This window comes from Brachionichthys hirsutus, chromosome 7, assembly GCF_040956055.1.
Source record: "Brachionichthys hirsutus isolate HB-005 chromosome 7, CSIRO-AGI_Bhir_v1, whole genome shotgun sequence".
Lineage (NCBI taxonomy): Eukaryota > Metazoa > Chordata > Actinopteri > Lophiiformes > Brachionichthyidae > Brachionichthys > Brachionichthys hirsutus.
The window spans coordinates 12,241,046-12,380,812 of record NC_090903.1 but is presented as its reverse complement, the minus strand read 5'-3'; the positions used below and the strand labels follow the sequence as shown (position 1 = coordinate 12,380,812).

At 42.6% G+C, this 139,767-nt stretch overlaps 11 protein-coding genes across 13 annotated transcripts; 8 read left to right on the top strand and 3 right to left on the bottom strand.

Annotated features, from left to right (window-relative positions):
- Nucleotides 1-43,479: 43,479 nt before the first annotated feature.
- On the top strand, nt 43,480-48,968 carry mcm8 (minichromosome maintenance 8 homologous recombination repair factor). The gene is made up of 20 exons (XM_068741201.1): nt 43,480-43,765; nt 44,002-44,067; nt 44,199-44,281; nt 44,385-44,534; nt 44,696-44,793; nt 44,859-45,057; nt 45,183-45,268; nt 45,351-45,496; nt 45,629-45,703; nt 45,791-45,926; nt 46,004-46,034; nt 46,104-46,241; nt 46,338-46,398; nt 46,499-46,579; nt 47,010-47,205; nt 47,289-47,502; nt 47,590-47,799; nt 47,948-48,024; nt 48,426-48,615; nt 48,838-48,968. The coding sequence occupies exons 1-20, from the start codon at nt 43,480-43,482 to the stop codon at nt 48,928-48,930; spliced, it is 2,616 nt and encodes an 871-aa protein (XP_068597302.1). The 3' UTR covers nt 48,931-48,968.
- A 1,067-nt stretch (nt 48,969-50,035) lies between these two features.
- crls1 (cardiolipin synthase 1) lies at nt 50,036-53,466 on the top strand. 2 transcript variants are annotated; one of them, XM_068741334.1, is made up of 7 exons: nt 50,036-50,533; nt 50,777-50,914; nt 51,014-51,143; nt 51,224-51,309; nt 51,412-51,480; nt 52,383-52,474; nt 52,939-53,466. In XM_068741334.1, the coding sequence occupies exons 1-7, from the start codon at nt 50,102-50,104 to the stop codon at nt 53,030-53,032; spliced, it is 1,041 nt and encodes a 346-aa protein (XP_068597435.1). In that variant the 5' UTR covers nt 50,036-50,101; the 3' UTR covers nt 53,033-53,466. The 2 variants fall into 2 exon arrangements, with proteins under 2 accessions (XP_068597435.1, XP_068597434.1); XM_068741333.1 differs by having other exon boundaries at nt 50,777-51,143.
- A 5,814-nt stretch (nt 53,467-59,280) lies between these two features.
- On the top strand, nt 59,281-73,231 carry LOC137896179 (1-phosphatidylinositol 4,5-bisphosphate phosphodiesterase beta-1-like). Its single transcript, XM_068741710.1, has 31 exons — nt 59,281-59,379; nt 60,175-60,252; nt 60,573-60,641; nt 61,134-61,274; nt 61,352-61,431; nt 62,227-62,280; nt 62,719-62,794; nt 63,143-63,243; nt 63,560-63,723; nt 63,839-63,985; nt 64,361-64,518; nt 64,710-64,877; nt 64,959-65,124; nt 65,856-65,911; nt 66,479-66,575; nt 66,746-66,830; nt 67,302-67,426; nt 67,659-67,813; nt 67,916-68,083; nt 68,157-68,256; nt 68,399-68,503; nt 69,264-69,379; nt 69,462-69,612; nt 69,709-69,762; nt 69,999-70,176; nt 70,435-70,567; nt 70,722-70,798; nt 72,147-72,236; nt 72,370-72,427; nt 72,598-72,684; nt 73,085-73,231. Exons 1-31 carry the CDS (start codon nt 59,281-59,283, stop codon nt 73,229-73,231), a joined length of 3,483 nt encoding a protein of 1,160 aa, XP_068597811.1.
- Nucleotides 73,232-74,809: 1,578 nt separating this feature from the next.
- Nucleotides 74,810-79,882, top strand: napba (N-ethylmaleimide-sensitive factor attachment protein, beta a). The gene is made up of 10 exons (XM_068741071.1): nt 74,810-74,907; nt 76,413-76,492; nt 76,817-76,933; nt 77,365-77,411; nt 77,516-77,593; nt 77,690-77,745; nt 78,190-78,274; nt 78,347-78,451; nt 78,591-78,659; nt 78,881-79,882. Exons 1-10 carry the CDS (start codon nt 74,810-74,812, stop codon nt 79,031-79,033), a joined length of 888 nt encoding a protein of 295 aa, XP_068597172.1. The 3' UTR covers nt 79,034-79,882.
- Nucleotides 79,883-80,545: 663 nt separating this feature from the next.
- On the top strand, nt 80,546-87,114 carry cdc5l (CDC5 cell division cycle 5-like (S. pombe)). The gene is made up of 19 exons (XM_068741217.1): nt 80,546-80,718; nt 81,080-81,183; nt 81,472-81,633; nt 81,819-81,946; nt 82,482-82,581; nt 82,683-82,809; nt 82,916-83,007; nt 83,161-83,305; nt 83,410-83,601; nt 83,776-83,924; nt 84,014-84,185; nt 84,383-84,547; nt 84,654-84,734; nt 85,235-85,486; nt 85,667-85,774; nt 85,848-85,937; nt 86,153-86,284; nt 86,528-86,608; nt 86,744-87,114. Exons 1-19 carry the CDS (start codon nt 80,674-80,676, stop codon nt 86,855-86,857), a joined length of 2,439 nt encoding a protein of 812 aa, XP_068597318.1. The 5' UTR covers nt 80,546-80,673; the 3' UTR covers nt 86,858-87,114.
- An 80-nt stretch (nt 87,115-87,194) lies between these two features.
- Nucleotides 87,195-90,910, bottom strand: supt3h (SPT3 homolog, SAGA and STAGA complex component). Its single transcript, XM_068741238.1, has 11 exons — nt 90,822-90,910; nt 89,627-89,711; nt 89,371-89,457; nt 89,144-89,240; nt 88,858-88,991; nt 88,665-88,740; nt 88,478-88,590; nt 88,282-88,386; nt 88,082-88,207; nt 87,462-87,551; nt 87,195-87,268 (listed from the first exon to the last, which is right to left on the bottom strand). The coding sequence occupies exons 1-11, from the start codon at nt 90,899-90,901 to the stop codon at nt 87,227-87,229; spliced, it is 1,035 nt and encodes a 344-aa protein (XP_068597339.1). The 5' UTR covers nt 90,902-90,910; the 3' UTR covers nt 87,195-87,226.
- Nucleotides 90,716-94,823, top strand: runx2a (RUNX family transcription factor 2a). The gene is made up of 6 exons (XM_068741237.1): nt 90,716-90,764; nt 93,075-93,265; nt 93,382-93,541; nt 93,992-94,096; nt 94,190-94,252; nt 94,492-94,823. The coding sequence occupies exons 1-6, from the start codon at nt 90,716-90,718 to the stop codon at nt 94,821-94,823; spliced, it is 900 nt and encodes a 299-aa protein (XP_068597338.1).
- A 9,624-nt stretch (nt 94,824-104,447) lies between these two features.
- On the top strand, nt 104,448-108,048 carry LOC137895454 (gap junction alpha-5 protein-like). The gene is made up of 6 exons (XM_068740921.1): nt 104,448-104,516; nt 104,764-104,928; nt 105,621-105,905; nt 106,198-106,263; nt 106,358-106,506; nt 107,589-108,048. Exons 1-6 carry the CDS (start codon nt 104,448-104,450, stop codon nt 108,046-108,048), a joined length of 1,194 nt encoding a protein of 397 aa, XP_068597022.1.
- A 3,509-nt stretch (nt 108,049-111,557) lies between these two features.
- LOC137895594 (cytochrome c) lies at nt 111,558-114,170 on the bottom strand. The gene is made up of 3 exons (XM_068741084.1): nt 114,056-114,170; nt 112,777-112,948; nt 111,558-112,634 (listed from the first exon to the last, which is right to left on the bottom strand). Exons 2-3 carry the CDS (start codon nt 112,943-112,945, stop codon nt 112,489-112,491), a joined length of 315 nt encoding a protein of 104 aa, XP_068597185.1. The 5' UTR covers nt 112,946-112,948; nt 114,056-114,170; the 3' UTR covers nt 111,558-112,488.
- Nucleotides 114,171-114,923: 753 nt separating this feature from the next.
- On the top strand, nt 114,924-119,448 carry rbm45 (RNA binding motif protein 45). Its single transcript, XM_068741291.1, has 11 exons — nt 114,924-115,199; nt 115,554-115,676; nt 115,820-115,946; nt 116,129-116,257; nt 116,623-116,793; nt 117,074-117,203; nt 117,416-117,509; nt 117,758-117,915; nt 118,148-118,223; nt 118,350-118,488; nt 118,979-119,448. Exons 1-10 carry the CDS (start codon nt 114,924-114,926, stop codon nt 118,464-118,466), a joined length of 1,401 nt encoding a protein of 466 aa, XP_068597392.1. The 3' UTR covers nt 118,467-118,488; nt 118,979-119,448.
- Nucleotides 119,449-119,850: 402 nt separating this feature from the next.
- Nucleotides 119,851-125,300, bottom strand: zc3h15 (zinc finger CCCH-type containing 15). 2 transcript variants are annotated; one of them, XM_068741147.1, is made up of 11 exons: nt 125,100-125,300; nt 123,897-124,022; nt 123,653-123,743; nt 123,410-123,562; nt 123,213-123,304; nt 122,056-122,238; nt 121,618-121,698; nt 121,406-121,471; nt 121,142-121,261; nt 120,777-120,912; nt 119,851-120,669 (listed from the first exon to the last, which is right to left on the bottom strand). In XM_068741147.1, exons 1-11 carry the CDS (start codon nt 125,172-125,174, stop codon nt 120,488-120,490), a joined length of 1,305 nt encoding a protein of 434 aa, XP_068597248.1. In that variant the 5' UTR covers nt 125,175-125,300; the 3' UTR covers nt 119,851-120,487. The 2 variants fall into 2 exon arrangements, with proteins under 2 accessions (XP_068597248.1, XP_068597249.1); XM_068741148.1 differs by having other exon boundaries at nt 123,921-124,022; nt 125,100-125,298.
- Nucleotides 125,301-139,767: the final 14,467 nt, after the last annotated feature.

Below are 139,767 nucleotides of genomic sequence, written 5' to 3'. Positions count from 1 at the left end.
AGAGATAAAGGAGGGATTGGAGGGGGGGAGGGGGGGGGCGCCTTCCCCTGTTCTCTCAACCATAGGATTGAGGCGCGTCTGTCTGTTTGCAGGTTCAGAGGCCAGCAGCTGATGGAGTTTGCAGAGAAACGGAGCTTGTGGGAGTTCAGGGGAAACAGTGAGTCGAGCACGCCGCGGCGATGGTTATCTGAACCGCAGCGCACGAAAGCAACACCAAAATGGGTCTATTCAAGTCATGCATCTGAATTATAGCACAACATTTGGAAAGCAGAAGTCAGATAAGCTGTCTTTGACTCGTAATAATGAAGCATCCAGATGATGAGTACACCCAGCTTAAACTAATGGAATCAAGGAAAGCGCTTTAATGAGATGTGGTTTTGTTGTGTGGCCGACCCTCATTGATGACGACGGGATAAACAAAAATAATGAGAGACAACTGTTGCCATAACACAATAAAATGTCGCCACCACCACAAACTGCAGTATTATCTAACAACCGCTCAGACAACTCAACATCCGTGAAGGCAGGATACGCCGCTGCCGCTCGGCTTTAGCTTAATGCACCTAATAAACCGGCCACCAAATATTTATTGTGAGATGCATCTTTCCTTCCCAAGCTAATTTTATTTGTTCCATTTGCAAATAAATAATACGCAATCGCTGGCATTAAATGCTATTTTTGTATCCAGACAGCACGAATTATTGCCTGCAGGGAGGAAAACTAAAAGTGCATTTAGAGAATATGATCTAATCGGATTTAGCCGAGAGATTCAGTGAGAATAGCTGCCAATGGAGGTGAAGATAGAACTACATGAGCTGAAGATGTTTAATGTTACATCAGTGTCTACTCATTAACCCAGACGATGAATCTGTGTATCGTGGTTAAAGTGTCCAACTCAAAGAGGACCGATCTATGCCTGCAAAGAGCACAGAAATCCACTCGCAGCATGTGCTGCTGATATTACAGTATGTTTTCCAGTTTGTGAGAGTGCACATATAAGTCAAACTGTAAAAGGCTGCAGCGTTTGAACTGCCAAAAAAAGCAAAAAAGAATTAGCTGACAAAATATTTCATTTTAAATTTACACTGCAGCCCATTTCCCGAAAGACACAAGAGAAAAGACGGGGGGTGGGGGGGGGGGGGGGGTCGCTGGTTGAGAAGGAAAATATGTTCACATCATTAAATAAAGTGTTTAAACAAAAAATGGCCGCCTCAGGTTGTTGACAGGCACAGACGGGAACTATAACTCTCAAAAACGACCCAAAGTTTCCACCAAAGCGCGCCAAAATAAATCAAAGTCTGCCATCGGTGGGGAGGGAAAAACAAAATGATTGGGAACGGGAAGGCGGCTGAAGGAGGAATCCTTCTCACACAGTTACATTCAGAGAAAACACACACTCTAAACTCAAATCCCCTCTCAAACAGAGACACGGCGATCCGGCCGATGGCGCCGACTCTCCAGAGACTGAGTTGGGAACGTCGAGCTTCTCACCAAACCTCCCGGCCCGGGTTGCAGCGGCTGAGGGAGAACATCACAAGTGCATCCAATAGTTCCTGATGAGCGAGGTTGATTGATGCATCCTGGGAAGCCTCTGACCAAAACCACACCAGCTATTTAACCGGATTAATTTACAACTCCAGGTGTGGGAATGTGACAATGTGCTTAGCGGTGCTAAGCGGTCAGCGCTTGTCTACTGGATTTTACAGGAATGCTCATGGGAAGTGAGGAGTTAAGACCATTTTAAAAAAATGAATACGCTTGAAATTCTTCAATTTATTGGGGAAATGTTCAATAGAACTAATAACACAATATTATTATTCATTTTAAACTGCAATCCTCACTTCCACGGCACATTTTACTGCCAAAAGTATTTGCTCAGCTCGCCAAATCATTGAATTCAGGTGTTCCAATCAATGCCAAGGACACAGGTGTATAAAATCACACACCTCGACACGCAGCCTGCTTCTGAAATCATTTGTGGGGACCTCAGTGATTGCCACTGTGGGGCAGTTGTAGGATGCAACCTGTGCAATAAGTCCAGCTGAGAAATGTTCCCACGAATAAATATTCCACTGTTAGTAGTACGATAACAAAGTGGAAGCAATTTGGAATAACAACTCAGTCAAAATAAAAAAAAAACATTGTGCGCAGAAGTCACCGACCTTCTGCAGAGTGAGCAGCTACAACTTCATGTCATCTTCACATCAGCTCAAGAACAATAGAGCGCTTCATGGAATGGGTTCTGTAGGGTTTTACCAAACCCTCTTCCTAGTGATGTCGGCGTGTAATCACGTTGTGGAATCCCATCTAATATGGGAATTCCCTACAGTTCCCACGGCTGAGCAGCTGCATCCAAGTCTTGCATCCCAAAGCGTCGGATGCTTTGGTCCCTTCTTCTTCCGCCAGTGCAGGAAGAAGTTGGATGAAGAACTTGACCGGCCTGCACAGAATCCTGACCTCATCCTGGCAGAACACCTTTGGGATATATTCGAGTTGAGACTGTGAGCCAGGCCTTCTCGTCCAACACCAATGTCCGACCTCAGAAATGTCCTTCTGGAAGAATGGCTCGAAATTCCCATGAAAGCACATTCCTAAACCTTGTGGAAATCCGTCCGAGAAGAGTTGAAGCCGCTGCAGCTGGAAAGGGTGGACCGGACCGGCATCATATTAAATCCTGTGGTTTAAGATAGATTGAAAAGTAAAAGCATATTGACATGTTGTATTATGATTCCATATTTTGGCAGGGCAAAATGAAGGTTGATGCAAAGCAGTGGGAAGGTTCAGATGGAGGGAATTTAAACGAGTTGGCTCAGGCGGTCTTGTTGTTCCAGACTGAACCTCTACTTAATAATGCATCGCCTCCTTGAATTATCTAATCTTCTCTCTTTTCTCCTGTTTGCATTCTAAAATGTCCATGCCCTCATTTATTGTCACCTTCTTTTCAACTTTCTGCTGCATCTCACTGACCCAACATAAATTATTTTCTCGTGTGCCTTTCCTATTTTCCCTGGCTTTTTCCCTGATTTTTTTCTTGTTTGTCATCCAATTTTCCATTTTTCACCCTTCATTATCTCTTATTGTCTGTTGCTCTCAGTCAACATGTTGTTGTTATTGTTGTTTTTTTAATGGAAATTAATTTACGTGATTAAAAAAGGAAATCAATTATTTTCATTTTGGTCTTCCCAGATAAGGGAAAAACTAAAGGAAATGACAAAAGACATACGCACTCCAATTTAAAAGAGAGAGAGAGAGAGCATTTTATCTTCGACGTCTAAATGAATTTAATTAGCAAAAACTACAGAAAATGACTTTTTATTGATCAAAGTAAAGTTTCCAGTGTGTTGAGACTTCCCTGCGTCTTTTAGAGTCATTGAAAGAAATATTTCTGTGGGAATCCAATCATTTTCAATTTCCGCTCTCTTATGCCTCATATGATTCTTAGAGAGGCATAGAATATAATTTCCCTCTATAATTACCACCTTTGGATCTTCGCATTAAGAAGCTATAAGCCCCATTTCCTGAGATGATTGAATTTTAGATCTTTCATTTGTACTTTTCTGTGTTTGTGTCTTGTTTTGATTTTCACTGTCCACTGCACAGATGTAAACCGTGTGGGGTTGATATGATAGAAGAGCTGGAATAACAACCTTTGCTTTACATCTCAGCGCTCATCTTATAACGACACAAATATAATTTGTGATTATGTTCGAAGAGAAGAACTTTTAGGGAAGTGAGAGGAATATTAGCGGCAACACTACGGGTGCAGATGGATTATTTTAAATTCCTGAACATAGAACCTGCAGCCACAAGGTCAGACATGATTCTCATAGGTTCCGTCATGCTGGTTATTTTTATGCCTAGTGGATAAAATTGTAATAATGTCACACGGAGTCCTTATCTGACAGCACGTAAGGATTAATTTTTGAGATATGTGACCTTCATCCTCAGTGATGAAGGTGCTGCTGAACATGTCAGCACTCCAGATTCTGACCTGAATATAAATCGGCTTCATTCCACGTTTAACCCAGATGCTGCAGAGTGGATGAGACTGACTGTTGCTGATAAACTGCCTGATGCCTGAAACATACATGTAGGAGCATCACACCTGTGTTAGACACCTGTTACACACCTGTGACAGCCATAAGAAAATACTATTTGGAAATAATTAAAGCGAGAAAAGGCACATTTTTTGTGTACCTCCTTCACTAAGCAACACGGTTTGAGAGGCATTTTATGTATCAAGAAAATAGAACAATTTGCCACACTGACAAGTGCAGAGTGTAAAAATAAGTTGCAGGGACCAATGAGGGAAGTAAAGACACTCCTCTTTCTCACACCATCATTTCTTTTAAAAAGCTTGACCTTTTTTTTTTTTCATGAAATGCTTTAAAGCCGCCAAGGTTTAGGAGTCATTTCCCCTGTGAGGCTGACTGATCTTAGATGGCTTTTACACTGTCAAGGCTACAGATTTTATTCCCATTTGATCAGCCTGTGCCCATAATATGTGTAACCTCCAAATATGGCCTCATAACTCAACCGGTTGTGGAAGGTTCCTGCATCCTGTGTAATCTCAACATGCAAAAAATAGAATCATATTTTATTACCTGGCCTTTCTCAAAATTTGAGCGAGAACCGGGGAGAATACAGACTCAAAGTACGCCGCAGAGAATAACTGCAGTACTGTATACTGTGAGTGTGAGTTAGCATATTTTTAGCATTTCCAGTAACTGGGTTTTTTTTTAAACGTTTTCAACAATTTGACGTTTGAGCGTTACACGGGTCTTCAAACTTCAGTTCATTGTCAGGCAAAATTATACCGGGATCAATGTGAGGTCACTAAATTCATTCCTTACACTGCAAGTTTGCAGCCACCTGTTTATTTATTTATTTATTTTTTCTGTTAGTTCTGAGCTGAGTAAATAAAGTTGTATACGCCGTAACAAAAAGTTGTTTGACAGTTGAGCAGTGGAAAGGTCATTGTTACCTTCTTGGCTTTTTCAAATTAATGCACCAATTGAAAATGACATGATAAAACTCTCTTAAAATTGCTTGATTTATAAAATTTTGAATAAGTTGTGCTCGATCAAAAAAATAAAAATACACCCGAGGGAAATTTTAATCCATCAATTCTTAAAGGAGTGCTGAGGAAGTCGTCTTCTTAGGTTGATTTCGGGCAGTCGACATGCTTAAACTCTAAAAGTCCTCTTTTATGAGACCTCTCCCAACTCTATTCTTTTATTTCTAATGACCTGAGTGTTCACAGGCTATTTCTGTGATGAAGTACCAGAGAGAGAGCCGACTGCTGAAATTTCTGAAGGCAGTGGACTGGAGGAGATGATTAAAAGAAAGAATTAAAGGGAGAGGTAGAGAATGTATAAAACTCTCCCCAGATCCAGAACACACTAAAGGCAGGAATTAAACAGGCCAAGTCAAATCAAGATAGGCAACCCAAATGGGAGGGAAATATAAAGTGAGTCAATTAATATCTAATGAATATGTGGAACGATAACTGACCAACTGGGTGAAATTACAGTATATTGAGGAATTTTAAGGTGAGGGGGACAAGAGAGCCGGGCGGGGATTAAAATAAGACTGCCATAGAAATACTGGGAAGAGGAGAGACAAAAAAGACCTAAATAATTCTGATCAATGGAAAAATTATGTTTACGTGATCAGATCACCAAAACCCAGCTTCCTTAATGAGGGATCCGTGAGCGGAGACCGAGATCAGAGGAGGAAATATTGTTTTCAGTCATGCTTTTTGTTCATTACCTTCATTACTTCTGCTCTTGTATCATCCATTTGCGATCAAAGCTTTGGGCTTTTGCTTCCTTTCTTAGTCTCCCTTTTTACCAAATTGATGGCAAAATGAAAAAAAAAGTCACTTTAAAGGAAAACAATCGCGTGGTTGAAATTTAGCTTCGCAAAATTACCTTTGTTAGAATTTGTTGCCAATGACCAATTTGATCTTCATCAATAAACTTGACACTCACAGTTACAGCATTTGAGGAAGGTTTGTATGTGGATAATTTTCAAACATCACTTTAAAGTTTTCTTTTTCTACTTTAGGTGCCCTGACTCGAAGGAAAAACCATTTCATGTGTTTTCATCAGTGTGACCCTGAACAGACAAAAACAAACCAACTTTTCCAAACCACTTCAGATCTGATTCAACTTTTTCGTCAATTCCTGAATGTAAGCAGAGCAAAATCAGAGGGCGATCTGTCGCTTAACTTTAACCTTGGTCAGGAATTAGGTAACTGTCCCTCCACTGCTTCCTGGGCCCTCAATTTATTACTTTCTTCTTCTGCACTTTCTTTACCAATGACCTCTGGGGTGATGACATCCCTGTGAACAAAATCCTCTGACCGAACAACAGCAATATTTTCAGTAGAGTGGGTGTGTGTGTGTGCCAGTGTAAACCAACCCTACATTTATTTTTGGATGCATGTGGTTGTGCTAAACAAAAGGGAACAGTAGGTAAAATCTAATTAATGTTTTTTGGGACATTCAATATTTGTTTTTATACAAGTCGACCCAACTATGATGACAGCATTGTTTACAGCACGAAAGTCAACGACCTTCAACATGACATTAACCTTAATGAAGTCAAAGTTATCTAAAATCGCACAACTGCACACAGTCTTTTTACACAGTTAGTCACACATATGAGTCCAGAATGTGTTCTGTCGGTTACAGCAGAATACACACTTCAATTCTATTCACTTTTATTTCTATAACGCCATTTTGTCCCATGTAAGGCCACCCAAGATGGAATGCTTTCACATTTTGCTCACTGAGATGTCACCCTGGAAGGCACTTTGTCATGTTCCATCGACCGTAGAGCCACCCAATAGAAAGGACATTGCTTTATATATATATATATAAGGGCGTATAAGTGAGGGCAATGGCTATCCCACACCACAGTCTCTTTTTTCTGCCGGTCATTGTCTTCCCAGTTTCACATCTGCTTCACGACTGCACTGGTAAAATACACCCCCCTGACTTTACCTTGGCTGTTTGTCTGACTCCACTTTAGATTTACTGCTGGGCTTAATGAATACACCATTGCTGCTTTAGTTCCCAGTTAAAATGGGCAGCCACCAGAACATGCTGTGGGTAAATAGCCTACACGCTACATTCTGCCTTGTGCAAGTGCAAATGGGAAAAGAATTCAAAAGTGCCGTGCAGTCAAAAAGTAGCTTCTCTCCCATTACTACCACCTCCCCCCAAATATAAAAATGACTACACAATCTATGAGTTGAAAACATAAAGAAAGCAGTATATATCATCTATATTGAATCACATGCTGAAGCCAAGCCCGGTGTCTCTCCACGAATAAGAAAAGTTATCAATCTTGTTTTGCCTTCACAACAACCAAGGCTCGGGGAATTTAGCTGGCTCACAAAGAGAAATGTAAACAGAGAATAAGATAGATTTCAGCAGGGGGGAAGAGATTTGCACACTGGCCAAAAAATCAATACGGAATACAAAGTGGACTCTTAAAAGTATTATGGTATCTGAGAAAAAAAAAGAAAGAGCCATTACACAAACTGATGATATTAGGACAGTTTCAGAATTCAAATCAGACGAGAAACAAAAAGAACATCTCTCTTCACTTCTCTTCACATCAGTAGGTGCTTATTTGTGCATGTTTTCCTGTTTATGCTCATTCTTCTGTCTATATGCAATTGGAATATGTGTGCATTTGTCAGTTAAAGCACCCTCCAATGGACATTATACGCTGCTTTCTAATCATAATGTAAAAAGCAACCCCCGTCACCTTGAATGAAGATGTATATCACCCTCACTCACAAACAAACTTAAATATACTCTCAATCTTTCCTGTATCCAGCAAGCCTCGGCTTGGGGAATTTAACACACACACACACGAATCAGTCCCTCACCAACCAAACATCTCTTTCTCGCCACTCGGGAAATGGAATATCAATCTGAGTTTGAATACAATAGTTGATGGTTTAATTCCTTTTGGCTGCTTCAGATGTTTTTTCTCGCCGCCATTCTCTTGCTGTGGGCTCAGCAAACATAATGCACATGTACAGCCTTGTTTCAAGCAGTAATCTTTCAGAGGCAATTGGCCCTATCCGGCGAGCCACCACATCTTATGCCACCCGGTAACAGCTTTCTTGGGCTTTTGATAGGCTGAGACGCCAGATGGCTAACGATGATGGATAGTTTATTTACTGAGCTGAAACAAGGTTGTGGAAAGACGTAGCTGAAAACAAGAAACGCTATTTCTCCAGGCGAGCCGGTGATGATGCCGTCTTTAGGTTTTTGTGGTTGTTTTTGCCTGTGCCTGTTGATTTCTTCAGGATGTCTATGTTTTTCTGCTTAATTCATCCATCCATTTATTACCCAGATGTGCTTGTCCTCGCAGGGCCTCAGGGGACATGCGAAAAGTCCAGTTGAAATCGGGAGAGGGATGGGAAACTACCAGACAGATTACAGACTGATCCAAAGACCAGACAACCTCTGTCAACTTTTGTACACTGGATTAAAGTCTAACCTTTGACACTCTATCAGGAATTATAAATTTCACACTGGACAAAGATTGACCTGAGGGTTTGTTTGGATGTGTCTCCTGATGCACGATAAGGACTACTCGGATTTTTAAGCGAATGCGTGAATGATGATGTTTGCCTTCTCATTTTGGCATGCACTGCTATGTGTGTATGTCTCTTTAAGCAAAGGCTGACCCCCATTAACACTGCTATATGATCTCCGACCCTCAAAAACTCCCCAATAACAATAGCTTTCCTGTTCTTGCCATCTATCTAATGATGCATGAGAGTCGGGGAACAGGTTAGAGGGTTACAATCGTCATTCTGAATCGCAAACAGTGAGGCCGAGTACCTCGACTGGGAGGGATTCTGCTGCTTTATCGTCTTTTTGTTTAAAACGTGTTCAAACTAAGATATCATGTTTAAGACTGAAAGAAAAAGGATAGATAAAAAGCAAAAGATAGAGGAAGGTCGCTGAGGCTATCTGCAGAGTTCTGACTCATCAGATGTTGTGTCTTCAGAAAGAAACCCTGGCATCAGTAATGGAGGCAAATAAACCTGATTTTCCCAGCATGGGTTTTACATAAAGGCCCAGTCACAATGAAGCTGACAAATAAGTGATCTTGGTTTCTACAACTGTTGATGTGGAACGAGGACTATTTATAAGATTCAGACGCATCCATGAGGAGAAACTGTGAAGCCTCTCATTTAATAATAAAGTAATTTCGATCCAGCATCCGTGCATCTCGAAGGATGATGGATCGGCACAAGGATGTGTTTTTATTGGCACACTTCCTGTACCGGTAAGATATACACTCTGAAACGGAGCTGACATATCCCTGTTAGTATTGGGATGGCAGTCAGTATTAATACAGAGAGTAAATCTGCTAAATAAGTCTACTACTACTACTACTACCACTACTGTACCTTTGGCTTGGCCCCTGAGGGGACGCCACAGCAAACCAACCTTCTCCACTTCACCCTGTCCTTTGCATTGTCCTCCCCAACACCAGCCACTCTCGTGCCCTCCCTCACTACGTCCATGTATCTTCTCCTGGCTCGACCTCTAGCCCTGTTCCCTGGCAGCTTCATCCTCAGCATCCTTCCACCGAGCCAAATTAGTCTAATACTTGAAAAAAAAAGCACATCTTAAGCTTAAAAGGTGTCATGATGCGGATGCTCATTGTTTATAGGCGTTAGGTCGTTTTTTCCAAAACCCCTTCTCGTGCTTTCGGCAGGTGTAGAAGCACCGCTGCACTGCATTTTCTCCCTTGATGGGAGCTCAGACACGCCATAGGTAGCACACAGAAACTTTTGCGAAGGGTCACAGACGTCCTTCAGGCTGTCGGAGCTCAGGGTAACGCCAGCAGACATGGAGGTTCTGACAGCAGCCACTCATGGCTGGTTAGCTCTGAATGCCAGCTGGCTGCCTCTGCTAGGCTGAGTGGTGGTCAGTCTGTCAGAGTCTAGATGTGTCGGTCTCTCGTCAACTCCCACGTTACACACACACCATTGCCAAGAGGAAACAGCTTGACAGAGTTTATCCTCTGCAGTCCTTCACTGCATTTTTTAAAAATCTGATGGGAGGAAAAGAACCAGCAGTTGGACTCCAGATAAATACATAATCGGTCATTTTCATCCACAAGTGATCGCCTGATCGAACGGCAATCAGCATGTGACACATAAACATAAAGAGTGTGGATAGGTCTGCTAATTATAGCTGACTTATGGTTTTAACCGTAATATCATGAATACATCAGTTAGAAAAGCAAAATTAAGGCACGCTTAATCATAGAAAAAATTGTTTAAAGAAAAAAAAGACACAAGACGCAGGTGTGGGTATGTGTGTGAATAGTTGTCTATCTATGTGTGGCCCTGTGAAGAACTGGCGGCTTGTCCAGGGTGTCCTCGCCGCTAGACTGCTGGGATAGGCTCCAGCTCGACCCGGTTATGGATGAAAGCAGTTGGACAATGAATTAAATAATTTATTTGCATTTGTTAGAATTAGGTCGTCAAAAATAGAATCGCTAAAGCTTTTCTTTCAGCTTTAACGCCCAGGCCTGAATAAAAAGTAAACTTTTGCACGGCTGGTGGTTGAAATGTAAGACACAGGAGTGGTGACCGACAAAAGATGCAAGGTGAGCGATAGGAAAACATTCGCCGACCAATGTAATGGTGAGCGAGCATGGTAAATGTTCATTACCTCACTCTCTCTCTCTCACACACACACACTCATGCTACCTCGCCCACTCACAGACAGTCTGTGGGATTTAATTGGGACCTTTCAGTTTACCACTGAGTTGACAGCTCAAAGCAATTACAGGCACAGACAGTGCCCGCCACACTGCTGAGAAGCGCTTGATTTTTTAGACATCCACGCCTGAGGGGCACTTGTCATCTATATCCTCAACAGAAGAGGGGTGCTTGTTTTGTTGACAAGCACCTCTGTCGACCGCTTGTTCAACAAAACACCCCATGAGGGGCGCTTGCTTTCTTGTTCTCCGTCGGTGTACAACCACTGCCGGACAGTGACGGTGTTTCACGCAGAAAAAGTTAGCTACGTGACGTAAACTATTAATCCAACACACAGTAAACTGCAGGTATTCTCAATAAAAGTTCAATTTAACTTATAATAAACCAAACACATGCAATATCCGACACAGTATAAGTAGAGTGAACACACTTCATGGCCGGTTGACTGACGATGCATGCGGCGAAAATATCTATTTTTTTAAGAGATGATTATCAAGAATAAAGAAAGACAGAAGCGGGCAGTGGTTCCTTCTGCAGAGGCAAATTCTTACGGGTCAGACGGTGATGTGGTTCCAAGACTCCGTGTTGGAAGCTGATGTTCCCGCTGATGCGTGAGTGCAATAACAAATAAAAAAGGACATTAGACTGTTAAAGTGAAATATCGCTCTGATCTTTGACCGGGTGGAGCTGAAGGAGCGGTTGATTTATAGAATCATTCGGGGGTGGGGAAACACTCTCTTGTTGTGCAGAGAGAGCCCACAGAAGTGTACTTGTTTTGTTGTTTGTTTGTTTCTTACAGCACGGTCTTTGAGAAGCTCCTAATTTCCGGGTGGGGACAGCTGAGGGGTGATTGTTGTGTATAACCTCCTGTGAAGGATGCTTGATTATGGTGCACGCATCGCTGATGGGTATTTTTTATTTTTTTACTTATTGTGTGTGTGCATTGTCGAGGCCTATCCCCTTTGATAAAGAGATCTCAGCAGGGCTTGATTTTTTTCAACAGTCACCGCAGAGAAGTAACCTGAGCAGTGGGGGTGCTTGTTTTGTTGACAGGCTCTAGGTCAGGAAAAGAACAGGTGTGAAGCGCTTCTTCTGATTATGGCTGCTGCAAACAGGCTATTGTGAAAGCAGCTGCTTATTTCTCAATGCTGAGAATTCATCAAAAGCAGTTTGACCTTAAATTTTAGCACCTAAAATAGAGCGATGCACATTTTTTATTATTTTTTAAAGCTCTTATTTTCTGAAGAGCATGCCTCAATTGGCGTCTCTGGATGTGCTTCAAAATATGAAAACACAATGCATTTGAAACCGCGGAGCAGTACTTAAGAACCACCCCAGGGAGGGGCGGTTTCACAAACATTACAATTAAAAGAAAATAGTCCAGAAATTGAAAGCACCGACAGATGTGGACGGACGTCCGGAGACGCGAGGCATCATTAGCATATCCGTTTAGCAGCAGCTGGTCCTGTTGCATGTCCTTGATGTCTTTTCAATGGATCGTACTGTTTGACTCGCTGTCATTTTAGCGCTACACAAACAGGCAACTTTTACACATCATACACAAGCATATTGATGCAAATGTGCTTCTGCACATATGGCTTTCTCCGACACCAAGTTTTATTATTACTAGTAGCGAACAAAAAACAAAACACCTTGAAGTACATTTTTCTCTGAAGGTCGTATCGTGTAGTTCTACACACTCAGCCAGGAATTCATCTGGTATAATGATGTTTTTCTTTCTGATGGTAATATCTTTGACTGATAAAGTTAGACGAAATACAGAGATTGTGCTTCATAAAACACTTAACACAATGGCACACAACTGTCCCTGTGCAAATTAAACTTAAAATCATAATTCAAATAATGCTGTTTGGCATGGATAATACTCGGGTGCCAAAAAGAAAAAAGAAACACAACAGAGGAAAATTAGAGTATAAATAGAAATACAATGAATGAAAATTGAATGAAGAATGTTTAAATGAAGTCGTTTCTCTCTTGTGTGGCATTTGGCTGCTTTGTTTCCCTGCTGATGACTGAAATGATGAGAGTGAACTCATGAAATCAAGTCAGGCTGCTGCTGCTGCTCCATCACGGTTCAGCCTCCAGACGGGATTTGAAAGCATTGACGTACGAGCTGCTGTGATTTCAGCCAGCTCTGACTTGGCATTGTCTAGTCTTCAAGTCACTCCTCGGCCTCCTTAACCTTATTTAAAACATTAACATTGTGAAACTTTCTATTTTGCTCTTTACCACAGCCTGTGTTCTTGTGCCCTGCTTGTACCAGCCGTTCTCCAAATGGCAGAGAGAGACACAGTTAGTCCCTATCTGGTGAGCATCATGGATCATTTAGCAGCTAAAGAGCCAATTATTTTTCACAGGAGCTTGTAGGGACAAAGAAACAGGGTAAATAAGAGTGAATATTAGACTTAAACTCACCAGCTGGCCGGTAATATGACTCCAAATGAAATCTAATGTTCCTTTGTAAATGATGGATGCGTAAATACTCAATTGAGCAAACAAACGATCCATACTAGCTGAAAAGGTGTGGCCACTTTTGTTTCGTGTTTAACGACTTGTTTCCATTGTACCAAAGCGACCTAAAAGAATGCTGCGAGAGTTTAAAGGAATAAAATATGATTCAGTATTTAAAATGTGTTATTTGTTTAAATGTAATTCCCATCAGGTGAACTTTTAGCTCTGGTTTAGGGCACAGCAGATACATTATAAATGGATCATTACCTGTTTATTATTTCAATACATTCTATTTATATATTTCTTTAAATGAACACAGAAAGCCCAAAAATAAAAAAATAACAATATTGCTGCAATGTTTTTTAAATAAAATCAGCAAAATTGAGTGAGGGAAAAAAGAATCAACCTATAAATTGAATTTAAAAAGCTCACTGGTTAATTTCTAGTTCTTTTGTGCTTCTAAGGCTTTATGTGAGCCGGTCACTCAATTTATTTTATGGGACAGTTTTAATCGTGTGAATGAGGGCTCCACCTTTATGCCTTATCCAGGCCACAGGAGTCAAAACTACTTTTTTACAAATGTTCAAACAAAATGTCAGTTGCAACAGTTTCTCATTTCTGCTGTAGGTATGAATGGAGGCTGGGAAAGACCTCAGAGCCTGCTTTATGTAGCCCCTCCAGAGCGATGCCTGAGACCGAAGTTACAGTTCATCCAGAGCCAGACGCTTCTTGCCTTCTCACTAGCTCAAGAATCCTTTGTCCCAGGAATAACAGCTCTGGTGCACTGAGCACCAAGGGTGCCACTGCAGCACAAAGAGCGACTGATGGAACCGAGTGTGCCCCCCCCCAAACGAAAGCCTTGATGTAAAGGATTAACCTCTTGCATTATTAATAGGGAGTAGCCATGCATCGCTCAGAGGACAATTACATTCAGTATGTGTGTGTGTGTGTGTGTGTGTGTGTGTTTGACCTGGGGTATAATTCTGGGAATATTTCATATAATCCAAACCTTCAAGAGCAGAAAACTGCCGGTTGGTCAAGGTTGGTGATTATTCTAAAATCTAAACGATGACAGTCAACTGGCGTCCTTTTCATCTTATGAGCTTTTCCCCTTTATCTGTAACACTGTTCTGAAATGGTTAAAGGTCTCTGTGCACCCGAGTATGATGCACAAATTGAATTCTCACGTTTTTTTACTACATCCCACCATCGTCTGAAAATAAGAAACTGCAGAAAGTTTCCGTCTTTGTTAGAATCTTGTGAAACGACTCAACCATCATGTCGCATTCCTGATTTTCCAGCGGAACAATTAGTTCTGAAGTTGCCGACTTTATAATCAAGCTAAAATAAGCAGCTAATAATTTTAGCGTTGTACTCCAGGATCAGAGCCACACGAGCTGACGGGTGTTTAAACGTGCACATAGAGTCAAACCCCCAATAAGTTGGGATTTTTTTTCTCTATTAAGCTGTCTGTACTTTCACACGTTGCTTTTTTTCCAGCCAACACTTATTCAAGTCACTTTTGTACTTCGCACCACGCAGTCTGTCTCTCTCGGTTTTAATAGCCAACCGACTCTGACTGGAACTCGAGGAACAGTAAAGTAAAAACATTGTGTTCCGTCCATTCTCCCTTCAGTCTTCAACCAAAACCCGGGAAGTCAGTAGCCTGCAAGGAAATCTATTCATCTCACTCTCATTCCCTCTCTCTTTCTCTGTCTTTTCTATTTTTCACTTTATTTACCCCCTTCTGTCCTCAGGGGTCGTCGTCGTTTCATCTTGACCTCTCAGCCACCTAATCTCAGGTCATTAGACAGCCATTTGTCAACGCCCCGACATCGAGAAGTGTAACGTCTGTTGGCCTCGCTCCCTCCACTTCAGATCCGTCACTCTTTCCTCTCCTGTTGCCTCCTCGCTGCTCTGCTGGCAGGCCTCAAGGCCCTGCTCTCGGTCCTTTTCATCTTTACCCTGTCTCGTTTTCCCTAAAGTGCTGATGGACAGAAAACTACAAGCTAGGCCTGAGGGAAGGCTCGAGGTATGAGAGCGCTACGCAGGAAGGGAGATACCGGGGGAAGACAAAGAAATGGGTTGAAAAGCTAAAAGATAGATGAGGCAGCAGACTGCAAGAGGGGTTTGGGAAGTGGGGAGGGGGGGCAGTAGATGGATTTAGAGGGTGCTCGAGCGACTAAGGATAAGCACGAAAACGACAAGTGACAATAAAGATGACAATGAAATAGAACAGCATAAAATTTGAAATGCCAAAGACATGCAACTTTAAGTAACGTTAACTCTTATAACTATAACTTATAATACTGCAGTATAAATACTCTACAGTCCATACCAAGAAAAACTCCTATCAACATAGCATAGGGCTATTAAGTATTACATTTCTCAGTGGTATTTGGGATCACATTTTGATTGACCAAATGTCACACTTAAAGTTCCTGAAAAGGCCAAAACCAATATTGCATTCTTGTGTCTCTGCTGCAGCCATTTTTGGCTCAGCTCGCTGGGGTCAGAGCTGCTGACCTCCACACTATGGGAATGTACATCGCTTTGCCAACTGTGGCCTCCTTCCAGCAGCATCAGTAAATGGCAGCGCATCCTGGAGTCCATGCCGAACAGTTAGGATGACATTTGCAGTCTGATTTATTTTTAAGTTTTTTTGGCAGTCTCTCCTGAACTATTCTTAAAACTGAAAGGCCGTATCAGGAAAAATTATTGACATATACTGAATTTGTTTGTGCCTCGATATCAGTTCTTACAACTTCATATTCACTTGCAGCGGCTATAGAGTTATTACATCTTATTCATCTTCAACCAAAACAAGAATTGTTTTTCTAAATCCAACCCACCATTTGGTGACTAAACTTAACCACAGATTACGGTTAAAAACTGCAGTGGTTTTAATGTCCAAAATGTCAGACTTTACTTACCTTGAGAAATGCAGATAGATCTAGGATTGCTGTCTGGCGCATCCTGATCATTTCAGTCATCCATCCACCCAGTGTGTGTTCCATTTAAATCAGTTATGTCCTTGAAATGATCCATCCCTGCTGTTTCTGAGAGATGCGCGTTATTGTCAGGCGGTTTGTCTCATGGTTATCAGTGAGCACAGTACGCCTGAGTACGCCTCAGAGAAAAGTCTTTTTTTCTCATTAAAGCTGCTTCCATGATTGAAATAATTAAAAAAAACATTGAACCAAGCATTATCAGAATCATGTCACCAAAAGCACACACACACACACACACTACAAGCAGCTTCTGTTGTTCCTCTTTTCCCAGCATGCATCGTTCTCTGGAACTTCAGACATGGATAAAAGTCAAGAGATTTCCACCCCTGCGGTGACTTTTTTTTTATTAATCATATTTAACTGGCAGATTTCAAATGGAGTCTTACTTCACGGGGACAGAACGCACCGAGATTAAAGATCTCTGTGTACAGGGGCTAAGAGTGAAGCCTTGCTACTACAAGCATGGCTCTTGTTTAAATGTTTGGTGAAACTTTTTCCTCTGTCACTCTTTCCTCTTAACTATCAATTAATTCTCGCTATTACTGCCTTTCCATCTCCCTCTTGCTCTCTTTCGCTATCTTTCCCTCTAAATCTTCCTTACCCATATCTTTCCGATCCAACCAGTCCCTCCCTTTTGTCTTTTTTTTTTGTCTTTTACTTAGAGTAGTGTAGTGCGTGTGAATAAGTTTAATGTCCGCCCAAGTAATAAATCCTAGAGCAGCCATCTAATAAATTATTCAATTAAGGAACTGCCATTTGGGCTGAGCGTGAGAGAGACTGTGGGGGGGGGGGGGGTTGGGTGCCGATGGTGAATGAATTATTCTCAGAAAATAGGAAGAAGAAAAAAGGCTTTAGAACGAGAAGAACAGTGAAACAACTAGAGGTCAAATAAAGAGCAGTAAATCATCCCCTATCAGTAACAGTAACAGGTGATGTGGCCTCAGATCAATAGGAAATCGGTGCCCTAGAGATGCCATGATAAAAGACATCAGTCAACAGGATGGTTGCTTTCAGGGTTGTGTCCGGTTACGTTACAGTAATTTAAGATTTCGGTGCGATGTCATGAAAATACCTGGCAATTCTATTAGCTTGCGTTAGAATTGTTAGTATTGTAGGGTAGCACGAAGGGCCAGTGTCCCAAAATAATGTAATTTTAAATACTACTTTCATGGCATTTACACTGTTTTGTAAAAGTAAACAATAACTTTGAAATGCGACTTATATTTCTAAGGTAACAGGAAGTGTTGCATGTTTTGATTTGGAGATTATTAATAAGAAGGGAGATTTATTTTTTGGGGAAACTGTTGGAAAATATAGAGAATGAAAAGCAAAGAGACGCGCCACGGCATCTCGGCGCCGCCGCCGCTGCTCCAGATGACAGAATCCCCGCATTTGAAATCTTTTAAACATCCATATGACTCGACCTCCATTTACACTGTAAACAGCCGAACAATAAGTGTAGATAGAACTGCATCAACAGCAGTCAATTCCTGCGCCTTCCAGTGGTTTTTACCGTGCAGATGTTCCCTTCATCCCAATTTTTAAACCAGCTAACAAGAACAGCCGGAGCTGCCCTTCACATTCACTTCTGGAAATTGCCGTGACACCAAACTGCGTTGCTTCTCTCTGCGACTGTGATTTCTCCAGGTTATCTGTTCATTATTCGCAAAGTGACACTGGAGCTTCGGCATCATGTGTCACAGCTGTGTTTGGAGCTCTGCAGCTCCTCTGCTTCGGAAAAAGTTGAGTGCAGAAATCACCAAAGATGGACCGGAGATGAGGGAGGAAGAGGGAGGTTGCACAGAGGGGAGGGTTCAAGTAATCTGGACGGGTCAGAGTTCTTTTTCTCTGCTCGTCAGGCGGACCCACGAGCCCTGAGATGGATGGAGAGGCGTCGGTAAACGAGTGTGACAGCTATGGTGCTGCCTGTCTGTGTTCGCCGGGCCTACGGTGAGTCATCTGTCAGTTATATTACAGCATGTGCTGGGGTTCGTGTCCGACTGAGTGCACGTGTTTGTTTGTGTGTTTGGACAGGTGGGGGGGGGAACGGTTGCTCGTGCAAGCGAATGCGTGTGAGAGAGAATGGAATAAAAACACACGCGCGCAAACACATGCAGGCTGGTGCACCGCGCTTTTAGACGTCCTTGGTCTGACATGGCGTCCGACCTCAATTTTCAGCTAAGGTGTCTATCACTGCAATTTTCTCAATTTGTGAGTGTGCCCAGCAGGCAGTGCTGTTGTGGGATGCGTCTCTGTAATATGTGTGACTGTTTGCGATAGTCTGGGTGGAAGGAGAGCGATGGGGAGGGGAGGGGGAGCTGACAGCAGCTTGACAGAAAAAAACACACATCTGAGGGAGCGAGATAACTTCAGGTTTTTCTGAAGCTCATAAGTCACGTTGAATCGCCCCGTTTGGCCCCGTGGATGTTCAATCTCATCCCCCGCAGCCATTTTGGCATCTCCAAAAATCACCGTGGATTGATTTCAAAGACAATATGGATTCTAGACAACTCCTGTAAACAGCCCTCGTGGCTCAGCCTTCTTGTAGGGAAACAATTTGACGTTTTTTACACCCATATTAGATCATATTTTCTTGTGACAGGAAGCGAGATCAGGAACCACTATACACAAACTCGGGTCCAATTTGGGGTATTCCCAAATATAATTAAGGTGCTGTTGCTGATATTGAGATGTGTGTCTCATCAGTCCAAATGTACAGTATTACAACAATCTGTTAAATCAAGCACCGGGTGGGGCATGATTGGATAATAAAGGATAGGAGAACTGGGGATAGGCTAGGATGAGATCGAATGGAAAGGGAAGGGGGGGGGCACTGGAAAAGATTGGGTAATATAGGAAAGGAGGACAGAGGATGGGATAAAACGGGATAGAATAGTTGCAGCGCCATCACCATCACCCTTCATCCTACATAACAGCCATTCATTCACTGACATAGTGAACACAACAACACTGTGTTGTCTGTGGAGGATGCTATTCGGTGCAAGGACACAAGCAGCAAAGTGCTGCACGCTGCTGTGCGCCTTTGTCTGTTCTTCAGCACCTGCGTTTTGAATTGTGAGACAGACATTAAAGCACCAACTGCACACCTGTCACTCTTCCATAGCGAGAGGGCGTTAAATCAACAGAAGCAGACAGAGCTCCTTGACTTTACATATCAGGTTGGGTCGGATTCACACAAATGTGTGCATGTTTTAGAGAAATCTGACGCATCGGTCGTTCCTTTACGATTACAAACTGATCCAACGGTATAAATATCATTGTATGTAAAGTAACAGTCTTGTATGATGAAATAAAAACCCTTTCCTCTTTCTCCGGACTACCTGGCTTTTGTTCCGTTGGGCTCTTAACCGTCTCTCTCCCTCATTTTCTCTAACACTGCTTCCGTTAATCTTTTTTTATTTTATTTTTTTCATTTTACTCTCCCACCCTCTCTGTCAACCCTCCCACTGCCCCCTTCATCCCTTGTGTTGTCAGACTTTGATCAAAGGCCAGACGCTCTCGTTCACTTTGCTTCTCCCAGACCTTTTCTGTGCTTTTTGCGAATACTCTTTTGACTTTATCGAGTGCCGTGGGCGTTTCTTGACACCGCCACACAGACGTTTCACGGATATGCTGCTCTGCCACAAAGTCATCTGTGACATAATTGCACACACAGAGTCTGCATGGGAAAAGTGATGCCAGATAAAAATGCTGACTGCCTTCAAAGAGAATGAGGCAATAATTAGCGTTCACTTGCAACGGAGACGGAGGAAGACATAGCTGAGCGTCTTCGCTGTGAATTACTATTAACAACGAAGGCCACAAAGCCGTGCATTGGAGTGAGTTCACACCCAAATTAGCATGTCTATATGAACCACGTGTGCCATTTTTGGACACCAGACTTAATAATCTGGTCAGGTAGAGTCGCTAATACTGTAATATCAATCAGGATAGAGGTGTGTGTGTGCTTCACACTCACCGTGAAAGTCAGCAGCAGCAAAGCAGGCGATTTACGGACAAAAGCTTTTCAAGCACCTTCCCCCGCCCCACAAAAAAACTACAAAGTCTCACCTCTTCATTATGCTCTTTTTTCACAAATTTAATTAACACATTAAAGACTTCATGCAAAAAAAAAAAAGACCAATGCCTCACATTTTAAGAAGAATATGTTCAGATCAATCTTAAGAAGGACTTAAGAAGCACAGCGTATCAGGACGCTGATTATTGTGCCTCGAGATGATCACAGCAAAGGGCAACTGTTAAACATGTATGTTATTTTATAATTTTTTTAAACACATGAACATGTGAATAGCATGCGTACTAGAGGTTCCACGCCACAGTAGCATATGTTTTACACTGGAGAATAAATCAAATGGCCATAGCGCTCAAGCTACGGCCTATTAGCCCAGAGTCGTCATGGATTGCTCCAAACGGCGTGTTGCTATGGAAAGAGCGAGTCATGCAGCCGAAAGCTTGCAAAGAGGGTTGCGTGCGCCCGGTCTTCCATGCAGGTGTGCTTTGCAGTTAGAGGATTCTACGATGCACGCTTGGCAGAAACAGTCCCTCGTGAAAATAGCTTGCTGCTTCCCGTTATTGTTCAGTGTACTTGAATCATGCGCTCAAGCCTGCTTTTTTTATGCAGGTGGGTTTGGCGCTTAATTAAAAGCCTTAAAGCACTTAGACGGAAACCTTCTTTTCCTGCAGCCTTTTTCTCAAAGCATCGATAGCGATCCTTGTTTCCTAGAACTCATCTAATTAAGCAGCCATCTACTGACTGCAACTCCTGTATCCCTACCCCTCTCACACAAACACTCTATTGGTGTCCTACACACTTGTCGTCCAGCATCGCTGTCAAAGTCACATCTGCATCACATCCCTTCTCTCCAGCATGGCCCCCCCCCCGTCCTCCCTCTCTAGTTGTATGAAGCAGTGAACATTAAGGGTGTTTCAGCACAACCTTCACGTTTCTGATGATTGGAACTTAGATGTCAGACAAAACTGCACTTGCAAATACAAAAACATCAGTTGTGGCTTTAGGTTTTAGGTCCAATGGCTCTCTCTCTCATGCACACACACACACACAGCCTGTCCTCTGGTGCTCACACACAAACACACATAACGTAACTGTACACATGTGCACACAATCAAACTGGCAGGTGTAATCGGTGACTTTAACCAAAACACACAGAAACACACACACCACACACCGATATCAAGTTCATTACAGATCTGCCAGCGGGTCTCAAGCACGACAAGATGACTGCTGTCACGGGCATCCTAAACACACACACCTACACACACACATGCACACATTTTAGATACCATACTTAAACTGACTTGTAAGTAAAGTAAAGTCTGTTAGATGTCCATCAAAAGTGCCTTAAGGGGATGCCACACACCTACACGCACACACACGATGACAGAGATTGATTGGATGAGGGGAGGAAGGCTAAAAGTGTTTGTGTATGTGTGTGTGTGTGTGTGTGTGTGTGTGTGACATTGGAATATGGCTAGGCACACACACAGAGAGATATCAACAGGAAGCAGAGCGGAGCCATCCCATGGCAAATGAAGCAATCTGAAATGCAATTCCCAAGGTCTTATAAACACAAACATATATGGACACATACACTTACACAAACACACACACACACACACACACACACATATCGGCCAGCTGAGCAGTCCCTGCTTTCCCATTACTGCAGATGGATAGTCTGATAGATGTGTGGAGGAATGAGGTGAGAGGGGGGGATGGGGGAATGAAAGTGATGGAAGCTAACAACTAAAGACACGAGGGAAGGGATTAAAGAAAGGATGCAAAAGAGAAACCAAAATGGACAAAGGCAGGAGGAATGGAAGGTAGGAAGATAAAGAGATGAGAGCAAAGAGCAGCGAGAATCCAGGTGGGATCTCCAGATGATAGCGAGAAGAAGGGATGAGAGGATGGTATGAGATTGTGTTGAGCGTTATATTAGACAGAGCATGATGGTTGTACAGCAGGGGAAATTGGTGCATGCGTGTGTTTCACTCCGGCGGTGGAAATTTGTGTCTGCAGGACCCCACAGGGCTGCTTTCCTGCCTGACAGAAGATAAGAGTGAAATAAAAAATACAAACAAGGTAGCAAGCTCGCAGCAGAGAGGAGATGAAAGCAAACAGAAGGAGAGGAAGACAGATGTGCACACAATATGACTTCTGAAAATCCAGACACGCAGTTTCACATGGGGTTAATTAGCATGTATTAGAATGTATAAAATCTGGCAACAAAAACAAATAGAGGAAACATGCTCTTGCAAACCAAAACGTGCAGGAACAGATTTGTTCAAGCCTCCATTTGTGAACTCATTGCCGTGATTCAGATTGAGGTTTGCTCCACTTCTGCCCTTTAGAACTGTCCACATGATACGTCATCTGTTTCTTTACCTTTCCTTGTATAGAACTCAGCTGCATTATCCAAATTGATTTTGTCCCAGCAAAAATTTGCACCTCTGAAAGCAATTCAGCCTCCCTTTGAAAGCAGACGTACGTACGTACATACGTAATGGCTGGAAAGGGGGGTGGGGGGGAGGAAAAAAATTGGTACTTTCCCTGTTTTTTTCAGCAGCGGTTAGATTGTCCTTCACAGTCTAATGAGTTCTGAAGGAGTTGAGCATAAAATGGAAGCAGAGACATTCACAGGCCGGCAGGTTGAGTTATAAATAACACACCTGAGAGCAGAGGAGGGAGACAAAGAATGGCAACCTTTAAATGTAGTGTCGTATGTACAGCAATGCATGCAAAGGCAAAGGTGCAAAAAGAAATGGACAGAGGAAAACACATTTAAAATGTGAGTCAGGTTGGTATAAATATAAGAGGAAAATATAAACAACGTTTATGTAGTTACAGATTAGTTCCAGTTTACAGCACAGACAAACAAATATTTAACTGCTTCTTTTTTTGGCCTCTAGGGGGCAGGAGAAATCTGTAAAAAGCTGCCCAAAGCCATATTCAAATTAGATTAAGCAGTGTAAACTCAATGTTGTACAAAAATTATTCACAAATGTCACGCACACAATCCAAGGCTGAAGATGGCGCTAATGTGCCTAATACACTGCTTTCAGACAAACACAATGTAGCTTCTTGTGGCAAGACATTATCTCAGAATGTTTGAGTTCTGGTAAGTTGTTTGGGTTCGCAGTGCTGAAGTTAACATTATCACAGGTTTTCAATTCTGACGCACAGTCACCTTTAGTTTATTGTGCAATTGTACTGTCTCATACGTCACTGACAGGAATACAACGACGATGACGAGGAGGAGGAGGAAGAGCATACATTTGGGAAGAAGGGGGAGGAGGGTTTAGGAGGAGAGGAAGAGGAGAAGGAATGCCGATAATCCGGGCTAGATGACAGTTAGTAGTTCTGTAACCATAGACATGAATATAGCTCACATTAGCTTGTCTTAATGCACATCTAGATAGATAGATAGATATAGAATGTTATTATTATTGCCTACCCTTCGACCATCAGCATCATCTTATCCTGCACCTTAGCTTGTTGAAAAGGAACCACAAAACCAAGAAAAAGTGTCCTGTCATCAGGAGCCTGTGGGCTAATTAACTCCGCTGCAGCTCATTAAACAGCAAGTAAACATCCAATGAAACTGCTAATGTCACTTTAGGCTGGCAGGTTTGTTCGCTTAATGCCTAACGGCGTAATACCAGCACTCTGGCAGCCGCTGTCACACGGAAAAAGATGCACTGCAGCTTGATATCTACCTTTGAGATTCTGTAATGAAGTCGGCGTGCTGCAGCTTTACCGGTACTTAGACGACAGATTTAAGTGTAAACAATGATGATGAGTAAAGAAGATTAAAAAAACATCCAGTGACGTTGTAGAAATGGGAACAGGACTAAAGGACGACCCAGGAGAAGATACATGGACGTAGTGAGGGAGGACATGAGAGAGGCTGGTGTTGGGAAGGACGACGCAAAGGACAGGGGGAAGTGGAGAAAGTTGATTTGCTGTGGCGACCCCTGACGGGACAAGCCGAAAGTACAGTAGTGGTAGTAGGACTCGGCGCATATTGCCTTTCATCTCCATGTTTTACACAACAAATTGGACAAGACTCGAGAACTTCAAGAGGCCGTCGCTCCGTGACAGGAATTGATTTTGATGTTTTCACCGTGCAAACACTCATTTACAAGACTACATAAAGCATCCTGTCATGTACACAGTTCACTGTCAGCAGTCTACGTCTTTCTTTAATTTATGTATGTATTAAAAACCCATCACACATGTAACAGTAGAGAATGCCAGATCTCCTAATTAGTCGTTCATTATTCATGAAATAAAGATATCTTGATTCTAAATTACAAGACAAGGCAGAACAAATGGACTCTGTACAGAAAATGCTCCATACTCTATCACCTCCTATTATAAATGGAAGAGGGTGTTGTTGTAAGTTTGATGTCAGTACACTTGAATTAATGAGATGCCACCCCACATAATCATCTGTCTGTGATGGATTGAAAGAAAGCAGTTAATGACCTCTCTGGACAAAAAGAGAGAATCAGCATTCAATTATGCCCTTTCCCCTCTTCCCACAGCAGCACAAAAAGGTCTGCATGATGAGAAATGAGGCCTGGATTTAGTGGAAAAGGTCAAAAATGCTCAAGAAAAATCTGGGAAAAACTATATATACAGTATACTGTGGATATACAACTCTGGCTCTGAGCTGTCACAGGTTTCTCACCAAAAGCAAAGCGTGCGAGCATTTTTGACCTTGAATCCAGAGTGGGAATAAATGCTACTGCTGGTATTTAAGGATTGTGTGTCTGTTAGAGAAAAGGATGAGCAGAAGAATGAGAATAGAATAGAGCAGGTTCAGACAAAAACATCTGATCTGCAGCAGCAGATCATGGACAAATGTTTTTATGTACTTTTCAGAAATTATCCCACAACAAAATTATTCATTGGTTGGTTTATTGGTTTTTTTATTGGTTTTCATTTCATTGTAAAGTGTGAGGTTATGCGTAGTAAACCACAGACCAGACGATGTGATAACGTCATATCTGCTCGGTCTCACAAAGAATATTACTATAATAATAGTAAACGTGAATCTTCATTGTGAAAAGTATTTTTAATAATAAAAGTGTGCACTAATTAAAAAAAGTAATCAAGTTAATCACAAGGCTGCGATTCGTCATGATTACAGGTAAAAAAAAAAATACTTTTTTGTTATGTCCCTAATGAGTGTTTGAGATGATGGGAGTTTAATCACAGGCATTTCAAAAAAAAAAAACTAAATGTGACTCCATCTTGCAGGTCTGCAACACGAGCAGAGAATGAAAGATAGGTGAGGGAAAAAATAAAGAAAAACAAGAAACGTTGATTGAACACTTTCTCGATATTTTCCACACAGCATTAATGCTGCTAACCAGGAGAGCAGAAGAGAGGAGAGAGTTTTACTGTATGTGGTTCATGTAAGAAAGATTGACAGGAGGCAGTGTGGGGGGGGGGGGCGGGATTTTGAAAGATCGAAGGGGAGATGAAGTGACACCCAGGTGTTTTCATCGCTATAAGAGAAAGGTCACGGAAGGGAGTTGAGATGCTGATAAAACCATGGTTGACTTGAGGGGTGAAAGCAGTAAGGAAGGAGAGGGGAAGGATAGGTGACATGGATGCCCTCAAGAGGGGGGGGGGGGGGTAAGAGTGGATATGGGAGTGGGGGCAGGGGACAGAATGTAGGGGTTGTGGCTGCAAGAGGAAAAGAGAGGGAGTAGCAGGTGGGAGGATTGCTGGAGGTCAGGAGAAAAGGTCAAAGGAAAAAGGTTGGGGGGTATGGGTGCTGTCAGCAAGACACATGGATAGACCGAGGGGGGAAGAGAGGGAGAGGGATGCGGCAGCTCCAGCTGCGACATCGTTTGCCTCCTGTGATCTCTGTTTGTCCCTCAGCTCCCAGGTACGTATGGGTGTGTGTGTGTGTGTGTGTGTGTGTGTGTGATGGAGCGCCTGCACGTCAGCGCTTGCGTGTGCTTTGGAGCAGCGAGGAGGCATCAGTCAAGACGGAGGGCCTCGCAGGATGCTTACCCTACCGTAACAGGCAGCGAAGCGCTGGGAGGACTCTCCCAGAGTGACGGGCCTCCATTGGCGACCTTTTCACCGGGCCTGTCAGTCACCGTTATCGCTCCCATCTGACGGGAAGAGGAAGGCCCCACGGAAGCGCTGACCTCCTTTTGTCTGTTCTTTCTTGTTTTCTTGGTTTGCCTTACATCTGGTGCTCAATCCAGGCAAAGGAAGATGTCGGCCGTATCGGATGGAGAGAGTCACGAGCAGGCATGAGTCGCCTTGTTTCAGCCGTACATGATCAGCGTCCCTGCCTGTCATTGTGAATTCATGTTTATAGATGATCTTTATTTCCTATAATAAAGCCCTTCGGTGATGTTACTGGTGGAGAAGTGTCTCTCATAGCAGATTATTAGTTATTAATTAGTTATTACATATTAATTACATGCATTCATCTGTAGTACAGGACCGGATCGGTGAAATTCTGTGATATAATAATTTATATTTGACTATTTTACATGTACTTTTGCCTAGTGTTGTAGTTTTTGAGATCGGTCTTGAGACCACTTTTGAAGGGTCTCGTTTCGGAATCAAAGGCATTTTTACTCGGATGTGATTGATGTGATTTTTATGTGTATTTTTGTATATTGTGTGTGTGTGTGTGTGTGTGTCTTGATAAATCCAGCGCTGCCTTTGTGAGCAGTGAGCTGACTGCTGCATACAAATGATGTCAAAGGGCATTACACACCAAACATAAGCTTGATTAATTGCGCCACTTACCGCAGGTTGACAGCCAGACAAATGGCGTCATGATGAAATGTCCCCAAGAGGAAGAATTATCCAAGACTGATCTGTGCTTGATTCATTCTGTGAAATAGATTCCTAAATTATTTTGGGGTTTGCTTTACTGGTTTAAGATGTATGCAGTACTTTACCATGTAGTTTCTTTGCTAGAACACAACATATATGTCCTTCAGTGGGGTAATCAGGAATTGATTAATATTTTCTCTCACAATGTTTTTCTGCTGTCTTTTTTGCGTGTGAAATTCACCTGCAGTAATTTTGTACATCATTAGGCTAACCGCTGACACGTGGCAATAAGATATGATCATTGATTAAATCACACTGAGGTAGCATATGGCTTTGGAATCATGACGCAACAAGTCGTTCTAATCAGAAATACATTATATGCAGTACTCACATGTTATGCTGTTGACTCTTAAGTCTTTATCTGGCTGAGTTTAGAGTTTAAACTAAAAATCCCTCCCACCTTAGACCCAGACCATTGTCGCCCATAGAAAATGTTTGCCTGCCATAGCCTCAGTTAAGATCAAGTCACGCTCCGTTTCCTTTCTGTGTGAAGCTGACAGTGACGCCAGGGACCACAGCATCCCCCCCCAAAAAACTGGAACTCCGTCACTGCATTATGCTTCAAATACAATTTAAGATGATTGTTTGTCTGGATGTGCAACTGGCCAACTTTTTTCACCATTACCATCAGCCACAGAGAACCCTTATCCATTTCTCTATCCAGTTTGATGAAGCATCCATGAACAAGGCTCCATCCTCATGGTGGAAATTCTCTTGTGTTCAGACTTCTGGTTAACTTGCATGCATTAACACTGCGACGTCTTATTTTATTATATCGCTGAAAGCAGATTCTGACATGTTTATTGCCAGTCTTTCTGGCCATGATTTTTATTCCAAGTAAAACACGGTTGAATATCTCGCTTTGCTGCTCACACAACAGCCCAGGAGATGAAAACAACTCATCTAGATATGATTAACAGCCCCAGCAAAGTTTAATAACCCCACAAAAGCAATACTCAGAAGACCCGAAGCCTCGCCTGCCATGACCCTCAGCTCGACAACATGCCACCTCTGATCATAAGCTATCAATAATCCACTGGATCGAGCTCAGCACTTGCATTGCACTCAGATTGCAGCATCAGAATCGCTTTATGCTGCAAAACGAATCCCTGCGTCTCCAAGGTTAAGCAGTGGGATTTGTATAGAGCCTCCATTGTATCCTGCCATTAATCCAATTTAAAATAATTAATATTTTCCCTCAGATGTTTTTCTCCACGGACGAAAGCTGAATAATGTTCTGCGATCATCGGGAACCGCGCTTTTGCACTGAGAACAAAACAAAGCCAGAGAAGACAATGCAGGCGCAGGTGGGGAAGTGAAAGCCGTGCTGATATCCTGCAGGGCATTGGACCTGGGTACTCCGGATGCATTTGTGATACTGCAATCAGCTTCTGCTGTCAGCTCCAATGGCCCCTCAAAGACAGGCCGATGCAGTAACTAAACCTAGGCGGAGCACAGGCTGCCACCGCATGATGACAATATGTTAAAATGTGACTCGTGTTGTAATAAACTGGCCTTTTCCTTTAATAACATGGAACAGAAGTCACAAAAAAAAACCTTGTGCCACAGGTAGCACAGGCCATCAGATGAGCATCCGTCATTCCATTTTCCTGTCGAGGAGACGACCTCAATCGTCGACGTGGTTCTTTTTCTTTTCTTATTTTCTTTCTTGCAACGGACTCAAATTCCTAAACCAAAGGCGGCTTGCAGGTAACTTGAGCCGACTCTACTCAGCATGGCGTCAATTTTTAATAAAACGGTGATATAGTGCCGTCGAAAGCAAGCGGCCCACGGGCACACACCGACTCCAAGGACTCAAACCCGCAGCACATATAGTGATCTCACCCCTTGAACCCCTTTGTTCTTTGTTGTCATGTGTTGGAATACAGACAAAGTCCCACTTGCAGGGCTGCAGGTATCATGGGCCCCAAAAGTGCACGCACCCACTCCGGAGACGTGAACCTACAGCCAGATGCAGAGGTTGAACCTTCACCTGCAGAGCCGCTGCGCTCCTCCGCAGCCAAATGTTGGCTACTGTTTAATAAAGCAGCCTTATAGCACCACAGGTACCAGAGGCCCACAGGTAAACAGCTAATGCAATCCCTCTGTCCCTCTTGGACTAAATCATCCAAATAGCAAGCGGCACCGCAGGCACAGAGGCAGACGGATGGCAAAGAACCAGGGGAGCAGAGGGCGAGAGGGTGAGAGTGGTGGAAAGAAAAGCGACGCAAAGAGTGATTGAGGGAAACAGCGGCAAAGGTGGATAACCAAGCAAGAGAGATCTATCTGTCTATCTGGTTATCTGTCTATCTATCTGTCTGTCTATCTCAAGGCGTGAACTGTGGTATAGATGTACAGCACGTCCCAATGAATGTGTATCATTACATGAATTTGATCCACATCTTTTATAAATGACACTTTTTTCCACAATAATTTTTTTTCTTGTCTTTCCATGTACTGCACTCCTAACCTTGTATTTTTAAAGTATACAAAGATATTGTGTTTATTAGACCAGGATAGAATATTGTATTTGTATTTTTCAATTTACTTTCAATTCACTCCCAGTCACAAAGGGGTCCGATGTGCACTATCATGCAAAATCATCTGGATCTGTAACTCTTTAACATCTCTTTAACATTCAAAACCCCATTTAGGGATTCAAAAATCTGTTCAAAACGCACGTCAACTCTGATTCACTTTTACTTTTCATGGTTGGTTTATAAAGATAACAAGCTCAGTTTATAACCTTTTGGTGATGATCCAGATTCACCATGTGAACGCATATTTCCCTGAAAGCCCCACTGAAAGACTGAATACAGTACATGTTCTTTAGCCTTCCCTGTTTTCCTTTACCTTTGCATTGCACACACTGATATGGAGCCTGAGCCGCTCATACAAGGCCTTGACATTGTGGCTGTTGCAGAAGGCGTTCAAGGTAATTTGAGAGTTGGCATGGGCGATTGCTTTTTCACACTTCAGCAGAGCTCTTGGTAAACTGTTCTTGTCACAGTCCCATTTTGACCTGTGAGACGTCACTTCTGGAAGACGGGCGAAGAAAGTGGGAGAAAAAGCTGAAAGAGCTGACCGCATGCAGGCATGCCTTCTTTTGGTGGTGCTAATGATCGGAGAGGCGATTTTGTTTTTTAATTTAAAAAATATAATATTAGATGCATGGGAAAAAGATCCATGAAGACCACTAATAGCCACACTTCAACGTAAGCCTAACTGAAAAAAAGGATTAAAATGTATGTAAAATGCAAGGGTGTATATATAATTCTATCATTAAAGCCTGGCAGCCAATAGTTAACAAGCTAAGTGGGGTCAGTCCCCTCACATCATGCACACAGATTAGGTGCACAGCTTGAGTTGGGTTAGCCACACTTGCATTCAAACGTGCTGTTCATTTGCTGCTGCTGCAGCACCATTTGGCACCAGCTGATCGGCACCGGCACTCGTAGAATTCAGTCATTACTCTTAAAAGAACCGGAAGATCTCGACAACGCAGTCTCACAGTGAGATTGCTTCACTCACGCCACCCATTGTTCCTTCCTCAAAATTAACTTTGCATTGGCCACATGGTCAATACGGTGTGTTTGCAGGACGCTGTGAATTCTGCATTTGCTTGGCGTGTTCGGCCACAAAAGTGTTTATAGATGCAAAAGTTAAAAGCATTTCCAAACCACTTTAGTTTAGCATCACTGTAGCTTTAAAGCTGCAGGAACTAAATAAGAAGTGTAACCTTTTTTAAATGACACCTTGAGCAGTTTGTGTGTGTGTGGGGGGGGGGGGGGGGTGAAGGTGCCATTTATTGGTCCACAAACCATTTTGTTTACTGATCCATAATAAAAGAACCCTTTTAGCACAGAACAGAAGAATCAGACTGGGCCTTGGAGCACGCTCGCACACTCCAGGGTCCTTTGCTGCAAACCATGAAAGAAGGTTTCGCTTGACGTCATTTTATCTACACTATTTATTCCTGTCTGCTTTGTTCATCAGAGGCCGCAGCTCCTCAAAGCCTTTCAACTTTGGACCAGACCTGTGCAAACGTTTTCCGCTTGACTTTTCTTAAAGTGCAAACTGATAGCATCTGCAAGCATAATCCTACCCACCCAAAGGGGGTGATGGGGTGGGGGGTAATCTTAGGCAGTCTTGGGAGGATGCAGACAAAGAAAGCTTTTGGATTATTATTATGTCTATACTTGTTTATAATACAAGAACAATGTATTTTAATTTGATGTAATTTGATAAGCATGAAATTCGGAAAAGGGAAAGAAACTTTGTGAAAATGCCTTAAATATTATTTTATCCAAAAAGGGTCCAACTGGCTTTAGAAGAGCTGTAATGTTGTTCTTCTAATCTCTCGTCTTTCCCAGGACACTGAAATATTTTAGGAGGTCATATAATAACGGTTTAACGTCAAACAGTTGTGAGATTGTGAGGACGACTTTGAATAAGGGATGATTTATTCTCTTGGATTGTTTTAAGGAATTCAAAAATATTTGAATGAGTTGTGCAGAAGAATTAAGCCTGGTATTATGTGTTTTTAACATATTGTATTGTAGAATATAAGAGAGGACAATAAATAAGAGGTGACTTGTCAGAATCACATATTATAACATGGCGTAAAAGGGTAAACCTAATCTTTGTGTCCCCACACATAGTCCACAGTAATGAGAATGTCATTCAAATTTAATTAGATTTACATTACATTTTAATTACGCTAACTGTTCTCAATCCCTATAAATTCGACGCTACAGATGTTCAACAGGAGGCGACATTGCAACTGGTTTCATCATACAAATCTTATTTTCTGTGCCTGATGGAGGATTCCAGGTAAGCGGCACGGAGAGCGCTTGGTTGAAAAAGACTCTTATCTGTAGTTTAAAATGATTTAATTACAAGCGGTGCTCATCCTTTCCCTGCACTTAAGCCCGCGATTCAAAAAGTTCATTATTTCAGCTGGAGCTGTTTGATGTGCGTAAAAGCAAATACAAAAGGCATCCAATTTTTCCACGCTCTTTTCTCAAAAACCAGACATGCTTTTTTTATTTAATCAGGTAATTGCTGTGATGTAACAGCGATAATTGTTACACATATGAGAGATCCCTGTGAACAATAGGACAAGCTGAAGAACGGCAATCATTAGCGTGTGTGAGTTGAAAGAAAATGAAATGTTAAGTTGTTTGGGTTATCGTCCAATGAACTTGGGTCTCTCTCGCTAACATACAAGCGCTTTGACATACGAGTGTTCCGAGACTCGAGTAACTTCCAGATGCTGACGCTAAATGGCCGAGCGCTCTTTCTCTAATTTTTCATCTGTCCCTACACATCCCCTCTTCTGCACCTCCTCCTCCTCCTCCTCCTCTCCCACATACCATTCATCCTCTTCATCTCAGCAGGACAAATATTGGCAAATCGAGTGAGGCGGGATTAATTGCAATTTGGTGTTTGTCACTGCCAGAGCTGCTTAACTCACACCAGCACTGAAGGTGATGAGATAAGAGGGGAGCGAAGGGGGGGGTGAATGCACAAATGAGAGTGTGAGAGGTGATAACAGAAGGAGGGAGGTCTGGCTGTGTGGAGGGAAACGCTGCATACAGGGTGAAGCTAAAACCGACTGCACCCCGCTGTCAGCCAGGACGTCCAGACTGCACAAGGTCCTGACATTTCCCTCCCCTTGTCTCACCACAATTTCAGGATTCAACCTCCCACCTCCACATCGCTCATGTTCCCTCAACAGCATGCAGAGAATCACACACCTTAAGGGCAAAGACCCCTAGCTTAGCATCCTCCATGTCAGAGCTAATCAGGATAAAGGTGCAGTAATGTGCTTCACCATCCCACCCAAATATGGTCCTAGAAACAAGTTGGTGATCATCAATATGCCAATCCTCCATGATCCATGAGTCAGTAACTGCATCACTGCGATTGTGAGACAGGACATTTTGCAATTAATTTTGTCAATTTTATCGGAATTCCTAAATATGTAGAGGAGGAGTTTGTCATTTTCGGTCCTCTCCATGTCCAGTCCACATACAGAGGTGGGATTGTGCAGGTTGTTATGTCATTTAGCGGCATCGGAAGCAAACTGCTCACACCACAGAGCACTGCTGAGTAATGGCTGCTGCACAGAGAGTGACCTCCGCCACTGAATTCCCATCAAGATGAATGCGGATGTAAAGTGCAGCCGGAGCAACAAGGAAAGCAAAGGAACAGTCAGAAACGGAAAGCAAAATCAGCTTATTGAATCATTCACCTGAACCAGATGTGACTGTGTTGTCGGATTTAAAAGAAGGTGAAGTCAAATATGTACAGGAGAATGAGAGAAATAATCAACCCTGACAGCTCACTCGCTTGACTTTGTGTTTGCTGGTCTGTTTCAAATGAATATATAAAAAGAACTACACAGGTGGCACGCTGCTGCTAACCAGTATCATCACCAGTGGAAGTTCTGGGTGAGGAAAATGAATCGACCAGTCATTCCGAACTGTTTATGCGTGATCGACAGACACGTTGCAGGAAAAAGAAAAATGGATCGACTCCTCTACTGATAAATCCAGAAGTTAAAGGATTCGCATTCCGAACACTCCCGACAAGTTGCCTCTGTCGTCACACGGCCTGCGTTACAGACATGAAAGTCATATCGACGTCTCCAAAATGCCAAAGTACCCCCATTAACAGTCTCCTCTACTATTAAGTAAATGGTGTCTTAAAATATTAATAACAAGGTGGTTCGTCTCAAGAGTCTTATCGTTGAATGTCGAAATAAACCTCGACAAGTGGGTCTCATGCGTTCTGCTTTTAATGAACGAATGAACTCTGTGTTTAGCCTGTTTTGATGTACGTCTCCATTTACGATTAAAGGAAGAGGAAGAACTCAAATGTCAGTGACATAGATTAAATTAGAGCTACTCGGGATTGGAATGGGGAGGTGGGAAACAGACGCTGGGAGACAGAGACGGAAGAAAGGTAAGAAGGTAAGGTGGACAGAGAGAGAGAGAGAGAGAGAGAGAGAGAGAATTAAGAAATCAGTAATAAAAGTGAAGGAAAAAATATTCAAATGTTGATTTATTTATTTTACTATGGAGTTATTCTGCCCTCCAGAGGTGATGAGTGTAATAACAGGTGTGTGTGTGTGTGTGTGTGTGTGTGTGTGTGTGTATGTGTGTGTCTGTGTGTTGTCTCCAACTGATGGCCTTCCACACAACTCGGGAGGCTTCCATCAGAACCAGGACGCCTTCTGACACAATGGGGGACAGAAAGGCCCATTTTCATCCAGTGGATTGGTGAGAGCCCCCATTTAATGGCTGGGGGGGGTCTGAGCAGCCTGAAGGCAGAGCACGCCACAAGCCCTCACAAGGACATCAAGTGAATTGCTGAGATGGTTATGTCGGTTGGCTCTCACCTCGATGACCCGAGATTGAACCCCAAAGGTGGTGCTGCATTTTTTTTTGTTGTTGTTAGCCATCGATGGGGTTTAACAGACGTATAGAAAAACAAACTTTCTAAGGAATGGCACGGGCGTGGATTTGTTACATGGATTCAACGTATTTGGTAAAACATTCACTGAAAGAAGCTCTAAGTGCTCTAATGCAAACTGTTTTGTGAGATAAGCATCTTAAAAGCAGAATCAGTGTCGGATCTCACAGTGTTTATCAGAGCAAATTCTAAACATTGCAAAAAAGATCCTGAATGCACCACTGGTTGTAATTATCACAATAGCCCCCCCACCACCTACTGCTTTTGCCCCCACCGCAACACACACACTCTCCTGAAACAACTCACATTTACGCACATTTAAAAGTTCTTTAAGCCTTTGCTCTTTTCTGCTCCGAAGGATACACTTTGTTTTCATCCTATAAAAAAAAAAACGCTTCCGACAAAATAGCCCATCACGGCATCAAAGCACTTTAAAGAAAGTCTATTTTTGTGATTTATATATATATATATATATATATATATGTATTTTACCCCCCCTCAATTCCCCCGACTTCTTTGTTCCAGATCGATTTGTTTCTTTGAAGACGGATTGTAAGAAGAAAACAGAGCGGCTCTATCCATCACCCTGCCTTGCCTGAAGCCCTGTGCCATAAACAATACATTACTGCTGGTACATGAACGCGGCGCAGTTCAAAGCCATAACCACAAACAAACCGGCTGGAACCGCACAACTTATTTCACATCATCGGTGCCGCTTTTCGCATCTGTGTCGCGCCTCTTCTGCTCCGCAGCACTCGGGATCGCACTCGAGAAGCATTTAGAGCATGAATTTATCTGACGGTCCTAACGCGGAACAAGAGGAGGCCAAGTCCCCATTCATCATTTACTGTGCAGCTGAAGCGCGCTGCGGTGCCTCCTCCTCTTCAAAGCCGGAGCAGGTGAAGGGAGGATTGCAGCTTCGCAGATTAAGATGGGATGTAAAAACATATTTGATGCTTCGTTGAGTTGACTGGTGACTTGTATTCTTCCTGCTGATGCAGTGAGGATCATAAAGCATTATTCTGGGATTAGATACTCAGCAGCTGCTATGAATATTCAGACTCACCGTCTCTTGTTATTGTGGTTGTAGTTCCTCCACAAATAATGCACTTTTGCATATTTTATATTAAACTCTGCTCTCTTTATGTAGATCAAGTGCAGATCTTCGTACGCAACAGTCCCCTGACGCCCCTGTGATATCATTCCTGTGTATAGAATATACTTTAGTCTTTTTGTTTTTTTTATGCAAACGGTTGTGTCCTCAAGCAAATCCTCCTCTGGCTCCCTGAAAACAACCTGAAAGCGAGTTTGTGCCTCTGGAATATATGCTTGCTTCTCCTTCAGTTGCCAGGTTGATAAAATTATAATAGATTTCCTTCCTTCCTTCTTTTTTTTCATTCTTATCGAATGCAGAACTTCTGCTTGCGACAGCGACGCTCATTTCAGCTGCACGTCTTTCTCGTGGGAATATCGGACGGTGTTTTTGAAGCGAAATGTGCTATGTCCTCATTTTTGCACAATGATACCATCTTAAACTAACTGTATTTGATCCATATCAATATTCTAGGGGGTGGGGGGGGGGGGGTTGTGCATTTTGTGCTTGCTAAATGATCACCCACCATAAAACTACCACGATGGAAGTAGCATTGCTATTAAAGATACCATATTATACCCTTTTTCCACAAGTTATCACAGTTCCCAGACACTGATTAAATATCTGTGACAGTCTGGTCAAAATAGCAAAGAGATGCTGCAGGACAGCGTCCCTCTTTCCTGTCTCAAACAGCTCTGTCAGAAAAGCCTCTGAAAACAAAAACACATTTATTGCGTGCACACGCTCAGAATGCGCATGCATGTGCACACACATCTTGTGCATGTTTTCGTACTGTGATGTCACAGTAAGAGAGATTTCTCAGAGAAGCGTTTCTGTGTTTGGGTTGATAATGACCCAAACCCGCCGTGCAGAAACATGTGGAAAGTGAGTTATTCATAATGTGGGACCTTTAAAGTCTCGTGTCCACATAGTATTCACCAAACCAGTGGCTCGGTGCCTCGGGGGGGGGGGGGGGGGAGTCTGTGCTGGAAACGAGAACCATGGTGTCACTTCCCTCAACAGTTAGCATCGATGAAAACGAAGGAGTCTCTGGGTGAAGGCTGGGAAGCTGCACCGGTCCACCGGCTCATTAACCAGCATCTATCCCGCTCTATTAGCTTTAATGGGAAAGGTCCCTGAAGGTGGCGGTCGTCCGCCTCTCTCATCCCGTAGACAAAAAGGTAACTAGTTTCACACTTATACACAGATCGATCCCCGGGGGGGGGGGAGCTCTGGCCTTGTTCACTGACACACATGGAAGGATACAAGCTGCTTGTGTTTCTAATGAATCGGCGGTTAGTTGCATCAGCGACACAATATTCTCCCGGATACACAAACAAAACAAAGACGGTACGGAATACTCTGCTTCTTCCACGGCCCCGAGCAGAGGAATCTGATATTTGTTGCTGCTACAAAACACCCACGCTGTGTTTACCTTCAACTAGCAGGCAGGAGGACTACCAGAGGCAGAAATAGTTTTCAGTTGCTGCTTGTTTGAACAAAGGCTTTCACTGCTGAAGTGCGTGAGCTGACAAGTTTAGATCGTCGAGGAGGGAACGAGAGCGGGCGTCTGGGAGTCACAACGGAAACGCGGTTTTATGCAGCCATTTGTATAAACACACAAATGGCTCCAAAGGTAGTGTCTTACTCCTGTCTGACTGCCACACGGCACACAAACACGTGATGTCATATCCTGCGTGGAGATCGATCCAACGACAGATAAGGTCACTGCCTTCCAGAGTCGCCAAACCCTGTCTCGGCGTGTATGCAGACGAAATGGAGTCGCCCGTTTGCCTCTGCTGGATGTCTTCAGGGGGTGGGAGGAAGCTGGAGAACCTGGAGCGGATCCACACAGACATGGAGCGAAGACAACACGAGAACAAACTACCACAGAGAAAAGTCGCATGTTCTCCCATGGTTTCGAACCCATGTCTACAAGCCAAACAGACAGCCCTACCCGCTGCGCCACTTGTGCTGGCTTAAAAGCATCAGTGCTTTTAAATCCTGCCAGTGACAAACGAGGATGGAAGGAATGTGCAGGGTAGATATGCATGAATGATGGATGTGGTCGTGTGTTCAGTGACTGAACGAGCCATCAGGGGAAGGATGAGCGTTTTGGCTCACAGCTTCGCCTTCTGCTTTCTTGACTCGATATTTTAGTTTGCATTTTTGGCATTCAGTTCACACGACTTGAAAGAGGATCCGCTCACGAGTGGCTCATTGTCGAATCTCTTTTCCCACTTTTCCGGCGCACACCCCGAACCCACTCCATGAAATGAGTTTTATTTTATGATTAATAGCACAATTCTGATTAAACTTGTGTTTTAACTAATGATATCACAGCCTAGCATCAATTCTGGAATGTGATTACAATTTTTAATCAAAGTTCATGCAGCTTTTTTTTTGTATTCCTTCTTTTAAGAATAATTGTGACCTGCTTTTTATTCTTATTTTTTAAGCATGCTTTTAATTTTATTTATTCCCTTTTTTAACCGTGTTTAAGAGCTCTTCGGGTGCCTTTATTTGCATTCTACCTGTTGTTGTTTACCATGTCAGTGCAGATAGTCAGAGAAAAGAAAGTCAATAATTTTTTGAAATTGTAAAAAAAAAACAGATTTGGTTGATTAAAATTGTCTGAGCTCAACAATCCATCACATCAAAGATGACACTTTAATTCCTTTTTTTTTTTTCAACCTTTCTGTTTCGTTGTTTTTCATCGTACCCATATTTGCATCGTGTGAAGTAGCGATCTGCTTCCTCTCAATCACTTGACATCCTCAGTGGGAATTAAGAAACCATAAACAACCAACGCAGCCGTGAGCTCAGTGTCTTTTTGTTCTTTCAACACAACAGTGTGAACTTTCCTCGTAACTCCCATCATGCAGTTTTTAACTTTAAATACCTTTAAAAGTGTTATCAGTTTAGCTCAGTATTAATCCTCTGATCAGATTTATGAATCCACTTTGTGCCAAAGCAGATAAAGACAGATGGAATAAAACTGAAATTATATTATTTATATGCATTGAAACAACAACCAGCTGCATTAGGATTAATGTTGATAGCGTGCTTATTTTTAATGTATTTTTTACACACATTCCCTATGATAATTAGAATAAAGTTCATCTACAGTGTAATACTTTTTTTAATAATTTCTAAGGTCTATCTGGAAAATAAAATTGATATTACAATCTGACCTGAAAATAATACCCACCAAATAACATTAGACAAACAAATCAGGATAACGGCTGACTCGAGTTCAGCATTTAGGGAACTACATGCGGATTTTGCTTTCTTTCCACAAAGTTCGATCAGTTCGATCAATACTCCATTACAATAGGGGGAGGGGGGTAGCTGGGCCCATCTTTTTAAGGTTAAATGCCTAGAAAACAAATGTCTGGTTTCCTGCCAAGGTCAGAGGAGCATCAGCCTGCCTGCAGCTCAGGCCGGACCGTGGGAGCGGTGCGGGTGAAACTCCTGCTTTAATCAATGAGGAATAAACTGTTACCAAACTTTAGAACTACAAAACCCTCCTGCGCTTCTCCTCACCGACTTCCTCTAGTGTGTGTGTGGGGGGTGGGTTGTTTTCCAAGACGGACCATTCAATTAGCAGCGTGATCATTAAGGAATATCAAACTCATTAACGGGCGACGTGTTTACGTTCACCTCCGGAATCTGTACAATGGAACGCTATAATTGAACATTTCATTCCGGCTCCGCAATTGAAATCCGGGTCTTGTAAAAGCGCTGCTTGTTGCGAGCTAATTGTCGCCTCTTGGGAAATGTAAAAATCTAATGAAATGAGTTTAGCAGGGGCTCGCTTTGCATATTCTCTTAAACCAATCCCTCCTTATGGCTTGAAGCTGATGATCTGAAAGAAACTCTTTTGCTAAGTTGACGCACAAACTCCCTCACCTGTCCGCCCACGCCGCAGACGCGCCCGCTGCGTCTTGACGCGTGCGTCCCGCATCTCCAAATAGTCCATCGGAGTGCAGTAAAAAACGCGGAATAGTTTAGATGAAGAAAGGGACCCACCAGGTTTCAGAGCTAATATATGCAGCCATAAAAACACGAGCTGGCAATAAAGACGTTCAAATTTCTATCGTGAGGCCTTCAGTGTGTTTAAATACACACACACACACACACACACTGGAAAGAATGAATTGTGTTTATGTAACTGTGTGCACCATGGATGGTGAAAGGAACGCAAGACCATATCTTGAAAAACAAGATATGGGAAATATATTGGTAGATATTGTTTGACCTTTCGCATCACGCATGGGAAGTGAAGAGAGAGGATGAAGAGGTCGCTAATTGCTTTTTTCAGTCCTTGGAGTGAGGAAGAAAGAATATGACGTGTCTGTCTTTTATACACAGGCAGCGAGATAAAATCTGAAAGCAAAGTGTTGTGTGAGTAATTTTATTTTGAAATCTTTGAAGGTTGGAAATAAAGAAAAACTTGTTTGCGTAATCCTTGACATTCCATTCAGAGTTAAGCAAATAAAAAAAAAGCTGCTGCTCACTTCTGCTGTCTGTTTCACTGCTGGTCTTTTTGCGTTGCTCTCAGAGAGAAACTGAAATGTCTGTCGGTAATCAGAGCCGTTGTCCTGCAGAGAGGACAGAGGTGTCTGCGTGGCATGACAAATTGCAACGAGCAATTGTTGTTGTTTTCCAGATTGTGAGTGTGAGTTGGGTATTTCCACGGTTTACGCTTACTCTTGGGGGTTGTTTTAAATTTGATGTATGTATTTCTTGTGTAAGATATACCAGGTAAAGCAGACTCTTCGGTTCAGCGGGGATGAAACGACTGAATGTGTTTCTATATTGAAGATATGTTCAGTAATATTAACTGGGGCTGCAGTGATATGCTCTTCTGTGACAGTTCACAGTGATCAGCATAGAATTGGACAGAGACTGCAAAGAGGAGGAAACTGCTAGTTGGGTTTCTTTATCTAAATGTAAATTACACAATGCAGCTACAATGTCTGTTTGCAACAGAGAAGAGTGTTTTTATATTTTAAATTGACAGACATTTTCACTTTTTTCCTCGCTTGTGTGACAGGAGTAAGAATTAGAAGAACCTCTATGTTTTTACCACGTATAGGATGATAAATGAACTAAATGTTGACTCTTGAACTTTGCATTTAAAGCCTTGAAATGTGTGGCTTTGGCGCCCTCGTGTGGTCATATTAAAAAGACACTTAATCTAATGTCAAATATTTTTTTATAATTTCAAGGAGCTCAATATCCACTCTTCTGTTAGCTCCAAGGTTAATGTACTCTGCATTTTGAAAATGCAACTTTAGCCAACTATTATTAAGAGATTAACAAGTCGGGCACATTTGGATTATTGCTCAATACCGACATAGACAAAATGTTCACCTGCTACAAATATGAACAGGAAATACTGTCGAGGAGAATCTCAGTGATCGACTTTGTCGAGGGGGGGGGGGTTAGTTTTTCCAGTAAGATATTAAGAGCAATGAAGAAAAATGTTCCACTGATCATTTTCCTTGCATACAGATATTGATCCTGGATCCAAAAACGACTGATCCTGTCTTTAATTCACATAATGAATGACACCAGCCGCCCTGTCACCCAGACTGACGTTCATGTCACATACACGCCTACTTCTTGAATGGGTCCTGATCCCTTGCTGCAAAGCGAACCCTGGTGAAATAATGTATCCCTCCTGTTTTAGATCACCTTGAGTTCATATCTGCTTCTTGGGATATTTGCTGCTGATTGATTAGTTAGAGAGCTAACGCCTTGCTGAGCCCATCTCTGTCCCTGCCACCATATCTCCGTGACTCTCCTTTGGCTGTTCAGTTACTCGGTCTCCCCCCACAAAACACCAGTTATCATCACAAAGATCAAATCGCTGAGACAATTGGGTGTGAAGAGAAAGGGCAGGGCACACACGCACACACACACACACACACACACACAGTCTCACACAGAGAACAGAAGTGGCCTTCTGTCATTTCTCAGCATTATGAAGTTAATGGTAGAGAAGAATAAGGAGACATATATCTTGCGCTTTCGTTATTTTGGTGTCTACTTCCCTCAGAAGAGCTGTTGTTGACCTTAACAGCACCTTTTGTGTGTGTGTGTGTGTGTGTGTGTGTGCATGTGCACATCCATCCTTCTCAGCCCTATGCTATTACCACTAACTACTCCAGGCCACAGTAGTTCAGATATTGATTTTTCTCCTCGTTCGTTCTGTCTCGATGTCCCCTCCAAACCACTCCCTTGAGAGACTACGTGAGAGCGTGCGCCTTCACACATTTATCTTTGTGTGGACCAATTTCAGTTGTTGAGTGTTCACACTTTCTGGATTGATGATAAACTGCATTTGTTTCCCCAGTCACCTATTTTGTACAATCGCAATAAAGTTACTCCCGAGTCCATTTATGTCAGTGAAAAGGCTCACAAGTGTAGATTATATGTAATGCGCTGCAGAGTGTGTGTTTGTGTGTGCAAAAAAGAAATTCCACGTAATTCTAATCTCACTTTGCGTGTCAGATATGTCTGCATGCAGCCAGTCTGAGGTCAATGTCTCCTTGCTTGCTGTCATGTCTTTGTGAAAAAGACAGAGAAGAAAAGAAGAGAGAAAGAGGGTGAGGACAGATGTAGATGGAATCTAACCAAATGATAATGTGGAGGACAATGTGTTGACTAATTTAACGAGGAACAATTAAGATAAATGACTGTAACGATACAAATTATCCAGAAGAGGGCATCAGAAGATTATGAAAGCGGTAGATGAAAGGTCATTGATAATATGAACAATAAAACCAAATTAACCTTAAATATCTTGTGTTTCCAGAGACTCCTTGACAACCTTTTATCTCACAGAAAGATATTATAGATGTAATATACCTGATGAGTCAAATTTACATAGTAATGGTTTGATTATCAGATAAATATATCAACAAACGGTGCAATATCAAGTATTTAGAGTTGCATTCTCGCATATTCAAATTTGTAGAATGTTTAGCTGCATGTAAATCAATTATTTCGTTTATCGTCGTGGCGTAGACTAGAATGTGTTTTTGTTTTTGCGGTTATTATGTTTTGTAATTCGTTCCATGTCCTCTAGAGGGCAGTGCCTGAGAACGCAACGACGCTACTCTGCCGTTCAAGACAGCAGAAGAAGTAGTTCCCCTCAATGGAGGGAACTTTGACGGCTCGTTCGACGTAAACATCCAACTTTCTATGGTTTTTGTTTTGCTAAATGTAGTTCATTGTCGACAGAACAAGAGGTTTGTGTCTTTTTCTGTTCCGCCATATTGTTTCAATGTTCAACAATATGGAACGTTGCGTAACGAGTAACGTACGGACATTTATTTTAGCTTTACTTTTTACTTTAACTCTTGCACGCTGAGTTGTAAACAGTGGAAATCTGCTGGTGAAACGTATGCTTCTGCTTATTGAGTTGACATTCTGTATTTTCAGAGGCCTGGGTCTCAGTTTATTTTAGTACACCTTTCAATTAAAACAGATTTCATTGATTAGTTGGTGGGAAAACACAATGTGACACAGCATACCTGCATGGTTGATCATACCCAATGCTGTAACTCATCATTGTCATCGTGAGTGGAATGTATTCTACTAAAAATGATCATTACAGCAGGTCAATGTCAAACTAAAACAACTCTAATTAAAGAGATTGCCTTGCTTTCTACTTTGCTGTCACTAATCATTTTTATCCTCCTTGCTTTGTCTTTGCAAAGTAATGAGTGGAGGAGAATCCAGCAGAGGCTCGTGGAGGAGTGGGAGAGGAGGAGGAGGAGGAGGAGGAGGCGGCAGTAGTAGTGGTGGATGGAGAGGAGGAGGTGGAGGATGGAGAGGAGGAGGAGGTGGCGGAGGCAGCAGTAGTAGTGGTGGATGGAGAGGAGGTGGTGGAGGAGGTGGTGGATGGAGAGGAGGTGGTGGGGGGTGGAGGGGTAGACCAGGGAGAGGAGGAGGAGGTTCAAGAGGTGGTGGTGTTGCTGGAGGAGGATCAGGAAACCATCAGAGATGTGAGTTCCATTTTCTTTTCCGTTGCAGCAATTACACTGTAACAGACAATAACAATTCAAAAGCATCTCTTCTGTTTATTGGCAGCTCTTGTTTGCTGCATAATAAGAGAATGTGTGAGAAAAACAAATGCATTATTCATACCTTTCTCTAAAATCTAATGAAATCTTTTGTCACGCATGGAAAGGTGCAGCAGCGTGTCCTAACTGTCTGTCTGTCTGTCTGTCTGTCTCTCCAGTGCTCTGTCAGACTACTCTAGATGTGATGTGTCCCTACAAAGGATGGACACTCTACTTCACTGAAGGTGTCTTTTCAACGCTCTTTCACATGATGATGATGATGATGATGATGCATGCTGTAGATAAGCCAACGGTCCTCATGGTGTGGCTTTTGTTTGCGTGATGTTTATGTCTTAATATAACCTATTATCCCCAGGTTTCATAGAGAGCGCACCAAATGTGGAGAAAATCAAAGTGTTTGAGAAATATTTCACTTCCAAGATTCACCTTTACGACAAGGTGAGCCCGTTTCTGCGCTGGATCGTCTTAGCTTTTATTTCCTGATTTATAAATGTTTCAGACGCCAGCGAAAAGTACAATTCTTGTGCGTTTGTGTGTGCAGGATGAGATTGAGCGTCAGGGCAGCTTTCTTGTGGATTATGCCGACTTGACGAGAGACCAAAATGTGCGTGGAGCTCTTCCTGATCTGCCCACGGAGCTGAAAGAGCAGCCGGAGGTGATGCTGAACTGTTTGGGAGTGGCTGTTCACCAGGTACACACACACACACACACACACACACACACACAGCCTAGATGTTCTGTCCTCCACTGTCCATTAGATACTTACATTGTGTTTCTCATTACGTCATGAGTAGAAATTCAATGACTGGAGCGTTGTGTGTGTGTGTGTGTGTGTGTGTGTGTGTGTTGCAGGTGTTGACTATTGATTTAGAGAAGCAGGCTGCTGAGCTGCAAGGAGAAGAGCTTCCTGTCTCTGCACCAATCATAAACATCCCCCATATACGTGCGAGGTATTGCACATAAATTGGCCGCTCCTTTGACTGAAGATGACGTCATTGATGTAAATCATCCACAGGTTGTATAACTATGAACCGCTGACTCCCTTGCGGTCGTTGCGTGCGAGTGTGTTCGGACGATTGGTGTGTGTGAGGGGAACCGTGATAAGGGTGAGCAGTATCAGGCCTCTGTGCACCAGGATGGCCTTCCAGTGCCTGGGCTGCTATCATACGCAGTCTCTTCCACTGCATCATGGGAAATACGCTACGCCTACCAAGGTAAGCATGTGCAGTTTAAGATCATTCATGTCCTGCACACTGGTTCCACTATTTAGTATAAACGGCGTCCTTTTATGCATCCACTATCGTCTCTGAGATCTTTATTGTTGTATTCTATCATTTAGTGTCTCCAGCCCGACTGCCGCAGTCGTTCTTTCAACCCCTGTCGAAGTTCTCCTCTTACTCAAACCATAGACTGGCAGATCATCAAGTGAGCGTATAAAGTATACAAATGAGTATATCAAGTATACAAGTCACCATTTACACATTTCACTTGAACTTCGCTGCCTCAGGGTGCAGGAGTCGATGGGTGGGGAGCAGAGGGAGACTGGACGAATCCCACGCACCGTGGAGTGTCACCTGACCTCCGACCTCTGTGACAGCTGTGTCCCTGGAGATGCCGTGACTGTGACAGGGATCGTAAGAGTCACGAGCGACGGTACGAAAATGCTGACACGGATACACCCCGAACTATTTAAGGTGTTAATGATGAACGTTGGAAGAAAGACACGAGTAGGAAGAGCATTTCTGCCTTCACAAAAACTCACTCTGGGTTATTATCGGTTTGCAGGTACTTCCCGGGGAAATAAAGATCAGTGTATGTTCCTCCTCTACCTTGAAGCTACTTCAGTCAGCAATAATAAAGGTACTGAAAAACATTTCATTTCAAATGTCTTGCATCGTGTGTCACCAGTCGTGCGACCGAGCAAGGAGGTGCTATTTTATTGTGTAGGTCGGCAGTCCAAATCAGGTCAGGGTTCAAGGGGGTCGCATGAAGATCGTCACGGAGGGGAAGAGTTCAGTCTAAAGGAGCTGTACGCCGTTCAGGAGATCCAATCACAGCCTAGTCTGCTGCGACTCATCGTGCAGTAAGACACCGTTGCCGTCGCCGTGGCTTGTTACTAGCACCATTTTAACACGGTGCTGGTCTCCTCTCCCGTTTCAGCTCTCTGTGTCCTGTCATCTACGGCCACCTGGTGAGTTACGTAAGACGAAGATCGCCAGCAGCATTTTCAGTCCAACATCCTGTCTGCTTGCGTCACTAGTTGGTGAAAGCCGCTCTGGCCTTGGCGTTGTTTGGAGGCAGACAGAAACACACCGACAAGAACAGTGTCCCGGTGAGAGGAGACCCACACATCCTGATCGTGGGAGACCCTGGAATGGGAAAGAGTCAGATGTTACTGGTAATAAAATGTGATGCATGTTGACTTTGCAAAGCTGTGATATTTCGGCCTAGATTTTATTATAAAACAAAAACGTGACTATATTCCTTCCTCTAGGCTGCGTGTAACGTGGCTCCCAGAGGAATCTATGTGTGTGGCAACAGCACAAGCACCACGGGTAAACTGTGCATCACTCCAGTCTTCAATTATTGTTTAGCTTTCGATGTGTCGCCACACAATAATCCCAGCGTTCATTCATTTGTTTGTTTGTTCTTCAGGACTGACGGTGAGTTTATCCCGAGATGCAGGAACGGGGGATTTTGCTTTAGAGGCAGGAGCATTGGTTCTGGCTGACCAAGGTAGGATAAGTGAAGAAACTTAAAATGTATTTGTGTGTCGTTCACAATTTAAAATGATTCCTTAAGGTAGCCGTCCTCACGCACTTTGCAGATGTGTCCATCCAGATATTGTGAAAATCTAAAAAACAAAAAAAGCACCTGCATTTTTTTGTGGCAGATTGAAAATATCTGCTTTAATAATAATATCTGCTTTCACCGAGTGCAGCGCAGCTTCTTGCTTTCCTGGGTTCAGAAAAGGTCAAAGGTTTCGGTCCACAACTTCAACTCACAGCGTCTTTTTAGATAAGAGCGGTCAGAGCGGTAAAACTGCATGTAAATCATGTTTGTTTTTACTCTTTGCCAGCTGTCGCTCCCGTTTGGTTCCCTTTCTGGCTTCCCTTTCTCATCATCGGCTTGTCCTCGCGTTTTGTTCTCCTGTTGCTTTCTTTAGGCCTGTGCTGCATTGATGAGTTTGATAAGCTGGGCAACCAACAGCAGGCTCTGCTGGAAGCCATGGAGCAGCAGTCTGTGAGTCTGGCTAAAGCTGGGATAGTTTCCTCTCTGCCTGCCAGGACGTCAGTCATCGCTGCCGCAAACCCCATCGGGGGACATTACAACAGAAGCAAATCCGTGTCTGAGAATCTGAAGTAAGTTAAAGCCTTCAGCTTTTCCTTCAGCGCCTACATTTCTCGATTTGACTTGCATTCACGGTTATATTCTCGGCCTTTAGATTGGGCTCGGCTCTCCTGTCTCGATTTGATGTGGTTTTTCTCCTCCTGGACATCCCGGATGAGTCGCATGACCGCCGCCTGTCAGAACACGTCATGGCAAACAGGGCAGGAAAAGGTAGAATCAGCGGCGCCACAGTCGTCAGGCCTAACAGTGAGTCGGAGACCTCCATCCTTCTAGATCACTCAGACATGCCGCTGTCTGAACGCTTACAGGTAAAGATGGACCAAAGTCCTTATGAAGTACAATTACATTGTCAAAGAACATTAGCGTTCATGCAGTCTGTATGGATCTGCGTCAAGGTCCCAGAAGGAGAAACTATGGACCCCATCCCAGTGTGTTTGTTAAGGAAGTATATCAGCTACGCTCGCCAGTATGTCCGGCCCTCCCTGTCTCCTGAAGCGGCAAAGATAATTCAAGACTTCTACCTGTCGCTGAGATCTCAGTCACACTCTGCTGATTCCACACCCATCACCACACGGCAACTGGAGTCTTTAATTAGACTAACTGAGGTTGGTTGGTGCATCTGTCACAATAGATAGCATCTATTTGACTGCTATGGCGTTAGGCCACATCCAGCTGCAACATTTTCAATGTGTAGCAAAAAAAAAAAAAAGGAATAGATTCCCTCCAGTAATTCCATTTCTGTTTTTTGTTCAGGCAAGAGCCAGGTTGGAGCTCAGAGAGAAAGCCACCAAGAGCGATGCTGAGGATGTGGTGGATATCATGAAACACAGGTGACACGAGAGGAGGCGTTGGGTATATTACGGCTATGACGGATGCATATTTTCATTAGAAGAGAATCAGATTATACCTTTAGATATAGCTATCTATCACATTCTCAAAACGGCAGCAGTTGTTCTCATTCCAGAGTCAGTTCTTCTGTCAGTTGTCCCATTTGTCATTGTTTTAGCTCTGGGGGGGGTATCCCCCTCAGAGCTTTAAAGGAAGGAAACTAATGCAGAGCTGACAGGTGCCCAATTAATTGCTCTTGCATGCGGCAGCCAAATCCGTCTATTCAGATCAGTGCAGCCCTTCAGAAATCATTCTATCCTAGTATGCAGTCCTGGCACTGAACACTGAATGTCCCGGCCCGGCACACAAATGTCTCCGTTATGTGTGTGCTTTGGTTTTGCAGTCTGGCTGATACGTATTCAGATGGTTTGGGCAATCTGGACTTTGAACGCTCTCATCTTGGATCAGGCATGAGTCAGCGTAGCGTTGCAAAACGACTGGTCAACGCACTGCACTCGCATTCCCAGAAGACCAATCAGAGGACGTTTGATCTGCAAACACTTCGGTCCATGGCCAACGCTCTGCACATCAAGGTTTTTTTTTTTTTTTTTTTTATTTAATTACTTAAAAATACTCATCTTTGTAATTTTTGCAAATGAAGCGGATCTTAAGGAAACTCTATTCAAATGTACATGTCAAAAGTGTGTCAACACTGTAAAGATATTCATAATAAAATGTTCTGTAGGTTAAAATGTCTCTTCCTAACATAAAAGATCCCATTAATGCATGCTGGGTAATCGGTTGATTTATTCCAGGTGGTGGATTTTGAAGGTCTGGTGAGTTCCCTGAATGAACAAGGTTTCCTACTGAAGAAAGGACCTAAACTTTACCAGCTTCAGACAGTCTGACAGCGGCACACGCTTTAAACGCACGCCATCCTCCCTGCAGACGCCACCGCCACGAGGTCAGTGTGTGGCAAACTGAGCAAAGGCCCATCAGAAAAGGAAAATGGTTATTGTGAACCCATTATCCAGAGAACATCGAACCGCCGCTGCTTATGAAGAGACCGTAACAACAACAACCAGACCCATTAAAGAATCCCTTTGCATCCTCGCAGCAACAACAAATTCATGAATGCACTCAAGTTTCTTGAAGAACTGAGCTCATCTGAGGAATACGCACATCTCTACTGGAATCTGTTTGTATTTACAGGGTTTAAACACAAATACCGTACATTGTTTTCTTCCTTTGCCTTTGATGTGCCTGAGGGAAGAAGTGATATTCTTTTAAGAAAGATTATTCATTTTATCTTGATGTTGAACGTTGGTGTATTTTTTTGTGCACAAAAGACTTTGTTCTACAAAAATATATGAATGCCAATAAACTCACCATATATTAAAGGGTCAGGTAGCATCTATAAATGATATACTGTATGTTTGTGCAGTTTAGCTGGTTTCTGTGTTTCTAGTTAGGTTTAAAAATTAAACGTTCATCCACTCAGGCTTCTTTTGCACTGACTCCACATTTAACTTTACATAAATATCCAGTGTTGGTTGGGATATATTATGTTAATCTAAAATCTACAAATGACTATTATTGTCATCTTAATCCTCTCAAATTCTTTGTATCAATTCTTTTTATGTAAAATATGCACTTTACTATTTGATATTGTCTTAATAAATATCCTGTACTTATAACGTCATCATTTTTGATGTTTTTTTCTCTGAAGGCAAAATAAAAATTTTAATTGAGATACCAAAATAAATGTATTTATATATTAATTATAAATTTGAGACTTTTACGGGGTCATTTTTGCAGTTTATATGTCAAAACTATTGTAAACAATTTCCTCTATTTTCTCCGATACAGTTTTTGACGTGTCGGCATAATCGCAAATCTCTTCTCTGCCGGATTTACGACGGACTCTGTCACTTTACGGCAACATGGCAGCCTGCAGGCTGGAGTTGTTATTCTGTCGGCTCTGACCATCTGAATGTTGATATTCATAATGGAAACGAGGGCAGGCAGCGCACGGCCATCAGGTCGGTAACGGGGGGGGGTCTTAAAAAGAAGATTAAAATGATGTGTTTCCGGCGGCTGCCCTCGCCTTTGAGCAGCAGCGCAGCACACGTTCGCTGTTTGGTGTCCGTGCGCGTCATGCCGTCATGGCGGCGCAAACACGCACCCGTCAACGAGAGCTCGAGACCTAAACATTCTTCGGTGAGCGGTTTATGGCACCCCGGACTCAGGGGCATGGAGTGCCTCGCCGGGTGTTGGACCGGGGACCTCCGGCAGGTCAACGCGTCGCGGCTGCACGCACAAGGAACCGTGCATCCCGTACACCGGGGACTCCATGAGAGGACAGTGTCCGGTTTCCGGTCTCTGCTGTCCCCCGCATCTCGCAGGCTTTGTAGCGGAAAGCCTAAGGAGACTACGGGCAGCTCTCTTGAGGCTGACCGGAAAGAAACCAGCACCGTCCCGGGACAGGGGCTCTTTAAGTTCAAGGAACTGGTGAGTGGAGAGATGTCCGGGTGTCCTTAAACGTCACACAAGACGGGCGAGCAAAAACAGTGACGTGGACACTGGTGATTGGTTAAACGTCTCCGTAGAGAAAACTCTGCTGTAATCCGATTATAGTTGAGATTCTTAATGGAAACATTTATAAATTTGTGTGTAATTTAGTTAAAATAAATAAATGACGTGGCGCCAGAAGTCTCGTTCTGTGAACCTCTGCTGCTCTGTGTCCTCCTGCAGTATGAGAACCCGTGGACCGTCCCGAACTTCCTGTGCGTGTGCCGGATTGTGTTGGCTCCATTCCTGGGTCACCTGATCGTCCAGCAGCAGTTTCACCTCAGCATCGCTCTGTTTGTGCTGGCCGGAGCGACAGACCTGGTAAAAGCAGACGGTGGCACGTTATTAAAGACGTACCTGTTCGTGTATCAGACACACAAGCGGGGCCGAGTCCAAACCACTGACTGGTCTTCATCTCAGTTAGACGGTTACATCGCCCGGACCTGGCCCACTCAGAAGTCGGCGCTGGGCAGTGCCCTCGACCCGCTGGCCGATAAGATTCTCATCAGTATTTTATACGTCAGCCTCACGTGCGCGGGGCTAATACCAGGTACGGCGCTCGCATGCCAGTTTAAATACTGCACTACGCTAAAGCATCACAACGTTATTGACTTTGCTGATCGCGTTTAGCTCCACTGACTGCCTTAGTGATGTCCAGAGACATCGGCTTGATCGCTGCCGTCTTCTGGGTCAGGTACAAGACTGTTCCTCCACCGGTGAGACGCATTTCACTCTCAGGCGATTTTCATTTACTCTCGGCTGATAGGGATTGTGGGTCTGTTCTAACAATCTCTTTCTTGTTTTGTTTTTCCCCGCAGGTGACCCTTAGTAAGTTTTTTAACCCCTGCTATACCACAGCACAGCTCAAACCAACACTCATCAGCAAGGTGACACACACACACACACACACACACACACACACACACACATCGTGCACTAGATCTTTTGTCTCCTCCACCGATCAGAAGATATTTCCTGTGAAGCAGCATTCAGATGTGAGGCCAACTGTGATGTCATAGTGGACTTTGCACCTTCTTCAGTAGGACACAATCACGGGTGGTCAGATTCTGCTCTCACCGTGCACACACTGGTGCAAAGCAACAGCAAGTCCAAGCCACGCCCACTGCTGTAAAGGGGCGGCGGTCTGTAAGCTAAATGGATGGAATAATGTACATTTAAATATTACCTCTATGTAATAGAGTATATGCGCATCATTCATAAATGTACCTGGTGTATACGGTATATGGCCACATTTAAGAGAGAAAGGAGAAAACATGTATGTTGAAAATATATTTGATCTGTGAAGGAATTATTTTCTTTAACGGAAATCCTTGAAAATCTAAAACATTTGAAGGGACCTTACTTGAATTTCATTTTTAGTCTCAGTATGAACTCTGGTTGTAGCTGCTTTTTTATGTTCATGTCATTGATATAAATGTGTTTCTTTTTTTTAAATGCGCATCTATAAATAGCTATATCCTTTAAACACAATCTGGAGTGGTAAACTGCGAGGTAGAGGAATGTTGTGCACAAACCAAAACAATAAAATTCACTCCCAAAATACTCGATTGTGCCTGCTTCTCAAATTATGCAGAATTCATTATAACAGATTTGATGATGTACATTGCGCTACCGGTAGAAGATAGCAGGAGTCAGATTGTGTTGTGAGCTGCCATTAAAAATGTTATTTTCATCACAGTCAGCCACATCGCTCACGCTCAACACATTTTACCTACAATAATGAGCCAAACTACGCAGATAAAACTTTTTGATTTTGTTTTTTTGCTAGGTGAACACAGCCATCCAGTTATTTCTGGTCGCAGCTTCTCTGGCCTCCCCAGTCTTGCAGTACACAGATAGCGTACTGCTGCAGGGCCTTTGGTAAACCACACACACACACACACAGTATTTCACATGCATTCATGCAGGTGTCGTGCTCTCCACTGTGTCCTTTCCAGTAGTACTGGTTTCAACAAGCTGTCATTATTGTGTAAATTGTTTTTTGAATACAAATGGTTCCGTCTGTCACGCTCGTGAATGCAGTTTATTCCAGCGGAGGATTCAGGTCAAGTGCTCCGAATCATTTCAATCTAGAGCTCGCTGAGTAGGAGTGGAGATCCGACTCGGCACCAACATTTCATTCTGTCACAGTAACCTACATTTTTACACAAAGCCAGCGGACTGTTGAAGTCATTGCCACGACAACAAGCATCTATGTGTTTTTGTTTGTATTTTTACAGTGTATTCCAGTGTATAAGTTAATAAACAGCTGGCTAGCATATAGAATTAACTAATTTCACCAGCCTGTGGAATGAAACTTATCAATGTGTTCTATCATATTGCAGGTATGTTACAGCGGTAACCACAGCAGCATCGGGTTATAGCTACTGGCACTACGGCCGCAAGACAGTCCAGGTGCTGAACAGCAAATCACCGTGACGATGGCGCAAGCAGGAAACGGCCAGAGCAGAGAACACTGATCAGCAACGGTAGAAGTCGGGCAGACAGATGGAGGAACGCTAGGAGCTCCGAAACCCAGTAGTTGTGGCAACCGTGCGTGAGACGCCATGGCAATGATGCACATAAATCAGATGAGGCCACAGATGCAGAGTCACCAAAAAGAAGCTCTGCCTGTCGGCGGGCTTTGGACTACAGACACGTGCACGCAGATGGGAAAGGCTAATGCAAATATAGAGCTATGAATCCACACACACACGAGGACATGCATGTATACAAACACGTCAGTGCTAAGTGACCTGATGAGAGCTTCTATTTTTTCTTACTTTTTCAATCCAGAGCCAGTAATCTCAACCTAATCATTGTCGGTTTTGTAAAACGATGATTTCAGATTATTAAACTCAGATTTGCTTTGTCACGTGCGTACGTCTGAATTATTATTATTTTTGGGTAGGGGGAGAGAGAAAGACGTGTTTAATCATGTGAGACACAAATCTGGCAGCTAATCCACTCAAGGTCAGTATTGAGGATGATTAAAAAATGGGTATGAAAATGTGACGACATGCTACCAGCCGTCTCTTAATCCTGAAGCATTGCAGCTTTTAAAGAGAAATCTTTAGTCAGAACAGCAACAGAAACATTTACCATTATTAAGATTACTTGAGTAGTTTTTCTACTTTCTGGCTCTATTTGAGGAGTTTCTGTTTTATTTTAGTCTAAATATTGAGCATTCTTTTGTACTGTTTGTTCAACATTCTTGAACCTCACCTTGGGTTCTGGTAGGCTTTAAGGATAATTGGTTTTCCAGCTGGTAGAAAATAGCAGAATAGTCAAGTAAAAAATAATTAATTGCTGAAAATATTTAGTATGGGAATTACATTTTGTTCGTTCGTTTAACTGACGGGAAATGGAAAAAGAAATTTCCCATCACAGGATCCTAGCTGCGCCTACCAATCTTTATTTCTAACGGGAACATTTATATTGAATATTAAATAATGGTTTAATGCTGTTAAATTTCTGCTGGTAAGCCAGAGGTTATCTGAAATTGGGTTGAACTCCAGACACTACTGGACCTTTTCTTTATCCTCCGGCGGTTTTATCCGATTGCAGCTTCTTTTCCTGGGTCTGTAGACCTCTTTCAACTAGTCCACTAATTTAACCGGAAACTTTCTTGCAGTTTAATTGCCGATGACCTGCTTGCTTGTGCAAGTTGTTTTCATGGCCTTGTGTGGGATGCCTGTGCATCGCATCTTCAATAATAGAGAGTCTCGTTCTAAAATAAGACATCCGTCGTGGAAACCAGTAGATAGCAACGCTCATTAAATGACTGAAGAGCTTCTGGTGCTGCTTCAGAAAGAAGAAAACACACATTGGAAGTGTTTAATTTGGGAGTGCAGTAAGACGCCTGCAGGCTGCTCGCGCGTGTCTTTGGAGAAGATCCTTAATTAGTAATATCTCCGAGATAAAAGATAAATTGCATGTCTCTCCTTGCATAGACTCTGGTGATGATGTGCTGAGTCGATATGTGATCATCATTAACAAATGTTAGCTGTTATTCATTGAGTGTGAAATCACTCGTGCTGACAGCTTTTTCCTAATTTGTGAACAGAACTGAAAAATGTCTTCATTATCATCGTAGTTTAGGAGGAACCTTTTTTCATTTGAATAAAATGAGAAGCACTTAATTTTGCATGTAGAGTCGATAACGTTGATCCATTATACACTATTCCACACTTTTCTTTCTGCGACTCCTGCGCTTTCTGAGATCATCTGATTGATTATTAGGGGGGCAGTCCCCCGCAGGCTACACTTGGACAATTGTCCTGGGGCAAAATACTGATTATGCAAAGAGCTGACGCCACCACTGTATGAATGTGGGTGGATGATGCTTGTGCTGTAAACCACCTTGACTTCTGGATCACAGATGCATCTGGGGAGTGCAGCATGCTGTAAATAGTAATCCATTAGCCTAGAAATTATATGCTAATATAATATAATTCTTATTATCTGAGGTGTTCATCCTATATTGACAACATTTATATTCTAATAGAACAGACACACAGTAAAGTACAAGTTGGCTTAATTGATTTGTGTGCAGTAGAGAACAACTTGCTGAAATAGTTGAGATCTTTGTAGTGCAGCATTTCATTTTGCTCATATCTGCTGATTTTAGGAGAATCACACAAAGTCATACTATATACAGGACTAACTTAATTCTTCTCCAAATGAAAATGTCAAAAAGGAGCACCTAACTTTAAATAATTTAATTTGTCGCTCTCTTTTTTTTTGCCTGTTCTGAAAATATTCATATTTAAAGGCAGTGAGAATACCTATTAGAAGGCAAAGCATTCTGCTACAGGCAGTTTAACACGAAGAGAGCTGCAGAAGTTTTACTGACTGTGATGCATTAAAAACAGTTTAGAGAAAGAAGCCGCAGGCAAATGTGCTCATAAAGAGCATGTGAAAATACATTTGTAGCTCAAGAGGACCCAATGATGTTGAACTGATTCAGTATTTTTGCAAAAACATATGATGATTATTTGCTTTTGAACGCCTTTTATTTATTATTGTACATCGCTACAGAGGTACGCTTGGAAAAAATATATGTATCTCCAGAGACTGTTCTCTTGATGCTGGGTTTTGAAAAAGGCTGGGAGTCAGATTAGGACAGTGATGCTGACGCTTCACACGAACAAGGACAAACTTTGGATCTGTGTGCCCCGCTGGTACCGCAGTCAGTCCTGCACCAGTGATATAATCCTGTCTCCTCTGCAGCTGACGGATGATTAGCTCAGGAGAAACTCTTTGTTATCCCATCAATTTTACTGAACGGTAAAACCTCCAAATATTTCCATAACCTGCATTGGAGCTTTATTTTTGCTACTTTCTTAAAAATGAAGCTTAACCAGCGATTAAACCGGTAGAATACTTCTCGAGAGAGCTGACAGTGTTTTCACACCTGAATTTATAAGGGTGGATCTTGGGCCAATGCATTTTAAGGTGGATGCAGGTAGAAATCTGGATCACACTTCTTCACGTGTCAAGGTTAGCGCATGTTGTTGAGAGCATCTGGCTGAAAGTTTGACACCTAAACTCGGCTTGAAGCAGTTGTCTGCGCCAAGAGTCTGCAGCAGCACCATGGCTCATCGGCTACTGCCTCTCCTCTTTCTCTGCAAAAAACATGTCTCAGTGTTCTCAAGTGTGAAAACAGCAATTAAGAGCCGGCTGTAGAAGCAGATCTGGGCGTGTTTAACTCGTCGTGACTACAGCAAGTGTGTTTTAATGTGTGCTTTAATGTGTGCAGGCGGCTCCAGGGTTGGACCCAACGCGCAGAGGTTCAAACTTCACTTCAAACTTGACTGGTTATGAAACCCGCTGAATCAGAGTCCTTATGGCATGTACTGCAGGCCTACACACACACACACACACACACACACGCAGCAGGGCCCATCACAAATCCATATGGACACCATGGCTGTGCACACACACATACACGCACACACACTTATGTCTTTTTAGGTCCTGAAATAGCTCTCAGCCTCCCACTCCCCCTTATATAAGCTCAGCACGGAGATCTGCTGGTGAAGACTTGAGTGTGCATGTGTGTGTGTGTGTGTGTGTGTGTGTGCGTATGTGTGTGTGTGTGTGTTGTTTTCTGTGCGTGCTTATGTGTGCGTCTCTGTCTGTACAAGTGCCAGTGTGTGGGCAGTAGGAGTGTCTTGAGTCTCTTGAGCGTGTGTGTGTGTGTGTGTGTGTGTGTGTGTCAGTGGATGGTAATGCAGTGTGCGGCAAATTATAAAACACATTTTTGATGCAAAAATGTTAGTTATTATCTCGATTTGTCAGACTTGGCCATCATCTGGGTTTTGTGACGTCACCAGGATGAAAAATCAACATGATCAGTCGTGAAGCAGGAAGGAAACACGCTTTGTTTTATGACAATTATCTCAAATAAACTATTAAGACAGAGTTACTCTCACAGTTTCAGTGCAAATTAGCTGGATAACGTTCACTTTATTCAATAAATGTTTGAATTGTGATTTGTTGATGAACTTCATGAATTCAGCAAGCTCTTGAACTGAATCGATGGTGGATGAAACCTCCCACCTCTGCTGCGGGTGCCCGGGAGCCCCCATCTCAGTGTGAACCGAGGAGCTGCTGTTTTGTGCTGAGGGCTAGAAAGATGTTTGGTGGTGAGAGGAACCTAACTTTGTCCGCTGCATGAACCAAACTCTGCTTATGCTTGGTCTAAGCAGCATTTGCTCTCTTCCTGTTCTGCATATTTGGACTCTTTTCTTTTCTCACGGGATGATGATATAAGTGATATTAAATGATAAGTGAATGTGGCTATTTTATATGCAATCATCTTTTGTTTTGTGCCAGTTTTGTATAAAACATTCCTTTTGGATATTTACAAATACATTTGGCTCTGCACTGATTTCATGGCGTCATAAGTCTCCACTTATGAATAATAAAGAATAAAAAACTTGTATGTTGCAGGGTGATGCTGTGACACAGAGCGGAGGGCTGTGTGTTCTTCTCTCCCATTTTTTGCAGGCTTTGCGTTGGCGGATGGGAGAAGGCAGCTTGTTGTTTTGTTTGTTAACAGTGTTGTGTATCCTTTTTACTTTTTCTGACAGTTATCTACTACGGTATTTGAGCTACAAATCCGTATAGAAAGAGATGAGTTGTGATGTTCCCCTTTTCCTCTCGGCCAACTGAATCACTATTCTCACACCGTGAAGCGTACCTTTGTATTTATTCATTCGTGCAAACGAATGCAAACATTGCATTCTGTCCTTGGAAACAGTCGCACATTGTTTCTGCTTCATTCTTTTTGAGCACTGTTCCAACAGTCACTCGCTGTCTCTCCCACTATCCTCCTTCTTGTGTTGGGCGCCATTCATATTGTTAGTTTTCAAAATCATAATTAGATTGAAGGATGAGCATAATATTGACTTTGGGTGGGAGGCGGGGTTCATCCTGGATCACATAGAAAGACAAACAACCATCATACCTGCCATCAATCACATATGTGCCGTGTTTTCTGGCCACAGATCCTATCAATAGGTTGGGGGGGAAGCCCTTTTTTTGTTCTAACATAACGCTTCACAGAGGGGGGCGATACCCAACACCGAGTCACACCAGGAGAAGAATCAAAAATAATAATAATTCTGGTATGTTGTGTGAGTAAAAGCGTGTGATGTTTAATTACATCATTTTGCAACTGAATAATTAGCCAAAGCGATATTCCATTTTCCTGTTCTGTGTGAAGTAATCAATCGCAGCTTTTAAGAGTCAACAAATTATTATTTTTTCCATTCGCTCTCTCTTTCTCTTTTATTATGCAGATCCTGTTGACGCTGTCTTCATCTACCCAAAGGTAGCACAAACATCATCAAAATCCTAACGCAAAGAAACCCTTCACCCAGTTTGACGTGAAAGATTTTCATTGGCTTGCGTAAAGCCAAGGCTGACAGCAAATCCCTGCAGCCCAGATCCAACAGCTGATGGACCTCGTAGAGAGGAGTCTGTATCTGCAGCAGATTAATGTTGATGGACAGACTCACATATGTCTGTCATGGTTGGTGTCCGAACACTTTTGGCATCTTAGCGCATTTAAAAAAATATTTGCCATTTATTCTTTCTCTCTCTCTCTTCCTTCCTTCCTTTTCTATTTTCCTTTATCTCCATTTCTCCCGCTCTCCTCTGTCTTCCTCTCTACCTCTCCCTGTCACTCCTGCCCTCCCTCTCTTATCCCTCCCCCATCTGTGGGAGGCTGCCATTGTGCGCATGTCGTAGATGAGTCAATTTGTGGAGGCAGTGCATGCACACACACACACACTTATCCTGTCTCCCACGAAGGCATCTGTTTCAGTCTGTCTCTCTTTGAGATGCAGCACCAACAAAGAAGAGAGGGGGAGACAAACAGAGGGAGGGAGACAGAGAAGAGGAGGGAGGGATAAAAAAAAATAGGAGTGAGGAAGAAGATAAAGAGCAAAGAGAAAGTGAAGTGGGAACACCAAAATTAAAAAAGAGTGAGGAGGGAGAAAGGAACGACAAATGCAGCCCAGTGAGAATCTCCGGAGGAGAGGATGCCGCTGCAGCCGAGCATCTCTGCCTGAGTTCTGAGGAGTTTGGACCCGGACATGATGGAGATGCATCTTCCATGTGTCTGAGTCTGAGCAGCTCCACTTTGCGGGTCCGTGTGTGTTCGTTTGTGTAAAGCCATGGCTAGTGCTCAGCCCGGAGTTCATGCACTGAAACTCCAGCCTCCCTCCGTGTCTCACACACTGAGGAATGGAAGCATCTTCATTAAATGGGATGAGGTAAGGTGACTTACCGATGTGTGTGTGTGTGTGTGTAGGTGTGTAGTATCTCTATTTCCACCTGTTGGTATAGAATTCATTCATTAGTTTTCATTTCCTGTGTGTGTGTGTTGGTTGATTGGTTGGTATGCTATGGTACATGTCGGTCCTAACTGTCTGGTTACCATGGTAACTGGCATGGTTACCACCACCTAAACGGAACTGATTACTGTGAGAAAGAATGGATGTTTGTTTGGTTGTGTGTGTGTGTGTGTGTGTGTGTGTGTGTTTGCGGAGAGTTAATCCAATATTCTAACAAAGTGTGTTTGTGCATTTTCAGATTTGAATTTCTCCAAAATGTATAGCTAAGCTTTATGAAAAATAGAATTGGTTGCTATGCCAACAAGCATCAACCAGGGATCCAGTTAACCATCTTCTGACCTAAAAAAAAAAGAAAGAAATCTTCTGACATTTTTCCTATTTTTATTTATTTATTTATTCATTTATTCAGCTGCACCATTTTGAAGGAAACAACTCAGACGGCAAAATCCATGACCTTTTAAAAAAAAAAAGGGAATGCAAGGAAAAATGTAAAATTGTATAAGTGCTGATTTACCTCAAATTATAATTGAAATAAAATTAATAAATCAAGTTAAGATTTTTGATTTTAATACTGAATTCCTAAAGAATTCAAACAGCTGAACACTGTAGGCAACTGCACCGCCTGCTTCACCAGCCGGTAATGAATGATCACGGTGGCTCATGCTCCACGGAGCAATATATCAATATCAATGTCATGGACGTCTCCCCCTTTAGGATCTGTCTACTGTGAATCCTGTGACTCTGCATGTTGATCCCAACGGATTTTACCTCCACTGGACCGACCAAAACAAGGTAGGACTCGACGGAGCGTCTTGATGCTTGTGCTCTCATGTCCAGATTATATGGAGCAAACTGAGCTCCCAGCCAATAAAAAGACAGATAGAAAGACGGGAAGCTCTAGCGGTCCCACTCCTGGGGAGTGGGACTTGGGTTCAACTCGCTTCTGAGTCCAAATGAAATATTAATAACACTTAATGAAAACTCTTGTGTTGAAAATCTAGTTAATAAAATGACACACACACACACATTCTCTCCAGGTGGTCTTAAATCCTTGAACCAGATGAACCGTTTACCCCGGTTAGCAGCTGACGGTGTTTCTCTGTTTTCTGTAGGAGACAGAGTTGTTGGACCTGACGCTGGTTAAAGATGTCAGGACAGGAAGAAGCACCAAAACACCCAAGGTACTCCATTTCACGTCTTTATGCCTCAGGGTCTATGCGATCGCCTGCTCGCGTTGTCTCTCCAATCAAAGCTGTCCTTCCCGCCGAATCTCTGTAACCTCCGAATGCTTCTGATTCCTCCACTGTGAGATTTCTTTACTTTATTTTCTTTTATCGCATGCTGTATTTAAACACTTTTATGTCCTCTTTTGTCCTCCGAGGCCGACGGGAAATTCTTTGTGTATGTTGCTTGAAAAGCTTTCTATAAATATCAAAGATATTGTTCTCTGGCTGTGATGTATCAGCAATCTCCAACTCTGCTCACGCATGACCTCCAGACTCTTGAACCGGAAGCCTCTTCAGCAATAGATGAACATTACCGTGAAAACAAGACATTTCCCGTTGGATGTTTGTTTTTCTTTAAACCAAATAAAGCGATGGTCTTCACCCTCCAGGAGTCTCCGGCGTGGCGCTGCTTCAGCTCAAGGCTTTTTGTTCTGTGTCATCTGATAGGAGGCCAAGCTACGGGAGCTGCTCGACATTGGGAACCTGGTCGGCCGGCTGGAGAACCGCATGGTTACCGTGGTTACGGCTTCAGATCTGGTAAACGTCAACCAGCTCAACTTCATTGCTTCGCAGGAGGATGAAGCGAAGGTACCGACGATGTCTGATGATGAGGAGGATGATGAGGATGATGAGGATGATGATGATGGAGTGTCTGATCTTGGCAGATGTGGTGTGAGGAAATATTTTCTCTGTCTTCCAACCTGCTGGGCTACAATCTGAACAGAGAACACAGTCTGCTGAAAGCGTGAGTCCACACACACACACACACACACACACACACACACACAGTCTGATGCACTTTAGTACATTTTTGTGCCTTGGGGCTGCATTGTTGTCCAAACTGTATTAAAAACACATCAGTGAGTCACATCATTGCGCCGGTGACATCTTCTATTGCCAGGGAACGACTGTACTTTATCGTGAGTCAGACACCATCCTGGTAATTAGGAAGCTTTTTATTTTTTTTCTCAAAAATGAAGCTGAATGTTTGTGACATTTTTAAAAACATTTCCATTTGCAGTGGGAACAAAGAAGCTCAGTCTGATGCATTTGTGCTTTTGATGTAGACGCAGTATGAGCTGTTTTTATGAGCCCAGCCTCACGGATGCGGCTACTACGGCATCTCCTCTGTGTTCGTTGGTGAGGGGGGGGGGGGGTGACAGGGTCTCTTCAAGGATCCTCAATGCTCTTCAAAGCTGGTGGTTTCAAGGTTGAAAATGTGTAGAAATAAGCATGAAATCATACAAATATTCCATTTTGAAATATGAATTTGAAGTGACACCTTTTATCTCAGGTTTTAGAGTTCTCATTCTAAGCTCTAGGTTCTAATCATGAATCATGACATTCTTCACCGGAAGGATGCTGACCAGAGATTCTTTTTTTTATCTTCTCCAACTCCCACCAAACTTTCCCTGTCAATAATTTCTCTCATGCATTCGCTGCTCCTTCGCTCTGCTGGGAAGTCACTTGTGAGTGACTTTGTGAGTATTTGTTCAAGCTAATGAGGAACAGATCAGAGCTTCTATGCTCTTTGTTTCAGGTACATCAGATTGACTCTGCAGCCGAACGCAGAGGGACGAATCCCTGTGAAGAAGTGAGTCCCCCACTTGGTGTTAATCCCATCCTAATCCTGAATCAGTCATCCTGCATGCATAGGCACATGTGCTAGTGGGGGGGGGGGGGGGACCAGGACGTGAGAAAATGGCCCAGCGAAATCTGTAGAGACATGCACAAACTGAAACTTTGCTCTTTCCTGTCCCTTGCTTCCAAAAATAAACCTAATTCCATGTGCACTTGGGAAAGCAAAAAAAAAAAAAAAACAGGGACAGGATTAGTGGAGGTGCTTAATTCAGCACTGACCTAATCAACCACTACAAGAGCACGAGATGGATTAAAGGGTTTGAGGGATCTGGAAATATTGGGAAGCATGGGGGTTATACTTTAATAAGTCAGACTGCAGGTTTAGAGCTGGCGACACGTATCTGGTGGCTATGCTGCGCTAACAGTGGTGTGATGTCATCATGTATTGCAGCATTGTTCGACTGTTTTCGTCAGACAGGAAGAGAGTAGAGAACGCCTTGGAAAACTGCAAGCTCCCCTACAGCCGGGTAAATACAGTAAATGCAAACGAGAATGTTTGTATTTAAATATGCCTTGGGAGGCATGCTTTGAAAAGCTGCTGCTGTCTTTGTGTGAGTAGCTTTATTTATATAAAACACGCAAGAGCAACCAGTCCTTCTTTTGCTCCTCTTTCTCTTCGCTGTTCGGGCTTTTTTAATCCGGAATGACTCATGCTCTGAAATCAGCCCAAAATATCTGGGTCATCAAGTTTTCAAGCAACCAGTGAAAGATTTATCTGCTCAAAACTGGATTTCACTTTGAATATTCCTGTTAGCTGGCATTTAAGGTTTTAAAGACTTCATTTCTTTTCATGTAAACTGATGCTGATTCGACAGGGCGACAGCATCAAGCTGGAGGACTTCACGCTTGAAATTTACAGGAGCTTCTTGGACTTCCTGTGTCCACGTGCTGAGCTCAACAACATCTTTAAGCTGCTGTAAGTATTCAGAAAATCCTTCACCTTACTTACAGCTCGACGTTGTCCCATGTCACCATTTATTAAAGCGACTTTATTTGTCGCTCCAGGCCAATGAGCAATAAGTGACTCATCCTGTGTCCCACTTGCACAGAGACGAGGATCACAGACATGCAGCAGTAATGATTAGATCAGTATTAATCTATCAGCTGATTGCTTTCTAGACGTGAATCCTCAAATTCAGCCCAATTATTTTGTCTGAAGAAGTCTTGAAAAACAAGAAGGCACTAAAGGTGTTTGTGTTGAGATGCGGTGCTGATGCTGCGTTTCTCCGTAGAGGAGGGGCTGATGGGACGCTGAGTGTCGATCGGATGACGGCGTTCATCAATAACAAGCAGCGAGACCCGAGGCTCAATGAAATCCTCTACCCGCCGCTCCGGCCCGCGCAGACCAACACTCTGATGGAGCGGTACCAAGGCGACAGGGCGCTGCTGAAGCAAGGTGCGCGCACACACACACACACACACACACACAGAAGATGCACAACAGAAGATGAAGAGAAAGATCTGTGTGCGTGTGCATGTGTGTGTGTGTGTGTGTGTATCTGTGTGTGCAGGAGTCATCTCTCTACAGGCGTTCTCCAGTTATCTGTCCAGCGATGAGAACGGTGTCATCCCGCCAGAGAAATTGGACCAGTCTGAAGACATGAGCTTCCCTCTGTCTCACTACTTCGTCAACTCGTCACACAACACCTACCTGACAGGTGCACACACACACACACACACACACACAAACACACGCACACACACAAACTGACAGCACTGTTGCATCTGTTGATTCAAATTTGTGATAGATTCAAGGACCATTTGGAGATTATTGTTGAACCTGTTGTTTGGATCTGATTGATTTGTTATGATCTTTGACTTGTCCAACATCTCTGAGTGAGGTTAGTTGAAATGAACAAAGCAGAATGACAGGGGGACACGGAGGACATCACTATGGACACATATATCTGGCAAGTGACATGGAGAGAGGTATAATCATGGTCTAGTCATATAAAGCTTCCTTCTCCTTCTCCTTCTGCTTCTCCTTGTCCTTGTCCTTGTCCTTCTCCTTCTCCTCCTCCTCCTTCTCGCAGCGGGCCAGCTGGCAGGGAGCTCCTCAGTGGAGATGTACAGGCAGGTTCTCCTGGCCGGATGCCGCTGCGTGGAATTAGACGTTTGGAAAGGACGAACCGCTGAGGAGGAACCCGTCATCACGCACGGGTTTACGATGACATCAGAAATCTGTTTTAAGGTGCGTCTGCACGGAGGATGCGTTGCTAGTGGGTGGGGCCGGCGTGCGGCAATGAACGGGGGGCTAATCGTTAGAACGTATGCTGTGAATGCATTCTGCTCTGCGGAGGCCTACGTTATGTGGCTAGCATTCGCTTTGCTTTTGATGAAAACTCTCTTTGGTACTGACATCAGGCAGTTTCTTCTTTCCAGGAGGTGATTGAAGCGATCGCAGAGTGTGCCTTCAAGACTTCTCCATTCCCCGTCATACTGTCGTTTGAAAACCACGTGGACAGCTTGAAGCAGCAGGCCAAAATGGCCGAGTATTGCCGCTCTATATTTGGAGAAGCGCTGCTGATTGACCCTCTGGACAAATACCCGGTTAGTAGCGCACGCACACACACACACACAGAGACACATACAACAGGACCTACAGACTGCGTCTCCATTGTGTGTTTGTAGCTGGACTCTGGCGTCCCCCTGCCCAGTCCACAGGAGCTGATGGGCAGAATCCTCATCAAGAACAAAAAGTCCCACAAACCCTCCAACAACACAGACACCAAAAGACTGCTGGACCAACCCGCCAATCAGAGCAGTGAGCCAGTGTCTCCTAGCAACAACACAGGCGGTAAGACAGCGGTTTGTCCTTTCCAAACATCTAATTCCACGCAGCGGTAACACGCCGGCAGTCTTCTGGTGTTTGAAAACAGATCATAACTGAGCATGTGGCTCAAGAATATTATATTCAGGCTTCACTTTATCACGGAGCTAAATGTTGCCACCAAATAAATATATTTTTTTTCAGGAGTGCAGCAAGAGACATAATCAGAACTAAAACAATGTAATGTGTCAAATATGTGTTGAGCCTATTTAGAGGAATATCAGCAGATACATTTGACTGTATCTGACAAAAAAGCATGTTTCTAACTTCAAATGAAAGTCACCAAACGATGACTCATTTGTTTTCTGCACAAAACGATTTCTTGGAATCTGATCTGAGAAGCGTCTCCTCTGTCTGAGAACACCTTTCATTGTTCGGCCGTCATCGTGTTTGTTGACAAATCTGCCCCGTCTGCTCCCGATGACGTCTTGTTTTCTGCACCTCTTCGGGGCTTGTATATATGCAGTAATGAGCCGGACATCCGCGAGGAGGTGGGCGGCTCAAAGGAGCCATTAAGGGGGGGGATCAGGGAGCCCTTTTTCGGCTGTATTCAGTCAGATATGGCACTCGTCTGACGCCGCACGCCGCTGTTGCACGTAAACGTCCAGAGCAATAAAGTAAATAAAGTACGATTTGGAAAAGGAGAGCGATTCAGACACCATGAGGATGAAGAATTGTTCAACTTTGATTTTTAACAGAGATGGAGGCTGAGAGTGAGGAAGATGATGATGATGAAGATGATGATGGTAAAAAGGTCAGTGGTGGCAGCTTGCAAAAAACCGAGGTGTGGTTGCTCTCATTGCTGTCACCTTATGTTGATGTTTACTAGTGTTGTTTCTTTTGTCGTTAACCCTTCGTGCCGTTTTGCTCACTGTCAACAGTTGCTGCTTTTTCCTGTTGTCTCTGCAGAGTGTCGCTGTTTGGCCTTTTTTTTTGCCATCATTGTGTTTTTGTTTAGTTTTTTTGTTTATTGTTAATGCATCTTCTCCTTGTTGGTAGTTTTTTTTTTTTATCTTATCGGTTCACAGAGAAGAAGAGAGGAAGAACAAAAAGTTCTAAAAACTCTGAAGTAACAGGTTATAACCCCAAGAGAGACCAGGAGGAATAAACTAAGACAGGAAGAGGAAACCGAAGGATGTTAAGAAATGCATTTTCAAAATAAAGCAGGACACAACAAAATAAAAGCCAAAATTAGGACAATAATTGTTAACTCTTATCAGATGATGCTGAAAATTCCAGGCCAGGACATTAGACCCTAAATCCCAGCACCCTGGTTTGAAGATGTTAAACTTAACTCTTAAGCTGCTGTCATTTATTTTAGGGCTCAGCCGAGCGAGAGGCCGTGGCGACAGAGGAAATGTCCACGCTGGTAAACTACGTCCAGCCGACCAAGTTCAACTCCTTCGAAGCTTCCAAGAGTAAGAAAAGCAGCCAGAACATTTCACAGCTTTACAGCTTGTGTCATTTATCTCATTTCACAATTGTGAAAGAAAAGATAAGCTAATGGGTTATTATCATGCTTTAAAATGAGACTTAAGCCCTCATTTAACCACAGACTCATGAAAGTTTTGCGTGTGTGTGTGTGTAGAGGCAGCCCGCTGTTACAACATGTCATCTTTCGTGGAGACCAAGGCTCTGGAGCATCTCACGAAGTCGCCGGTGGAGTTCGTAGAGTATCCTTGACAACAGTTACATCATCTCCACACGTTCTGTTCCTCTGCACGTGTTTGGTAGAAAGCTTCAGACGTTTGTCTTCGGATGATATTTGAATTCTGGGAACCCCGTTTTATTGCATGCTATGATTTTACTTCATGTTCAGGAAGTAAAAGTGATAGAAATTGGCTTTTATGCAGTGCTTTTGAATTTAATTGTTTTATGGGTTACAGTATTTGTCATCATCCTTGTTATTTAGTTTACTTGATTATTATTTTTTTATCAAGATTTTACAATTTAATATTTTATCAACTTTTAACATTTCACTATAATCAATTAATTTCCTAATTTGGGATTTAAAAGTATTTCATATTTCTATTCTATCATTCTCATGTTGAGTCAACTCTTAATTTACATTTGAGTTGTTGTTGTTGTTGTTAATAAATAAAAAAGAAACCCTGATTTATATCTCTTAACCTTACAATAACCAGATATAATAAATCCCAGTTGAGTCGCATCTATCCTAAAGGAACCAGAGTCGACTCATCCAACTTCATGCCTCAACTCTTTTGGAACGCCGGCTGCCAGCTAGTGGCGCTCAACTACCAGAATATAGGTGAGAGTCCTGCGCTGACCTCTGACCTCTGACCAACCGGCCAACGTATCATTCTTCTATCCTAGATCCAAAATCCAAAATCTTGGAAAGCAAATGGGAATGTCCGCTGCTCTCTTTGTACGAGCTGCACAGCAGGCAACGCGCTTCCTACGTCGATTATTCTTTATCTGATCTCGAGCAACCGACTCACCTGAAGTTCTTGCCTATCCTTCATTTTAGCCCTTTGTTGCAGATTTGTCCATGCAGCTGAATCTATTCATGTTTGAGTACAACGGTCGGAGCGGCTACAGACTGAAACCTGAGTTCATGAGGCGGCCGGACAAACACTTTGACCCCTTCACGGAAAACACGGTGGATGGAATCGTAGCCAACACCCTCTCCGTGAAGGTCAGTAATTCAAGCTTTCCAGAAAGGAATACTGCCCTGGCCTTTTGAGCTATAAATAGTGACACGTGTGTGTGTGCTTTTATCTGTAACTGCGCGTCGCAGGTGATTTCAGGCCAGTTTCTGACTGAGAAGCGGGTGGGTGTGTACGTGGAGGTGGAAATGTTTGGCCTTCCTGTGGACACCAGGAGGAAAGCACTAAAGACCAAAACCTCCCAGAACAACAACGCCATCAACCCGGTTTGGGACGAAGAGCCGATTGTCTTTAAAAAGGTGAGCGAGCCCGCGGGAAGACCGAAGATAATCTGACCTCACATGATGTGCTCAACCTTCGACTCTCTGGAAGGTGATTCTTCCCACGCTGGCCTCGCTGAGAATTGCTGTTTTTGAAGAAGGAGGGAAATTCATCGGTCATCGCATTATTCCAGTGTCTGCTATAAGACCAGGTAGTTATGTTACTGCAACCATAGCTTCTACTGTAGACATGAAAACAAACCTTTCCTTTACTGGCATCACAGTTTCATTTCTTTCTTTATTTTCTTCCATTTTCTCCACAATAATGTTTTTTTTTTTTATTGTTCCCTTAAGGTTATCGTTACATCGGCTTAAGGAATGAGAAAAATCAGTCTCTGATATTACCAGCGGTGTTTGTCTACATCGAGGTCAAGGATTACGTCCCAGACAACTTTGCAGGTACGATTTTATTTGATTCATATTAGCATGATCTTTTATTTGGATGAGGTGGAATATGTTTCCTGATTATTATTATTATTATTAGCGGTCAATTGAAAAAATATGAATGCAGGAGGGTACTCTCTACCCTTTTCCGGCCAGGTCGGGGAGTGAAGGAGTTCAAGTACCTCGGGGTCTTGTCCACGAGTGAGGGAAGGATGGAGCGGGAGATCGACAGACGGATCGGTGCAGCGTCTGATGCAATGCGGACTCTACACAGATCCGTCACGGTGAAGAGGAAGCTGAGCCGAAAGGCAAAGCTCTCCATTTACCGGTCGATCTTCGTTCCTACCCTCACCTGTGGTCACGAGCTTTAGGTAGTGACCGAAAGAACAAGGTTGTGGGTACAAACGGCTGAAATGAGCTTCCTCCGTAGGGTGGCTGGGCTCTGCCTTAGAGATAGGGTGAGAAGCTCAGTCATCCGGGAGGAGCTCGGAGTAGAGCCGCTGCTCCTTCGCGTTGAGAGGAGCCAGATGAGGTGGCTCGGGCATCTATTCAGGATGCCTCCTGGAGGCCTCCCTGGGGAGGTGTTCAGCGCACGTCCCACCGGCAGGAGACCACGGGGAAGACCCAGGACACGCTGGAGATTTTATGTCTCTCAGCTGGCCTGGGAACGCCTCGGGATCCCCCCCGGAAGAGGCCGGGAAGTCTGGGCTTCCCTGCTTAGGCTGCTGCCCCCACGACCCGGCCCCGGATAAGCGGATGGACTCTTCCTCTCTAGATGTGATTGAAGCTTTGTCCAACCCGATTCGATACGTGAATCTCCTGGAGCAGAGGTCCAAACAGCTCGCAGCGCTGACCCTGGAGGACATAGAAGAGGAGGATGCTCAGACTGAGGTCGGCCCGGACTCTTTCTTTCTTTTCTTTGTCTTTGACACAGAACATTTTCTTTTTTGGGTAACTTATATTTATTGTTCAGGATGAAGCAGACACTTGTGCAGAGCGTAAGAACCATCTAAAATCAACTCCACTGGAGAATGGACTCAGCCCCGCCACTGGCTCCGCAGGCCACACGCCTGTTGCCACGACACCCAAAGTCTCTGCGACCAATCAGCAAGCAGCTACGACAGGTAGCTCCATCCAACAAGAAACAGGCGTTAAGAGTCTTTAAATGTTGAGGAGCTTTATTTTAAAACTACGTGTGATTTTATTTATGATGATTTTAGATGCAGCCAAACCGGCAGCAAAGACTGAAGATCTGGTCCTGAGTGTTCTGATAGGTCGGTGCTGCTTTCCAGTCACATTTACGCATCAATCTTAAGGGTGATAAATTGGTGCTGATATTAGTACTGTATTAATTTTGTACCAAAACATCATAAAGAATGCCATGTAAAAATTAAGTAATGTAAGTAATGTATTAAAAATGAGATCATAAAACCCTTGACAGAGAAAAATTCTCGAGAAGGAGCTCATAGAGATCTAATAAAATATGCTGCCTGATCACTTGTGGTATCAGAAGTCCCGGCGTGCGCCATGGAGAGCCTGCAGCAGTCGAAGGTTTACCAGAAGGAGCAGAGACGGCAGTTTAAGGAGCTCAAGGAGTTGGTGAGGAGGCACCAGAAGAAAATGTCCGAACTCCTCCGAGAGTTCAGCAACAAGTATAAGAAGATGACCAGACAGTGCAGCAAGACCAGGTACGCAGAAATGAAAAATAAAACCCAAGCAGACAATAAAAGAAGGCAAAGAGAGGGAACTGCAGCTCAGATATTTTATAACAAATACACAGAAAAAACACAATCAAATAAAGAGGGACACAGAAATGCAGGAGCACAGGAATAGGAAAGCACAGGTTCTGTCATTACTGGAATGTAAGTCTGCAGCTTCTCCCCGGTATAGATTAATTTTTTAATGGTTTTATAAAATGCACGTCCCACTGTCTTTGTGTCCTGCAGGGATTCGTGTTCGGACATCGAGAAAGACGAGCGCCTGCAGCAGCTGAGAGACGAGCAGCAGCAGCAGCTCCTGGCTCTGAGGCAGGAGCAGTACTACAGTCAGAAATATCTCCAGAGAGAACATATAAAAATGGTAAAGTCTGGCAAAGTCCACATGATGATGATGATGATGATACAGGCCATAATCCTTAATCAGTTTGCTCCGTTGCAAGTAGTTTATTTCAAATCAAACGTTGCACCACCGTGTTTGTAGCACGTTAAATGTGACGAGGTTGTGCTTCCTGCAGCTGACGGCGCGCCTGAGCAGCCTGGCTGACGAGACGCACAACGCCCAGATGAAAAGGCTCAAAGACATCTGTGACAAGTGAGTTACAAATCGGGGACTCGGGGGAGGCGCTCCATCTCTCTCTCAAAGAATCAAGAGCAGCTGCCAAATTATTCAGATCATCTTGCCACGCAAGTCAGAGGCAAGCAAAATAAATTAGAAAAATAAAGCTTTCAGACACAAACTGAATATATTATTGTGTTTTTAAACATTAAAAGCTCATTTTTTAAATATATTTTAGGATTAGAAGCTGCAGAAAATGGGACACCAGGGACATCTTCTCAGTTCGGATTTTACGTTCCCGTCAAAATGCCTTTGTGTCTTCTGTTTGTATGCATAATTAATGAGGGTATAAAAGTCAGAGTAAGCCTTGGTTTAATGTGTTCACTATGATGCGCGTTGTTTTACAAGTTGTTGTGGTGGGAACAGCGTTGTGAGCTTGAGAAGATTTACTCACGTTTGAAGGGATCTGCATGGGTGACAGTTGTTACCTGAGGCCATGTGGTTTCACGCCTGATGTCATTAATACAATATCTCAGGAGCACAATGAGATTCGACTCAATTTTAACTGGTTTTTGTGGTCAAATGTAAAAGGTTCCAGGTCACTGTGACAGGAAAAATATGCATTTCAATTTTAAAAAATCAAGAATTAATATACTAATAGGGCGGCTCGGTGGCGCAGTGGTACGCACTGTTGCCTCACAGCGAGATGGTCGCAGGTTCGTCTCCGACTTGTGGCCATTCTGTGAGGAGTTTGCATGTTCTCCCCGTGTCTGCGTGGGTTCTCTCCGGGTTCTCCGGCTTCCTCCCACCTCCAAAGACATGCTGCCTAGGCTGATTGGTGACACTAAATTGCCCGTAGGTGTGAGTGTGTGTGTGGCTGATTGTCTGTCTCTGTGTTGCCCTGCGATGGACTGGCGGCTTGTCCAGGGTGTCCCCCGCCTCTCGCCCATTGACTGCTGGGATTGGCTCCAGCTTGGCCCGCGACCCGATAACGGATTAAGCGGTTGGAAAATGAGATGAGAATATACTAATACTGATCAAATTCACAATGATGCCCAAAAGGTTAAAGGTCAGCTTCACTGTGGCATCATTATATTCTACTAAAACACTTTTTGGGTCATTATATCCATACCATATTGTTTGGAGCAGGAGAAACTGTGGTCATATTTCATATATATAAATCTAAAGCTCCACCTTTTAGGGTTCGTAGCTTCTTTGTGCCAACAACTCTATAGCAAACTTACCAGTTTTACTGTCTGTCACTACATCATTCTACAAACCGTTTTCAGACGAGTACCTGCAGCAGATGTGGTTTACGTCAACCCCCAGTGCAATCCTTTTCAGACACTTTTTCAGTTTCCAACATTTGTCCCTGCGGCTGTAGGGAGAAAAAAGAGCTGAAGAGGCAGATGGATCGAAGGAGAACTGAGAAGATTAACCAAGCAAGGACCAAAGAGAAACATCTGGCAGAAGAGTATGAACTGCACACACACACACACACACACACTGATCGTAATGCCCTGAACCTCAGCCTGCCGGAGCTCTTTCCAGCCGCTCCTGTCAGGAGGCAGGTTCAAACTCAACCCGTCTTGACTGTGTGTTCACAGAGAGAAGATAGAGATCAATAAGTCCTATGTCAATGAAGTTGTCCAGAACATAAAACGGGTGAGCAGAGGATGGAGAAAATGGGTAAAAACAGCATGTTTTTATTTTCGCGAGTCTTTCTACAGCCGAGATGATGATTAAAAGGTGCTATCTTTCTATTCCCACTCTGACTAGCTGCGTCTCTGCAGTCAAAATGCGACACCGTTCCTTTTCTCTTTTTCATTCTGCAGCTTGAGGAGACTCAAGCAAAGCGCCACGATCAGCTGGCGGAACAGTATAACGAGCTCCTGCAGGAGATACAAGATCAGAAACCAAAGGTGACACACGCGAACAGATCGTCTTATTTCATCCATATTTTGCCTCAGTGGAATCAATCTTGTCGTTTTGCATATTTGACGCCACGCAGCAACAGATATATCTCATACATGGAGCTCTGAGCTGCTGCTGTTGTCTGCAGCTGCACACACACAGTTTAATATCAGTGCTGACATCAACGCCGTGCGTTTGAGTGATGTCAAGTTGCGACAACTGGGTGGGTTTTTTAAATGCATAACCAATTTATCTCAGCAGGAAACTGATTCATAATCAATAACCAATTTCAATGAGACTGTGTTCTTATAATGTCACGCTTGTTTGCAGCAACAGCGAATCGTAGCGTTTTGGCAATGAATCCAAAAATCCACAATCGATATGAATTCCAATCCCTTCTCCCTTCAGCTGCAGGCGGCCATCGAGGCAGATTTTCAGGAGAAGTTCCAGTGTTTGCCCGGAGAGATTCAAGATTTCCTGCAGGACAGGAAGGCAGAGGTCAGAGGTCACAGCAGGTCCCGACCATCAACGCCACACGAGACTCTGTCAGACTAGGATTGAAGAGAAACAAGCATGAAGGAGCGAGGGAGCATGAAGAAGAAGAACCCGCAGAGAAGACTGTTCATTGATTTGTGATGGAATAAGAATGAAGAATGCTTCAATGATTTTTTTTTTATTCATTCAAGCATGCACGTTAAGCATTTAATCTAAACACATCTAGTCACGTCTACTGCCAAACGAAATCCAATAGTTTATAATGTATGCGTCTATCTATTTATATATCTATTTATTATTCTAATAAACCCATCTTATAATGAAGAGCCAAATTGCTACAGGAATTCAAAATGATTTTAAAGAGCAAGGAGAAACAGGTTCAGGAAAGAAATGTGGATACTCTGTGTGTTTTTTTAATGAGATTTATATTATGAGCTGTCGCTGGATCATTTATAGGATCCTTAATATTTTAATTATGCTCTTGTTTGTTTATTTATGTATTTACTCGCAACAGTTTGGAATAAAATTAATCTCTGTGGCATTTTCTGTTGTGATTCAAATTATGCGTCACAGCATGACTGTTAGACTACCACACTAGTTAGACCAAGGGATTCTTACTTCAGCAACGTTTAAAAGGATTAGTCGAGAAACATGGGATCAGAAGAAAACCCCTGCAAATGAGATGTTTTTTAATTTTTAATTTTTAATTATCAGTATTCTGACCAGTAGCAGCAACATCCCATCGGTTCCTTCCAGCTGCTGCCGTCTAGTGGCTGCCAGTGAAGCGCCTCCTGCTACCGCATGGTTTATTTGTTTAGATGTGAAAGGTACTTTATTCTGATGAACTGTGTATTTGCTGTTTTCATTATAATTAAGAATCAAGAGCGTGGATGATTTATTTGAGTGTTCACAATTGAGTGCAAAAATGCAAACTTTTTTTTTTTTACACTGTAAATTGAATAGTGGTTGTTACTCTTTGTACAGAAAATATTTGTTGGAACGTGTTCATGTTTCGCTTTTGTTCTGGCGTTATATTGACTGAGGCCGCAGCTCAACCTTCTTTGCAGGGAACCGTTTGCTTTGACTCGTAGAAGTAGCCACGGAAGTTTCAATGACAATATCTTACACTCTGGGTGCTGACATTAAAGTAATTTAGTGTGCTGTAACCACTAAGATGATCTGTTTAAAAAAAAATCCCAAGTCTAAACAGCGTTGTTGAATTTCCCCTGCTTTAGTAATTTAACTGGGCATGATTTATTGTCTAGGATTTCTCCACCGTGTGAATTATTGCTTGTTATTACTGATTGCAATTTTTATTGAAATATTATTAAAGTAATTTGGTTTAAAAAAAATAAGCTGTTATCTTTTGATGTTGCGTTCATGTCTGCACACACAAAAAAAAAGAAATCTGGGAAACACAAGGCAATTACAGTAACAGACGGTTGCTATTTGTAGTCTCCCCACGAGGTGGTGCTAATGAGCCATAAATGACCCCTCTCGCTCGCCGTAGACGCGGCGAAGCAGCCTCTCAGCGTCAGCACCAGCACGCACGTCTCCTCCGCTCTCCTCTCCTTCCACTGCGGAACACCGGCCCGTTTCTCTCTGCCATCGCTCCCCAGCAGAAAGACCCAGCTCGCCATGGACAACACCGGGAAGGAGAAGGAGGCCATGCAGCTGATGGCTGAAGCCGACAAAAAGGTCAAAGCGTCCGGATCCTTCCTCGGGGGGATGTTCGGGTAAAGGATGCTCTTTTTCTCTTCTCTGTTTACCTCTCTCTCTCTCTCTCTCTCTCTCTCTGGTATGGTTAGAAGCAGGGCCCATCGAAGCCTATCAAATTCACCGCTTTCCGTGACGGAGAATTTACGTCTAATATTTTAATAACAGCACTTGTCTCTCCTGGTGCTCAATAATAAAGCCACGAACGCCTTTCCAATGATATAATCCGTGTTTTACTATGTATTAATATTCTCCTATATTTAATATAATCGCAAATCGCGTGGCCTACGTGACGTCACAAGAAGGTATTAGCGGGCTCGTTCAGAGCCCGTGGGCCGGCAAAGGGTGCACCGAGGCCGGGGAGAGCAGCGCAGCCAGGACGGGGAGCGAAGAACCGCGGCGGTGCTGATGATGCGGTTGTTGCGTTCCTTATGGTTTGCGTGTGTTCGGGCCTTCATGCGTGGAAGCAGCGAGTGTTTCCAAGCAGAATGGGGGGGGGGGGCAGACAGACAGAAAGACAGACAGATAGATAGATAGATAGTATATTATTATATGTAATATTTATGTCATGTTATAATCAGTCATCTTTAAATCCCCTTGTTTTTTTTCCACGTGGTCCTTTTTGACGTGAAATATCAGGCAGGATAATATCTTTTGTAATCTGGACTCAAACATGACAACTAAATGGGGCCATCTGTTCTCTCCACACGTTTTATTTCAGAGTCTCGACCCTGAGTTTAGAAATGAAGTAAATCTAATTTGGGATTTTGTTACTTTGGGCAGGTTGAGGCGTTTCTTCCTGCCATCGTCTTTTCATGATGACGCTTGAAAATGAAGTCCATTGGTGGAAAGAAGGGAATGTAGAAAGCGTTATTTTCTAAAGAAAATGGTAGTTGCATAACGAACATGATTTAATATCTAGCGTTGTTGACAGCTGGCGGAAAGTTTCCCCGCTATATTCCAATATTCCACTTTTAAGTCATTTATTTTTGAACAAAAACATTGAAGTTTTTTTTCCACAAATCAGATGCAGACATTTTACTGACTCAATAATAGCTGAAAATCCTATTTAAGAGTTGCATTTCTTTTATCTATAATGAATTTATGACCTTACTCTTTCAGTATTGGCATTTTAATTAATTCTCCTCTTGGTTAGACTTCATCAAAATCACTCAGAGCCAGATGTCCGTCCTGCCGGGTGATGCTATGTGAACTAGTTCGTGCTGCAGGAACATGGCTTCAAGAGATAGAGTCGGTAAGAAAGGAATCGGAAATTAAATAAGAGTCAAGTATGAAAGTCTGACGGTATTTTCTTACGTCTCCGAGTTGGATTTTTTTTTTGTTCTCTTTTTTATTACGTCTGATCATGACCATTTTAAATCTATGAGCGTTTTTACATTGATGTGGAAAACAAGCAATTTAAAAATAAGCCCCCTCCAAAAAAAATCATCTCAGTGAGAAATGAATAAAAAAAACAAAAAAACACAGAAATGAAAGTGAATAAATGCCTGATCTGTTGTTATAGGGGAAACCATAAAGTGGAGGATGCCTGTGAAATGTACGCCAGAGCAGCCAACATGTTTAAGATGGCAAAGAACTGGAGTGGTAGGTAAACACACAAACACACGAGCAAACAAAAGCCGTTTACGTATGTTATATATATATATACGTCACACACTCGTACGACATAGTAAATGAGCAAAAACATTAACTTCACACACATTTATCCACACAGAGTATTACAGCATAAACAGATATAAAAATATATTCTAATATTACGGAAATTACAGTCAAGTAAGTGTCATGGCCGTGTGTTCTAAACACGCTGAGCAGAATTTAGCTGTTTGGATGTGTGATGGTTCTTATGCGTGGTGTGTGTGTGTGTGTGTGTGTGTGTGTGTGTGTGCGTGCGTGTGTGTGTGTGTCCAGCCGCGGGGAACGCGTTCTGTCAGGCCGCCCGGCTCCACATGCAGCTGCAGAACAAACTGGACTCTGCCACCAGCTTTGTCGATGCCGGCAACGCCTACAAGAAGGCCGACCCGCAGGGTGAGCGCCGTTGTCACGCCAACACACACTCAGACTCACACGGGTAATCGATTCAGCGATCTGCTGCAGATCTGTTCAACGCCTCGTCCTTTGAGACCAAAGTGTTTCTACGTTCATTTTTTGAGGGAAATCTCAGAAATAGTGACAGAATATATAAAAGATGGAGGCCTGTGAATAACAGCGAGAGTCTGGGGGGGTGGGGGGGGCTATCATTGGAAAATGAACATGGATCCTTTGTTGCTTTAGGGAAATTGATGTCAGGGTCAGGCTTGCAGCAGCCCAAGTCTAATAAAATAGTGTGGGTTAGCAGGTTTGTAGTCACAGGGGAAGGAGGCTGACAGCGATTTTATTTGACAGAGTAGACACAGACGGCTTCAGGAGACGCTTGCTGCTGAGCTCCCATCCTTACCTTCTTCTTTGTCTGCTTCCAGAGGCCATTAACTGTCTAAATCAGGCCATTGACATCTACACTGACATGGTAAGCTCCGCCGCAACCTTTAAAGCCGCTCTGCCCCACTGGCAATCCTCCTTATGTTGAATACCGTCCGTGTGTGTGTGTGTGTGTGTGTGTGCTGGTTGCAGGGTCGGTTTACCATTGCAGCCAAACACCACATCACTATAGCAGAGATTTATGAGTCTGAGCTGGTTGATATTGAGAAGGTACGTGATCAGGAAGTAAATCTTGATTTTTATTCAGTGAGAAATCTGATTTTTATGTTTTTTTTATTTTTTTTACTTTTGTGTGTTTGTTTTCAGGCCATTGCACACTATGAGCAGGCAGCAGACTACTACAAAGGAGAAGAATCTAACAGGTAGACGTGCAGAGCCTGCAGTAAAAGCTGCACCAAATACGAGCCGAGCTGAAACGATGTGTGAATCGGGCTGTCTGTAAACAGAACGTTGAAACGCAATTATTCTGCAAATTCTATTTGTTTTTGTTTTTTATGTTGCTCTCGTCCATTTTTAAGCAAAGCGTACCAACACGTTTCAGCTTTGTCTTTTCATACAGTTCTGTAATGTTGGTCAGATTACTATCTGGAGAGTCTCTTATTATCTTATGAAAACACTCCAGAAATGAACAAAATAATTGGCAGATTGATTGATTGATAGTGAAAGTCTACTTTCTAATTCTACACATAAATGACGATATATAATCGCACATATATATTTTCACGTTCACGGGCAGCAATAGTAAAAGTGAAACACATATGAGGTTTTATCTTGTGTGTGTGTGTGTGTGTGTGTGCGTTTTTCAGCTCAGCCAACAAGTGTCTCCTGAAGGTTGGACACTACAGCGCTCAGCTGGAACAGTACCCGAAAGCTATTGAAATCTATGAGCAGGTAACTTGATAATTTACCGGAGGTGTGAAGACGTCAAAGATCATCCTGTCTGACCACACGCTGCTGTTTCAGGTTGCTATGAACACCATGGACAATCCTCTGTTGAAGTACAACGCCAAAGAGTATTTCTTTAAGGCTTCACTGTGTCACTTCATAGTGGACGAGCTGAATGCCAAGGTAACACACACACACACACACAAAGCTGTGCAGAGACAGATGACATCCAACACACAGGCATAAAATACATGCATGTGAATGTATTGATTTTGTATGCCGATCTTTTGCGTGAGTAAACATTTGTGTGTGTGTGTTTCAGTTAGCCATAGAGAAGTATGAGGAGATGTTTCCAGCCTTCTCAGACTCCAGAGAGCTCAAACTGTTAAAGGTGAGTTCAAACTGGAGGCCATTGTTCATGAGGAGTGGGATACAATTCATCAAGGATGCTGCCAAAAGCTAGTATTTGTTGCACTGAGGGACCGAAACTGTTCTTGTTTGCGCCACACTTTACGAAAAGGGGAAGCCTCTGCTTCCACTTCACATCTCAGTCACAGTCAGGATCCTGAGATGGTACCGGCTGACGTCCCCCCCGTGTTTAATGTTCCACAGAAACTCCTAGAAGCCCACGAGGAGCAGAACAGCGAAGCCTTCACGGAGGCTGTAAAGGAGTTTGACTCGGTGTCTCGTCTGGACCAGTGGCTGACCACGATGCTGCTCCGCATCAAAAAGACCATCCAAGGAGATGCTGGGGACCTGAAATAGAAGACTTAGACATGGGAAGGAGTAAGAGGGAGAAGGGGTGGGAAAGAGAGAAAGAAGAGGGGTGGAAATCAAATTAAGGATGGAAGGAATCAAAGGTGAAAAACACAAACAGTGTAAGAGAAGAAAGCGGTAGAGAGGTTGGGGCTGAGGGGAGTTTACAGTTGTACATATCTGCATGCGACCCCTAACTAGTTAAGCATCACCTTTAGATAACCCCATCCCCTAGTCCTACAGTATTGCTCTTGTAACACTGCACTGAATTGTATTTAAAGAGAAGGGTTAGAAATAAAAAGCTGTTTGTATGCCAGAGAGAGTGTGTGTGAGTGTGTGTGTGTGTGTGCGTGTGTGTGTGTGTGTGTCCACTGCAGAGAGGAAAATCACAATATTTGATCTGAAAGGTTCAGCTCCTGTTGGAGTGAAAAGGTATAATAATGTTATTTATGAGATTCATCTTTATTGTTAATACAGAAAATATTTATTGTTTATTATGGTGCTGGTGTTACAATATTGTCTACATATTTTAGGTATTAGCCCCTACCCTCCACCTTAATTCTACTTCAGTTCCCTGTCTTTGGTCTTCCCACGTCAGCTTCTCGCTCCTACACCTGTCGAGTTAGGAACATCACCGCATTGTGATTGGCTCTTTGTGTTCTGGTCGACAGTTGATGGCAGTCAACCACCAGAGCTCACTCCTCTCTCTGCCTTGTTTGTGCATGTCTCCCATGTCATGTTGATGTAAGTGTTCTCTGTGCCGTGCTAAACGTGTAAAAAACATACATGTAGCCTGATATCATTTGTGTGGAATCAGTGAATATGTACTTCAGATACCGAGTTGAAATAAAAACATCATCACCTCAGATGTCTGTGCTTTTTGTATCAATATGACTTTGAGATTGGACCTTAGTTGCAATAACTGTTGCAATGATTAATTGTTAAGCCAAGATCACTTGAGGATTATTGCACTTTAATGAACTAGCAGAAAAAAAATGTCTCCAGTAAGTATCCATATAAAATGGACAACATCAATCTAGATTAAACTGGGGCTTGCCTTTTGCACAAAACAACTTTCTCTGTATCTAAAGATTTTCCAATTTTATTTTGCATTCCACATAAGGTTGTTTATGTTCTATAAATATAGGGTGTATTCTGAAATTTAATTCTGATCAAATATTCTGTGTAAACTGTTTTTCACAAGGCGTAAATCTATACTAAATAAATTGACATACTGTAGCTACAAGGGGGCGGTGGTGTTTTGAAATTTTCAATAACTACACCTTTATAGATTTTTTTTTCTTTTACCGATGTGCGGTGACGTAACAAAACAACTATTTTATTTATCTTAACCTTCCCCTTTTTACTTTAACAAAGCAGAGGTATTGATTTGATTTTTGGCCTAAAAAGTTTTATTTTGTGCCGCTAGGGGTCAGGTTGCGGTTTAAGATTCGCTTGTTTGTACGTTTGTACCCACAATGCATTTCTGCGACACAAGTTTCCGGTTTGGTGCACGATAGTTGCGGCGTCATTTTTCTATGCGTTCAATTTAGTTTGGGCTGAAAATCGAACGTATTTATCTTTAGAAGTGGTTACGAATCCCTTTCAAATAGCTTTACTGAAATAGAAAAGCACAGAAAGGCTTCAAGATGCCGCGAATAATGATAAAAGGTGGCGTTTGGCGCAACACTGAGGTACGTGTTTACATGGCTAGCTGTGTTAGCACGATGCTTACTGCTCGTAGAACTTGTATATTACCGTAGTCTGAGTTATCTTGGTATTAGCCTAATGGGATTTAGCCCGCTAGCATGTTTGTGTGTGGTTTTTATTTACCGCTTATTTGAAGTTGTGGAATTAAGAACGCATTTAGCCGTCTAATATGGATCATGGCACATTATCGAGCATTGTTGAACCTTGGATGTTAGCAGTAAGATTGTCTCAGGGGCAAATGAAAGGTATCTGACGTTGGTTATCCATCGTTATGTTGAGGGATGTAAAGATACTAATAGTGATTTGTGCTTCTGTGTGTCTTATCTGATCTTCCTCTCCACATAGGATGAGATCCTCAAAGCAGCGGTGATGAAATATGGGAAAAACCAGTGGTCTCGTATAGCTTCCCTGCTGCACCGCAAGTCTGCCAAACAGTGTAAAGCTCGATGGTGAGTTTTATTTTAAGTACTAGTGATGTAGTAAGAGTAAATCCAGAGCATTCTATAAAATAGTGCTTTATAAATAGTGGTAGACTGCACTTGGGAAGACTTGTCTACAACAATAGGCACTGTATTCATTTGATTTCTGTTCATGACTGAAAAACTACTGACTTTAAATTGTCAAATTGTTATATTTTAAAGAGGTTTCTGATTATTTTATACGTGCGTGTTGAGAATCTTGTGTGTCTTTCCACTGTGTTTTCTCCGTGTGCTAAGCGAGTTTGTTTCTGTCTACAGGTATGAGTGGTTAGACCCCAGCATCAAGAAAACAGAATGGTCTAGAGAAGAGGAGGAGAAGCTGCTTCATTTGGCGAAGCTGATGCCCACCCAGTGGAGGACCATTGCTCCTATTATAGGACGTACTGCTGCCCAGTGTCTGGAGCACTATGAATACCTCCTGTACGATTTATTGATTTAACACATTACATATTACTAACATTTGTATTTATATTGTAAGTTCCAAGCATTTTTGTATCATTTGCGCTACAATGTACGGGGAAAAATAAATCGAGCATCTCGGGATTATTACAAATGCTTTTGATTAACAATGTAATTTTTTTTTATGTTTATGTGTGACTGTTTAGAGACAAAGCGGCTCAAAGAGACAACGAGGAAGAAGTGGGCGATGACCCCAGGAAGTTAAAACCAGGAGAGATAGACCCTAATCCTGAAACTAAACCTGCTCGGCCTGACCCCGTGGACATGGATGAAGGTATGCCAACAACAATATTATTCTACACTTCTACTGTTTGTTGCAAAAGTTGTTCAGGTTGTTGTTTGTCTGTCCATCTGTTAGCAAGATGACTTAAAATGTTCTGGATGGATCTGGATAACGTTTTCAGGAAATGTAGGGAATGTTACCAGGAACAGACGATAATATTTAGGTGAATCTGTTACAAATACACATCAACTCCGATTCACTTTTACTTTTCACGGTCGTGGTGTGAAGATACCGAGAACAATTTAGAACCTTTTGATGATGCCCCAGATCACTATGTGGATGCTGTAAATCCAATTAAGAGGGGAGTGAGCTGCTTGGCGGAGGTCTGCGCTCTCCGAGTGTTTTTCTAGCTTTCATTCTGTATTTGCAGTGAGCAAGCTTCGCATTATATTTCTTCACGACACCAAATTACATGAACATACACATCAGAATTAGCAATGGGCTTCATCAGTGTTTGTCAGCCACCCACAGTTTGATTTGTACACATGGGTGCTGATGTGGCATGATATGTTTCACTATATATTAGATGAGTTGGAGATGTTGTCAGAGGCCAGAGCTCGACTGGCCAATACCCAGGGCAAGAAAGCCAAGAGGAAGGCCAGAGAGAAACAGCTGGAGGAAGCCAGGTGAGATGCGCGATTTCTTTTGTGTATGATTTCACACGTTTTTTTTTTCTTACCTTCTGATAAGATAGAAATGATTGATTGTCTCTCACTTTGTGATGCAGACGGTTGGCAGCTCTGCAGAAGCGCAGGGAGCTGAGAGCAGCTGGAATTGCTGTTCAGAAGAAGAGGAAGAAGAAGAGAGGAGTTGACTACAATGCGGAAATTCCTTTTGCAAAGAAACCTGCACCTGTAACTACTATTAACTCTTTCTGTTCATTTAAGAACAGCATTGGGCTCAAATGAATGCTCTAGTTATTCATTTATTTTTGTTTGGTTCTTTAAACATTGATTTAAGGGTTTCTATGACACCAGCATGGAGCAGTATGTCCCTCAGGAGCCGAACTTCAAACGACTCAGGCAGCAGCACTTGGATGGAGAACTCCGGAAGTCAGTAACAAAGTTCACTGCATTTTATGCGCACATACAGTTTAAATAGCGCGAGAAGACACGAGGCCTTTAAAAAAAATGTGTGCATAGCTATTAAATAAAATGCAAGTACAATGTTAAAAGTTCATCCTAATCAGTTGCGTTTGTGTGCAGCGAACAAGAGGACAGAGACAGAAAAAAAGATAAACAGAAGATTAAAAAGAAGAAAGAGAGCGACCTCCCCTCTGCCATCCTGCAGACCAGCGGAGTGGCCGAGTTTACTAAGAAACGCTCCAAACTGGTTTTACCTGCACCACAGGTATCCGCTGCTATAATGTCTCAGAACATTATATACGTACAGTATCTTCTAGATATTGTAGTATACGTCCACCACCTTTTTTAAAGTCTTAACATGCATCATAGATCAGTGATGCAGAGCTGGAAGAAGTTGTCAAATTGGGCGTTGCTAGCGAGGTTGCCCGCCAAGCTGCCGAGGAGAGCGAGGGCGGTACCTCTGCCTCCTCTGCCCTCCTCTCAGAATACAGTGTCACCAACGCCATGACAACAGGGCTACGTACCCCACGCACCCCTGCAGCTCAGGACAGGATACTGCAGGTAAGAGACGTGTGTGTGGATACTTTAAGTACACGCTGGCATTACGAATCCTCTTTATAGAAGCAGGCTGAAGATGGACATACGAACACTGGGAAAGCATTAGTTGAGATATTTCTGGACAACCAGCACTAAAACATGATGTATTAAAAACCCTCTCTGCGTATGCGTTTTCAGGAGGCCCAGAACCTGATGGCTCTGACCAACATCGACACCCCTCTGAAGGGCGGTCTCAACACTCCGCTGCACGACAGTGACTTCAGTGGAGTGACTCCTCAGCGGACGCAGATACAGACGCCGAATACTGTTCTCACCACGCCGTTTCGGTAACGATGCTAATCTGAAGCTGTTGGTTTAAATGACATTTCTAATTCTGGTGTATTTAAAATTTCTGCTTGCGTTTGTCTGTTAACAGAACCCCTGGACAAAGTCAAGGACAAGAGGGCATGACCCCTCAATCTGGAGGAGTGCTGACCCCACGTGGGGCGGTCACTCCGGGTTTGACACCTGGACGCACGCCACTGAGGGACAAACTGAATATTAACAGTGAGGAGCAGCTGGCTGACCCTGCATATGCTAAACACCTGGTAAATAGTCACCGCTAACGTTTGCGCTGTAAATACAAGGTTCATAAAACATTTTATGCATAAAGATACTTTTTCTGATGGCATGGAGTATTTTGGTGTTAATAAAGAATTACCAGCTAAAGCAAATATCAGCAACGATGAGATGAATAAGTTTAACATGTATAAGCAAATGATTTATCTCTCGCTCTCGCACACAGCAAAAGGAAAGCCTGCAGCAGCTGAGGCAGGGCTTGTTGTCCCTTCCGGTTCCCAAGAATGACTTTGAGATCGTTCTGCCGGAAAACGCAGAGAAAGTGCTCGAAGAAGCGGAGATGGAGACGGGCTTCACAGAGGACGCCGCAGACGTCGAGGCACGGAAACAGGCATGTGCACGATGTTTCCACGTGATGTTCCTGAGAGCACCGCCTCTAAAAGTACGATCCCATGTTTATAACATCGTATAGCTCAAATAGAGTGTGTGTTTTTCAGGCTGTACTGGACGCTGAAAGAGAGAAGGAGCTGAACCTACGTCATACCGCCGTGCAGAGGAATCTCCCCCGGCCCACTGAGGTGATGAACGCATCCGAAAGCTGAGGATTTGGTGAAATCCTGGCATGTAACCCCTACTTAATAAGGACATCATTTAATGTTAAAATAAGGGTAGTAGAAGATGGAAAAACTCCAGCAAGGTTGAGCGTCCCCTCCAAACTGCCCCTCTCCTACTAATTTACTATTTGTTTTTAGTTAGTTTAGTACCTGTAGTTAGTCACCCACATGAAAATCTACACCTGGAACTTGGAGCATACATAATCTGTCGTGGAGATAACGCTTTTTCTAGAGGAGTCTGCGTTTCTTGTTTCACTAAGTGTAGCTGACAAAAGTGATCAAAGTTGGACTCTATCCTCTTTGTCCGGATCCTTATATACGAAAACAGCGATCTTTCTCTTTAAGAAAAATATCCTGCGTTAGACCAACATTGTTGTTTAATATCTCAGCTTTATGTTTGTTGTGCAGTAATAAGCGAGGAGGATGTCCAATGTGAATACGAGCTCTATCTTCTCTTCCTGTAGGTAAATGAGTCCGTCCTCCGTCCTCCCTCCATGGAGCAACTGCAGGATCTCCAACTGGCCGAGGAGCTGATCAAACAGGAAATAATCACAATGCTGCACAACGACTGTCTGCATCACCCATCCACTAACACAACCAGTCAGCTGCAGCGTGGGAAAAACAAAGGCCCCGCCTCCACGTCCAACAATGCGTCGCATATCGCGTACCTGGAAACGCATCCCTACAAGCCAGTCAGCACGGAGGAGATGGAGAAGGTAACGCACACGTCAGAGCGTCGGTTAGCAAGACTGTTTGTGACAACAGACCATTTATTGAATCAACTATTGGTCCAGTTTGGTTCTGAAAAAGTTGCAGTATAACTTGTATGCAGGTATACTTTATATTAAAAGTACCCGGTGGTTATTCTACCCTTTTTGTGGCCTGCTAATAAACAGGCAAAGACATTGCTCGCAGCAGAGATGGAGGTGGTCAAGGCAGGAATGGGTCACGGCGATCTCAGCATGGAGGCCTACAGTCAAGTGTGGGAAGAGTGCTACGGTCAGGTAAACGCTCCTCTGAGCCCAAATCTAGAGTCGTATCTTTGGCAGGGTGTTCACCATCTTCCTCTTTCTGCAGGTTTTATACCTACCGACTCAGAACAGGTACACCAGAGCCAACCTGGCATCAAAGAAGGACCGCATTGAGAGCCTGGAGAAGAAACTGGAGGTGAGAAAGGAAGCGGGCACAAAGAAAAGTCATGGAAGTTGATCCCCCGTTTAGCTTCATGAGTTTATGGCTGTATTCAGACTAAACCAACTCGGTCAGGAAATTCCACCTGGTCACGGTGTTGGGTTACGTTCCAACTATTAGACACATTCGTCGACTCGTCTTACCGAGGCTTGAGAGTTCTGGTTTATTCACCGAAGTTTGTCTCCATTTAGGTGAACCGCGGCCACATGACGGCAGAGGCCCGAAAAGCAGCTAAACTGGAGAAGAAACTCAAGATCCTGCTGGGAGGGTTTCAGTCCAGAGCCCTGGGGCTCCTGAAGCAGCACAACGAACTCTGGGAACAGGTATGAACACCTCAGAATGGACCCATGCAGGAAAGGAACGATTCCCCGAGTCGCACGCCGTCAACCAGTTGATATTCCCTTTCTATCATTTAGAGATTAGTCAAGAAATATCCCACATGTACATCAGTGAAGCAAATTTGATGAGCCAGTAAAACTAGATTTTGTGGTGGTCTTCAGGGCTGTAGTTCTTATGAATTATAATAAACTTAAATTGTATGTTTTATTATGATAATTTTACTCCAGGTGGAGCAGTCGGCCACGGAGCTGCAGACCTTCAGTCAGCTGAAGAAACAAGAGGATACCGCAATTCCCAGAAGAATAGAGGTAAATATGTGATTATTAACATCCTGATCAAAAGTCTCTTTCACTTCTTAAACAGTGCATATATATATTTCACTTGTGATCTGGAGCTTTTTGATATTGAAGCGTACGTGTGTCTGTGCGTGTGTGTGTTTTTAGGGCCTCCGGGAAGACGTTGAGAGACAAATGGAGAGAGAGCGAGAACTTCAGCAGAGATATGGAGAGCTGCTGATGGAAAGAGAAGCGATGCTGAACAGCGCTCAGAAATGCTGAGCAACTTGCTAAAGCTACATTTACACAAATGCTACACACATGCAAACTTTCATTGCGCAGACATCAATGTGACCAGAGAAACAAGAATAGGACCTTCAGCCCTCCACGTAATCATTGAATCCTCTTCAATATATAGAGCAACTCCAATGAAGTCCCAGCCTCCACGTCCTCCTGTTGCCACGTCGTCACAGGCGGAGTTTTGAGCATGCCCTGTTGTCTTCTGTTTCTGTACTAGTGACCAATAAAGTTTGTTTTCAACAATAACATTTCTGCAAGTTTTTTTTATCTAAAGTAGAATTTACTCGAGCACAAAATGAAAAGTTTATTACAACAATAAGGAGAAATGATATTTGTGCAGGGACTTTGTCTTCAGCAACTGAGGAAAGCCATCCCAGTCTTCGAATAAGCACCCTGAAAGAGAAGAGGATTTACTTTAAACTGGTGTCCCTGTGAATTAGGAGTTACAGGCACAAACTTTGCGTCGTAGGTGTAAAGACATTCTTTTTTTTTTTACATTGGTTACTGGTTCATTTTTTCCCACTTTCAGATATGGCTGGATGGATGAAGCCTTATCAATGGCGATTCCGGTATTGTGCGTACATACTGTGTGTCTGTAGTTGTATCTTCTCATAGCCTCTCTGATGTGACAGGGCTGGATGGCTCCACTGGGAGGCTCCACTGTGGCCGGACAGCTCTGAAACAAATACCGCTTTAATGTAACACTGGATGATCAAAAATTTGTACTCCATCTTTTGCTAATGACTGCAAGAAAAATTATAACAATCTGTTGGATTGGATGAAACCTGACCGACCTACAATAGCACAATGGTTACAATTGACTGCACAATTAGTTACAAACACCTGTCTTTGAAAGAAAATGGGATTTAATCAATGACTTTCTTAATGTCACAAACCACCCTTCACCTTAAGTTATTGCAATGGCAATTCATTCATGTGAAAAGCCCGGTCTCAGAACAATGTTTGTAGTTGCTTTTTTTTTTATTATTAATTATTTGTATCTGTTGCTTCGTTTTGTTTGTTTTTCTGTTAAGTAAAAAAAAATGTAACACTGGACAACAAGGTCACATTTTCACTCTTATTTCTGCAGATGAGGTTTTGAGAGAGGAATAAAATTAGATGGCGTATACCGAGCTGTCCACAAAATCTATTTTTGATATAAAACAGCCAGTCTACATGTAAGAAGGTTGCAGACTTCATGCACACCTTCTTGCGTTTCCTCTGCCTTGCCCTGTCCAGACTCCCATTACCCTGTAGGAGGGGCTTTGAGGAGTGGGAGGAACCTGGTGTGGAAGGGGGAGTGGCTTCAGGTGAGTCTGGGTCCTTTTTCACCTGGTGGAGAGAAAGATGGTGATTATTTAATAACTGATTGTGTCTAGGTTGTGTGTGTGTGTGTGTGTACATGCCTCAGGGTAAGTGTTGTAGTTAATGTAGCTGGCAGAGATCACGGAGCTGATGGGATTAGCCTTTGCAACCATTTCCTGCTTTACCAACAGAGACAGATCAACAATCTGCAGAAGAGTGATGGAAACAAACGTGACAGATGTTATGACCGTTTGGAAATGTGTTTACAGACGTGAGCAAAATGAAGAACCAACTTACCTGGGCAACAGTTTCATAGGCCAGGTAGGACATCATCTCCATAGCCAAGCCGTTGGGCTTCAGTTCTAAACTGCTGCAGTCCAGCCACTCCCGGAACTTTAATGCTTTCTTAGCTGGGAACACAAGACAAACTTACTCATTTAAAAAACATTCAAGTTGCATTTAGATCATTTGAGGAAAATCTTACCGAAGCTGAGCTGTCGACTCTCACAGAACTCAGAGTACTGGGCCTGGTCCATGGATCGAGTATGACGCTCGACCCTCTGGAGATGCAGAGGCACACAAAAGCAAGGAATTTAACATTTGACCGTCTCTAAAATACTTTAATTGACACTATAGACAGTTAAGGGCTGAGTGAAGACATCCACGTGACCTCTGACCTCCATCCGCTCCTGTTTGACAAGGTCTACTTCCTGCCGCTCAGTCAATGACAGGAATTCGCCAGTCTGATCCATCCACGCTAGAAAATCCTGAGCCAATCGCTGCCTCCTCTGGTTACCCCCAGCGGCGCATGCTGCACCCAACCAGGATGTAAAAACCCAATTAAAATCAAATGTAAAAGAAAATCGTCAGTTCAAATGAAAATATTTCATACAGATTTCACTTTGTAATTTTGATCTTCTGTAATCAAAAACTAGAAATGTGTATGTGCGACTATGATTGTACCAGTTTCTAGCTGAGAGTCTTCATCTTCTAGACATTTGAATAATTTGGATTTGTAATCTCTGAACTGGAGATACTTTAATATCCTGGACAATTTCCTCTGGTTAGGGGAGGGAGGGAGAGAGAGAGAGAGAGAGAGAGAGAGAAAGGGAAAGGTGAGGATAGTCATTATAATCTTTATTAATTCCATACTGTAAAAGTTGAGATTATATTTATTGTGTTTCGGTTACCTTGTCCCTCCTCATCAGAAACAGGATGTCCTCAGATGAAATGGCCCTCGATCCACGAAGAGCTGCTCCCTCGCAGGCCTGATGCAGCTGATAAAGGAGCCAATCACCAAGCAGCCTCAGACACAATTATTAGTTCATTACATGCCCAGAACTAGATAAGAACTATGAGCTGCATTGAGCAGTGCTGTAGTAAAGAGAAATTCAAGTTGCTGTGATTTTTTTTTTTTTATATATAGATATATATTTGCACTGTTACCATGCCAGTGAGCTGCGTGTGAACGATGTCCTCCACCAGAGCTGCCGTCTCCTGAAAAGGCTTCTGAGCATCTCCCAGCGCAAACCTGACAAACACACGTCATACTAAATCAGAGCTATTGAAGAAAAACGTCAAAAACTTTACAGAGAAGTTACGTAGATGTTCACTGTAAATATAAAATAAATAGAAAAAAGTTCAATATGTTTATACAAAATTATTAGCGAAATGTCTCTTGTACATTAAATGATTTGGTAGAAAATCGTGTTTAGGAAGGCTTTTAAATAAAGTATAATGCTGGCATTGGTACACAAGTTAATTGTAACACAAAGAATAGAGCTGCATGATCGTGAAAGAAATTAAGTGTATGTACAGTGTAAAGGTGATGGAAAATAAATTTCACCAACTATGTGCACTTATTCATCACAGATACACAGTTAATCCTAATTCTCATCATTTAGGATGTTTAACAAAAAGAGCATAATTGGCTAATCCGATTGTAGATGTAATGATCTTTACACGTCGTTCTCTCTCCGTGCACCTTTCCCTCCAGTCCTCATGCACAGACACATACAATGACCACAATTTGTTCAAATTTGCATCTATGGTGGCAGCCGAACCCAATCCCACATCCTGAATCTCTCTCCCTCCATGTCTTCAGCAGCCCCCCCTTGTTTGCTCCACCCCCCACCCACCCCTTATCTGTTCTGTGATTGGCTGTTTGTGGCTGTCAGTCATACAGGTGATGAGGGTTTTGGTTTGGGGTTGTGGGCGCTTCGGCTTCAGGTTCAGAGGTTGGCTTCAAGATATCGGTTGGTTTTAGGGTTTAGTCGGGTTTCAACCTCTCTGACCACCAACATCATCCGTCTGCAGTCCACACGCTACTGAAGGTGAGTACCCAAGTACACACACACACACACTTAAAAAAGTGTTTGACAAACATAAAAAAAATCCATGTGTGTTTGTGGGTATACATAAAATTAAGTTAAAAATAATTCAGTCACAAATAAAAAATTTTTTAATCTTTATGCCTCGTATTTATTATCTGCAATGATACTTATTGTGGTTCTGTACTTTTGCAGACAGTTTCTGATGGCTTCAAACAGTTTGTTCAGCACCAACAGCCCACTGCTGTACTGGGGTGAGTCTCATTCTGTGTGTGTGTCTGTCTGTCTGTCTGTCTGTCTGTCTGTCTTACATCATACTCTGGAGCTCTGGAATGAAACTGGTCCGGGAAACTGGACGATCTTTAGAACTGGAGGTGGAGGAACCAGCCATGGGACTGCTCACAACCCCCACACCTAAAGACGTGACCAAAACAGAGGAATAAATGTGTTCAAAATAATAGGAATCGATTAATTAGTTCAGAAACTACTATAGCTTTCCTTCAAACAGCACATTGTCCTAAACATATATCGTTTATCGCCACATGAATATTGTCAAGATCAATAACTTACCTCTGGAGATGCTTTTCTTTGAGAAGCAGAACCGATAATCAAAAAGGTCTGCACAAATATTCCCACCTGAAAAAGCATCGAGGACAAAGTGTGTTTGTGGTGCTTGTGTAAAAAGAATTGTTACCCATCACAAAGGAAGGGTCGTTCAACGCTTCCATGCGTCTCAGCTCGATTGTTGTTTGGCTGGTCTCAGACCAGCGTGAAACAAGACGGGAGGACGGCTCCTGGGATAAAACAGAGGGAGAGCACTTTTATTTTATTTTTTTATCATTCCAAGGTGGAGCTTTTCAACCTGATTGTTAAATAGTTGAATTTTAGTTTCGGATATGGATATAAAAAAAAAACTATATTGGTTATTTTGGACCTTTTTCTCACAGTTTAAAACAGCAGTCAAAATTACAAAGTCGGAATTTTCCTTTTGAAATCCATTTTCCAACCCGAACGAACCCCTCGTTGACATGTTTAAATGCCCGTTTCTGACGCTAATAGCGAGTTGCCGGACAACACGCAAACCGCTTCCGCATGTTTGGCTCATTGATTTCACCGAAATAAAACTTAAGACAACAGAACCTGCGCTAAGAGCTTAAAATAACAAGATAGCAGAAAAGATCTGAGGCAAATGAGCGCACAGTCCAAACACACGCAAATACGGAGGGCGCAGGTGGTGTGACCGCAGTAACTTCCCCTCCGGCAGTGGAATCTGAATGACAATACAGCGCAGAACCCTCAAATTCAAACCCTGCGGTGGATAAAATACAAAGCAGAAATTAGTTTAAAGAAAATGTCGTACCGGAGGAGGAGTGGAGGCAGAGAACGCGAGCGAAAGAGGACAGAAACTATTTAAAATTCTCACCGAAGTCGTAAAGAAAACGTTGTCGACGATGCATTGTTGATTTAAGTTTGTCGGCGCGATTTGATGACGCAGTGACAAGCGCGGGATTTTGGTGCTTGTAGTTTCTTTTGGGTTTTTTTCCTTTTTCCGGTTAAAGTCTCAATCTCTGCTTAGTTTTGATTTCCGGAGATCGAAATTGGGGTGGATTAGCAGCAAAGCGTGTTATAATACAAACTGTGAAAGTCATTTATTAAAGTGATTATTGATTAGTGAAGACAAGCAAATGTTGCTGTTTTGTCCAAGTTAGCAAGAACTACGTAGTAAAACGTAATTCTTACCAGTCTCCCTCCATGCGAAGAAAAACAGAATATGGCAAAAAAGTAAAATAAAAGGCACTACTAAAATTTGTATTTAACATAATTTGTTAAATATACCATTAAGTTAAACATGTATTATATTTCAAGTAATACATACTGCATTATTTGAAGATTGTTGACATTTGCAAGTAAGCAAATATGGTGTTAAAAGTTACACCATTCAGAATAGAGGAGAACAGAGTCACTCATCAGCGTAGGCGTAGTTTTTTTTGGGGGGGGGGGCAGGGGTCACCCCCCCTTAGCGTGTGACACGGGACATCGTGCGTGCCGTGCCGTTACTGAACTCACGTCAGTTATTTTTTTTATTTGCCCCCCTTTGAACAAATGTCAAACTCCCCCCATGTTCGGCAGCCTGATGACTTGTGGGTAGTCTTGTGAGTCCTGTTCTGAATTTCACACTCCTGAAAGCTTCTGCCCGGCGGCATCTGTGTGACGTGTTTACTTGCGTGGCTTTTCATGACTAACGTTTTTAAATCTCCCCAATTGACGTGAGTGTGGGTGCTCTGGAGATGAATTGTGAAGTTTTGATCACATGCTGGAGAGCCTTTTATTACAGACTGTAATGGAACTTTTAACATTACAATTTGCTGAATATTTTTGGTTTACATATCAAATTTCGTTAACATTCTTCCGTGCGTAGATCATTACTGTTATTTCTTAATTTATATCATAATTTGTTCTACCACATAAAATTTGAATCCAGAACAGTGAAATAGCATTAAAGTGCAATAAAGCAAAAATTACAGAAGCGCATAATAAAGATGGGAACATCATCTCTCTCTCAGAACCTGTAGTGAAGCATCGGCCTACACCGCCACCCGCCAAAGGCCAGTTGGACGATCATGAGGTCAGGACCCTTCATCAGTGCAGCACAGCACCACCCAGAGGCCTGGTGCAGACCGACAGTCCAAACTTCCTCTGCAGCAGCCTGCCACGACACTGGAGGTGTAACAAAACCCTGCCGACAGCGTTCACTGTGAGGAATCTGTGTGTCTACTTGAGTCTTCTGTTCATAACCACAAAGGTTATACGCTCAGTGACTCCTCCTACACCGTAGTAAAGGACCAGTCCTAACCCCTCTCCATCCTCCAGGTGGTTGCCCTGGGGAACGATGTGCCAGATGGTGTTGTTGTCACAGTGATGGCGGGCAACGAAGACAACAGCAGCGCTGAGCTACGCAACGCCACAGCAACCACGAAGCAAGGCTACGCCCACTTCAATGACCTCCGTTTCATAGGTCGCAGCGGGAGAGGTGCGCAGACTCCGCCAAGGGTTGAGTCGCATTGGAGGGTCAACACATTCAGAATCACGGGTGCCCCTTCACGCGGGACTAAGCCAATCTGTTTAGTCATTGTTTGATCGTCTGCCAATCAGCATGGATGGCGTTGCCTTGTAATTTAATTCATAATCAGTTATCCGCATTACAACTCTGATGTGAGTCCGCTGGAATATCATGGATGGGTATTTCTATACAATTTGCCTATTATTTTGATGATGTTGCAAAACCACTTCAAAACAAGTCCTCCTATCCTGGAAAAAAAATGTGATTTGTAGTCCGCAGCTAAAATCTGTACCTTAGTGCGAGATCCGGTCTACATAAAATGTTTGAGATTTCAAGACATCTTAAGTTTAGCGTAACACATTATCGCAACTCGTACTTTTTTCCTACAGGTATACTATATATATGTATGTATTGTTTCAGGCAAGAGTTTCACACTTTCCATCAATGTTCTGACGTCGCCACCGCAGATTGCCACCTTACACAAAGCAATTAAGGTGACAGTAGATGGACAGCGGCTGCCAAGACGTAAGTATGCAACAAGAACATTTAAATGTTATCTAATTTTAAGGGCTTTATCCAAACCTTTAAACAAAATGACTTTATTCTTCTGTCTGCCAGGACAGCGGCAGAAGGAGATGAAGCAGGGAGTCTTCAGGTCATGCAGCAGCAATCCCTTATTAGGTATGCTTTTATCATTCTTGGTTTTTTGTTTTTGTTTTTAATGTGTTTATACTGCATCTATGCAACAATATGGACATGCAAAAGCACATTTTCAGCCTTGATATGAAATATTACCGAGCAGCAGCAGTTTTGTCAATGATAATACATATTTGCAAAATATTGATGAAGGGAAATTTGGTATTTTTAATATAAATATTTTGATTAGAATATTTATATTATTTAACTTTGTCTGTCTCCAGATTGCAGATCATTTTCTTCCTCTCTGTGGGCCAATGAGTCGCCGTTTCTGGGTCAGGTGTCTTCATTAAGCACCTCCTTCACTCCAAATCCCAGAATGCCCCATCTTCCGCCCCTTTCCTACTCTCAGCACACACCTTACAACTCATACGTAACTCCTCCCCCTCCATTGAGCCAGAGTGGTTCGTTCCAGCATAGTAGCTTGTATTACGGACCCAACCAACAACTCCAAACTACGGGGGAGGACCGCAATGCCGTCACGGCTCTGAATAATTATTTTGAAGGGGCGTGTCTTTCTATGAGAAGGGAGGAGCCTGTTTGGAGGCCTTATTGATGGCTGAATGCAGTGTATTGAATATAGCGTATAAATAATTTTCTTTAGGTTTCCGGAATTTGTTTTCATCCTAGCAAGTCAAAAAATAAGTTTTTATTTTTAAAATAAATCTTCTACAGTTATTTGTTCTCATAGTTATTTTATAAAAAAATTATGACCTATTTATATTTATCCTTTTATTTAGTATTGTATGTATACTTTGACGTGAAGATTACATGAACACTGTAATGAGAATCATGCTTAAATGCCCTATTTTTAATTTAAAAAAATAAATATTTGTCAGTTTATTTGTTCAAATTTTTATTAGAGAAAGAGTTGTATAAAACCAGGGTCAACTTCACAGCCTGAATACAAAACTACATTATATCAACATGAAACAATGAACTATTACTAAACGTCATGAATGTATAATCAGCATCCACAAAGAGTAGATCGATTAATGCGCAATATTTGTTATAGTACTATTTGTAGCAACTTACATTTTCTGTAAAATAATAAATGCACACATTATTTGACTAAATACTGCTTTTCATAGCGTACATAAGAAGACAGAAATAAATTAAGTTATTAATTTCCTAAGACTAAGATAATCACCTCATGGAGATTTTAACGTGTTTCAAGAAAGTAATCAGTTCGATTTGTTTTACTTGGAATAAAGTTGTTCAATCGATGGGAGTGAAAGTGCAGACTGGACAGTTTATAGAAGTTTAGAATACTTTACGCCATCTAGTTCAGCCACTCTCGTGCTCCACTCCTCTTCTGTCATTTCATCTTCTGCTCCATCCGTTGCATCAACCTCCATCTGAAGCTCTTCTGAAATCATCACTATGAACACAAAAAGACCAGCTGATGGAAAGAAGAATCTAGAAGCTATAATAAGATGGGATTCTTGAAATCTAAATCCGATTGCAGGCGCTATTACAGAGAATAACTATTTGTGTGTGGATGTGGAGGGTGTCCTTACCGGCTCTATGTGGGCTCTGAGGGACAGAGAGTGATTGATCAGAAACAATTGATGAAACAAGGTGCAGCTTGACATTATGTGTGTGCGTGAGTGAGTGTGTGTGAGTGTGTGTGTTTCCCTCAGTAACAAGTTAGTTAAAAAAGCTGATGATGACAGGACCGCAGGTCAGTCAGAACCCTGCGCTGTCACGCGCAGTCAAACAGCTCATCGTTGTCAGGCTGAGACACTTCTGAGAAGACCGATTAACCGATTAGTGCTGATAAGCACTAATTAAGTGAGAGAAAAACTGAGAAATCCAACACATTGGGACAGCTGTTCAAAAAATATCATCTGGGTCAAAAATGATTACCAACATGGTCACATAAGTGTTTTTTTTAGTTTGAGACAAAACACTTCTACATCCGCTTCTAGTTATCCGCCATCTTCATCCGCTTATCCAGGGCCAGGTCGCGGGGGCAGCAGCCTAAGCAGGGAAGCCCAGACTTCCCTCTCCCCGGCCACTTACTCTAGCTCTTCCGGGTTCTAGCTCTTCCACGATTGACTCAATTGATCACAAGCCAAAACGAATCAGCTGATGACCGGGCGGGTCTTATATTAAATTCCCATGAACTAACATTCAGGAAGTGTAATCTCTCTTTAGGAGGAAAATTCAAGGAGCAAAGTGAGGTGAGAATCAACAATCTGTTGCCTTTTTTTTTTTTTTTGCCAGTTTTATGGTGTTAATCTGTATGTCCTACTCTTAAATTTCCACCCTGTTAGTCTACATTATGAAGAAAGTAAACCACATTTGAAAAAAAATCCAAAACATGTTTGATCTATAGACTAAAGTACTGTTTAAGTCTGGAGAGACAGATAGATAAGTTTGCTCTTTCATACAGCAATGGCTAATTTCATTCTTTTTTTTCCACAAAGGTTAGCACACTGAAAAGTCACCAATAGCCAGGAATGACCCAGTTGTCACTGACTAACTGTCACTTAAAGTTATTCAGTGACACCGATACTGGCACTGTTCCCAAAAACACAAACAGAAGGATCAGGAATATCTTTTAGAAATAAAATAAAATATTTTTAGAAATCAAATATAATATTTTAGTAGAGGCCCTGAAGGGCATTTCACTGCATAAACTAATTTATGTGCAGCAGACCAAAATAAATTAAGCGTGAGGAATCACCACTACCCACCAGCATCAAAGAGCAGTTATTTTATTGCTTGGCTTGGAAATAAACTCTAATCAGAGATTTAAAAAAAAATAATCCAGAATCACTAAAGAAACATCAGAAGTCAAAATATGCTGGTGGCAAACTTGAGTAATATTTAAGGGTTCATCACATAACTAATTTGTCTACAGGAGGAGAATGGAGGGCATTTGTTCCAAACACAAAAATGTACATGAGAAATCATTGCAATCCATCTGTTTACATGAGATTTTTGCATATAAAAGATACGTTGACACCAAATAATTCCAGTTTTTATCACCCTGACAATTAATTTTTCATAATGTCTTCACATTATTATATTCTATCTTTGCTTTGATCATCTTCTTCCTCTTTCGTCTTGCCCCGTCAGGGGTCGCCACAGCAAGTCAACCTTCTAATCGATTGCATGCTTAATTCTGGCAAAGTTTTACGCCGGATGCAATTCCTGCCGCAAGCCTTTTGATCAGATCTTTTTTTTAAAGTGCCAATTTATCATTCCTGGGGGTGAGGTGGTTGTGGGAGTATAGGGGGCAGCCAAAAGCCTAACCAATTAGTCTAAATGGAACTATTTATTGGAATAGATGACCCAAGGCACTTATACGACCTTCTTGATATGGGGCAACAGCGTACCACTGTGCCACCGTGCTACCCTTGCTCATGAGACAGTGATGGGATTTTTTTTTAAATATTTGAACAATTGAGGGTTTGAGTGTCTGTTTCATAGAACACATTAAAACTCATCTAATTAAGTAGCATTCATATATTTCAAATGCACAGTTATTTATCTCATTGTAGCAGGTTATTATGCTGTGGACTAGTTATAGTTCATTAACTGATCTGATGCATTGGAAATCAAAGGATCTGAAGTATTGACATACAAGTATCAAAAAAAACCAGAAACTTTGTTGTTGTGTAAATGAGTCAGCAATAGTCAGCTGAATTTGTAAAAATAAAAATCAGATTACTGTGACAGAATAAAATGTTAGTACTGAGTCTGATCTCCACTCCAACCATGTGAGAGTCATCAATCAAAATGATTCAGAGCATTTGACCTGAATACTCCGCTGGAGTATGGAGATGGAAATGTTTTCATTTAAAAGACCATTTACATTGGAAAGGGCGAGCATGACACCTATGGAAAATTGTGGGTGTGGTCTATTCTAAATTTTGTTATAGCGTTTTAAATTAGTAATTATGCTACTAAAGTCCATTTAATTCTGATAAAAGTGTGTACTGACGTAGGTGAAACTCCTTGTTACAACTTTTAGCGTTCAAACATACATTAGAGGACTGCTTTCTTCTAAAAATGTATATGTCGAATGACATATAGCAAAAATGACAAATTTATAATGATTTAAAAATATATATATTTTTAACCCTTTGAACTTCACAAATTATATTTGTGATGTTCTTAGGACATTGATGTGTGTGTACATGTTTATGCCCTGAACCAATGATGAATTGTGGGTATTTTTCTGTTGAAACAATCGCCAGCCCCTGTGAGACACGAGGAGAGTATGAGCAGACTTTTACCTCCTGTCATCCTCTTCTTTCCCGTGCTCACGCCACACGTGTGTGTGTGTGTGTTTTTGTCTGTTCTATGTCTTTGCATGCATCACACCTCTGTTATCAATATCCATGAGGCTCAAGAGAAGAACGATTACATTCCTTTCCTTTAAAGCGCACACACACAAACACAAACACAAATGATGTTCACACACTCTGGCTGAACTCTTGGTTGTATTTTTAGGAGGCGTTATATTGGTGTTACAGGGCACACCAGTTGGACGGGTTTATCTGAACCCCAGCACATCCCCAAAACACAGCTGACAGTCACACCAGAGAGACAGAGGGTGAAGAGGACAGAGAGTTTGAAGCGGAAGTGGAAAAAAACAAAAAAACAAAAAAACAAGCCCACAATAGAGAACAGAGAAATCCTTTAAGCCAGTTTGGTTTGTGACCCCTAATACCAAACCCGGAGAGAACCTGCGCAGACACGCGAACTCCTCACAGAAAGGCCACAAGTCGGATTCGGACCCACACCCTCCTTGCTGTGAGGCAACAGCGCTTACCACTGTGCCACCGGACCACCCTTGATCAAATATGTGGGTCACATATTGAAAAATCTGCATGTTTAGCTGGCCAAACGTATGGCAAACCTAGGAAAAAACACTATAAATTATTAACACCAACACTTTGGATCCAAGAATTACTCGGGGATAAGAAGAAGTTTCTCAAACAGCTTTTTGTGATAATTGGAAAGATTCTAACAGCCTGAAGCCATGAGAACAAGACAGCCTTGTTTCTCAAAGCTGGAGATGCTATGAAAAGAATACATTGTTGTTTAAAAAGCTGTTCTTTACCAAAAAAGGTCACGAGTTGCACCAAGAAGCCAAAGTTCTACCCGGTGATTAATTGTTCATGTTTTACCCCAAGGAGGCTCACTATATTTGTTTTAGATAAATGTGGTACTTTATTTAGACCAAAAAAGTAGGAACCTCTGAAATAGGACTAAATGGAACTCGGAGAGGGGGTTACTCATAGCAATGTTAATTTAGCTTGAGCAACATCACAACATCCTATTATGATAAAGCTTCATCATAGTCCAGTCAGTGCAATGTAAAATTACTCATTTCATACATTTGGTGTTAACGAATGAGCTGGTGATATAAGGCTGTTCACCATGTGACGCGTGGTGTAGCCACTGATTTAAATGAACCTCCTTTGCTGCAGCACATGCACTGATTGAGGCCTGGAGGCAACTAGTGTGCATTTGACACTATCACAAGTTCCATGAAAGAAAGTCCCGATCTTTGAAAATTTTCCATGCTGATCAAAGATGCAATTCACTGCAGAAAATGTTGCTTAAAACTGGGCTATCTACACTTCAGTCTAAAGAGACGGAACTATTTCTGAAATTGCTGTGACGTGATGCATATAAAATAGGATGAGTTCAAACAAACGCCCTCAAGCTGAAAAAAGTAGGGGAAGCCCTTGATGTGGGCAAATATATATTGAGATTTTTTTTTTATTCCTAATACGCACATTACAATGATAGAAATGTGGCTAAAGACGCTTCAGTCAAAAATATCATGGATATTTAAGCCCTTGTCTTACAGTCATGAGCACAGATTAGTTTTCTGCAATTGATAATAGGCAATGTTTTAAACACCCTTCCATCCATCTTATAGACTATCACGGGCCGAAATGATCGAGCTGGTGGACCTCAAAAACAACTTTACAAAACGTGAGAAGTCAGTAAACGAAAACACACTATGCTAAAAAAAAAACTAAACCTTGGACTGGCTGAGGTCCCAGAAAAATGTTACCAAAAAATACAGCCAAAGCAAAAACACAAAATATTAACCACCCATCGGCAATGAGGCATAAAGGCATAATCTGGCTCCGGAGTGTCAGCAGGGAAGGGTCTAAATGGCAAACAGTACTGAATGGAAAATGATTGGCAGGTGTGTCTCAGGCGTTGCGCTGACTCCCCCGTGGCCACGCCCCCACACTGCAAAACAAGGAAGCACAGGGTCAAGGGTCAAGGAGGCAAATAAAAACGGGAGACCGTGACATAGACAAAACGATTGGAATCATCAATCATCCCTATGGCATGGCAGTGGAGGAATCTTCTTCCATTATTATGTTCAGTCGTGCATCCACACAGCATCCTGCACTGCAGGCTTCACACCAAGTACCTCACCAAAACTTCACACAGTACAAGAGCACATACCTTAATATTAAATCGTTATCGCCCTCACAGCTGTACGATGTATATGTAGCAACCGCTAGCAGCTCGTCTGATGGCCCAATAATAATAGAATCAGACTACTTTTCTCTGAGAAGTTAGCTTGTGTTGATTCCTGGAATCGTTGACTTGAGAGTTGCTTTTAGGCATTATTCTGTTATCTTTTAGGTGGAGTCAGCTTATCGGCCTTTTCCTGCTTCCAGTCTCAATGCCAATTAGCTAAGCAAAGCTTCAGCTGTGTCATTCTGCACGGATGGGAGGTTGATAGCAAGCCTCTCAGCTAGCTATTGGCAGGAACAGTTTTAAGCACTTGTCCCTTTAGTGTTGAAATGCTAACATTTAAATGGACGGTGTGTGACAAATTGCAGAGAATTCATTTCTGATATTTTAAGTCTGCATATTAATATCAATAATAAGTGAATAAAAGTGGATAGTCGATGGAAGGTAAATAAACGTGGGTGTGTGTACGGGTGGTCGCGGACAGACATGGGGAGAAGAATGGACTGGAACTGGAACCTGCAGCCATTGTGTCAAGGACAATATCTGACTTCCTTCAGATGCCAGACGCCACAAACACACACATAAGGGTTGAATAGCAGGCAGCAAGGCACCGGGCCCTCTTCCCCTACTATAGATGTAGACAGAGGGAGGGAGAGAGAGAGAGGGAGAAATGGAGAGAAAGAAAGAGGCTGGTTCATACTCAGTCTCAGGAACATTTCAGTTCAGTTTTAGACCTCTGGACAAAAAGCGGACTGACTATCGAGCTCCCAGCTTGGCTCAACTTTCTCCGGATAATTCTCTTTTGTCTCTTTAGCTGTCTTGTTCTCTGCTCACAGCCTGAAAGCACCTCAGGTCCAGAACTAGATGCGGACAACAATTGACTAATTGACTAAAGGAAGACTGTAGTTCGACGACAATAAGTATCTTGTACGGCAAAAATTGAGAAAACGGAAACGTGCCTTGCTCAAGGGCACCTTAGCTGCTGAGGAAGAGGAAAGAAGCTACTTGACAAAGACTTGTTAAACTATTCTGAAGCCATCTGCAGTTCCCTGCCTCTCTCTTCTGCATCAGGGTATAGTATGCACCAGTATTCACCAGGTGGACTAACGCCTATAGATAGCTTGTATGCTCTAAGACAGTGTTGAAGTTGCTAAATATTTATTTACATGTTGATTATTATAAATTTCAAACATTTCCATTTAATTCAACTTCCATCTTTTTTTTTTTTTTTTTTTTTTAATCTCTAATGAATTTCCAATATAGTATAATGAAGAGGTTTAACATCCAGAAGCTATTGTATGTTTGTTGTTTTTATTTAAATAACATTTCTAGCTTAATGCTTCCAACAAGGAGGTAACGCAGAGGGGAAAATATGTAAAAAAAAAAAAGTGGCCTGGATCTTTTTCTTTTTTTTAAAACCTTTTTTGATTCAATTCAATTCAATTCAGTTTTATTTATATAGCGCCAGATCACAACATAAAGTCATCTCAAGGCACTTTACAGGATTAGCAGGGAAAGACCTGCAGGGAAACACAGAACCCAACTTGACCCACAAGAGCAACGGAGGCAAGGAAAAACTTCCCTTTAACGGGCAGAAACCTTGGACAGAATCTAGGCTCATGGTGGACGGCCATCTGTCTGGCCGGCTGGGTTGAGAGAGAGCGAGCGAGAGAGAGGGAGAGAGAGAGAGAGAGAGAGAGAGAGAGAGAGAGAGAATGGCATTTCTCTTTGTTATGGCGGTGGCGTGTTTGCTGGCATGTGTTTGTTTGCTGGTCTTTTGAAAGAACTCTCTCAAAATGTCAGAGGAGTCTCATCTCGTCTATCGATCTGATTTGTTTCAATACTGTGGACAGCAAGTTAGCGTAATACAACAACAGCGCTGTCTGTGGTTCTGAACCAACAGTTAACTCTTAAATTAAAAAAGATTAATCAAGGTGCCGGACTGGAAAACAAAGTTAGCCAAAAACAAATCCCAAAATGTCTCAAAGTTGCTTCTCAATTAAAGACAAAACTTGAACTCCACTCATTCCCATTCAGTGAGGACTGAGGACGATCTTGTTTTTAAAGGCTCGTGGCTCCGGATGCATCATGCATCTGATGAGATGAGATGACATCGAAAACATTGTCAAATGATGTAAAATGAAAAGCATCTGCATAGTTTGCAGGATAGAAAGCCATCACAGGTTGGGATTTTACAGGCTCAGTTTAAACGTACAGGGAATATAGTTATTTACTATATTCCCTGTAGTTTCATATCTAGTGTTGCCTGGAACCTGGAATTGTTCTCATCCCACAGATTGCATGCGGACTAAAGACGTAAATGTTTGATTTATTTGACTAATGTTTCTGATTCACATCTCAGAGTAATAGTGTAAGTTCTAAATAAAGGCTGTTATCAGAGGAAAAACATCCTATTTGTATTTGTATTGTAAACCAACAGAAGAAAGCGAGGTGTGTGTGTGTGTGTGTGTGTGTACATTATCAGTACAGGATGCAGAACAATAAGTACTGGACAGTGGGCACACAAACACACACACACACACACACACACCCATACATGCACACACACGCCTGCATGTATGAAAAGGTCAAGCAAAAGTCTATACAAGGAAGCAATATTGTTATTAATGATGTGGGAATACTTTTGAATGACAAACTACACACACACACACACACACACACACACACACACAGTTCTTAAAGAAATGATGTCTCTTTGGAGACTTTCTCTTTTTTTTTAAACAGGCTCACAGCTACCTAAAACCACATTAGCCGCTGCTCAAGTCTAAAGCAGAGGAGACAGAAAAAGATGCAGCCATTTGATAATGTCTGCGTTTCATTTCAGTGTCCTTCAGTTCAAACACCAAAAATAATGTAAAAAAGAAGGAAAGCAAAAAAGATTTTATTGGAAAGATTTTTGACACACAGAAGTCGGTTTCCTGGAGGCAATTAGAAACAAATGTCAAATAGAAATCCAATTATCCATCATTCCGCAAAGATCTAGCATATTTGTAGGACAGTGGAAAAAGTCTGCTTATATAATACAGCTTTGGTGTTAAATACCCAACAATAGACACCACTGGAACTTAACAGTTGAAGTATTTTCTCTCAGAACAAAGTTACTTAACTGGTGTCCAGAATTGGGTCAAAAAAATTTTTATCGCTGAAGACTTCATACTTTAATTGGGTGCTTAACCCTTTAGGCACTATTAAGCAAATGTCCATCGTCTCGTTAGTATATTATGTAAAAAAGATAACACACTGTGTACATCCATGGAGACCGTGTGTGTGTGTGTGTGTGTGTGTGTGTGTCTTTGTAGTACATATTTCGTCTCTCTACCCAACAACAGGCAGAAGGGAGTGTGGGAACCGAGAGTGGAGCTAATAATAAGACATGGGCATAGACCTTTTTATTTATGCGCTCAGGGCCCGGGGGGGGAGTCACAGGGCCGAGATAGCAACCAGTAGGAACGTCTCCATCTCGATGTGATGAAACATTTACTTAACTTTCTAAACCAGCAAAAGAGATGTATTGAAATGTGGATTTAGATGAACAAAGAGTGGGTGGTATACATTCACGTAACTGCATCAGAAACGAACATTAGAAGAAGCCTAAACCTGAAGTCACCTGCAGCCAACCCACCTGTGCACTCTCTGTTTGTCAGCTAAGAATCTCCGAGTGCGCTGAAAAATCCGTGCTGAGCCTATAATCATGGCCGACTGGAGTCTACTGGGAAACTTCCTGGAGGAAGTGCAGGAGCATTCTACATCTGTTGGCAAAGTACAACAAAAAACACACACGTACATGTACACACTGCATACCGTACATTGCATACCGACCCAGTTTGACTTCCTCTGAGCTTGAAAACAAAACAATAATGCATCTCCGAATCTTCCTGTTTATCTTGTGCGCGCTGATCTATGGTTTCTGTTTTCAAGTCTGACAATCTCTACAAAGTTCTCGCGTTACTCTTCCTGAGGTTCAGACATATATATATCGCTCTGTGCATCTTGCTTCCGCCCCACAGGTGTGGCTGACCATCCTGTTCATCTTCCGTATACTCGTGCTCGGGACGGCTGCAGAGTCGTCGTGGGGGGACGAGCAGGAAGATTTCGACTGTGACACAGAACAGCCCGGTTGTGAGAACGTCTGTTATGACCAAGCTTTCCCCATAGCGCACATACGATACTGGGTAAAACACACAACCACATGGCATGTGACAAACAGAGACACAACAACGTTAAAAGGGGTTGCAAGACAAATCTGTAGGCCAGGGATAGGTTACTGGTGTTTGTGCTGTCAATTAGTAAATCGTGATGATGAACCTTTTAGCGCTCGTTTGTTGTACACCAAAGCTTATTGTCTCCTCTTAACTTAATCTACAATTGTATGCAAATTAATCCAGAATTTTCTCTCAATCCCTACATTAGATTTAAACGTTCTAATAGGATTTACAACAAATGAAATAGGACATTTTGGTTCAAATCAAATAATGTCGTCTACACTGAAGCCCTGAAGCCCTGACCGTTGCCCCCCCCCCCCCCCCACATGCTAAACCATCAGCAGATGAGATATGGTCTAGCATTAGTCATTCTAATGTGTCTGCAATGAATGATTAATCCTGCTCTAATTGAAGGAAGACCAAACAAGAAGGAGTGGGAAATGCACATTGATAACTGAAAGCCGCACTTTGGACACAGAGAAGAACATTCTTGAAGCTAAACGAATTTGCAGAAGCAACGCGGAGTATATTTGAACCTAAATGTCATGTTTGATTACTTTCTCTGTTAAATCAAATAAAGGTATTTTAGAAGTCTTGCCTTCACCAATGATAAAGTGTGACTTTAGCCTTTTTAGCTGTAAATCGTCCGGATCTTCTCCCAGGTGCTCCAGATTGTGTTTGTGTCCACGCCCAGTCTGATCTACGTGGGCCACGCCATGCACACTGTCCGCAGAGAGGAGAAGAGGAGGAGTAGGGAGGAGGAAGGAGGAGAGGAGGACGGGGGAGAGGAAGACCCGGGTGGAGGAAATGGCCAAGAGGAAGGAGGCAAAGGGGGGAGGGATGGACAGAAGGAAAAAAGGGAAGGTCTTTCTACAGGTCGAATCCATTTGAGGGGAGCGCTGCTGCAGACCTACATGCTGAGTATAGTGATACGAAGCATCATGGAGGTACATGCTACTACTTCACTACATACTTACATACATACTTATACTTCTCTTTAGTACTTCTGATCACGCATCTTATAAGCGAGACGTGACAATCAGGAAATGTTGAATTCCAAATTAGAACTGGAATAAATACTGGAATTATATTGACCAGGTAACAACAGGTGACTCCAAATGAATGGCCGACACAAACGTAACACACCTTTAAGCTGCTTGCGTCAGAGTATTTCCTCCTTCGGTATGTAAGACTCACAGTAAATGAATGCAACTGCTGTGATTGGACGTCCGTATACAGGTGGTGTTTCTGTGTCTCCAGTACTTCCTGTATGGGATCTTCCTTAATCCTCTGTATGTTTGCAAGGTAAAAACAAATTGAAATCTTTCTGAACTCGTTCAAAGCATCAGAAGTGTTTACCATATTTAAATCCATACCTGCCTCCATCCCGCTCCCTCAGGCCTGGCCGTGTCCACATCCAGTCAACTGCTATGTCTCCAGGCCGACGGAGAAAAACGTCTTCATCGTGTTCATGTTGGCCGTGTCAGCCGTGTCTCTGGTCCTCAGCATGCTGGAACTGCATCACCTGGCATGGAGACACTGTTGCAGGTAGGAACGCCGTCTTTGCGTATTGGGCTCACAATGCCTTTTGTGTTCTCTTTGTGTGTGTGTGCCTTGCGTGTTCTCTGAGGCCTGGAGAAGTTGTTTTCGTTAAATTGACTGCTGGTGGGCTACTTCTGTTTTGCAGAAACCTTCCTTTCAATTAGAAAAGAGCCAAGAGCAGAAAATCGATCATGTTTACAGAGACTTGGAAGGTCCATCTGCGCTTTACCTTTCAGTGTGGATGCACGTCATTGTCCCCCTGGTTAGAGGACGGTTTAGTGTGCAAGACCCTAAAGCTTGTTGAGAAGTCCTCTTTGTAAAGCAGTTATTGACAAAGCTTGCATTGTCAATATTCACTTGCCTTAGAGATTTTAGTTTTGCCACAACGAAGCATGTGATTGCAATTCGCCTCTCTTAAAGGTCTCAAAAATTATTAGGGAAATGTTAATAAAAGGTCCTCTCAAAGATGAAGTCAAATCAATGCACAATAACTGGAATCAATCCATTTAAAATAGGAATGAAGGATGCTGGGGGGGCGACCGATAAGCGCTTCAAGTTAGTCCTTTAAAAGTAGATGTGAAAGAATGCTTATGAAACTCGATTGCTTTATTGTCCCCATGCAAAAATGAAATGGTAATCATATATGGCATAATAGAATGCACATAAGATAAAAAAAAATAAAAAACACAGCCTTGACAACTCACAGAACGTATAATAAAATTACACAATTCTTAATCTGAAATCAAATCTAATCCCAGTATTGCACAGACCCTTGGCAAAATGGCAGTTTAACTGCATTTGTACATGGTGTACTATAGCATAGTATATATTAGTCTAGCTAGCCACAATTCGAGATACACAAATCATCCTTCACACAGAGTAATAAAGTCTGATCAATAATAAGAGTCAAGCATTAAACATTTGCATTGCAAGTGCTGTATTTCCCAGTGAAACAGGCTCACATCCACCAGACCCCCCCCCCCCCCCCCATCCCCCAATCTGCCCTATCTGAGTACATGGAGATATCTAAATACTTTAAACCTATACCATAATACTACACAACAGCATAATCAAACTCTTCATTGCAGGCAGTTCTTCTCCAAAGGGAAGACGGTCACGCCTCACAGCTCGCCGGGCCGGCAGCTCTCTCCGCCGCCGCCGCCGTCGACCCCGCCTCCAGATTTCAGCCAGTGTGTGATGGGCTCCTCACACTTCCTGGCCCTTCCTTTCCCCAACCACCGTCTGGCAAACCAACAAAACTCTGAGAATATGGCCACCGAGAAGCACAAAATGGCCGCTGCAGTGGAGGAGGAAGCCCTTCTCCGAATCCACCGCTACCTGCCAGAGTCTGGATGGGAGGAGACGACGAGCAAACAGATTCAAGACGGCGGCTACCTGACGACCAATGCTAACTGTTACAGCCCTGGCTGCCATCAGATTCAGAATGGCGGCTCAGACAGGTTGCTGCTCTGCCAGAAGGACAAGAGGCGGTTCAGCAGAACCAGCGGAACAAGCAGCCGGACAAGAGAAGATGACCTTTCTGTTTAGGACGGCAGCAGAAGCAGACGCATTCAGCTTCCTGCAGACGGGATGGGACTCCCCTAACACGTGCACATAATACACATATAGCTTCAAAACCAGCAAATCAGCGGCTCAGCTTGCAGAATCACTAATTCCATGTCAGCACAAACACCGAATCTTCTTCTGCCCGTCCTGAAAATGAAGTGCAGACGGTTCCTCTGAAACGGATCTTGTAACGTGCTGAATCTTTGGCGTGTAAAGGAACAGCAAACGTCCCGCCGCCGCTTGATGTGACAAGCTGATCTAAATAGCTGGTCAGAATGAAGCCTTCAAATTCTGTTAATCTTAATTTTGTTAATCTCCTATTTTTGTTACTTTCGCTCGGTTGAAAGTTTAGTTTGATTTTGTCAGTACATTTTGTGAGTAAAACACGAGCCGCGATTAACAATAGCAGCATCCAACTCCATTCTTAGCATCAGATACTACTTAAGCTTCACATGAGAAATGTTTCTTTGCTATTTAAAAGCTATATCTTAATTTCCATATATGCCCTACGTTGTTTGAGTGACTGGTGGGCGTTTTCGACTGCACTTTGTTACGATCGTGTCATAGCACGGCTCTGAACACACCGAGTGAAGCACAGTAGACGACAGTCTATCTTTCACTGTAGCATCATGGCTTCAATTATTGGATATTTCTTACGTTGTACTTTTTTTAAATATTTATTCTTACACTTCAGTATTTTCAATGATGTATGTTTTAAAAGCTTTGTAGATAAATGATGAGAAAAAAAAAAAACTTTTGTAGTCTGTTCTGTCTCTAGAAAGATGCACGGGCAGAGTTTCCAAATCCACTATAGGTGACTTTTCACTTTGTGCAGTTTAATCAAGCAGTTTCTTTAGTATAGCGATAGAGGTCACACCTTCCACTAATTATTAGGTAACCCAACCTGGCTCAGGTCTCCCCAGACAGCAGCACAATGGGGTACCAAGCATGCACACAAACCAATGTTTCATTGGAAACATGTGATTCAACCCAAGTTAGATTTAGAAAACTTTCACACAGATGAACTCGGGTTGTTTCCCGTGTGAAACCAAGTTATTTTATAACCAAACAATAATTTCTGCTGCTTTCTGCGGTTTATAAATACCCAGTTGCAGTCAGGCAGTTCAGTGGCCAGCTCTGATGCCTTACAGCAAGAACGTTCTGGGATCAAATCACGTTATCTCTGTGACTTTGCGTATTATTAAAACATGGAAATATCCACGAATGACAAGACGTCCTTATCCTGAAATCCTTCACGATTGACTTTTTTCCTATAACAAAGAGGAGATCATTTCACTTTTGGACAGACAGACATTAAGATGGAACGTTGGCTGTTGAAAAATGCTAGATAATTTAAGAAAGGGGCACTCCGGCTTTAAAAGAAAACACACAGCCTGATTCCCATGGGAAATGTCCAGACTTAAGCAGGGGTAATTCCCATTAAGGTCAACTAAATAAATCAGGAATGTTTGGGAATTGTAACACTAAAGGTTTCTCTGTTTTCTTTCTCATCTCTGAAAGCCGTGCTTACACCACAATCTTTCTGCATGGCGCCAATGCTCACCAGCGTTTAATTAAGAAACCAGAAGTAAGTGCTATTAGTTCCCAAACAATACTGTCTATTATGCTGCACAATAAATTATTGAAATGCATTTGTGATATCTGCAGGAATTGCCAGCTAGAATTAAAAAACACCAAAGATTACGTGATGCCTTTTAAAGGTATACTGCACATATTAAATAGATTTCTTCTAGGGAAGGAACTGGTGTAGCTGACAGCACGTCAAAAGGACAGCAAGGGGGTTGGGTACAGAATGCAGCGGTGAGGGGAACCTTGGAAGTTATCATTTTGTAAGAGCATGACAAACGCACATCCGATGACCTGCTGAAATCTCTGAGTTTAAAAGTCCAGCAGCCTCAGAGACCTGAGAGCCAATAAGCAAGGTAATGGAAACATGGAACATTTAGGCAAATTCACCGGCCTATTTCCAAATTCCATAAGCATTGGTCAATAATCCACCGAGATATTGAGGAACACATTTTGAAGCTCCATTGACTGCAAATTTCAATCTGACCCATAATCCAGGATCTCTTCTGGATCATCACCAAAAATCAAATGTTCCAGGTAACATTCCCAACATTTCCTGAACATGTCATCAAGATCCGCCCAGAACATTTTGTGTTATCTTGCTAACGGACAGACGGACAGACAGACACATAAACATGGAATGGAAAATGTAAAAGCGCTCCAGAAATTAATTTTGTAGAGAAGGGCGCCCCCTTGTGATTAAATACCAACATTAGCATACAGAAGCGTGTTTGAACGTGTAGTAGTCCTCTGTAATGTCGAACCAGTCTTTTCTACTTGGTGACGACAGTGTGACGTCACAATCCATCAGATATTTATATGAAGGTCTCTGTGTCGTTTTCACCTCATGTAATCTGTTTCACAAACTTCCCCTCCCCCCTAAAAACACCTGTTTGCACTCTCTAATGTGGCTGGGGTCATATGACAGCTGTATTTTTATCTGAAAAGAGAGACCCCCATTCACATTGTGTCTGTGTCTGTGTCCCTCGTAAAAATAGATCACACAACTTAGAGATTTCCTCCTGATATAATGAATTTGATGAAAGGACATTAGTCTGACTCTTCATAAGGAATGCTTTCCTACGCTAGCGTGAAATACAGTCACCTTCTCCTGGCTGTGTCCGGGAACTCGGTGACATAACTTCCTCCATTTTTGTCTGATGATGCCTCGACTTTCTCTCGTCAGTCATTGAGAGCTTGTTTGTTCATTACATTACAAATGCGAGTTACAAAATCGTTTGATCAAGAGCTGATTCTCTGGCAGCAAGATTTGAACACCGTGTGAATCTTTCATTGACTGTATAAATAAGACATTTTTAACCAATGTCATAGATATTTGACAAATGCAATAAATTGAATGTGACCCTCTCCTAATAAAAAGAGTGGCTCCAGATATGATCGATCGAAGGCAGATCCAGACCCATCTGGTGCCGTCTCTGCTGTGAACTGAGCTTTGATCGGGACAGAAACGTGACAGGATGCGGGGCCTGACAGGTGATGATTATGAAACATGTACAGTTATCAGGTGTGGAGATCAGGGTGTGACGCTCGCGTCAGCAAGTTAACATCTGCATTTACACAAGATAAGGAACAGATAAGGTCAAAGGTTTCAGTTGAGATGTAAAGTGCTGTGTTTAGTTTGTAGTCTTGGAAAAAGATTTGGAAAGATTAAAGTTGTTAGTTGTGTAAAACAATCTAAACAAGCACAGCTTCAGTGCCTTCTATCCATTCGGGTTTTTTTTTAGATGTAGATAAATCATACAAATGTAGACTATATATTAACTTCAGTATTTTCCTTTGCGTAAATAAGAGCTGAATTTGATCTTACTAAAATCAATTACTTAAACACGCTATGAGTTGTAAGCCACAACCAGAAACTTAAAAAAGCATAAGTCATGTTTACATTTCTGAACTTTTTATTTTCTTTCATCTTTCCACAACTTTAAAACATAGCTACCACATACAGTATGATCTTCGTGTGTTCAGGCCCCTGCTGCGTATACCAACAACGAACAGCCCCATAAAATCATTTTACAGGTGTAGCCAGTCAGATTACAGTGAAATAAATTAAAATGACTTTCAGGCCTGTGTAACCAGGTAAATAACATCTTCCTTCCACCCAGATTGTGCCCTTTTTTTTTATTTACAGTAACTCCACAGCAATGCATGTTGTAATGATTTTTCACTGTAGGAAAGTCAGCATGGCATCCGTTTGAAGGCATGAATTCATATCAACACTGGGGTTAAGAACGGAAGCTCAGAGGGGCTGCTTCGGTAACCTAAGAAACAAGAGCCTGTTTGATGTATAAACAGGTTTTATCCAAATGTTCGAGGACAAAACATGTAGTGTGTGGATTCTGAGGAGAAATCTCTGCCAGCCAGAGTTTCAGAGGGAAGGGCAGATTATTCACAGCATCGTCCTACGTGAGGTCAGAAACTCCGGCTAGCACGATAGGTGAGAGTAGCTAAGGGTTAGCAACAACTTCCCCAAAAATCCAAATCAGTCTTTTCTCATTTTAGTTAATCTCAAAATCAAGCGTATGAAATTGATCCGCTAGCAGAATTCACTGGACAGGTGACGTCATGGAAAAACGGACTGACTGAAAGTTCAGAACCATTTCAGCAAGCTTGAAATTATGTGAAGTCAAACAGACAAACAAAACTGCACCGGTAGTTTTAAATTTAGCCACAGCGACATCAAGCTTGGATTACAGGTGAACTTTATGCACAAATGGCTGAGCGCCAAGCCAGCTCTTTAGTATGGGAAAGCTTAGAAAGAAAACCGTTTTTTTTTTATACATTAAAATGACATTAAATAGCCTTTTCACGGCCGCTTCATGACGTTGCAGATTTAAGGTATGCGATAAGATCTTGCCGCTCTCCCTTCTTCTTGATGCCAGCAAAAATCATCTTGGTTCCAGGAATGTACTTCTTGGGGTTCTCCAGGTAGACCATCAAGGTGTCCTCGCCCCACACAATACCTGGGAAAAGTCAAATAAGTGACAAAATTAAGACAAACTGCTTAGTCAACAGAAGTAACTGATAACGGTAAGATTTAATATGTCCCACTGTTAGCCGTAATACACATTATCACGCCAGCCAAGGACAACAATGCATCCTGACCTTTACTCTTGTTGGCATCAGTGTACGAGAAGCCCTCTGCCTGCCCGGTCTTCCTCCCAATCAGACCCCAGAGGTTCGGCCCCACCTTGTGCTTGCCCCCGTTCTCTACCGTGTGGCATTGAGCACACTTCTGGACAAAGGTCTTCTTTCCCTTGGCAATATCTCCCATAGTCTGTTGGAGTAAGACAAAGTCGATGAGGGGGAAGAAAATGTATGAATGCAATTCTGGGAAAAAAAAACACAATACGTCATATTGTTAATCCCATCCACTGTCCCTATATCGTAGGTTGGAGCTGTACATTTAAATTGCTCATCATCTATTCTAGACCATATTTAGACAGGAAGCTCAATCACAGCTCCAGTCTGGCCGTCGCCATCTTTCAAGGTCGTTTAAGGAGGTGAAACTTCTTTCAAAAAAAGTGTTTCCTTGACAACACTCAACACAAATTATGACATTCAACCTGCGCAGCGGAGGTCGAACCTTGCGCAGGCCCGCCGAGGTCGTTTCAAGGAACTTCAACGCAATCTCTGCAGCCTAGCCTGCCCCACGTTCTGCCGCCAGAGACACCCTAGCCTAGCCTAGCCTAGCCTAGCTCGCTGTGGTTTGTTAACGGCAATGACGAGCAACGGAAATCCCAGCTCGCGTTACAAGGAAATTAAGCGCTGCTAGATCCCCCATTATCAGGGTGTAGCTTTAATAAGCTCTTCTCAATTAGTTTAAACGAGCTAGCGGCAATGGACTTAGCCGACGGTGGGTCAAAGTGGCGGAGCTACCGACGTGTTATAACACCGGGAATGCCGTTAGAATTCGTGCTTAGCTAGCGGTCTTCGGACGTTTCCGCTATAACCACGTTATTTCTGCGTCACTTACGTCACCAGGAAACCCGACGTGTAGCCTCAGAATTAGCTTGGCTAGCTTGCTAGTGATATTAGCCGGGTGTGTATCCCTGTCAAGGATGCTTCAATGTCGGCGTCCGAACTCGCATCAACAAGATAGCAAATACATTAGCTAACATTCGTGATGAAATAAAAGCAAACTAGGAATATCTGGTGAGTTTACGTATAATAGCTTCCCAACAATCCCTCAATCCCACGTGACGTTATTGCGGTAGCGTTTAAAGCCGGGCTAGGCTGCTAAGCCCTCTCAGCTAACGCAAAGTGATCAGTAAGGTTTCGCTAGCCAGCGTCTCTCGCTGGGTATTTCAGTATTGCTTTGACTTTGATAGCAATAAACTTAGCTTCTCCTCGACAGTAACTTCACGTTATTATGAACATTTACCTCTGGATCTAATTATACGGCGTGAAGTTCGCTCCGAAGATCGTGCGCGCTCCCTCTGTCGGGCGATGAACGCTTTCTGGCGGTCAGTCGTAAAGAAGGTCACTTTAGTTTAAAGGCGCCGGTGTTTGACGTCATCATCCGATCACGTGCTATTCGATTTCCCTCGACGCGTTTGTGAACGTACCCCTCATAGCTCTACAAGACACGTTTCCTTACCCACCTATATGTCTTAACTTGTATTTGTAAAATATTAACGTTTTAGCATCCGAAGATCAAGTAAACACTGTTAAAATACAAACATTCAAATGTAATATGCCAGTTTTGCCTGTTCGGCGTCAATGCCGCTCATAAATTCGAATTAATTGGCAAAATGACCAGCAGATTAAGTGACGAGGCATTCTATTAGTGACTACTTTTACTTTGTAAGTATATTGCTAATATATTTTCATGTTCATATTTTAACTGATTTTACAACCTTGAACAACCCAGATTAGGCGAGTGCTCTTTACAACCCCTGACCAGTAGATGGCAGTACAGGTTCACACTCTTTGAGTTTCAGTGTTGTTAGATTTGGGGACAGCTTCAAATGTGGGAATTTACAAGACTCGTATGCTGCATTTTATCAGATACTCGCGATATCGCATTTAACATACCTAGTTATTGGTTCAATAACACCATCTCTTTTCGGGATGCACGGTCATCAGCCGTGTTTGTATGTCGACCTTACTGCCTTGTTACTGTGCTTCTCACGAGTTCCATCCATTTTTTTTTTCACGCTGTAAAATGAAAAATTCCGGACGACATTTAAATGCAGCACCACCCCACGACGACAGGCAGCTTTTTGTCGAACAGTAAGCAAGCAGCAAAGATGGAGGAGTATCCCTCAAAGCAAGCACCCGAAAACCTCGACGACCCTCCAAATAGTCGGCTTTTTGCGGTCACAAGCCGGTCCATTACTGAAGATGAGCTTCGTGAGAGTTTCGCTGGTTTTGGGGACATCCAGGGTGTTTGGGTCGTCAAAGACAAGCAGACAAAGGAGTCCAAAGGTATCTGCTACGTGAAGTTCGCTAAGTCGTCGCAGGCCTGCATGGCCATGGAGGAAATGCATGGGAAAGTCCTCATGGACGGGACTAAACCCATTAAGGTAATGCTAGCTGTGTGACCTGCTGGTAAATTTATTTATACGCAGATTTTTTTCGCTAATATAATATTACAAGGTTGATTTGTTCTGTCGAATCGTAAGGCTAGTCACTAGCTTATTAGCATGCTGCGTTCAGGAAACGTTGGACCGAGACTTCTGCTGTCTCAAACTGTAAATAATAATAATAATTGTAGCACAGTAAAAAAAAAAAGTCTGAATCTCATTGGTGGAAATGTTTTTCTTTATTTTTGAATGAAGCGGGTGGTGAGGCGATGATGGCTGGTCTGTAAATCCGCCATGATCTTGTTTCCCCATCAGTCGTCCTAACATGTCGTCCGTCCACACTTGGTTGCGCAGGTCTTTATTGCCCAGTCGCGATCTTCAACAAGACACAGAGATGTTGAAGATGAGGAGTTGACCAGGATCTTCGTCATGATCCCCAAAACGTTCTCGGAGGAGGACCTAAAAGACACTTTCAAAGTAATTACACCTGCTCTGTCTGCAATATTAAATGAATATCATTGGCTGTATCTACCGACTCATTTCCGGGTATGTTTGTAATGGAGGTGACGTGTAATCTCAAATGACCAACGTTTTGGCTGTTGCCTCTGCCTTCCTTTTAGGAACATGGGGATATTGAGTATTGCGTCATCATCAAGAACAAGACCACAGGGGAAAGCAAAGGACTGGGCTACGTGAGATACTACAAACCCTCCCAAGCGGCTATTGCCATAGAGAACTGTGACAAAAGTAAGACTGTGCAAAGTGTATTTTGTTTTAATAAAAAGTAGAGATGGGCATTTCAAGCAAAAATACAATATTAATTACTCGTCTGTCTGAATTTCTGTCTTCACCATTTGTCCTCTAGTCTGAGGATGCATTGGACATGTCTGTTGCTCAGATTTGTTAGGTTGATGGTGCTGTTACGTTAGCTTACAGGGCTATCCTGGCTGAACCTCGCACCAAGTCAACAGCAGCAACGGAAGATTACTCTGGGGGATCGGCCAGAGGCGATTACATGGCTGCCGGTGATTCCATGAACCAGTACGCGCTCCCTTTAGGTATGCTTTTTGTTGTTGTTGTTGTCATTCTTCACTGTGGCTTTATGAATTTACATGGCCTGTGGCATGTCGTTTCATGTCGTTTCATTTTCGGAGGTTAAAGATGACAATCCCAGTGAAATTCTGGTGCAGTCTTTAAAATAAGAAAAGAATACTTAAACACAATGGATGAGTATCTTTAGAGAGGAATAGGTTTTTTTTGGGGGGAGGGGAGGAGAGGAGTAACCACAAAGGGAGGAGTGTTGTTAGCTGGCCTCCAGTTCCTGCTTACACATGACATCGACCATCAATGATGCAGTCGGAGCTGCAGCTGTAAGTTTGTCATGAAGAATATGAATAAAGCAGATGGTCTCCGTCTTTTACAGCCGACCCCAACAACTACCCGGTGATGGACTTTCGCTCGGGGGAATTCACGCGGTGCCTGATGATGTCCACACGGGCAGCGCTTTCCCAGGAGCAGATCTTCGCTCTGTTTGACATCATTCCTGGCATGGAGTACTGTGAGCTTCAAAGAGATGCTTATGGAATGAGCAAAGGCAAGTGATGAAACACAAACCTGTGTACAAACCTGCACTGTAATCAGCAGGATGAAGGTGCCTTTCCGTTGCACCTTATTTTATGGAAAACATGTTCAGCAGTATCACTATCTCACATATTTGAAGTCTTTTCTTTATAAAATCATTTCTGAAAGCCAGTTCTGACAGTTTTAAGGTTCTAGTTTAACAACCGAATGTGATTTACTTGCATTCTCAACGAATAATCTCATCTTCTTCTCTTGTGTCTGGTCGTTTTGTTTGCTGTGTCGACTGCCCTCAGGTCACGCTTTGATCCGCTACAGTAACCTGGGATCAGCAGTTTATGCCAAGGAAAAGCTGAATGGCTTTGAATATCCGCCCGGCAACAGACTGGTAGTCAATTTTGTTGATGACGGAGAGGACCGCAACGGGTATATTCATACACACACACACACACACGCACACACACACACTTAAATGTAAAATGAACATATCAATAATCCCTGAGAGACGAAGCAAGTATGCAAAGTTGTCTTCATTAATCTTCCACGCTGTCGTTATGGTAATCACTCCATATCAGCTTTGTAGTCATGAACCACGAAGATGAACTCATCGGGTTGTGTGTTTGTGTGTTTGTGTGTAGTCCTGTTGGGCGCATGGCCATGCAGTTTGTTGCAGCCCAGATGATGTCTGCGGTGTGGAATGGGCCGTCCACCAGCCAAATGATGAAGCCTTCTGTGAGTTCAGCCTCCAATGTCTCTGATCACCGAGCCGTTTATCTGCTTCTGCTACTTCTTCAATTGTTGCTCTTTTCTATATGCATGAGATTCATTCATTTAATTCCTCAGGAATTCCTGCTGCACAAGTTTTTTTTTTTTTTTCCCTCAATATTTTAGCAAAAATAGTCCTTCAATAGTCATCTGCTTGCCGCAAATATGTTAAATTGTAGGTTAAGACACAGAAACTGTTTACTGGCGTCTTCCAGGGCTTCTCTTCCATCGCTCCAATGTCCCGGGTTCAGACAGACGTTAACCTGCCGCCTCTGAAGAAGATTGTTTCACCCGACACCAAGTCGAAGGAGCGCTTATTTGTTGTTTTCAACCCCTCCCCGCTGCCCATAGACGTGCTGGAGGATGTTTTCTGGTAAGAAATCCTGTACTTTGACTCATCTTTTAAATTAATTATAACATTTTACACATGTGATTTTCACAAAATGCCCATAACTGTGCATTCATAGTGGAAAATAATGTTTCATTGACTTAAAGGTCAGCCGATCGCAGTGCTTGTTAATGCAGATTGCTCATAGTAGTACTGACAATCGTCGCTCCTGCTAGTTGATAAATAAAATATTTTCCCACTGGGTCTGTCTCTGCAGTCGCTTCGGTTCCCTTATTGAGGTCCATTTGGTGCCTGGGAGGAACGTTGGATACATGAAATATGCAGACAAACAGGTGAGACTAATGTAGGACAGCATCTCTGATAAAGACGGAAGTGAAGTGTTACATTTCAGATGATTTTCAAAATCAAGTAATTCTCCCCACTTGTTCTCTTTGCGTGTTTATCTGTTTCTCTCTCAGTGTGCAGATGAGGCCATGTCAGTGCTGCACGGCCGGGTGGTAAACGGCGTGAAGATGAAGGTGATGCTGGCTGATCCTCCCAGAGAGGAATCTCACAAACGTCTTCGTACCTACTAGGATCGTGTGCAAGAAGTGACCGGTAAGTGCTGCTTTTCTACTGCAGGTACCTCCAGTGTGAAAACTGCAATTTGGGGACCAAAGCATCTTTTCACACACCGTAATTGTGTTCTGTGTAAGGCCAACGTCCAACTTATATGTAGCACACGTGCACGTTGAAGTCCACGAGCATCAGGTGGATGTGATAACTGACGAGTGTGTATTATATATATATATATATATATATATGGCATTATTTCTATAACAAATTTACTTATTTCTTATCTCTTGTAAATGTTATCCAATCGGCAGTGTCCTTTTGCAGCTCTTTGGTTATGTGCTAATTTGAAAGTAGCATTCAGTCGCAGGTTTTCACCGGAGTTCAATTTTAAAACCAAATCACTGACGTACTTAGAGCTCCGATCGCCCTTAGGAGATGCTTGTGAGGTGTGAACAGTCTGTGACAGAATCTGACAAGTGATGATGAGTATTTTCTCTTCTTGTGAGTAACACTGCAGCTTCTTGTTCCCTAGGCGACTGTTGTCCCCGATACAATGACACGTGACCTGACCGACCGATATCAAGACCTTCTCCCGACCACTGACACGACCTTTAACACCTTGTCTGACCATACCTCCGGTCAGTGACCTTGCTGTGACTCACTGATAGAACCAGTACGTAGCATCGTCCACTACTACAGTGCAGCTTCAGTTAGCGTCTGAACAGAGCAGCGACGGTGTTGGTTTGTATCAGTGTTCTGCTTTCTCTGTATTTTGTTCCCTCTGTTTTTGGCTCTTTGTGAGCAGTAATAACTAATGTATTACAGCAGTCTTTGGCTGAGTTAAGAAATCAGGCTGTGATAAAGTGTGCTTTTTGTTTTATTCCCCTCGATTTTGATCCTTCGTTTTTCTCATTATATATCCTGTAAACGTGTGTTGTGTTTAGATCAAATTGATCAATGTGAGCTTTTGTTTCAGTAAAAATAAATCTCGTTTGGATCTGTCGTTCAGCCAGTGTCCCGTCTTCTTTTTGTATCTGCCTCGTCACTGCTGCTTTAAGAACAGAAAGTTAATATTTCATTACAGAATGTAAATTTACCAGTCATCAGGGATTCCTCAGTTTAATTTAACTTTCATATTGTAAAGGGATTGTGACTGATGGTGAACATTTCATTTCACAATTTTCAGCATTTGCTGTATGTCAGACATTTCAATAAATTATTTCAGAGGTTGTTTGGAAGATTGTTAGAATAATTTAATTGTATTGAGAGTTGAGTCAAATATTATTTTAAATAATTGTTGGTATCTATTTTTTGATTAAATATTTAGTCTTGCTATGTTGATTCTTGGAGCAGCACAATAAAATTCCGAGAAGTTTTATCAAGTAAAGACACACAAACACCAGGTATAGAGGAATCTTTTATTTCTGCAGGAGGCAAATCATGACATTATTTACAGTGTTGGGCTGTTACAGCACAAACCTGGTCTTAAAACGGTCAGTTTGGGAAGCTTGTAATTTCTACGATTCAGAGCAGTTTTTCAATCGGTGAAATGAAATGGACAATGCCCCCTAAAAAGATGAGAAGTGCGACTTCAAACCGCTTTTATTTTGGTCGGAAAGCAGGTGCGGCGCAGAACAGATTTGATTTCTTACAACAGAATCACTCCTGTTCACTTGCCACAGTGGGTCAAAACTGATTTCACCTTAAGTGACTTTGTTGTCGTGCAACAGCAGCCACCTTCTCTTTTGACACATTGACAGGAACCCTTCTTTCAAAATATGGACACAATTTGGACCAAAAAAAAAGCCTAAGGTATGGTGGGATGAAAAGTAATACAGACAACCGGGGGGGGGGGCAGGCAGTGATGTCATGATATAACCGAGCTTTATTTCTGGAGTCTGAACATTAAAATTTAAAATAATTCAAATATCTGGTCTCTGTTATTTAGCTCCACCCATCCATCAGTCCGTTCCTTTGTCGCTTAGTCCATCCCATTGTTCACTTCATGACTCCTCGGTCGCAGGAGCTCCTTCTCGGCGTCTCAATCGAGAGCCAGCGTGTTGAGTTCCTCGTCGAGCTCCTCCAGATCTTCTCCCGTGAATAGGTTTTCATCGACCGGTACTTCATCCTCTTCTTCATCCTCCTCATCCTCCTCATCGCCTCCCTCTGCTTCCGAAAGCCCGTTAGCCTCGCCGCCGCCGCAAGCTCCATTCAGCTGCTCTTCTGTAGGCGGGTGATATAACAATGTTATTTGTGAGTCTCAAGGACTCGTAGTGTTTGCTGGTTTACAGTCCTCTTTATATATATTGTTAAACGAGTGTTTTTCTTACCATTGACTCTTTTTGTTGGCTGAGTCTTATTCCTAGAGGCGAAGCGGTCCATGGATGCTACGGTAATGCCTGAGTGGTCAACCTCTTGTGGAACGAAACGGGACACGTCTATGTCCTGGACCTCTGTTGTATTGATCTGAAATAAAAATCACGAAAAGGTTTAGATTAGATACGTGTGACTCAAGCAAGAGCCAGATATTTTGGGCCGGCAGTGCAAACCAATCTAAAAGCAGTTATTGACCTGGGATGTCTCGCATCAGGTCACACAAAGGCTAATTAAATCGTTGTTGGCTATAGGTGGTTTATGATTTCATCAGAAAGCTGCGTTCCACATAAGCAGTGGAGGGATCTGCGCTAATATTTACCTGTATCTCGCTATCTTCCTCCTCCTCCTCCTCCTCATTGTCATATTGAGTGTCATCTGCTTCAGCATCGTCGTCGTCGACCAGCTCCGGACGGAACTCGAACACCTCACGCCCGCTCACCTTTAAAGACAGGAGAGCTAATTGAATTCTGCATTACTGTCAAAATGTTTCCAGGCTTGTAACAGATGAAGAATCACAATCAAACCTGTGATCAGCAACACGATCGGAGTGCAAAGAGAAAAGCCAGTTTGAAGTCCGACTTACCACTAATGATTTTCCGGCCTTAAAGTCAGCCTTCTTCTTTTCCAGCTCCTCCTTCGCTTTGTCTAGCTGTTCATTGAAAAAGACAATCCATATAAAACTCTTGTGATTAAGTCATGATCCATTCCTGAAATAAAATCTAATGCGACTATGTCCTGAATTATTAAAACAATAAAATACAATTTAGGGAGGCTTTGCTTTAAGATGCTCCAAACCTTCTCCTGCCTTTTCCTCTTCTTCCAAGCCAGAAAGGTCTCCAGGGTGATCCGGGTCACATCAGGACCCAGAGCCAAGCGCTGCAACGGGGGAAAGTCAGACTGTAAAGACCACGTCCAGGATAACGCCAGTCACGAGGCTGAAACAGTCTCAGATCAGGAGCTGCATCCTTCAAAGGAAGCAGAGAGTGACAACCCCCAACCCTGTCTGTGGAAGGGAGGATCAGACACAAACCCAATGACCTCTGACCTTAGGGATGCAGAGAAGCCCTTCTCTCACTGCTATGAAAGATGAAAGTCTGTTTTCTCCTCAGATAAACACATTCCTGATTTCATGAAGTTCAAGTGCCTTGAAACCGGCAATACTGTAATACTTCTACTTACAGAAATGTAATTAGAAGTATCAAGCATCGTGAGGCTCCTTTTGTTCCTCCTTACCTCATTTTCTATCAGTTCCTCTAGGGAGATTTCCTCCTCTCTCTCCTCCTTCTTCTTGTCCTTCTTCAGCACAAAGCCAGGTGGCAGGGCATGCCGATACATGCAGTTATCGCCCCCTCCAGGACAAACCCAGAACCAACCGTACTTGTTGCTTTCTATGGCGTCGAGGAAGTGCTTGCACACCTGCAAATACAGAGCAGAGCACGTTAAACAGATGTCACATGGAGCTGGAATTCATTTCCGTTCACACTCGTCCCATTTAAACGTTTGGCCTGGGGTAAAGCAGGAATACAGACGGAGATTTACATCGGTGCTTACAAAGTGCAGACCGCAGAGAAAGCTTTTTGTACATCCTCGTTTGAAGCCGAAACACCAACCTAAACCGCCCAACTCGATGGTTTTTATTGCTCATGATTCACTTCTCCACCGCGAGCTGCGTCCTTTGCTGTCTAACTTTATACATCTAACCTGACTCAAAGTTTAACACCCTCAAATGGACGAAGACTCTTCCGTCTGCTTCTCACTGCATCACCGATGGAGACTCAGATAACTGGAGGAGCCCCGAGCAATAAGACGAGCACATCTGAAATGTAATGACTGATCCGAACCTTTGAGCTTTCACCTCTGATACAAGACTTAAAACTGCCTGCCTGCCGTTTCTTTATTCCCCTATAAACACTCAAGATGGAAAACTTCTAATAATCTGGAACACACAACACAGAACTCATTAATATTTCCTTACAGCATAAGGAAGCAACTCTGAATGTGTGCTTTGCCTCTGGCGTTGATGCTGGCAGGTTTCTCAAGAACCTTTATACACTTAGCACTGCTGGCATGGAGCTGGCAACGCATGACAAGTCAGATGATCTGATGCTAAAACCAGCAGAGATAAAAGAGATTTAACTTTACCTTGCTCTTTAAATGGGCCCCACTTCAATGAAGGGGCAGAGAATGTGTTGCCTTTTGAAATTAGACCAAATTCAACAGTGCAGCAATACAGCTGCTAACCATGATGTGAATTCTGCAAACATTTCCTGAGATATCCACAGAGAGAGGTTCCTTTCTTTATGGGACAATCAATTATTAGAAGGACATTTGGATCGTTAGATTTCCCTCCAAATTCCTTCAACATTCGTTACTCGTCAGGAAAAACTTACAATTTGTGTTTTGGCTTTCTTCTTCTCCGCTTCGCCGTGTTTCATATTGACGACCTCCTCTAGTTTCTTCTCATCCCAGTTTTCCATCGTGTCTAAGCAAAACAAAAGTAATCATTTACTTGCAGTGTCAATACTGTATCGCATGGATACCAATACGCTACTTGTAATATAATATATCCTGGCCACAATACACCGACCTTTCTCTAGCTCTTCATCTCTTTCATCCACATAGAGACTTCTCTTCTCACATTTCCTCTCCATTGACAAATCATGGCTGAACTTGCATTTGTCGCCTTTGGTGCACTGGCCCTGCTTAAAGAACGCACACAGAACCGACTTTGGGTCAACGCCTGCAAAGAAGAGAGGACAAATCATTACTTTATCTATTAGAATGCTCACATTCAATGAACAGATAAATGACTAGAGAGTGCATCTGTTACCTTTGCTGACTTTCTGGGCAGCAACTACAGGTTTAAACAGCTCATTGAGCTCGTCCAACTCTTTCTTCTTATCAGTCTTCTTGCCATCAGCCTGAAACACATGCACAGTCATGGGTGGTAGAGATCTGATTCAATTAGTTCATATAAAATGTAATGCTTAAATTGAAGATGAATGACAAGAATGTTTGACCTTTCAAAGGTTTGAGTAAGGAGAGCCAGAGGTGGGGGGAACAATAATGCAGACAGAGAAAAACAAATGCCCCTTCACCTGTCTGAGACTTTGTTGTCCAGATTTGACTTGTTGTGTTACATTCTTGATGAACTTCTGCTGCTTTGCCCCCTTTTTGTTCTTCAAGCCAAATGTCTTGTCCTGGAAAAGCCACACACGGACACACAGGTTAAAAATAATAAATAAATAATCCGACAAATGAATGATTTAGACAATTTAGACAGTCAAAGACATTTGTCACTTCAGAATATGCAAAGATTTAGATAATCTACATGCATCTACTCTGATTAATGCCAAAGGGTAATTATTAGGTGTTTAAGGCCTTTGGGTGCACGAAATCCAATCTTATTTGAAGACAAATCAACTTCATCCCTCAAGCAGCAACCCACTAGCAGGCCAGTGCACAGCATCACCTGTTGTGACAAGAAACATTTCAGCAGACACCTGACATTCAAGGAAGATCAACTAAAATCAAAGATTATCTTCGCAGTAAATTACAAGACGATATTTGTGTTAACTAGCAGCTAAAGCTAACACATTCTGCTTGTTTAGCGACAATAAAAAGACATGACAATTGTTCTGGTTCATGGAATCCGTGGCCAATAAGACTGTCACCTTTGGCAAAGCTAAAAAGCAATGTAGAATTATTGTCTTCCATCGTATTCCCCCCCCCCACACACACACACATTAATAATGCTGGTCGCGTTTCTTGTCGGTCAATTCGACCAGTAGCAGGCCCGAGGCGCTACTCTTGCTAGTTCCTGTATGAAAACAATCACGTTAATCACACAATATACTACGAAGACACTGAACTTTGCGCCTGCTTTTTAACAGCTTGTTTTTGGTGCGTCAATCAAACCTACTCTATAAGGAAGATTGTGAAGTGGAACTTCGTTGACACGACCCACCTAGCAGTCCGCTAAGATAAGCTAATATTACGTGTTTGCCACACTGCGTAAAACTAGCATCCCGAAAGCTTCCAAATTAGCTTACAAATGAATAGTCAAAATTGACATTTTTTGCCGTAAGGTGGATAAGTTAACTCTAAAGAAAACCAAAACATTAAGCAACCTTTAAATCTATTTAGAGGCTACCGTAACTCTTAATTTTACTTGTCGGCACTTGTATTAGGCTAGCTTAGCACTGACAGTCAGCGTGAGCGGTTTCAGAACTCGTCGGCTAACGACAAGCTAACGCGTGATAAAAAATCTATTTTACCTCAATTATCTTCTCCTTTTTCTTCTCTTGAGTTTTTTTATTTCCCGCAGGCTGCACGGGTTTCTTCGGAGGCATGTTGACTCAGATACGGCGTTGAAAAAGGCCGATTAGTAGTTACTTGTATGTGATGTTTCTTATGGGAAATCAGCTCCACATTACTCAGTTATTGCTAGCACGCAGCAGCACTTTCAGGCCACATGCGAGTTGTTGATGTTCTATGACGTCATTACGCATCCCCGAGAGGCATGATGGGTACAGTAGTTGACTAAAACAGGAGACACATTGGGCGACTTTTACAGAACCATCCCACAGAACAGCAAAGTAATTAAAGAAAAGCATTCGACTGATTCCTGAATGAATATGTCCGAGGAACCAATCTGAGTTCTTAAATTGGAAATTTATAATTGTAAAAAAAATATGGATAGAGCATTTAATATAATTTAATTATCTTTATATTCAGTTGTGCAAATGTGTTTACCTTCCACAAAGTGCAGTAAAGAGTGTCCACGACTACAGTATAAATTATTTGCAGTTCTAATATTCAACCACTAGAAGACAGTGTTGCAACACATGACAGTTCATTGTAGAAGTTTATAAGAAAGATGGCTATTTTATGTTCCCCCTCGAAATTTTACTCATTTTGAAAAGTATTATGGAGTTATAACTGTTTTATTAATACATCCACCCACATGCAGTGCTAAGGTAATAAAGTCAAAGCCATATTAGCTTTCATTAAGATTGTACTCTATAGGTTTACACGTACGTTTATTTGTAGATTTATACTCATATACTTCTCCCACATACCAGTGCAACCACATTTGCTTGATTGAAGTAGAAAAGTGAGTAAAAAGTGGTTTGACGGAGTGATGCCCAAAGATTCCTATTGCCCCAATGGTCAGATTGGAAGGGATAAAATGAGTGATTTTGAATGACTTTGCACGAATACATAATTAAATAAATTATTACTGTTAGTTACTATGTATTACGAAGTCATTTGTTTGTAAGATTAAAAAAAAAACGAGCAGCGAACAACCTTGGCAACAATTGGACTGTATGTTTGAGCTCCTGCTCAGACAAAAGATAGTGTCATGGCTGCAGGGTGGAGCGCCAACCAGCAGTGGTTTTGCCGCCTCAGCTGCTGATTCAACTTGATTTAAGTTCACTTAAATTACTAATGTGATTTTATTTGGCACGTTTGACGCGTGTGGCCTTCACCCGCCTCCAGTCTTAGTTTATTTGGTCATATCACTATCTTGACTATAATATGTGTGTGTGTGTGTGTGTGTGTGTGTACTCACAAACCAAAATGGGTCACACACGCCTGCTCCTTTTGGGTTTTCATTTTCTCTTGTGTGTTTTAATGAGACTTGGTTTCAGGGGACAACATTTGCTCAGTTTGGGTGCCCACATAATAATGGCTGGGCTAGTCGTGTGCTCTAACGAGTCCCCGAGTGAAACAATGAATTTGCTCTAATAACAGCATCCTTAGCCCCGCTCTGTTGTTTGTGTGTCTGGTCACATGCTACTTTAATTAATCAGCGGTTGAGATATTTACTAATGATGTATTTGCCATGCACCGTGCATCTTAGATCTCTGTGTTGAATAAAGACGAATGGACTTGTGGGAAAAGCTTGAAGACGTTAGCTTAGTGCGAGCGGTGGAGGTTGTTAATTGAGGAGTCGTTGAACGGGCTTTAGGCTCCCACCCTCAGGAGGTTGGGAGACGGTTGTGTCGTTTGCTCCCCAGAGCCACACAAATGAGATTTGAGCTTCATGGGAATGGAACCCAAAACTGCATTGTACATGGAGGGAAAATGATGGCAAATGATGGCTTCTTTAACCCCGCTCTCAAACAGTTATCTTCAAATGAATGGCCCTTTTCCTTCAGGTGGAGATGGACTGCTGAGTCCCGCCCCGAGGCTCTAATACAACGGGAGGCCCTACAGGCAGAAACATCGGGTGTGCCGTGGGATCGTCACTTGTCACTACTGTCTATATGGCGGACGTAGAATGCAAAGCCTGAACCTCTACACACCTTCACAGACACCACGCAGCTCAGTTAGCTGGTGGATGTTTGTCTGGGCAAACTCTGTTATAACCTATACTGACATGGCTCTCGTAGCTCAAGGCTAGATTTAAAGATAACAGAGGTGGGTAATATGGCTTCAATAATAGCTTTCTCTCTCTCTCTCTCTTTCTCCTGCTCCCTATCTCCCCATCTGTGAGGATCCGTGTGCGCGAGGGCAATCTAATAAATCACTATATCTGCAACGTGACCATTTTTCTCTGTAACAGCCTTCTGCATATTAATAGGAGCATCGATCTCTTCTGCAGAGGCCACGCATTGCCATGTAGACACACAAATAGCAGCCCCCAGTTGAATGCACCAGGGTCCGCTGACGTCTGCAGATGGAAAGAAGATATCGTCCCGCCTAATTGGTCAATCTTTTTCCCATGGCATCGGAGAACACTTGACACCACCCGACCTGTCCTCGGCCAGGGTTTTTGAGGCAGGTAATTGAAATCATCCCGGTGCTCAGTCCGAGTGTGCCTCTTCCGGCTTCCAAGGACGAACTGCAGAGCCTCGGCTGCACTGCTGGCAGTCGAGCAGCCAGCCAACTGCTCTTCATCAAGTAGCTGCAAGGCACCGGCGGCGATGAATGAGGCGGCAAAGATTAACTCCAACCAGGACTACCTCAGCAACTACCTTCTAAAGCATAAAGAAGCTTCTCTGTGGTGTGAAAAGGAGCGTATGCTGTGCAAAGACCCAGACCTCCCACCGCCTCAGCGAATCTGCCCCAGCACGCCGCTGAGAGCTCATCAGTCTGTGATGGGCCTCGCGATCCAAGAGGAGTCATTTGTGCTGCGGCTGTTGTAATTTTCAGTTTTCTTCTTTTTTCTATAAACTCTGTTTGCATGTACTCTAGCTGACAAGTGTCCCCCACATGTCCTACGGCAGCGGGAGACCAGGCGTGAACGTGTTGAGCCTGAATCACATGCTTTTTCCTCGTAACACCGCACGTCCGCTGGATGCATTGTACTCTGGTCCCTCGAGGGTCCTGTTGGTGGATTGTTGTGTGTTCCTCCTCTGTTGGTCGAGTTCTTTTTTTCCGTTGAAAGTCTACGCAAAATGAAGAGTCTGGGAAGGAGCGCTTTGCTCATTAATCCCAAGAGACTGACACCAAAACAAGGATGTTTAGCCTACTGCTGTTAATTTAGAGGAATTCTGACTTCTATTCGCTGGCCTTCCTCAGCTATTCATACCACCGTAACCACAATAAATAGAATATAGAGAGTTTTTCTCAGAAAAACAGCCCCAAACAAGAAGAAATTGAGATATTTTGTGGTTGCTATTTTTTTGTTAATATTAAACTTTTGCCTGGAAGATCTTTTCCTGAAAGAAACCTTTCATTTTTAGATAGATAGATATTTATTGCTGTTTTTTATTGCTGTGCATTCAGCTATTGATTCCCTGAAGGGTTTTATAAACTTAAGCTTGTCTGTGTGGCATAAAACTGCTGGATGTAATTTTTATTTACTCGTGTGGCTTTCTTTATCGTATTAGTTCTTTTATTTCTCTGTTTCTTTTCCATTATGTCATTGTCGACTGCATCTGCTAAACGTCACGGGATGATAAAGATTGAACTAAGGGAGGAATGGAGGCTGAGGATATGCTGTCAGATAGTTCTCAACACCAACGGGAACATTAGTGAATACAGTAGAAGCACAAGAGTTGTTCAAAAGACATTCAGGCTCGATTTGAATGACATTATTTTCACAAGCGATAGAATCAGCATTGAATTGTTCTTAAATGTGAACATCTACAGAAGAGCAAATATCCTGGCCACATTATAGGATTAATGCTTCTTCTTACTTCTTCGTGAAGCAGCTAGACAGAGTTAATCATTTAGTACATTTTAAAAATATGTACATTAGAAATCTAAAAGTTAAGCAGACGTCCTTTGATTCTTGCTGTGATCCAAACAGAGTTGGTGTTGTGTTCATGGACATGGTGGTTGCACTCCGTTTGGACCATTGTGTTGATGTGTAGTAAGGAAAAGCACAAGGTGTGTTTTGCTGCAGGGATGCTGAATGTCTCTGGGCTCATAACCAAACAACAGGATTTAATGTCAAATACTTCCATGTACATCAATGTTTTATTTTTATTTTTATTTTTATTTGGGTTCAGTCAAGACGTCCCGTCTCATCCATTTTCTATAACGGTTTTAGACCCTGGACATGTTGCCAGTTCATCAAACAAACATTCACACCTATTAATTATGAGCCACCGTTCACCGGTTTAATGAGAGGACGGAGGTCAGGACAGAGGTCAGGACAGAGGCCAGGACCCACGGCGGTACGGAGCGCGTGCGAACTGAGAAGATTAGGATTCAATGCGAAGTAAAGCTTCCAACCGCTGCACGATGGCACCTTCCTCACAAACTGTGGCTATTTGTCTGTACTGCTTACAAAGTTGTCACAAGCTGTCGACTGAGGTCGGCCCAAGACGTGCGTGTGGGTTTGTGCTCTGAATTAAACGTGGTCATCACGGTAACGAGGTCGAAATGAGCGATAGGCACCATAGAGCAAAAATGTGGCACAATGAGCATGATAGTGGACACAATTCACAATTCACATCCCACTGATGCCCTCAAATCAGCCCCGAATCAAGACAGCAAGAGTGTCTCCTCGATAAGATCATGTCTGACAAAAAAACGCAATGTCTTCACATTAAAAATGGATTTGTTGTCTCACTGTTGAATGGAGCGCTCCTTCATTATTGATACCAAAGGAAAGAGATAAGGATCAGGCACCAAAAGCTACCGAGCGCCTCCTTTGCAGACGGATTTTGCTAAAATGTTTATAATATGCTGCAGTAAGAAGGGAGAAACAGTGAAATAGAATAATTACTTTGTGAGTCCCAGTAAGACACTTTTTGTTCAAATCTTCACCCACTGATGATAGCTGCGTTCACAGAATACATGTTGCTCCAGTTAATTAGACTGCTTCTTTTTAAGCACTTCCATTCCACCCACATATAACTATATATGAATACATATAACCGCGTGTGTGTGTGTGTTTCTATATACAGTACATAAAATAGCAGCAGATGAATGCTGGCAGTAAAGCTCACTTCTATTACACTTAAGAATCATGTCACGTTTGCTCAGCAAATTGTTACAATTTAAGGACTTAATAAAGTGTGTTTATAAAATATTAGCAGACGAACCTCAGACAGTAAAGACAAATTTATTGCAGCTTGAAATGAAACCTGTAAATCAGTTTCAGATCCCTGACTGAGGCTCTTGTTATGAGCAATAAAACAATACAGATGAACATTTCACCTGCTGTCACTCACAGCTTCTCAGAGCCTTGCAGGCATGCCTGCATTTTAATAAACATGGAAAATAATTTGCACGCAAAATGTTAGTTCAACTTTGAATAAAAGAGAGAGTCATCCTCCTCCGAAGTCCAATCACGTCTAGCATGAGCGGCACGCCGCTCGACTGAAACTGTTTTGATTAGAGTTGAAATGAATACTGCTTTAATGATCTGCGTGTTTCAGCTAAACTTTGCAATCAGCTAAATGGCTCAATTTAGAACAACTGAAATAAACCAAATAATAATTAATTTGGAAATGTTAGAAAAGCCCCGGAAGATTAATTTCAACAATTGCAAAGGAATAAATGATTCATTTGAGCCGAGGTGGAAGGAGCTTAATGTTGAAAGGAAGCAAATGATTCATTCTGAGGAGTCAGTTCTACGTGACTCTGAGCCAGTTTCATCCTGAAGTTAAAAATAGACTTTCTGTGGTTGGAAAAGATCACACACAGTCACTCACACACTTACAGACGCTCGCATGCATGTTGGTGCGCATACTGTCGTCATGTACACACACACACACACATGGACACGTGTGCACATGTAGTGACCTCACCATGTCACAATTACATTTCTATGAACTGGCTCACACACACACACACTCTCGGCGTCACACTTTCTGTCACTAGCATTCTTTTTGTGTTCTCTCACTTGCTGACACACAAATACACACACACACGTTCTCTAACACAATCTCTCTCTCTCTCTCTCTCTCCCTCCCTCCCTCTCTCACAGACACACATACACTTGCACTCTGGCTCATGAATTAAAGAGCAGAGCTGGTCCAGGGGGAAGAAATTATTCAGGCAGATCTTCTCCCTGACAGAGGAGGGAGGAGAGGAGAGGGAGGCAAGAAGAAGAAGAAGGGAGGGAAAGGAAAGCAAAAAAAGAGGATAAGAGGAGAGGAGGGACGAGAAGAAAAAGGCCTTTAATAAGGAATCCACTGATTTGACATAGAGAGGCGATCAAACCCCCCAGTGGCGCAGTGTGTGTGTGTGTGTGTGTGTGTGTGTTTAATGCAGTTCAGTTCTCTCCCTCGTCTCTTTCCCCCTGCGTGTGTGAGGACGTATGCTTCTTCATCGATTGTAATCGTGTGTGTGTGTGTGTGTGTGTGTGAGTAGCAGATGCAGGAATTTCGGCTCTCAGTATCTTGCGCTGTGTCAATGTTCATAGTGCGCATCAGTGTGTGTCCTCAGATGTGTGTTTGTGTCAAGTGGAGACAAGTTTTATTTGTATAGTGCAAAATCACAGCAAAAGTTTTCTCAAGGCACTTTTCCAGGCGCAGAGCAAGTCTAGACCAAATTTATTTTACACAGTCAACCCCCCCCCCCCCCACCCCCGAGAGAAAGCACTCGGCCACAGCGGCGAATTAGGAACTACTGTTTAACAAGCACAAACCTCATGAGGTAATAATCACAATTGAGTCACCTCAGCCTCATAAGGGGAATGAAGCCATGTTCTGGTGCGGAGCGCCCGGCATGAGCCTGGTATGATCTCATTGTGATGTCATCTCCTTTCTCAGATCGGCCTCATGTGCAGTGTCAATATTCTGCTATGACTTTGATCCAAATATTAAAGTTAATCTCTTGCGCCCCATCGGCAGGTCGTGGCGGAGACGTTCTTAACACGCTTCAATTCGTAATGCAATGTAATGCAATGTTTCGGAAAAGTAAACGCTGATGTTCATGTGTTTCAAATGCAAAATGTGAACGCTTCAGATTCGTCGGCAGTAACTTCACCGCCAAGCGACCTGAAACGTCACGGGTAATCAGGGATGCGGCAAAGAGAAAGAGGTTGAGAGATTTAAATGAATGCTGACATCTGAGATTACTGGAGCTAAATTTCCTTCAGTGGAACTCCACATGGGCAACATGTAATAGCCAAGCTCCTCTATTATGTTCTATTATTTCCTTTTCCCGATTAAAAAAAACTAAAACAACAACAATCTTCTGTTCTGGATCAAGATATTTGGGGATTTTACACACACACACACACACAGTGCGTGTGGCAGGCTTACCCCACCAGACCCGATCACCGCTGTGTTAAAGCTGAGGAGCTTCAGATATCCACATCCCAAGCATGTGCCATTGCATTTGCTTCACTTTTAGCTGGGAGTCTTATCCTGCGGCAATGCAAGTCTGCTAATCCCCCCCCATCTACCCTTTGCTGGGTAAAATAAGTCCTTGCTTTTCTACTCCTAGAAAAGCTGAGATGCACTCGGGGTAAATCCTCTAATAGATTTCATGACATCTGGAGTCATTTTCTACAATTCACAGACAGTCTGTCCTTCTCTTGACCCTCAATCACACACATGACAGCTGGACTGGTGCGGCGCTGGGTGAAGCACAGCTGCATTATTTCTGAACAAAACTTACAGGGTGGGAACAGGGTTATTGCTTTTGAAAAATAAACATAAACTTTTGTCAAACTGTAGCAACAATAAATTATCTGATACCATAGCAACAAAAAAAATGAAATTTCCCATTTTAAACTAACCAGTTGTAAAACCGTTTAACTACAATCTTCATTTAGAGCTGTCAGAATGAATGCTATGGAAAATGACAATGTGAAACCTATTCTTTTTTTTTTATGGTTCTGAGGAAAAGACAGGAGGCGGAGCTAGAAGTGGCGGAGATGAAGATGCTGAGGTTCTCTTTGGGAGTGACCAGGTTAGATTAGAAATGAGATAATAAGAGGGACAGTGAAGGTTAGACGTTTTGGAAATACAGTCAGAGAGGACAGACTTTGATGGTTTGGACATGTCCAGAGGAGAGACGGGGACTATATCAGTAATGGGATTAAAATGGGATGCAACGTTGAGTGAGGTGAAAAGCGGGAGGGAAGGCCAGGCGAGAATAACCCCTCGCGTTAGGCAGACGTGGATATTAATGTTTGAAATTGTAATTATGGAAATGAGAACGGCACAAACACTTGCTTGGGCCTCATAAGGGGCCGGATGCAGGATTTTTATTTGCATTTTATTTGGCAGTTGAGGTAGAGATACCGAATCTGAATACAGGCACAGATAATTAATATTTTATTTCTAACTCCCATAATGTGGATAGATGATACATTTAGATCCTCTTATAGGATATTCCTAACGCAATTGTTTAAACACACCTTCTTTGCCCGGGAAACCAGTGTTGATGAACATTATTCAAAATGAACAGGCTCTCTGCTGTCGTCTGTTGTTGCTGCTATCCGACCGAAGCAGTGGTCGTCGTCTTGCCCTGCACCTACCTTGTTCGGGTAACAAATGGACCCATCTGTGCACCCACGGGAGCGTTGCTCTTAAAATGAGCTATGGTGCGGTGCGTTGTTGGGCATTGCTGTCTTGAGGCAGCAGAAAGAAATAGTGGCAGTGATAAACAGAAACCTGGCCTGAGGTCAGCGGTACAGTGTTTTTATTTTCTTCTGTTTAAAAAGCACATCTGGTCCACAAATATAGAACAGTTCACACTGTGCATGATAACCTAGACCGGCACAACACGCACAAAGTTAATTGTCCAATCAGGAGAACCCTCCATCTGCATTCCAGGACTTATCAGGACAGCTGCTTTACTCTGTTTGACTTTTGGGACGTGTAGAAGAACCCAACTAAGCATCAGATTCTGTTGCCGGCGTCATTAAATTTTAATCAATTATTAACAGGCCGATCTGCATAAATGGAACTGACAGCTGACACGCACTAATCTTAAGTCATTTATATAACCTGAAGATGAGTAGCGGCCCTCCTCCACCTAGTCCGTTAAATATTGGTGGATTTTCTCGCCTGCAGGAGGCTTGGCGACACATTGCTAAATAACGCACCTTTTTGGTTTCAGCAGGCATGCTGCTTTCATGAAAAGCGCTCTAACCACTTTCTGTGCCATCGGCATAGCGGCAAATGGTCGACACACAAATTTTGGCATCAAGCTGTTGAGCACTGCGGCACATTTAGATGCTAAAGAGCTGAACGTCTCCAGAACTCTCCAGGCCAAAAATGCTCTTGCGCTGTCAGGTGGCCATAAACATGACCAATGCTAATGCTGCTCCATATCTGCTGAATGTGCAAATGGGCATTTACGTCGATCTTGTGTTTACGGCTTCCATCTGCTGCCTTCGAGTGGCCAAGGATCAGTTAGTCAAGGTTTTATCGCGTGTTTAAAATGACAAATCTAATTCCAAAAAACTGTGATACTTTACTATTGGTAATGTGGATCTACAATATAGTGCTGTACTATATTTAAACAAATGAAATGAATGCATCTGTTTCTCATTGTGTAAGGTAAGAGGAACAAATCTGTCACAGTTTTTTAGGTGGATTCAAACACCATCACCTCCACGTTATGCTGGTCTTCTGCGCTTAATAACCGACACCCAATCCCTTTCTCTTATGTTCAAATACTTTCTTTTTTTTTGCTATCAGAAATGAAACATTGTCAAAAATGTCAGCAAAATGATATTCAATAAAAAAAAAAATACACAGAAGAAATACCTGCAGGCTGAGAAGTTTAGTTTTGTGCCAGGTAAAAGCTGCATTTCTGTGTCACACTAGGGTGTTTGTGATAGTTACGTTGCTACAGTTGTCTCCCCAGCTGCGTCCCCAGCCTCTCTTAAGATGACATATCCTCCATTCATACATACAAACATGTTAACGCAACAATAATCTGAGAGCACGGGAGTTCCTGGAATGCTTCTCCTGCTACATTTCCGTACCTGACATCACCCGTCTCATTACCTGGAGCATTATTCATTAGTGACCCCCCCTCCTCAGCACCCTTCTTCCTCCCAGTGGCAGACATGTACCCCGATTTGGAAGGATGGCAGGCCCTGACAAGCCTTAAGATTATGGGCACCTCATCTTAAACTGTGTACTTAAACTGTGTGTGTGTGTGTGTGTGTGTGAGACAAGTGCTGACAGTCCAGGAGCTTGGCCTCGTACAAGGTCAGCATCTGCGAGCTCCATCAGTATGAATATGTGTGTGTGTGTGTGTGTGTGTGTGTGACATTCAGAGCATCTGCTGGGTGCGGGCATGGCAGGGGGCACAGGTGGTATACACACACCCACACACACTTTGTCTTGAGTACCACGCAGAGTTATCAAAGTCAGTCGAGGTTAGCTGTAGTGTTAGGTGTGATACGTAAATGTGATAACAGAAGTTCCGTTCTTTTTGGACGACTAAAGACTCTGTGAGAGAAGTTTTGACTTTGACAAATATGCGAACAAACAACACGCACACACACCTACACACACACAATCTGTCAAGTCCTACAAGATGACTTGATTTAAACCTTCAACTTTAGATGAAGGAACATTATCTTTGCAGGTGCTGCTTGTCAAGATTGGGATTCAACAAAGAGGTGCAGTTTTATCTGTCAATCATGTCCATTTAACCTTTTAGACACTCCCTCCCTGTATAAAAACACATGCAGACGTTCAGGTCAGCACCCTGCCCAACAAAAATAAGATTATTTATAATTCAATAAAAGCTTCCGGCACGTCAAGAAAAGAGAGTTGGAATTTTAAGCAGGTCAACAACAGCACATCTTGATGAGAGGCAACGCTGCACAGCCGAAGCCAGAGGGAGGCGTTACTGTTACCGCCTCCCTCGGTGGCGGCTCACTTGAAACGCTGCATTGCTGTTAGAGAGCAACATCTCCGACTGGAGTCGGGTTTATGACTGGCTTGTGTCATTGGCTGCGACGCCATTATGTATCTGGCCTTGCCGGGAGACGAGGAGGGAAGATGGCATCTTTCTGAATCCTTTCTCCGTCATTCCTACATCCATCAGTCAGAGCTGAGGAGAGCTCGGAACCTTGGATATGAATAGGTTAACACTGCCATCACAGATTAGCACTCGTTGCCGTTTAATTGAAAATGTGGGCACACACATACATGAACTCTTACTCTTAAGTAAACTGACTGTTTCCTGCTCTGAATCGCAGCCGAGGCGTCATTCAGCAGTTCAGACAGACAGGAGACAAATAGGACGTAAAAACCTCATTCATCTAGTCACAGGAATAGCAAGATACCTTTAAATGATGACTCTCTTTCAGATTTCAATTAAGCCATTAATCGATTTCTCGTAGAATTATGCATCAAAAATGTAACATTTGCTGGTTTCAGCTGTGTTTGCATTTCTTCTGTAATTCAAGTTTGTAATGATTGGATAAAAACACACAGGGGCATCATCATGTTTCTAAAACTTTGAACAAAACCTCAATAACATTTATGGACTTTTGGTGCTTGTTTTGATCTCAGCATTTTATTTCTAGAGGATGTGTTCCATGTTTTACAGGTCCAATGTTGATCTATTGATATAATATGTAAAACCATGAAGTATATTTTCATGTCTGATGCATCCCCCCCTTTTCAAAAACATTTTTATCCAACATGAGCTGAAGTGTAAGTGTGTGCTCAGCGGTTTGCTGCAGCCTGTTTCAGATGTGGACTCGAAATCCTGCTAACACAGTTATTTATTATTCAGAACTTTGCCCCTGATTTCTGTTAAGAGTCTCAGACTTCAAACCGATAAAATATATATATATATTTCAAAAGATGGAGGTTTTAAATTATCTATTAAAAAATAAAATCGAAATTATTCATTAAGGACTTATTCAGATGCTTTATTTTTCTTATTTTAAACTATGATGCCAAACCTTCGCAGGCTAGACTTGCAAATAAGAACCCAAAGAAAATTAATGGAATATAAGGCCAGAAAATCTACAGTAAAAATAAATAAAGTGAAATCAAAATTGTTTCGAAATAACCATTTGATTACAAAGGCTGAAAAAGATAAACAGAAGCTGGCATTTTCAATGCGGAAAATTGGAAAGGTTGCCACTTTTTGAACTTGAAAGATTTGATAGCATGGTCTTCTTAAAACCGATGGATCAAGATGTCAAGAAAATACCCGCCTTCTGTACTACGAGGATCTGCTGCTTTTTCTCTCTCTTTTGTGGCAATGAGGTGAAGATCCTCAGCTTCTGGACAGTTGATCAGACAAAATGTCTACTTGTCTCTCCCTACTTGTCCTTTAAGCTATAATCACCAGTCCCAAAGCCACCCGTGCCATGTTATTTGAAAGGACCTAAAATTCTTAGACGATGGTACTTGTGTATAGATATATTCTCTCTCTCTCTGTGTGTAGGTGTGTGTGTGTGTAGCTGAGAGAAGACATTTAGTCTCACCAGCAGATAAGGCCAACTGGACAAGTTGGCAGAGACAGCAGAGAGAAAGCATATTTGTGTGTGTAAGCGTGTGTGTGTGTGTGTGTGTCACGGTGGGAGCTTGTCATGCCCAGTTGTCTAGCGACTCCCCATGGGACATATACCGACACACACACACACCTACACACACACACATACAGTAGCCTTCTTGCTGACACTGCATTTTAATATTTCACTACATGTAGAGTTAGCCATATGCTGCTCTGTCACACACACACACACGTTAGGTTCAGACAGTGACCTGGCTCTGGAGAGATGACTTTTTGTTCCATTGTTCCGTAGTTTGGTATGTACACATCCACACGTCCACTCTGCTCCGTTACCAGTAAACAAGAGCAGCAAACAGCAGTAGAATCAACTCACAAGCGGGGGCTCCTGTACTGGGAAAAAAATAGTTCAGGTAACCTGTCAGCTCATTTTGAGATTTTGGCAATGGGGAGCAGGAGAGTTGTCAGCATTTCTCACCATCAATTTGCTGCAGAGAGAATAGCTGAGAGTCAGAACCAATCCTGACTGTTTAAGATGCTGCCTGTCAGAAGCCAATAGCACTTTATGCAACCTTTTTTAATGTTGTCCTTCTTGAACGTCCCTATCAAACACAACTGATTCAGTCCAACAACCTCCCAATACATTATTCCCATTTACCTGAATATTGAACCATCATGTTTAACACATGTTTAAGTAAAAAATGTGCTTGGAGAACACTGTGTCATAGTCAAATCACTATGACTGTGATTTTTGGTGAGTGAATTAAATGCATATTTTACAACATAAGATTTTTTTCTTAAAAGCCTCCATTATAAGTAAATGGGGAAATCCAGATTTGTTTGTATCCAGACGGGTATCCGGATTATTCTCAAAATGTATGTAATTTTGTAATTTTGAAGAGGCAGAAATTTTAGAAGAATAGGATAAAAAAAGTAAAAGTTGCCTACTGCAGCTTCAAGAGTGAATTTATGTGGATGACGCTGCAGAAAAACCCGCACACACTACAGAACGGAAGAGGCCGGTCACTTCGGGGACGTAAATGCCCTCAGCAAATGACATGACAGTCTGTTCATTAGATTTTCACATTTCTTGTGCAGGACTGGAAGCTTGACCTTGTGGTCGGAAGGTCAGGGTCGCCTAAATCACCAGAAATCATTTTCCCGGGTGAATTTCAGAGAAAACTCCAAAAGCAGCATGTTTATTGAGGACATATTTGCCCTGGACCTAAGCATGACAGATGGACCAAAACAAACGACAGGGGCAGCTGTAGGCCCTTCTGTTACCAGGACATCAAAAACATGTCGGACGGGCAAAAATAGAAACATAGAAACATAGAAAAGGCGAGGAAGGAGGGAAGGAGTATGTATGTTTCCTGTCGGAGCCTCAGTGTATAGCAACACAAAGCGGTAAACAGCACTCATTTTGACAGTACTGAATTCTCCACAGTTTGATACCCGATGATCTGCAGTGGCAAAAAATAATTTGACAAGGTTTTAGCAGGCCTAATTAGCGCCGCACTCTCAAAGCGTGCCGAAAATGTCAGAGAGTTTTATCGATTATGTTAATACACTCGGTTTCACAGTTTTGAGAGTACAGACAGAAAATGTCGGATAAACCGCAGCTGATAATTGGCAGGGAAGTTAATCAATCACATGCATTAACAACAGGTTAATCGATATGTCTGTGGACCTCATTTATTTCTATCTCACTCTCTTTGTACATGATGTATCTTTGTATATTTTTACTCGAGATTGTGTGCGCTGGTAAAAAAAAAAAGATTTTCAATGATTTGGAAACATAGACCAAACCAACATTTTTTAGGCTCCTCTTTGAGTGAGGAAACTAAAGAAGAAGAAACAAACCCTGAAATCTCCCCGGAGGTGTAAACAGTGTGGTTCTAAACATTGATGTGTTAATGTGCGTTTCTTAGGTGTAAACCTGAGCGCCAGCCTTTTCGTTTGCAGGGCCTCTAATTTCCTGGCGCCGCGTCTGTGCTGGACGAAGCTGGAAGCAGCTGCTGCAGATCTTTGTTTCTGTGATTCTGCGAGCGTCGTTCACAGAGAGCTGGAGCCTCCTTCTTCTCTAAT

What these genes read in the sequence shown, in the direction of transcription:
- zc3h15 (XM_068741147.1), bottom strand. Translation starts at nt 125,174, where the DNA reads ATGCCTCCGAAGAAACCCGTGCAGCCTGCGGGAAATAAAAAAACTCAA. An exon ending in AGGGGCATTTGTTTTTCTCT is followed by an intron (nt 123,744 to 123,896) that starts GTCTGCATTATT and finishes CATGTGTTTCAG; the next exon opens with GCTGATGGCAAGAAGACTGA. An exon ending in AGGAAGATAGCGAGATACAG is followed by an intron (nt 120,913 to 121,141) that starts GTAAATATTAGC and finishes TTTTTATTTCAG; the next exon opens with ATCAATACAACAGAGGTCCA.
- supt3h (XM_068741238.1), bottom strand. Translation starts at nt 90,901, where the DNA reads ATGGCTGGTTCCTCCACCTCCAGTTCTAAAGATCGTCCAGTTTCCCGG. An exon ending in ACACGCAGCTCACTGGCATG is followed by an intron (nt 89,458 to 89,626) that starts GTAACAGTGCAA and finishes CTCCTTTATCAG; the next exon opens with CTGCATCAGGCCTGCGAGGG. An exon ending in GGCAGAGGAAACGCAAGAAG is followed by an intron (nt 87,552 to 88,081) that starts GTGTGCATGAAG and finishes TATTTGTTTCAG; the next exon opens with AGCTGTCCGGCCACAGTGGA.
- LOC137895594 (XM_068741084.1), bottom strand. Translation starts at nt 112,945, where the DNA reads ATGGGAGATATTGCCAAGGGAAAGAAGACCTTTGTCCAGAAGTGTGCT. An exon ending in TGATGCCAACAAGAGTAAAG is followed by an intron (nt 112,635 to 112,776) that starts GTCAGGATGCAT and finishes GACTTTTCCCAG; the next exon opens with GTATTGTGTGGGGCGAGGAC.
- runx2a (XM_068741237.1), top strand. Translation starts at nt 90,716, where the DNA reads ATGGCTTCAAACAGTTTGTTCAGCACCAACAGCCCACTGCTGTACTGG. An exon ending in CCCTGCCGACAGCGTTCACT is followed by an intron (nt 93,266 to 93,381) that starts GTGAGGAATCTG and finishes TCCATCCTCCAG; the next exon opens with GTGGTTGCCCTGGGGAACGA. An exon ending in CATAGGTCGCAGCGGGAGAG is followed by an intron (nt 93,542 to 93,991) that starts GTGCGCAGACTC and finishes GTATTGTTTCAG; the next exon opens with GCAAGAGTTTCACACTTTCC.
- rbm45 (XM_068741291.1), top strand. Translation starts at nt 114,924, where the DNA reads ATGGAGGAGTATCCCTCAAAGCAAGCACCCGAAAACCTCGACGACCCT. An exon ending in GACGGAGAGGACCGCAACGG is followed by an intron (nt 117,204 to 117,415) that starts GTATATTCATAC and finishes GTTTGTGTGTAG; the next exon opens with TCCTGTTGGGCGCATGGCCA. An exon ending in TGAAATATGCAGACAAACAG is followed by an intron (nt 118,224 to 118,349) that starts GTGAGACTAATG and finishes TTTCTCTCTCAG; the next exon opens with TGTGCAGATGAGGCCATGTC.
- LOC137896179 (XM_068741710.1), top strand. Translation starts at nt 59,281, where the DNA reads ATGGCTAGTGCTCAGCCCGGAGTTCATGCACTGAAACTCCAGCCTCCC. An exon ending in TCTTCATTAAATGGGATGAG is followed by an intron (nt 59,380 to 60,174) that starts GTAAGGTGACTT and finishes CTCCCCCTTTAG; the next exon opens with GATCTGTCTACTGTGAATCC. An exon ending in TCCTAGCAACAACACAGGCG is followed by an intron (nt 65,125 to 65,855) that starts GTAAGACAGCGG and finishes GATTTTTAACAG; the next exon opens with AGATGGAGGCTGAGAGTGAG.
- crls1 (XM_068741333.1), top strand. Translation starts at nt 50,102, where the DNA reads ATGATGTGTTTCCGGCGGCTGCCCTCGCCTTTGAGCAGCAGCGCAGCA. An exon ending in AACCAACACTCATCAGCAAG is followed by an intron (nt 51,481 to 52,382) that starts GTGACACACACA and finishes TTTTTTTGCTAG; the next exon opens with GTGAACACAGCCATCCAGTT. An exon ending in GTACTGCTGCAGGGCCTTTG is followed by an intron (nt 52,475 to 52,938) that starts GTAAACCACACA and finishes ATCATATTGCAG; the next exon opens with GTATGTTACAGCGGTAACCA.
- napba (XM_068741071.1), top strand. Translation starts at nt 74,810, where the DNA reads ATGGACAACACCGGGAAGGAGAAGGAGGCCATGCAGCTGATGGCTGAA. An exon ending in TTCCTCGGGGGGATGTTCGG is followed by an intron (nt 74,908 to 76,412) that starts GTAAAGGATGCT and finishes CTGTTGTTATAG; the next exon opens with GGGAAACCATAAAGTGGAGG. An exon ending in CAAGAAGGCCGACCCGCAGG is followed by an intron (nt 76,934 to 77,364) that starts GTGAGCGCCGTT and finishes GTCTGCTTCCAG; the next exon opens with AGGCCATTAACTGTCTAAAT.
- LOC137895454 (XM_068740921.1), top strand. Translation starts at nt 104,448, where the DNA reads ATGGCCGACTGGAGTCTACTGGGAAACTTCCTGGAGGAAGTGCAGGAG. An exon ending in TAGCGCACATACGATACTGG is followed by an intron (nt 104,929 to 105,620) that starts GTAAAACACACA and finishes ATCTTCTCCCAG; the next exon opens with GTGCTCCAGATTGTGTTTGT. An exon ending in GCATGGAGACACTGTTGCAG is followed by an intron (nt 106,507 to 107,588) that starts GTAGGAACGCCG and finishes TCTTCATTGCAG; the next exon opens with GCAGTTCTTCTCCAAAGGGA.
- mcm8 (XM_068741201.1), top strand. Translation starts at nt 43,480, where the DNA reads ATGAGTGGAGGAGAATCCAGCAGAGGCTCGTGGAGGAGTGGGAGAGGA. An exon ending in GACACTCTACTTCACTGAAG is followed by an intron (nt 44,068 to 44,198) that starts GTGTCTTTTCAA and finishes TATTATCCCCAG; the next exon opens with GTTTCATAGAGAGCGCACCA. An exon ending in ATTGGTTCTGGCTGACCAAG is followed by an intron (nt 46,580 to 47,009) that starts GTAGGATAAGTG and finishes TGCTTTCTTTAG; the next exon opens with GCCTGTGCTGCATTGATGAG.
- cdc5l (XM_068741217.1), top strand. Translation starts at nt 80,674, where the DNA reads ATGCCGCGAATAATGATAAAAGGTGGCGTTTGGCGCAACACTGAG. An exon ending in CTGCATATGCTAAACACCTG is followed by an intron (nt 84,186 to 84,382) that starts GTAAATAGTCAC and finishes TCTCGCACACAG; the next exon opens with CAAAAGGAAAGCCTGCAGCA. An exon ending in CAATTCCCAGAAGAATAGAG is followed by an intron (nt 86,609 to 86,743) that starts GTAAATATGTGA and finishes GTGTGTTTTTAG; the next exon opens with GGCCTCCGGGAAGACGTTGA.